This window comes from Myxine glutinosa, chromosome 7 (assembly GCF_964187855.1).
Source record: "Myxine glutinosa chromosome 7, kmMyxGlut1.1, whole genome shotgun sequence".
Lineage (NCBI taxonomy): Eukaryota > Metazoa > Chordata > Myxini > Myxiniformes > Myxinidae > Myxine > Myxine glutinosa.
Window position 1 is genome coordinate 118,391,794 of NC_136267.1, and position 118,213 is coordinate 118,510,006.

The 118,213-nt window shown below is 45.4% G+C and overlaps 2 protein-coding genes across 3 annotated transcripts; both read left to right on the forward strand.

Moving 5' to 3' along the window:
* The first annotated feature begins 4,477 nt into the window (after positions 1-4,477).
* LOC137430816 (uncharacterized) lies at positions 4,478-25,808 on the forward strand. The gene is made up of 6 exons (XM_078782727.1): positions 4,478-4,554; positions 5,446-5,641; positions 6,928-7,061; positions 9,804-9,856; positions 10,797-10,869; positions 25,586-25,808. The coding sequence occupies exons 1-6, from the start codon at positions 4,478-4,480 to the stop codon at positions 25,806-25,808; spliced, it is 756 nt and encodes a 251-aa protein (XP_078638853.1).
* On the forward strand, positions 25,185-92,457 carry LOC137431516 (uncharacterized). Of its 2 annotated transcripts, XM_078782185.1 has the most exons (10): positions 25,218-25,445; positions 33,394-33,574; positions 56,054-56,170; positions 62,460-62,580; positions 79,135-79,305; positions 79,468-80,205; positions 84,543-84,698; positions 84,810-84,914; positions 85,860-88,269; positions 92,321-92,457. In XM_078782185.1, exons 3-9 carry the CDS (start codon positions 56,102-56,104, stop codon positions 85,883-85,885), a joined length of 1,386 nt encoding a protein of 461 aa, XP_078638311.1. In that variant the 5' UTR covers positions 25,218-25,445; positions 33,394-33,574; positions 56,054-56,101; the 3' UTR covers positions 85,886-88,269; positions 92,321-92,457. The 2 variants fall into 2 exon arrangements, with proteins under 2 accessions (XP_078638310.1, XP_078638311.1); XM_078782184.1 differs by lacking the exon at positions 33,394-33,574 and having other exon boundaries at positions 25,185-25,445.
* Positions 92,458-118,213: the final 25,756 nt, after the last annotated feature.

Genomic DNA, 118,213 nt, shown 5'->3' on the forward strand with positions numbered 1-118,213 from the left:
TTTTCGTTGAAGATAACCAGGCCCGTGCGGACCGAGGTTTGTCTTAAAGTATTTTAATAATAAATTAGAGGTGCATAAGATTGTGAATCAAACAAAGACGGGTGAAAGAAACTCCTATTGAACGTTTTTCAATTTGTTATGCATACTTCCGCATCCGCAAGATGGCGGCCTCCATTGCCCTTCGGAATTCTCAAGCCAAGGCATAATCTGGTTTTCGACATAATACGTACGCGTTTATTGACAACACCGGCTTCGCCGGCTATAAAGTTTTATGAAAAATAATACGAAATGTTTGTATAGCCGCCCGCGGAACTACGTAACTTCCGGTTAGTGCACCCTTCGCGACAACAGTCACGTGATTGGATACGTTGAAAACAAACCACAAAAGGGCACGTGTTACAGCTTACTTCGGGTAGTCTCGCCCTCACCTATTCCCGCATTTTCTCGAGGAAAGGAGGGCTTGTAGAAATTGCGAAGATGATACAGTAAATATAATTCCCAGTCACCATTTATTAAGTGGATTGCAGACCAATTGAAATAACTGTTCAATCGTGAAAATTGGGCTTCAAGTTCAAAATAAAACCCTGTAGGAGTTGTGGATAACGAGAGGGCGAGACACTTCGTGGCTTGATCAAAGCTCCTTTATTCCAACAAAACTAAGCTCATACCAGAACTCACGCATCTTTTATAACACAACTCACTCTTAAGGGGGCGTGGCTCCAACAACCGAGCGCACGCCACACCCATACAATCAATAGCCTCACTGGTCCCGTGCCTGTGGATTATGTCCCAATGGGGTAACCCCCACATGCGCCCCCCCCCCCCCCCAGAATTCACTCGCACGGGCAATGTCAGTTTTTGGGGGGCCTTAACCACCCGGCCGAAACGACCCCTGATGACCCGAGCAGGGACGGTTAGCGGCTTGGCGGTAGGCGGGTCAACCGGGGACTTACCCGACGGGGGTCCTGGTCCAAGTGAGCCGGCTTGAGGCGGTCCACCGAAAGGTGGTCCGGTTTGCCGCCGATGTCGACCACAAAGGACTTGTCCCCGGCCTCAAGAACGTGGAAAGGCCCGTCCTAAGGCACCAGGTTCACGTTAACCTGGTCAAACCGTCGCTCGGGCACTGTGAATGGCGCCAAAGGGGCCTGGGTATGGCGATGCACCTTCGAGCGTTGGCACTCGACGCAGGTGTTGGCCCAGTCGCGCACATCCTTCCTGAGCCCGTGCCAAACGAACTTCGCCGCCACCAACTTTTGCGACGCCTTCCTGCCCGGGTGAGAAAGACCGTGGACGGCATCGAACACCAGCCATCTCCAGCTGGTGGGGGCAACGGGGCGAGGCTGACCCAAGGAAACGTCGCACAGTGGCGTGGTGCCCGTGTCCTTGAACGGCATGTCAGACAGTCGAAGCCCCGTGACCACCGCCCTGCAGGCTTGGACATCCGGGTCGGAGATCTGATCGGCCGCCATGCGGGCATAGTCGATGCCAAGGTGAACCGCGCCGACTATGGACTGGGAGAGACAATCGGCGACCGTATTATCCTTCCCAGCAACATGTTGGATGTCCGTCGTGAACTCGGAAATGAAGGAGAGCTGGCGTTGTTGACGGGCTGACCACGGCTCCGAGACCTTGGCCATGGCAAAAACCAGAGCCTTGTGGTCCACAAACACCATGAACTGGCGGGCTTCCAACAGGTAACGGAAGTGTCGGACAGCTAGGTAGAGTCCTAGGAGCTCACGATCGAAGGTACAGTACTTTCGTTCGTTAGGGCAGAGCTGCTGGCTAAAAAAGGCAAGCTGCTGCCAGGCCCCAATGACCCACTGCTCGTGCACGGCGCCAACCTCGTAGTCCGAAGCGTCCATGGTGAGAGCAATTGGTGCGTCGGGCGACGGATGTGCCAGCATGGTTGCGCTGGCGAGGGCCAGTTTAGCATCCGTGAAAGCCTTGGCCATCTCCTCGGTCCAGTCAATGGCGCATTTTGGTAGGTTTGCCCTTGAGGGCCTCATAAAGGGGCCGCATCAGCTGGGCTGCACGGGGCATGAAACGATGGTAAAAGCTCACCATGCCCAAAAACTCCTGCAGGGCCTTGACGGTGAGGGGGCGTGGAAAACCCTTCACAGCCTCCACTTTAGACGGCAGTGGGACGGCCCCCTCCTTCGTGATGTGGTGGACGAGAAAGTCAATTGAAGCCACTCCAAACAAACACTTGGCCGGGTTAATGATAAGGCCGTGCTGACTGAGGCGTTCAAAGAGCGCTCGGAGGTGAAGCATGTACTCCGTCCTGGAAGCGCTGGCGATGAGGATATCGTCCAGTTAGACGAACAGAAACGGCAAATCCCGCAACACGCTGTCCATCAGGCGGTGGAAAGCCTGGGCCGCATTCTTGAGCCCAAAAGGCATACGGAGGAATTCGAAAAGTCCGAACGGTGTAATCACTGCGGTCTTAGGAACGTCCTGCGGCCAGACGGGGACCTGGTGGTAACCACGAACGAGGTCCACCTTAGAAAAAAAAAATTTGCTGGTCAAGCGGGCAGAAAATCCTGGATGTGCGGGATTGGGTAGCGGTCAGGGGTAGTGGCGTCTTTAAGGCGGCGATAATCCCCGCACGGGCGCCATCTGCCGCCCGGCTTCGGCGCAATGTGGAGAGGTGAGGCCCACGGGCTGTTGGACCGTCGCACGATGCCAAGACACTCCAGCGTGTCTAACTCCACCTTTGCGATAGCGAGTTTCCCCGGGTCGAGGGGTCGAGCCCGGGCGTAGACAGGCGGGTCGGTGGTCGGAATGTGATGCTCCACCCCGTGCTTGACGGCAACGGCCAAAAAGGTGGGTCGTGTAAGGGCCAGGAACTCAGTGAGGAGGCGGGCGAACTCATCGGAGGTCGCGAGCGTGCACGCAAGCCTCGTCGAGGCGGACCCGCTCAGCGAGCATGGAAGAGAACTGAATGTCTCCGCATTAATGAGCCGCCGATTTTTAACATCCACCAATAGGCCGTTGGCGCAGAGGAAATCAGCGCCCAGCAAGGGGGTGGACATCTTCGCCGTGACAAAATCCCATGTAAACCGCTGCCCGCCCAAGCAAAGTGCCACGGCCCGTTTGCCAAAAGTCTGAATAGCACTGCCGTTGGCGGCTTCCAGGGCGGGGCCATGACTCCCGGCCTCCCGGTCCTTTGCCGACGCAGGTAGAACGCTCACCTGGGCCCCTGTGTCGCAGAGGAAACGACGCCCGGAGTCGGTGTCTGAAATGAACAACAAACTGCCCGAACGGCCGACGCTCATGGCAGTTAACGAGCGCCGGCCATCCCGTTTCCCGACTTGCTGAAGCTGCAGGGTGGCCGGCATGCCTTGGCCTTGGGCCCAAACCTTGCATGGTAAAAGCACAAGCTTGGGGCCTTCCGCTGCTGGGCCGTAATGGCGGCCGCGACGGTGTCCGCCAGTGGCGGAGGCTCGACGGGGCCGGGGTCCCATGCAGCCGCACTACATTGCTGTCTGGCGGAGAAATACTTGCCTGCTTCCCTGGCCAGGGCACGGAAATCCTTAACAGACGAGTTGGCCAGGGCTGTCTGTACCTGACCTGGCAGCTGTTGCAGGAACAGTTCTTTGAAGAGGAAACCTGGTCGGTGGCTGCCCAGGAGAGAGAACATGTGGTCCATAAGGTCCGACGGCTTGGAGTCGCCCAGCCTGTGTCGAGAAAGTAGTTCGCGGGCACGCTCAGCCTCAGTGAGCTCGAAGGTTACGAGCAGCAGCGCCTTTAGCGTCTCGTACTTGCGGCCCTTCGGAGGATCCTGGAGGAGGCTCACCACTCTGGTCGCAGTGGAGCCGCTGAGCGCAGACACGACATAATAATACTTCATGTCGTCCGCAGAAATGCTCCGAATGGCGAATTGGGCCTCAGCTTGTGCGAACCAAACGGCAGCTTGTCGTTCCCAAAACGCCGGCAGTTTAATCGAAACTGCGCTTGTCGCCATGTTCGTTTGAAGCTCCGAAAACGTTTGAGAGCAAGACGGTGTCACCAATGTAGGAGTTGTGGATAATGAGAGGGTGAGACACTTCATGGCTTGATCAAAGCTCCTTTATTCCAACAGAACTAAACTCATCCCGGAACTCACGCATCTTTTTTTTACACAACTCACTCTTAAGGGGGCGTGGTTCCAACAACAGAGCGCACGCCACGCCCATACAATCAATAGCCCCACTGGTCCCGTGCCTGTGGATTATGTCCCAATGGGGTAACCCCCACAACCCTCTCCACTCGGGAATCCCCCACTGATCTCTATACTAACTGGATTGGGTGCTGTGCACTATTTGTACAAGAGTGAAGCCGCCGATGCGAAGCGGCGGCCATCTTTGGACCATCAAAAAGCTAATAAAACGCAACAGCAGTATATCACGATCTAATTACGAATTTTACGTCATTTGTTCAGCTGAAGTGAAGGTATTTTCATTCCAGCTTTTTTGTACTATTTTGATTTGCCAGTATAATGGCAGCCTGTGTAGCATATGGCTGCATGAATCGGGATGAGAGAAAACTTCGGAGAACCGGTGTAACATTTCACAGGTGAGTGTCTGTCAAAAAGTGTTTGGTTGTTCTTGGTCCCACATGTGTTTTTCTATGTTGCGTCAAGTTTACTATAGTATAGATATCGAACTTAATAGCCGATATAGGTTGCCATTACAGTCATGTCATGGAAGTGGCAACTAAAATAGAGACTCAGACTAACGCGAACTTACTACTTTCCTTAGTTTAACTCATAAATAGAGCTACAAAATACAGTCAGACTAATTCATTGCAGAAAGGACTGGGCTGCCACTGCGACTGGGCATGGGCCTCATTTTGAATTCGCATAAACGTGATAAATACCTATAGAAAATATGGCATATTAAAAAATAATCACATACCGCATCGACACAACATGCCACTTACTTCATCATGCACACACTGACAAAATAAAGCACTATAGGTACACGTTTATGTGTTGTGGCTTGTGCCTATGCAGAGCGGTGCTGGGGCCAATGTATAACTTAAGTGACACGTTTATGCTAAAATTATGTTCATGAGTCTAGATTTTGATGGTGGATTATTTGATGAATCGAAAAGAACAGAAGTCTCAAACTGATTCCAGTTATCTCACTGATGAGGTAGTAATCTGTCCCAATTTCTATTAAGGCCAAGGAGCTAGGAGGCATGTAATGAAATTGGTGATCTGTTAACATTCAAATGAAGCTTTCAATAGAGCTTGCATTGCAGTCCCATCATATTCAATAAAGGAGACATGTAGCTGGAGAAAAAAAAGCTTCACTTGAGAATCAGATGGCAAATGGCAAATGGTTTGGCATGAAAATGTCTATAAATAAATGTAGTGATATTTCATGAGTCATCATATTCAGAACTAGGCTTGTATCATATGGTAATTCACACAATTTTATGATCTCTATTTTCTGTCATCAGATTTCCACATTGTGACTCTGATCGGTTTCATCGATGGGTGATCAATGTGAAACGAGACAAATGGACTCCAAGTGCAAGGTCCCGACTATGCTCTACCCACTTCAAGGAAGAGTGCTTTGACAGGTCCGGACAAACTGTACGACTGAAAGGTGATGCTGTCCCAACCATCTTTGCCTTCCCAGATCATATGAAGAAGGTATGTTTATCACTATGTGATAATGGAAGAGATTTCTTGAAACGAAAATGTATTCAAGTCCAGTTTAAAGGAGTAACCAACTTGTCATTTTTTGTGGAATTATTTGGGGTTTTTTTTTTTTTTTTTTTTTTTGTATACTGAATCGAGGCTCGTGAAAGAGCTAACATTTATTTCACAAACAAATCAACCAGACAAACAAAATATACAAAAAGAGGGAGCAGAAGACAAGATGGGGAGAGAAGGGGAAGCACACAACCACAACATTTGAGAGCAGGGAGAAGTGTGGGAGGGAGAGGGCTTGGGGGCAGGAGGCGTGGGAAGGGGGGGGGGGGGGGGGGAAGAGGTATAAAACACAAGGGGACCGAAATTAGCGGGCGTAGAAAAGATCAAGGTTTTGGATGGAGGAGGATAAGAGATGGTGGTAAACAGCTGTTTTAAAGACCTGGAGGGTGGAGTGGGATTGAAGAGAGTGAGGAAGTTTGTTCCAGAGGCGGGAGAAAAGAGGAATGAAGGAGTGAAGGTGAGCAGAAAGTCTTGATTTTGGCAGTTTAACCATAAGAGGGTTGCAGGCAGATCTTGTGCGACCTGTAGGAATATTTGGGGGACAGAGCCCAGAGAGAGCTGGGGGGGCAAGGCCAGAGAGGAGTCGGTAGAAGACGGAAAGACCACCAACCTGCCTGCGGTGAGTGAGTGAAAGGCCCTTGGAGTTAGCTTCATCACGGGAGATTCCAATCGCGGGGTATGTTTTTATGTGCATTTTAGGAATCAAAATTAAATGTATCGGAAAATAATTTGTCTTCACTTGTACTGAAGTGAAGGGTAGTAAAATTCAGTTTGATAAAGTTTGTCACTTCAGGTGTATATGAAAATAAACTGTTTTTGAGGCCTTTCGGCAGCCAGATATTTGTGCACATTTGTAAATGTTTTCCATGGATGAAAATCTTTCTTCAATATTAAATGCTTTTAATTCCTTTCATTCACTTGCACATATTTGCCTTGAATGTACTTGTTGCATTTATTTATGTCAATGTTCGAAATAATGAAGTAGTTGTCGTATATGTATATTGTCATTGTTATTTGGATGACAGTGATTGATATGTTCAATCTTACCAACCCTTGTAAAATAAATCTGGATTAAAATAAGTAATATCTGATGTTGATTTACATGATTGTCTTTATCTCAATGGTATTTATGCAGTATATATTTTTAATGAAATTGTATGACAAAGATGATATGTTTTGGTAAATTACTCTTATTGGTTTTTCTTTTGTTTTTTCTTTTATAGCAAAACTGTGCCCGTAAACCACCAGCAGCCCAATATTTCAAGGCTAGTAATACGGAAAATCTCCCCAATCAGGATGCAAGCAGCCAGCAACCAGATCATCCTCATGCCCAGTCTTCATCAAACAACAACAACAGGCATTTTAAAGGCCATTTTCCCTGCAAGAGCGGGGGTTAGCCCTGCGGTCCCCATGACAATCTTCTCCATTTTGCCCTATTTTCTGCATCTCCCCTTGTTAACCCCCTTGCCCGCATTTCTTCTTCGACCATATTTAGCCAAGTCTTTCTCGGTCTTCCCCGTCCTCTACTTCCTTCCACATTAATTTCCATCACTCTTCTCAACCAGTCACTTTCATCCTTCCTCAACACATGACCAAACCATCTCAACCTGTTTCTCTTCACAGCATCCATCACAGGCTCTATTCCCATCATCTTTCGCAATTCATCATTTGTCTTCCTCTCTCTCAACGATACTCCACACATCCACCGAACCATTCACATTTCCACCCTTTCCAGCCTTCGTTGCTGCTCTACATTCATTACCCATGTCTCGCTCCCATAAATCATAACACTTCTCACACTTGCAGCATACACCTTTCCCTTCAGCTTCAACGACACTCGCCTCCTCGTCAGCACGCCACTCAGATATTGATTTACACAAAATTGACAAAATATGATGCCAGTCTTCATCATCAGCCACAATTAAGATCTCCCCTATGCCATCATGGATTCACCACGGAAGATAAAGCGAAAGCTTGATGAAGTAACTTACAAATTAGAGAAATGCAACAAGAAGCTGAAGGTTCAACAGCAGAAGTCAAGATGCCTGAAACATAACATCTGCCATTGCATTAGCTGTACTTTAAAACACAGCACACAAGCAACTGTTCTCTGAGCTATCTGGTCACATGTTTGACACCTCAGTAGAAGAAAATCATCTTCACATGCTCGTAAAGATTACGTCCCAGTGCTTCACTAAGATACGGCTTCATCATCTTGGAAAAATGCTACACGCAAAAACTTGTAGACACTAACATCAGAAAACAGATGTCCAAATTAATTCTCTTGAGACATCAATAATTAATTATTGATGTGAATTTTTTATTGATGTGATTTTATTGATTTAATAATTATTGATGTGATTATTTATTGATATGAATTATAATTCATAGCAGTAAGCGTATGTGCCTCTCGGTCATGGAACAATCTATCGATCTCAATTAGATCTTGTGCCTCTGTCACCATTTTTTAAAAGTCTCTGAAAACTCATCTCTTTGTATAATTGTTATCATTGTTCTATTACTATGGTGGTTGCATGCTTTTATTCAATCACATTTGTCATATAGTTTTGAACGCGCTATGAGCCTCCTGGGAAAAGCACATTATGAATGCTAATGTAATGTAAAAAATATGTGCACTCGATATTCCATTGCAATCAAAATGGTGAAGGTAGTGCCAATAATTGCAAAGACTTGCATGTAGAGGTTACATTAATTTATCTCAAATATTTGTTTACTTTATGAGGTACAGGAACTTTAATGATGTAGTTTTGGATAGATGATGTGTCACAAGTCAGCTTTTCTTATTAAATGATTCTGTGAATGAATATAATGTTGAAATCTTGTTCAGTATGTCACAATTTTTTTTTTTGCTGCAATGACAAACTTAGAGAGGGGAGAGAGTGGAGAAACAAAAAGGCAAAATAAGAGTTTATGGATCATAAGAAGAAATACGGAAGTTGAAGATAGATAACAGTACGTTTATAATGCATGAACATTTTTTTTTCATGAAAAAAAATTTTCAGTTCATATATGACATGAACAACAACAAAAAAAATTGCATATTTTGTGAACAAAATATATATGAACAAAATTTTTTCAGTTCATATAAAATAAAAACAAATTTTTTTTTTTCAGTTCATATAAAACATGAACAAGATAGGTAACAGTACGTTTATAATGTATGAACATTTTTTTTTTTCCTCAACATAAAAATACATGAAACAGAACAAGGGAATTAACAAATTTGAAGTACAATATGCATGCATGGGAGGGAGGCAGCCAAAAAAGGATAACCTTATTGGGCCGACCCCAAATAAATCATAGATTCAATTGTACTTCATCATTCATATAAATAAAATTAAGCAAATTACACTAAATCTAAAAACTAATCTAAAAACTGAAGATTTAACTTCACAAAAACAATCAATACTCTGATTATAACACAGCACACACTACAAAGTGATGTTTTGTTGATGGCAGCTTGATGGCGGCTCATTGACTTAGTTTACTGTTGCATGACCCCCAATCCAGTTAGTATAGAGATCAGTGGGAATCACCATATGATATGAAACAAACAGTCGCCAACATTGTGGGAAGAAAAAGCGGTGTAGGACAGATAAAGGATGGATTGGGGTGCCCTCCCAGAGTAGGGAAATTTTGTAATTTTAACCTTAAATGAGTACATTCTACCCACACTCTTTTATGCAAAATTAAAACAGAATAATCATGTTTTCCTGATGAATTTAAGTTTTTTTTTTTTTACACGTAACTCCTGAATATGTTTTGGATTTTACATTGTGTAACACAGGCCAAGATTTCCCAAAGGGGTGCAAATCCAGAAGACTGAACAGTGTTATATTGTCCCAGCAATACAGTGTGCCCGGATTTGGGAGGAGGGGGTCCTGGGGTACACCACCCCCTGGAAAGTTTACAATTAAAGGCTTCAATACAATCATTCCCCGCATTCTAGAGACTATTTTCCCACATTCTAGAGACTATTTGGGATTGGAATTAAAAATTGCAATTTTACAACTGCCTTATCAAGCTACAAAACAAACAATCCATAATCACATTGATATGTGCATTTCTATTGTTACAGATATACAGATAGACAAATCGTGGTCATGCCTACCTACATGACCTACCTACGTGGTAGGTCATGTAGTCATTTGCCTACTTACGTGGTCATTTCATCAAAAGTTCTTTCTTATCCATGGTACAGTTTGCCCTTCATCCCCAATAGACTGCAATTTATATGTCCTTGGATACATTTTCCTTGATGTTGAACATAATTACCTCTGCCATTGAAGATGGACGGAGTTATGTTTTCACCCCTGTCTGTCTGCTTGTTTGTTACTTGTGTTACAGATTCGTCACTTCCGTCTTTGTAGTTTTCATCCACTGGAAGCATTTTTAGTTCCATGTACTATTCTTGGTATAGTTTGAGTGAAATGGAAATAACTGTCTTCAAAAGGAAAAATTAGTGTTTTAAAAGAAAACGAAATGGATCAGGGGAAACCGGAAGAAGAAGAAGCGGAAGGGAAAGCGGGGCAAGTGAGGTCAGGAGAGAACGGCCGATCGGCTTTGAGGTCTCGAGCAGACGCTGGCGAACGTGGCTCACGAGCGACTATTGGTTTTCCTGGGAAAGGGATTCCTGTGACAGAGTGGTTATCGCTGTGACAGATAAACCTGGGTGACGGGTTTTGCGGTTGATTCCGGAGTGAATCGTTGTTGGAGAGCAGGCACGCCTCCATTATGGGCCCGTCCGCTATTTCGCCTCACTCCAGCCTTTTCACCTCGCTCCAGCCATTTCACCGCACCCCAGCCATTAGCCTGTTTCGCGTGTGTAACGTGGATTTCGATTGGGAATTCGAGGTTCTCCGTTTGGGAGCCGCTGAACGTTTATACCCGCGTCATTGTCTGGTGAACCGAAGGTGTGCATTCCCAGTCGCCTTTTGGGTGCACCTTTGCCTGACCGAGGTTGGCCCGACACCCCCCTCCCCCCCCCAACCCCCAGCGGCTTGTCGGCAGCGTTGACTTTCAGCCGCCCGGGATTCTGGTCTCGATACGACCTTCTTCTTGTGATCACCAGAGCGTGGATCGACTTTGGCCTGGTGCTGGGACAGTGACTTTGGTAATGTTACCTTTCGCTCACGTGGAGCACCGTGAGTTATTGAGTAAGAAACTGGTGGTACCATCATAGGAATTATATGGTATTTTTGTTGTGCAATTGAAACATATTGTACTTGTGCTGTTATTATTGTGCAATACTAATACAATACTTGTTTTTTGGTAACAACTGATTGGTGTGGTTTCACCATTGGTCATTGGCACACATAATAGCACTCCTTTCTGCGGTGATTCCTTTCGGGGCTCGGAGGTACACCGTGACCGGGGTTTGGGGAGGAGCACGTAACAGAAATTTGGGGCTCGTCCAGGATTGAATTCCCTTACATTCCCAAAATTCCCAAATTTGGAATTTTCTAACATTCCCAAATTTTTCTAAAAATTTGAAATTTTTGTGTGAAGGTTAACAGGTGCTAACTAATAGTCACCATGGTGTTTGATGCAGAAAAGTTTGCCACGTCCCCTAACGAGGCACAGTTCCAGGCGTTAAAAAGATCGGAACTCATGATATTGGCCAAATATTGTAACTTGGAGGTCCGAGTTAGTATGAAGAAAGCAGAGATTCAGACATTGGTGGTAGAATCTCTAGTGGGCCAAGGTACATGGGAAGAGGTAGCCTTGGATTGGTTACAAGAGGAAAAAGGAAATATGGAGCTCCGGAAAATGGAGATGCAACTGCAGAGCCAGGAAAGGTTAAAAGAGTTGGAATGGAAAGCGGAAAAGGAAAGAGCAGAACGGGAATGAGAACTCGAGGAGAGAATAGCAGAGGGAAGAGCAGAAAAAAAGGAGAGCTGAAAAGGAAAGAGCAGAGGAAAGAGCAGAGGAAAGAGCAGAGGAAAGCAGAGCCGAGAGGGAGTTAAAGGAACGGGACATGGATTATTATCAGATGGAACTTAAACTCAAGGAGCTTGAAGTACTGGGGGAACGGAGAGAAGTAGTATCCATGCCGGCTAGTTCGACAACCAGTCAGAACTCTTGGGATGTTGGTAGGCATGTGAGGCTGGTTCCACCCTTTAATGAAAAGGAGGTAGCCAAGTTCTTTTTACACTTTGAGAAGGTGGCTCAAATGTTAAAATGGCCTGTGGGGTCCTGGACTATGTTAGTACAAAGTATTGTGGTGGGCAAAGCTCAAGATATCTATTCGGCTTTACCGATTGACCAATGTGCAGATTATGAGATAGTGAAGAAAGCCATTCTCAAAGCCTATGAATTGGTCCCTGAAGCTTACCGGCAAAAATTCAGGAATGCCAGGAAGAGCGAGAGTGAGACCCATGTGGAGTTTGCCAGAATGAAGGAAACTATGTTTGATAGGTGGTGTGACTCGAAGGAGATTGGGAAAGACTTCAACCTTTTACGACAATTGATATTGGTGGAGGAATTTAAACAGTGTGTCCACGTGGACATTAAAGTGCATCTGGATGAAAAAAAAGGCACCGGAGTTGTATGAGGCAGCAACAGTGGCAGATGACTATGCCTTGACACACAGGATGGGGTTCTACAAACCTAACTTCCCGCCTTGAGTTAGCCAGGGGAGTTACGGTAAATCAGGATCGGAGAACAAATTTTCATGGAGGCGCCCTAGAGAGGACTTTGGGGACAAATCTGATACCGCGACTTTTAGGGATCAGAAGACTGCAGTTCCAAGACATACCTATCTTCCGGGGAGCCCGAGGCAAACCACGAGTTTTTCCTCCCGGCCTACTTGTGCTTTTTGCAAGAAACCTGGGCATTTCATGTCCCAATGTTACGCCCTGAAAAGGAAAAATCAGGAGCGGAGAACAAATTTTCATGGAGGCGGCCTAGAGAGGACTTTGGGGACAAATCTGATATCGTGACTTTTAGGGATCAGAAGACTGCAGTTCCAAGACATACCTATCTTCCGGGGAGCCCGAGGCAAACCACGAGTTTTTCCTCCCGGCCTACTTGTGCTTTTTGCAAGAAACCTGGGCATTTCATGTCCCAATGTTACGCCCTGAAAAGGAAAAATCAGGAGCGGAGAACAAATTTTCATGGAGGCGGCCTAGAGAGGACCTTGGGGACAAATCTGATACCGCGACTTTTAGGGATCAGAAGACTGCAGTTCCAAGACATACCTATCTTCCGGAGAGCCCGAGGCAAACCACGAGTTTTTCCTCCCGGCCTACTTGTGCTTTTTGCAAGAAACCTGGGCATTTCATGTCCCAATGTTACGCCCTGAAAAGGAAAAATCAGGAGCGGAGTCAAACAAGTGGAACTCCGAATGCGTTGGCCAATGCGAGAAATCGTCCTTGGAGGACAGTGCCTTGTGAAGGTTCCCGTGCCAAAATTACGGCATCCCAGAACGACCTTGTCCAAGAGGGTTAAAAACCTTTTATTTCTGAAGGGTTTGTGTCACTGTATGCGGACTTAACTAACCAGAGACCTGTTAGGGTATTGAGGGACACAGGAGCACATCAATCTTTGATGCTTGAGGGCATTTTGCCATTGTCGGAGAAGACGGCCACGGGGGTTAGTGTTCTTTTGCATGGGGTTGGTGGCTATGTTAAAGCTCCACTTCATATCATCCATTTAAAGTCTGAGTTGGTGTCAGGACCGGCCACTGTGGGGTTACAAGCCACTCTTCCTGTAGAGGGAATCTCTTTTATTATCGGGAATGATTTGGCCGGTGGTCGAGTTTCTGGTAATCCGATGTTGATTGAAAATCAACAAAATCAATTGAAAACCCTCACCAAACTCTCCTCCTATGGTATCCATGGAAATCTCCATGCATGGCTTGCGGACTTCCTCTCTGGTCGTAGTCAACGTGTGGCCCTGAATGGATTTCTCTCATCTCCCCTTCCTGTTCAGGCTGGAGTTCCCCAAGGAAGTGTGCTGGGCCCTGTGCTTTTTCTGGTCTTTATCAATGATCTCTCTGACTCTCTGGAAAATCCTCTCTATCTCTTTGCTGATGACTCCACTCTCTGCCGCTCCATTCCTCTTCCCTCAGATAGGCAGTCTGCAGCCTCCTCACTCTCTGAAGACCTGGACAAAATCACAGACTGGTCAAACAAGTGGAACATGTCTTTCAATCCTGCCAAATCTCACTCTCTTACTATGTCTCTCCGAAAAGATCGACTGGACAACCCTCCCATCTACTTTCTCAACAATCCTCTCCAAGAAGTTCTGTCACTCAAGCTTTTGGGTCTCACTATCTGCCATGATCTTTCTTGGGAAAACCACATTTCCAAGCTGGCCTCCAAAGCCAGTCGCCGACTGGGCATCCTCCGTCGTGCGAAGTCCTTCCTCGGCACACCTGAGCTCCTCACCACATACAAGGCTTTCATCCGCAGCTCAATGGAATACTGTTCTCCCCTATGGGCTGGTGCTCCTGCCTCACACCTGGCTCGGCTTCACGCTGTTGAATCCAAAGCTTTCAAAATCATTGGAATCTCCCGCGATGAAGCTATCTCTGAGGGCCTTTCACTCACTCACCGCAGGCAGGTAGGTGGTCTTTCTGTCTTCTACCGACTCCTCTCCGGCCTTGCTCCCCCAGCTCTCTCCGTGCTCTGTCCCCCAAATATTCCTACAGGTCGCACAAGATCTGCCAGCAACCCTCTGATGGTTAAACTGCCGAAATCTCAGCTCTCTGCTCACCTTCACTCTTTCATTCCTCTTTTCTCCCGCCTGTGGAACAAACTCCCACACTCCCTTCAATCCCTCTCCTCCCTCCAGGTCTTTAAAACAGCTGTTCACCACCATCTCTTATCTTCCCCCATCCATAACCTTGATCTTTTCTACCCCCACTAATTCACCCCAGATCCACCTTGTTTGAAATTCCAACTTATTTCCTGGAAATCCTGGCAGTGTCCATATGTTTATACCTCTCCCACCCCCCCACCCCCTTCACATGCCTCCCCCCCTTCACATGCCTCCCCCCTTCACATGCCTCCCCCCCAAAGCCCTCTCCCTCCCACAGATCTCTCGATGTCTCCATGTCTCTCGGTCCCTGCTCTCAAATGTTGTGTTTGTGTCCTTCCCCCTCTCTCCCCATCTTGTCTACCGCTCCCGATGTTATTTGTTTTATGTGTCTGTTTGTCTTTCTGTGTGATTAATTTTCGCTCTTTCACGAGCCTCGATCTTGTATACAAAAAAAGAAAAAAAAAAGCCCATCCCAGTATGGAAAATAACACAGCACAGTTAGAGCAGGAGATTCCGGGTATATTTCCATCCTGTGCAGTGACTCGTGCTATGGGTAGGAAGTGCTCGGAAGAGAAGGAGAAGGAAGGTGATGTGGATTTCGGTTCCATAGAGAGATTGGAGTAAATGTCTGGAAGAGGTAATAGGAAAGGGAGTGACATCAAGGAACCTAAGGAAAAGGTGGCATCTGGACCAAAAGAGGAAATGGAGTGTCCGTCAGAGACATCTGGGAACGAGGCTGAACAAACGGTGCTGTTCCGAAAGAGACTTGTTGAAGAACAACACAGAGATTCGGAGCTCCGGAGTTTGATTGGTAAAGCCGCCGTTACAGAGGAAGAGGCTAAGAAGCTACCTGTTGGTTACTTCATGAAAGGGGAAATACTCATGAGAAAATCGAGACCACCGGAGGTGCCAGCAAATGATGAGTGGAAAGTTCATTACCAAATTGTGGTGCCACCGCCGTACCGGAAGGAGATATTGAGTTTGGCACATGAGACGCCTTTGGCCGGGCACCTTGGAGTGAACAAGACATGTGACAGAATTTTGGTACATTTTTTCTGGCCAGGATTGCGACGTGATGTGGCGGAGTTCTGTAAATCTTGCCATTCTTGCCAGCTGGTGGGAAAACCGAATCAGAAAGTCCCATCAGCACCTTTAAAACCAATTCCAGCTTTTGAAGAGCCATTCAGCCGAGTCATTATTGACTGTGTCGGCCTTTTACCTAAAACTAAGGCTGGATATCAGTATTTGCTGACCATCATGTGCGCTTCCACAAGGTTCCCAGAAGCAGTGCCTCTTAGAAAAATTACTGCGGCAGTTATTGCAAAGGCCTTGATTAAATTTTTCACTTTGGTTGGCCTACCTAAGGTCATCCAGTCTGATCAGGGTTCCAATTTCATGTCAACGCTTTTCCAGCAAGTGGTACACCTGTTGGGAGTGGAGCAAGTAAGATCAAGTACCTACCATCCCGAGAGCCAAGGGGCCTTGGAAAGGTTTCACCAGACATTGAAGAATATGATCAGAACGTACTGTTTTGAACGTGACAAGGATTGGGATGAGGGAATACCCTTATTTTTGTTTGCTACGAGGGAATCTGTTCAGGAGTCATTGGGATTCAGTCCTTTTGAACTTGTGTTTGGACACGCAGTTCGAGGAACATTGAAATTGGTCAAAGAACAGTGGCTACAGGAGGAGTCGCAGTCAACACGGTTAGGCACAGTTTGGCAAAGGCTTGTGAAGTTGCGAGAGGAAACTTGAAAGTGACACAGGATAAAATGAAAGTGAGACATGACAAGAAATCTCAGATAAGAAATTTCAGTCCTGAGGACCGAGTGTTCGTGTTGCTTCCTGTTCCAGGTCAGCCACAACAGGCTCGATATTTTGGTCCCTATGCAATTGAAAGGAGGGTTAATGAAACAGATTGCGTGGTGACAACTCCCGAACAACGGAAAAAGCGGCAGCTGTGTCATGTCAACCGACTGAAGAAATATTATGAGAGGAAGCCAGTGGAAAAAATGGTTCCTATCTCACCTGTCGTGCCTGTAGTCGGGGTGCAAGAGAATCCAGAGTTAAAAGCCTTCACTGATCACAACCCCTTAACCTTCATTCAAAAAATGAAAAATAAAAATCAGAGGTTGATGAGATGGAGTTTGTCTTTGCAGGAGTTCAACTTGGAAATTGAGCATGTAAAGGGCAGGGACAATGTCGTTGCTGATGCTTTATCCAGAGTGAACTAACTTTGAAAATTCCTGTAGGTTGTTTGGAAGTTTTGTTGCTTTCTTCTGGGGAATATTAATTATTGTTGCTCACGCGAGTTGATCATTTGGGTGTGAGTTTTACTTTTGTTTTTGAAGAGGTTTTTGCATGAAAAGAAAGTTTTCACGATGTTCAAACTTTCTTTCTTGAGGGTGGGGGTGTTACGGATTCGTCACTTCCATCTTTGTAGTTTTCATCCACTGGAAGCATTTTTAGTTCCATGTACTATTCTTGGTATAGTTTGAGTGAAATGGAAATAACTGTCTTCAAAAGGAAAAATTCGTGTTTTAAAAGAAAAACGAAATGGATCGGGAGAAACCGGAAGAAGAAGAAGAAGAGGAAGGGAAAGCGGAGCAAGTGAGGTCGGGAGAGAATGGCCGATCGGCTTTGAGGTCTCGAGCAGACACTGGCGAACGTGGGTCACGCGCGACTATTGGTTTTCCCGGGAAAGGGATTCCTGTGACAGAGTGGTTATCGCTGTGACAGATAAACCTGCGTGACGGGTTTTGCGGTGGATTCCGGAGTGAATCATTGTTGGAGAGCAGGTACGCCTCCATTACAGGCCCATCCGCCATTTCGCCTCGCTCCAGCCTTTTCACCTCGCTCCAGCCATTTCACCTCCATTTCACCTCCAGCCGTTAGCCTGGTTCATGTGTGTAACGTGGATTTCCATTGGGAATTCGTGGTTCTCCGTTTGGGAGCCGCTGAACGTTTATACCAGCGTCATTGTCTGGTGAACCGAAGGTGTGCATTCCCAGTCGCCTTTTAGGTGCACCTTTGCCTGACCAAGGTCGGCCCGACTCCCCCCCCCCCCCCCCCCCAGTGGCTTTTCCGCAGCGTTGACTATCAGCCGCCCGGGATTCTGGTCTCGATACGACCTTTTTCCTGTGATCACCGGAGCGTGGATCGACTTTGGCCTGGTGCCGGGACAGTGACTTTGGGAATCTTACCTTTCGCTCACGTGGAGCACCGTGAGTTATTAAGTAAGAAACTGGTGGTACAATCATAGGAATTATATGGTATTTTTGTTGTGCAATTGAAACATATTGTACTTGTGCTGTAATTATTGTGCAATACTAATACAATACTTGTTTTTTGGTAACAACAGATTGGTGTGGTTTTACCATTGGTCATTGGCACACATAATAGCACTTCTTTCTGCCGTGATTCCTTTCGGGGCTTGGAGGTACACCGTGACCGGGGTTTGGGGAGGAGCACGTAACACTTGCAAAAATCGAAGATTTTTCAAGTATACTGAAACGCAAAAGAAACTTACCACCTTTGAAACCTTTAAATATCAACAATAACACTGCGTGTAGTAAATGTGTAAACTTATTTGTGGACAATAGTGTCCTCGCTGTCAGACAAAACGGTCACGGATGGTCACTTGAACCTTCAATGGTCACTTCATAGCACAGCTGTTGAACAGCCGTTTTGACTGCCAGTGATTAGCCAAGGGGTACGGGATGATTTTAATGAGCTGCACGTGATGTCTTGATATTGGCTTTAAAAAGGCCAGTGCAAAATGGGTATTTTGACTGAAAGATTTGACCATTTTGACCAACTTCAAAAAGACCGAAAACACAAAAGAAACTTACCACATTTGAAACCTTTAAATATCAACAATAACACTGCGTATAGTAAATGTGTGAACTTATTTGTGGACAATAGTATCCTCACTGTCAGACAAAACGGTCACGGATGGTCACTTGAACCTTCAATGGTCACTTCATAGCACAGCTGTTGAACAGCCGTTTTGACTGTCAGTGATTAGCCAAGGGGTACGGGATGATTTTAATGAGCTGCACGTGATGTCTTGATATTGGCTTTAAAAAGGCCAGTGCAAAATGGGCATTTTGACCGAAAAATTTGACAATTTTGACCATTTTGACCAACTTCAAATAGACCGAAAACGCAAAAGAAACTTACCACTTGTTTGAAATGTTATAAAATTGTAACAGTTCAAAATAAAACAAACCAACAATTGCTAATTGAAACATTGGCATTTTATTGATGACATGTCAAGTTTTTGACCAAGATACACCATCTCATCAGGTTGTTCTACAGTACAGAACAGCACAGGGTGCAATGTCAGTCCCCTTTCAATAGCGTGTATGGCCACCATTGTTTTGGATACAGGCAGTGCATCGTCGGCGTATACTGCCTACCAGTCTTTGGATGGATTGCTGCTGGATTTGTCAATGTCTGAAGCAGCTCTGCCCGTGTCCTGGCCCTGCCAACTACGCGTCTCCCAAGCTCATCCCACAGGTGCTCTATGGGATTCAGGTCAGGGGAGAGCGCAGGCCACTGCATGGTGTTGATGTTCTCGCCTTGGGGAAATGCAGTGGTAAAGCGAGCAGCATGGGGACGAGCGTTGTCATGCTGAAAGGTTCTCAGTTCTGGGTGGTCTAGCAGGAATGGCAGCAGATGAGGTCGCAGGATGTTATCCACATACCGCTGGGCGTTAAGATTCCCATCCACAACCACCAGTGGCATCCTGTACCGGCCTGATATGGCGGCCCACACCATCACACTTGGGCCACCCCACCTGTTGGCTTGACGCACGCAACAATCGGCATATCGCTCGCCAGTTCTTCTCCAGACACGCTCACGCCCATCAGGACTGTCCACACAGAACCTTGACGCATCGCTGAAAGCGACCTCGTTCCACTGCGCCAAGGTCCACCGCTGATGCTGCTGGCACCATCTCTGATGGTTGCGGCGATGGGCAACCGTCATCACGGGGCCTCTGTATGGTCTTCTGGCAGTCAGACCATAGTCATGCAGTCGTCTTCGTGCAGTATCATTGGAGATCCGTGCGTTTGCACGCCCCGGAGTTTCTGCCGCAGTGCGGGATGCTGGACGGAATCGATCCCGCAGGTGACTTTGGACCATCTGCCTGTCCTGCCTTGCAGTGGTGACTCTTGGCCTCCCTGATCGAGGTCTGTCATCTGCAGAGTTGTGGAGGGTGTCTCTGTCCACCAGAGCCGATATCGTCTGGTGTGAACAGCCAAGGCGACATGCCACCTCACGGTAGCTCAGTCCGCCTTGCAGCATGCCCAGGGCACGCTGCGTTGATCCCTTGACAATCGTGGCATGTTGATTGAAATGCCCATTTTGCACTGGCCTTTTTAAAGCCAATATCAAGACATCACGTGCAGCTCATTAAAATCATCCCGTACCCCTTGGCTAATCACTGACAGTCAAAACGGCTGTTCAACAGCTGTGCTATGAAGTGACCATTGAAGGTTCAAGTGACCATCCGTGACCATTTTGTCTGACAGTGACGACACTATTGTCCACAAATAAGTTCACACATTTACTATACGCAGTGTTATTGTTGATATTTAAAGGTTTCAAAGGTGGTAAGTTTCTTTTGTGTTTTCGGTCTTTTTGAAGTTGGTCAAAATGGTCAAATTTTTCGGTCAAAATGCCCATTTCGCACTGGCCTTTTTAAAGCCAATATCAAGACATCACGTGCAGCTCATTAAAATCATCCCGTACCCCTTGGCTAATCACTGACAGTCAAAACGGCTGTTCAACAGCTGTGCTATGAAGTGACCATTGAAGGTTCAAGTGACCAACCGTGACCGTTTTGTCTGACAGTGAGGACACTATTGTCCACAAATAAGTTCACACATTTACTACACGCAGTGTTATTGTTGATATTTAAAGGTTTCAAAGGTGGTAAGTTTCTTTTGCGTTTCAGTATATATTGGTTGGTCTTGTGCGTTATTCTGTCCATTTATATGTCTTTCTGTTTGTATGTCAATTGTCTTCAGGTCACAAATTTAAACCAAGCTTTATGAAACTTCACCAAATGGTAGATTTGGCCATATGGAAGAAGCCTATTGATTTGAGGTCAAAACGTCATCATAGGCCAAAGGTCAACAACTTAGGTGCAATTTTGAAAATCCTCAATTTGCATCCGATTGACTTGAAATTTGAAGAGGATTTTCATATCGGGTCAAGCCTGGTGTTGGCTTAGCGGTTAGGGTGCCGGCTTGGGATCCTAGGATCCTGGGTTCGAATCCCGGTCGATCGCTGAATTAATGCCAGGGGGGTTGACTCAGCCTGTCATCCTTCCGAGGTCGGCAAATTGAGTACCAGCTTGCTGGGATGAATGATCACGGTGTGTACCCCGATTTAGAATAGGTACACCGTATCCCTGCGCATCGTAAGAGGCGACCAAGGGTTGGCGTCAGGAAGGGCATCCGGCCATAAAAACATTGCCTCAAACAGGGAACCATGATTGTCATGGGGCCCGCAAGGCTAACCCCTGCTCTAGCGGGGAAAATGGCCTTAAAAAACGATCATTCATTCATTCATTCATTTTCATATCAGGTCACTGAATTCAACCACTAACTATTTTGAAGTCAACATAAGTCAAAAGGTCAACCTAGGCCAACGGTCAACTTATTTGAGGGATTTCGCAAGTATCATGCTATGCATGACATGTTTCTTGTTTGTTTGTTTGTCTGTTAACAGCATATCTCAAAAGTTATGGATGGATCCGGATGAAATGTTGGGTGTGTGACAAATCGATTCCATTTTGGGAAGATCTTGATCTGGATCCGAGAATGTTTTAAGACTTCAAGTGATTCTTCACCATTGAGTGATAGGGCTCAAAACAATACAGCATGATATCTCAAAAAGTTGTAGATGGATTCTGACGAAACCTGAACCCAATGCAATTACCCCTCAGTTCCTTCCACTGATTTACAAGCTCTCCAATAAACAAACAAGAAGACGTCATGCAGAGCACGATACTTGCAAAATCCACCCTTCCCCCCCCAAAAAGGTTGCCATTGATCCATCAAATTGTCCATTTCATAAAGATTAAAATTGATGATCTTGATCAAAGCTCAGGTCAATAGGATGAAAAGTGACGATTTTTCAGATGAAAATTGATGATTTTAGAAGTTTGACCAATAGTTGAACTTTGACCTTTGACCTTTTTGACCTTAAAATAGTTGGTTCCCTAATTCAGTGAGGCACTATGCAAATGCTGTTAAATTTTAAAATCGATTGGATGAAAATTGATGATTTTTCAGATGAAAATTGATATTAGAAGTTTGACCTTGAGTTGACTTTTGACCTTTTGACCTCAAAAATACGTTGTCTCCAAATTCAGTGAGGCAATATGCAAATGCTGTTAAATTTTCAAGTCAATTGGATGAATAATTGTGATTTTAGAAATTTGACCTCCATATGACCTTTGACCTCAAAATCAATAGGTTTCTCAATTGTGACGACCTCTACAACTTGGTGATGTTTCATGACGATCGGTTCAGAGTTGTGACCTGTAGGCGAGTGACAAACAGTCAAACAGATAGACAGAATAACAAACGCAACCGACCAATATACTTGAAAAATCTTCTATTTTGCAAGTAATAAAGTTTAAAAGTTTAACCAAGAGCTATGGCTTGTCTGGGATTTGAACCCAGGACCTCTTGCACGTATGTTTCGAGAATCTTGCCTCTAGTCTAGAGAAACGAGCTAATACTGTATATCCTTGTTCTGTTAGGCCCTGGTCTGTTCTGTGTTCGATCTCTTCCACGTGCATAGACTTTGGACAAAAAGTTTTTGCTTTTGCAAAAGCCCAGCAATTCACTGAACACAACTGCCTCACCCAACACGATTACTCTTAACATCATTCCACTGCTTTACAAGCTCTTTTAAACAAAATTTAAAAGTTTCAATTTAAGGGCTCGTTGCGGATTTCAACCCAAGACCTCATACACCTTCAGTGAGGATAATACCTCTCGGGCCTAACTAGACCAACAAACTATTAGGTTTACTTCTGCCACTGAAGGTGGATTGAGGTTATGTTTTCACCCCAGCAGGATATCTCAAAAGGTTATGGATGGATTCGGACGAAACCTGGTGGACAGGTTGGGTGTGTGCCAAGGAAGAATCTATTCAATTTTGTTGAAGATCCAGATATGGCCTGGATACTTTAGATAAATAATGTTCTATCTGCAACCTCCACCCTTGTCAGCTCTTATGTTGCTTCTGGTCTGCCATGTTGAAATTGTTGTTGTTGAATTGTTGGTGCTGGGTGCACCAATTTGATTCATACACTTGCATGAAGAAGTAAATGTGTTTTATTTGCCAGATGCAGGGTACCCCTTTATTATGAACTTTTCTAGAGCATTACTTGGTTCCTCCTAAGAACACAAGGGTAGTCCAGCATGCACAGGATATTTTTTGAATGTCCCTTATTTTCTATTGTTTGGCATTTTCTAGAAGCTATGGAATGTCCCTTCTTTTCTATACTTTGCCACATGGCACATACCATATAAAGTGGCCTTTTCTATGCCCCCTGGCATTTTCCCCAAGAATGTCCCTTCTTTTCTATACTTTGCCACATGGCACATATAATATAAAGGGGCTTTTCCTATGCCCCTGGCATTTTCCCCAAGAATGTCCCTACTTTTCCATATTTGCCACATGTCGCATACCATATAAAGGTGCCTTTTCTATGCCCCTGGCATTTTTCCCAATAATTACTACTAGAGTCGAAATTTTTCTATGTCCAACTTTTTAGGGATCGCCCCAATGAACCAAGCAAAAATAGGACCGCAGGTCCTGAAAATCACCTGGATCAGGAGCAACAGTCACTCAAACCCCCCACAGACCATGATATTTTAAATGTGGTGAACACACTTTGATACATCAAAGGAGATGAAGGTTATGATCAAGTTTTATTGAAATTGTGTGTGTAGTTTCAGAGAAGAGAGCAAATAGCTATTTTTGGTGGGGATGGGGGGGGGGGGGGGGAGGGTCAAACCCCCTACCTCCCTGTGTACCCCCTTATTGAGCACAGATTTTGATGCGGTCAATACACCTTCGTTAGGCATCAGATATTAAGCTTATGGCCAAGTTTCATCAAAATCGTGTGCGTCGTTTCGGATAAGAGAGCAAATACCTATTTTGGGGGTGGGGGAGTCAAAAATCGCCACGTAGACCCCATAATGAGCGACGATTTCGAATTTGTTTTCAAAGCCATTAATTAGACCTATCGACCAATGTATATTCCAAGTTTCAGCTAGTTTGAATGTATAGCCTTTGAGATATGAGCGCCAACACATTTTGGGCGGATGGACAGACGGACGGACAGACACCAACGTAAATTTGAGGGTTTTCTTAATAAAACTCAAGAATGTGGAAACAGACGTTGCTGAAATTGGGAACATATTACCTCAACGTATAAAGCATTTACTTCTGAAATTTGCAGCCAATTTCGTCCAGTAGAAGCCGAGAAACGTATTTTCAGTCCCCATGAAGTTGCAGACAGAGAAACGATTCCTTATATAAAGGGAGGGGTGCTTTGTGCCTCCCTTGATAATGTGGTGTTTGTCTGTCTGACGATTTTGACCGCGATACGTTGGATCGTTACTTATCCAATCTCAACCAATGTCGATAAGGGAGACTTCGGGTCACACAATGAAGGTGGTAGCGATTTAACTCCCTCACCCCGTCCCCAAAGGGGAGTGGGGGTTTCCTTGACAATGGGGTTACATGTTGAGGCGTATATCAGTGTTAAGATAGCTTTATCGTGGTGTTTTTCAAAGCCGCTTCTCATAACAAAAGTAATAACAATTCTTATGATAAAATAGCATAATATTGACTAGAACGGCACTCGGTAGAGCGCACACCTCCACCAGGCTGAGCAGCTTATATTTTGTATCCCACTGATAGGCCGAATCTGGATTCGGACCTGAACCAAAATCGAATCGGCTTGTTCTTGTCACTTAAACAACTCGTCCACAACTTTTTTTTAAATATCATGTTATTTATCGCTTTTCGCCTGATTTCTCAATGGTGAAAAATCACTTAAAAAAATTAAATAATTCTCCTATCCGAATCCATATTCAGATCTTCACCAAAATCAAATACTGTATATTCGTCCTTGTCACACACTCAATATGTCCACAAAGTTTCGTCCAAATCCGTCCACAACATTTTGAGATATCTTGTTCACAAACAGACAGGGGTGAAAACGTAACCTTCATCCACCATCGGCGGTGGAGGTCTGTTATTAACAGTGTTAATACATGTCAATAATGATAATAACATGACTTTCCCTGCCGCTCCAGTTGTAAGCGGGTGTACTCGTCATACTTTAAAAAATATTTGAATTTTTCACAGATTTCTCGCTCTCAACGACAGATTAAAAGCGCCCGGTGAGCAGAACAGCTGAAAACACACACAACTGACGTACGTAAAGTGCTTCGTTGGCGTCCTTACGTCATTCCGGAAGTCCCGTATTACGTCAAAACTATCGGAATTTCATGCTGGTTGTTCGACGGTAATATTCAATGAACAAACATATCCAAATTAGTGTTGTATTTCGTACTGACTATATTATATATGCGTTATAAGTATTTTTCTGATGCTTCAAGAAAGCGGAACACCAAGGAAAGAAGAAGGAAGAGGGGACACCAAGACGGAAGGCGGAAGCAGTGCGATTGAGGCAAAACTTGTTCGACAGTGTAGAAGTGTGTGCTGCTGTGCTTCCGTGGTGCTGCTGTGCTTCCGTGGTGCTGCTGTTGCTTCCGTGGTGTCAAACGACAGAAACGGTGCACCTTGTCTTCATATCGGTGGTACACCCAATTTGCAGTGCAACTCCTGTTCCTGGAATAGACCCGGTCGATACGTTGGGGGCGAATCCTTCATCTTGATGACACAAGTTGTTTCGGTGAGGACAGGACACGAAATACGAAACCTTCACCATTTACACTTACTCGTTTAATTTGAATTTAATTTTGATTTCTTGTCTCCGAGTACAAACTGATCGTCGCATCTTGGTTGATGTGTTTACAACCTGCGTGGTTTAAGATGCTTCGTGTGGAAGGAACGTCCGAAGATAGTCGCGTTCGACGTTGAGTACGTGTCCATGTACGTGTCCCCCGTTTTGATTATATTTGTTATTGACGCACTCACGACACGGTGCACACTCACGGCGCACTCACGACACGGTGCACACCCACGGCGCACTCACGACACGGTGCACATCCACGGTGCACTCGCAACATGGTACACTCCCACAGAGTACTCATGACAATGTACACACCCACATTGCACTCGCGATATGGTACACACTCACGGCACGCTCGCAACACTGTACACACATACGGCGCACTCACGGCACACTCACGACACAGTACACACCCACTGCGCACTCGCCACACGGTACACACCCACTGCGCACTCGCCACACGGTACACACCCACGGTGCACTCGCCACACGGTACACACCCACGGCGCACTCGCCACACGGTACACACCCACGGCGCACTCGCCACACGGTACACACCCACGGCGCACTCGCCACACGGTACACACCCATGGTGCACTCTCGACACGGTCCACACCCACGACGCACTCTCCACACGGTCCACACCCACAGCGGACTTACGACACTGTACACACCCACGGCGCACTTACGACACTGTACACACCCACGGCGCACTTACGACGCGGTATACACCCACGGCTTACTCACGACGCGGTACACACCCACGGCGCAGTCACGGCGCACTCATGACAGTAACACTCACGACACACTTGCGATACAGTGCACACTCATGGCACACTTGTGAAACGGTCCACACCATGGCTCACTCGCAGTACGGACCACAACACTGCACGGTACACACCACGGCACACTCTCGACATGGCTCACTCACGACACGGTACACACCAACAGTGCAGTCGCGACACAGTACACACCAACAGTGGTGACACGGTACACAACAACAGCGCACTCATGACACGGTACATGCCCACAACGCACTTGTGACACGGTACACACCCACAACGCACTCGCGACACGGTACACACCAACAGTGATGACACAGTACACAACAACAGCGCACTCATGACACGGTACATGCCCACAACGCACTTGTGACACGGTACACACCCACAACGCACTCGCGACACGGTACACACCCACAACGCACTCGTGACACGGTACACACCCGCAATGCACTCGCGACATGGCACATACCCATGAATCACTCTTGACACGCTACAGACCCACGACGTACTCGCGACACGGTACACACCCACGACGCACTCGCGACAAGGTACACACCCATGTCACACTCACGACACAGTACACACCCACGTCGCACTCACGACACATTCCACACCCACGACGCACTCGCGACACGGTCCACACCCACGACGCACTCGCGATACGGTACACACCCACGACGCACTCGTGACACGGTCCACACACTCGCGACACAGTACACACCCACGACGCACTCGCGACACGGTCCACACCCACGACGCACTCGCGAGAAGGTACACATCCACGGCGCACTCACGACGCCACACACCCACGGCACACTCACGACGCCACACACCCACGGCACACTGACTCCTCCACACACCCACGGCGCACTCACGACACCACACACCCACGGCACACTCACAACGCCACACACCCACGGCACACTGACGACTCCACACACCCACGGCACACTCACGACGGTACAAACTCACGGCGCACTCTCGCCGGTACAAACCCACGGCGCACTCACGACACGGTACACCTCCACGGCGCACTCACGACACGGTACACCCCCACGGCGCACTCACGACACGGTACACCCCCACGGCGCACTCACAACATGGTACACCCCCACAGCATACACCCCACGGTGCACTCACGACATGGTACACCTCCACAGCGCACTCATGACAAGGTACACACCCATGTCACACTCACGACACAGTACACACCCACGTCGCACTCACGACACGGTACACACCCATGTCGCACTCACGACAAGGTACACACCCACGTCGCACTCACGAGAAGGTACACACCCACGTCGCACTCACGACATGGTACACACCTACGTCGCTCTTATGACACGGTACACACCCATGTCACACTTGACAGTCCACACTCACGGCGCACTCGCGACAGTATACACTCGCGACAAGGGATGACGAGCTCATTAGAGGGGGCAGGGAGAAGTGAAGCAGGCAGCTGTCTCTCTTGCCGGAAAGGAACCTGTGGGCAAAATGCTGTCTCTCATGCCGGTAAGGAACCTGTGGACAGAATGCTGTCTCTTGTGACGGTAAGGAACCCGTGGAGAGAATGCTGTCTCTTGTGCCAGTATGGAACCTGTGGAGAGAATGCTGTCTCTTGTGCCGGTAAGGAACCTGTGGACAGAATGCTGTCTCCTGTGACGGTAAGGAACCCGTGGAGAGAATGCTGTCTCTCGTGCCGGTATGGAACCTGTGGAGAGAATGCTGTCTCTTGTGCCGGTATGGAATCTGTGGAGAGAATGCTGTCTCTTGTGCCGGTATGGAACCTGTGGAGAGAATGCTGTCTCTTGTGCCGGTAAGGAACCTGTGGAGAGAATGCTGTCTCTTGTGCCGGTATGGAACCTGTGGAGAGAATGCTGTCTCTTGTGCCGGTATGGAATCTGTGGAGAGAATGCTGTCTCTTGTGCCGGTATGGAACCTGTGGAGAGAATGCTGTCTCTTGTGCCGGTATGGAATCTGTGGAGAGAATGCTGTCTCTTTTGCCGGAAAGGAACCGGTGGGCAAAATGCTGTCTCTCATGCCGGTAAGGAACCCGTGGAGAGAATGCTGTCTCTTGTGCCGGTATGGAATCTGTGGAGAGAATGCTGTCTCTTGTGCCGGTATGGAACCTGTGGAGAGAATGCTGTCTCTTGTGCCGGTATGGAACCTGTGGAGAGAATGCTGTCTCTTTTGCCGGAAAGGAACCGGTGGGCAAAATGCTGTCTCTCATGCCGGTAAGGAACCCGTGGAGAGAATGCTGTCTCTTGTGCCGGTATGGAATCTGTGGAGAGAATGCTGTCTCTTGTGCCGGTATGGAACCTGTGGAGAGAATGCTGTCTCTTGTGCCGGTATGGAATCTGTGGAGAGAATGCTGTCTCTTGTGCCGGTATGGAACCTGTGGAGAGAATGCTGTCTCTTGTGCCGGTAAGGAACCTGTGGAGAGAATGCTGTCTCTTGTGCCGGTATGGAACCTGTGGAGAGAATGCTGTCTCTTGTGCCGGTATGGAATCTGTGGAGAGAATGCTGTCTCTTGTGCCGGTATGGAACCTGTGGAGAGAATGCTGTCTCTCGTGCCGGTATGGAACCTGTGGAGAGAATGCTGTCTCTTGTGCCGGTATGGAATCTGTGGAGAGAATGCTGTCTCTTGTGCCGGTATGGAACCTGTGGAGAGAATGCTGTCTCTTGTGCCGGTATGGAATCTGTGGAGAGAATGCTGTCTCTTGTGCCGGTATGGAACCTGTGGAGAGAATGCTGTCTCTTGTGCCGGTAAGGAACCTGTGGAGAGAATGCTGTCTCTTGTGCCGGTATGGAACCTGTGGAGAGAATGCTGTCTCTTTTGCCGGAAAGGAACCGGTGGGCAAAATGCTGTCTCTCGTGCCGGTAAGGAACCCGTGGAGAGAATGCTTCTCTCGTGCCGGTATGGAACCCGTGGATAGAGAATGCTGTTTAGTGCCGGTAAGGAACTCGTGGAGAGAATGCTGTTTTTCGTGCCAGTATGAAACCTGTGGAGAGAATGCTGTCTCTTGTGCCGGTATGGAAACTGTGGAGAGAATGCTGTCTCTCATGCCGGTATGGAACCCGTGGATAGAGAATGCTGTTTAGTGCCGGTAAGGAACTCGTGGAGAGAATGCTGTTTTTCGTGCCAGTAAGGAACCCGTGGAGAGAATGCTGTCGTGCCGGTAAGGAACCCGTGGAGAGAATGCTGTCTTTCGTGTTGGGTAAGGAACCCGTGGAGAGAATGTTGTCTTTCGTGTTGGGTAAGGAACCCGTGGAGAGAATGCTGTTTTTCGTGTTGGGTAAGGAACCCGTGGAGAGAATGCTGTCGTGCCGGTAAGGAACTCGTGGAGAGAATGCTGTCTTTTGTGCCGGTAAGGAACCCGTGGAGAGAATGCTGTCTCTCATGCCGGTAAGGAACCCGTTGAGAGAATGCTGTCTTTCGTGTTGGGTAAGGAACCCGTGGAGAGAATGTTGTCTCTCGTGCCGGTAAGGAACATGTGGAGAGAATGCTGTCTCTCTTGCTGGTAAGGAATTTGTGTAGAGAAAGCTGTCTCTCTTGCTGGTAAGGAACTTGTGTAGAGAAAGCTGTCTCTCTTGCTGGTAAGGAACATGTGGAGAGAATGTTGTCTCTCTTGCTGGTAAGGAATTTGTGTAGAGAAAGCTGTCTCTCTTGCTGGTAAGGAACCCGTGGAGAGAATGTTGTCTCTCGTGCCGGTAAGGAACATGTGGAGAGATTGCTGTCTTTCGTGCTGGTAAGGAACCCGTGGAGAGAAAGCTGTCTCTCTTGCTGGTAAGGAATTTGTGTAGAGAAAGCTGTCTCTCTTGCTGGTAAGGAACTTGTGTAGAGAAAGCTGTGTCTCTTGCTGGTAAGGAACTTGTGTAGCGAAAGCTGTCTCGTGCCAGTAAGGAACTTGTGTCGAGAAAGCTGTCTCTCTTGCTGGTAAGGAACTTGTGTAGAGAAAGCTGTCTCTCTTGCTGGTAAGGAACTTGTGTAGAGAAAGCTGTCTCTCTTGCTGGTAAGCAACTTGTGTAGAGAAAGCTGTCTCTTACTGGTAAGGAACTTGTGTAGCGAAAGCTGTCTCACTGGTAAGGAACCTGTGTAGAGAAAGCTGTCTCTTGCTGGTAAGGAACTTGTGTAGAGAAAGCTGTCTCTCTTGCTGGTAAGGAACTTCTGTAGAGAAAGCTGTCTCTCTTGCTGGTAAGGAACTTGTGTAGAGAAAGCTGTCTCTTGCTGGTAAGGAACTTGTGTAGAGAAAGCTGTCACTGGTAAGGAACCTGTGTAGAGAAAGCTGTCTCTTGCTGGTAAGGAACTTGTGTAGAGAAAGCTGTCTCACTGGTAAGGAACCTGTGTAGAGAAAGCTGTCTCTCTCACTGGTAAGGAACTTGTGTAGAGAAAGCTGTCTCTTGCTGGTAAGGAACTTGTGTAGAGAAAGCTGTCTCACTGGTAAGGAACCTGTGTAGAGAAAGCTGTCTCTCTTGCTGGTAAGGAACTTCTGTAGAGAAAGCTGTCTCTCTTGCTGGTAAGGAACTTGTGTAGAGAAAGCTGTCTCTTGCTGGTAAGGAACTTGTGTAGAGAAAGCTGTCTCACTGGTAAGGAACCTGTGTAGAGAAAGCTGTCTCTCTCACTGGTAAGGAACTTGTGTAGAGAAAGCTGTCTCTTGCTGGTAAGGAACTTGTGTAGAGAAAGCTGTCACTGGTAAGGAACCTGTGTAGAGAAAGCTGTCTCTTGCTGGTAAGGAACCTGTGTAGAGAAAGCTGTCACTGGTAAGGAACCTGTGTAGAGAATGCTGTTTTTCGTGTTGGGTAAGGAACCCGTGGAGAGAATGCTGTTTTTCGTGTTGGGTAAGGAACCCGTGGAGAGAATGTTGTCTTTCGTGTTGGGTAAGGAACCCGTGGAGAGAATGCTGTCTCTCATGCCGGTAAGGAACCCGTTGAGAGAATGCTGTCTTTCGTGTTGGGTAAGGAACCCGTGGAGAGAATGTTGTCTCTCGTGCCGGTAAGGAACATGTGGAGAGATTGCTGTCTTTCGTGCTGGTAAGGAACCCGTGGAGAGAATGCTGTCTCTCTTGCTGGTAAGGAATTTGTGTAGAGAAAGCTGTCTCTCTTGCTGGTAAGGAACCCGTGGAGAGAATGTTGTCTCTCGTGCCGGTAAGGAACATGTGGAGAGATTGCTGTCTTTCGTGCTGGTAAGGAACCCGTGGAGAGAAAGCTGTCTCTCTTGCTGGTAAGGAATTTGTGTAGAGAAAGCTGTCTCTCTTGCTGGTAAGGAACTTGTGTAGAGAAAGCTGTCTCGTGCCAGTAAGGAACTTGTGTCGAGAAAGCTGTCTCTCTTGCTGGTAAGGAACTTGTGTAGAGAAAGCTGTCTCTCTTGCTGGTAAGGAACTTGTGTAGAGAAAGCTGTCTCTCTTGCTGGTAAGGAACTTGTGTAGAGAAAGCTGTCTCACTGGTAAGGAACCTGTGTAGAGAAAGCTGTCTCACTGGTAAGGAACTTGTGTAGAGAATAATGCCCCTCGTGCTGGTAAAGAACCCAATGTAGAGAATGATATGTGAAATGGCAGAAGAGTGACGGAGCAAAGCCCACGTGAATGAGGTGTGCAATCTAGTGTGAATGGGTAATTAACTCTCGCGGTCCAGTTTCCTGCATTTAGCGCTTACTGCGTGGTTTGTTCAAAAAAGCCCTGTTCGTTTTAATGGATTGAACGTTTGAAAGACGGAAACGTGATCATAAAGTATCCTGTTTGTGTGAATGCATGTTCAGGAACCAAGTGTTCATAAACTGGGGACTCTCTGTACTATATCAAGTCGCAATGCTTATGGGTTTTATGTTTACACGCGATGGCATCATCAGATCATCACATCGTATGTGAGCGTTACTGTGTTTTTCTCAATTGGTGTGTGCGTGTGCGTATGTATGTGCGTGGCATGCACGCACGTGTGTGCCCTTATCGTCTCTCGATGAAAAGGATTGTTGTTCAAACATTTGCAAAGCTTGCCACGACATCTTCATGTGAGATTGCTAATGCAGTAAAGATCATCGTGTTCACCATCTGCTCATATGTCCTTTATTAAAGTTTTTTTTTTTTTTTGGTGTTTACCGAGTGTGATTGAGAGTCTAATGGAAAATGGAAGTTTCAGCCCTCATTTTTACATAATTCTGCGTTTACAGCATGTTTTGTTTCTTGCATTTCCTGGGGAGATATTGGCATTGCATTTTGAACGCAATTTCTGCTTTTTTTGTTTTTGCCTTTGCATTTTTTTTTTAATCATAATTTCCAAAATCTCAGGCGTTTTGTTCAAATGTTCTGGAGAATATTAAATAGATTAAAGATGCTGTCTCTCTTGCTGGTAAGGAACCCGTGGAGAGAATGTGGAGAGAACCCGTGGAGAGAACAAATCCCTGGTGTTGGGCTAGCGGCTAGGGTGCCGGCTTAGGATCCTAGGATCCTGGGTTCGAATCCCGGTCGATCGCTGAATTAACGCCAGGGGGGTTGACTCAGCCTGTCATCCTTCCGAGGTCGGCTAATTGAGTACCAGTTCACTGGTAATTCCCTGTTTGTCGTTAAAGGCGGCAAAAAGGGTTGGCGTCAGGAAGGGCATCCGGCCGTAAAACATTGCTTCAAAAAGGGGACCGAAAAACAACAACAACCACGGTTCCTGAAAAAGGCCAACCCCCGCTTGCGGGGAAAAATGGCCTCTAAAGGTGGTTTTTTTTAATTTTTATTTTTAAAGATGCTATTGGATGGTCTCGTTTTAATAAGAAAGCATAATAAGCGATAGACTGACAGTACTGTCGTGAATTACCAAACACGTTTTGCTCATGTTGCACATGTATCATGACATTGCTTTGCTGGTTTTTGTTTCTCTCTCTGTTGTAGCAATGGATAGTTTTTTTAAAGGGGACAATTGGGTTGCATGAGGTGTACACTGATTTAATCGGGCTTTCACATGGTCTCTTCAAAGTTTGCTTTCCTACCATAGTTCAGTACATATTTATTTATACCTCTTTTGGCTCTGATTGGAGGCTTTGTTTCTGTTTTGTATATTCGTACTGTGACGGACGTCACCTCTGGGTAACTGACAGGACGTCATGTCTTTCATAGACCACAATTGCCAGTCGCCACAGACCTTCCTGTGGGATCCCATGCCCAGAATCGTGTTATCAGAGTGCGGGTGTCAGGGCGAGGCGAGCTCCATCTTGTCGAGGGACGCGAACCGAGGAATAAAGGTTGCTCCGTGTATGTGAAGCCGAACAAGTTGTCCATGAGTCTTCTTTCCAGCAAGGCGAGGAATATTACAAAAACGTGGCATGGTACCCGCTCGCACTCGGGCTTTTGCAGAAAATAGGGCAGAATGGAGAAGATTGTCATGGGGCCCGCAAGGCTAACCCCTGCTCTAGCAGGGAAAATGGCCTTAAAATGCATGTTGTTGTTGTTGTTTGCTGGATAGAAGACTCATGGGCAACCTGTTTGGTCATCTTAGTCATTCGGCTGAGCAGAACCAACATTTCATAACCGTGTCTGAGATCTAACTTGGATAACCAATTAGTGCTGGCCAAACACATCAGCAGCCTCATGCCACAATCAGAACAGACAGAATAAGTCAGGACACAGTTTCTTGAGGAAATGGCTTTTAGTCGTAGTCATCAAAATGCAAGTGTTTACAAAAAAATAAAACCATCGAGTGGCATATATGTACAACATGTAATCACAGCATGTATACATTCCCAAATTATCCCCGACACAACGACTTGCCACTCACAGTAGGCCGGCATCATGCATCCTATGTGGGAGGAAGAGATATGTGATTGGAAAGTAAGATGAGATGAGGACAAAGATTGATGAGGACAGTACGGGCCCTGGTGTGTACCCCGATTTAGAATAGGTACACCGTATCCCTGTGCATCGTAAGAGGCGACTAAGGGTTGGCATCAGGAAGGGCATCCGGCCATAAAAACATTGCCTCAAACAGGGAAACATGATTGTGATGGGGCCCGCAAGGCTAACCCCCGCTCTATCGGGGAAAAATGGCCTTAAAAAACGATCATTCATTCATTCTTATCTTCACTCTTATCTTCCCCCATCCAAAACCTTGATCTTTTCTACCCCCACTAATTCACCCCAGATCCACCTTGTTTGAAATTCCAACTTCTTTCCTGGAAGTCCTGGCAGTGTCCATATGTTTATACCTCTCCCACCCCCCCCCCCCCCTTCACATGCCTCCCCCCCAAAGCCCTCTCCCTCCCACAGATCTCTCGATGTCTCCATGTCTCTTGGTCCCTGCTCTCAAATGTTATGTTTGTGTCCTTCCCCCTCTCTCCCCATCTTGTCTACCGCTCCCGATGTTATTTGTTTTATGTGTCTGTTTGTCTTTCTGTGTGATTAATGTTCGCTCTTTCACGAGCCTCGATCTTGTATACAACAAAAAAAAAAAAAAAAAAAAAAATTCAGTACAGGCACCTGCACACCTCACACCAATTTGGTGGAGCTGGTGTTGCTTGTTGATTCTGGTTTACACATCTTGACTGAAGCCAGAAAAGGGATTTTCACTGACAATGTACTATTTCCTGAAATTCTGTCCTAGGAATATTAAGAAAATAGAACAGCACTCGGTAGAGCGCACACCTCCACCCTACTGAACAGTTTACGTTTTGTATCCCACTGATAGGCCTGATCTGGTTCCGGACATGTAACAAAATCTATTCAGCTTGTTCTTCTCACCTAACCAACTCGTCCACAACTTTTTGAAATATCATACAGTACATCTTTTTTGGCCCTATAGCTCAATAGTGAAGAATTATTTAAAAATATAGAAATTCCTGTATCTGGATTCGTATTGGGATCTTCACCAAAATCAAATCAATTTGTCCTTGTCACATACCCAACATGTCCACCAGGTTTTGTCTGAATCAATCCACAACTTTTTGTGATATCCTGTTCACTAACTTGAAATTACGCAACATATAAATAGAAAATTGTAAAATATGTCTTTCATGAAAATTTTATTTGAAAATATTAAAATGCATGGGTTGCATTGACGTGCTTATGAATGTGATATGACAGATAGAGCAATGGAGTTATTTATCAAAAAGACATGGATCTAATCACCGTTTATTTGACTGATATTAGAGATATTTGAAATGAGAGTATTATGTACCATAGAACAGAATAAAAGCCTCCATCCCTACCCATATGGAATCCTGTGCGGGCACAGACAACTTGCTATTACGAGATAATACATTATTACAATGCGAAACAGGACAATGAGAAAAAGACATAAAATGTCATAGCCGCCGTGGTTTTAGTAATTTTGCTGTATAGAGTTAAAGGCCGCCAGTCGGCCATCTTTGGTTGGATTACAAAACAATATATCTTCTGCATATGTATACTCTCATGTATTGTCTTTGTGCCAAGTTTGAACAAGTTACAACTAAAATGGCCGCCAATCTACCGGTCGGCCATCTTTGATCAGATTGCAAAATAAAATGAGGTGCATGTGTATGCCGCCATGTACTGTGCTTGTGCGAAATTAGAACACAATCTGACCATGCTTGTCCGATAAATTGTTGGGGGCACATTTAAGTAACAAAATGGCCAACAGTCGGCCATCTTGGATCAGATATTGAAGCAAAATGACTTGCTTATGTAAGCCATCGTTCATTAAATGTGTGCCAAGTTTGAACAAAATCGGTCCATACATCTCCAAGATATAGTTGTGGACGGTTGATCGAGACCCAATCCATTAGACCCCGTTTCAGACTTGGTCCAACGGGTGCTAATAATCGGAAAACCAGATGTTATTGTTAAAAGAAACAAGAAAGAGCAATCGGAGATTGCAGAACCCCGCCAGGATTTTTTCAGTGTTTTTTAAGGCTTTTGTGCTAAAACAAATATGGCGGCGGCACCACGTGACCGATGACGTCATCATTATTTTTTTTCTAAACTAATTTATTCCTAGATTATGCTCAAGAAATTTCATCTTGATCAGATGAAGTTTTGTACTTGTCGAATTATGACGTCATAATGGAGGCACTTATGACCATCATTAAGATGTTATTCCACATTGAGAGTTCTTTACAATGAGCCATGTCTATTCTTTCTATGCAGCGCTTTCGGAGATTATAGAGGTGCAATTTTTTTTCGTTTTTTCCAAGATGGCCGCCAAACCACGTCACTGATGACATCATTATTTTTTTTCCCCTCTGCCAATTAATACCTCCATGATGCTCAAGAAATTTAATCTTGATCGGATGAAGTTTTGTACTTGTCGAATTATGACGTCATAATGGAGGTACCTATGACATTGAAGGAGCTGCGCTCCAACGCGAGTCGAAAGAATTGACGCGACCAAAGACGGAATTCGTCCGAGTTGCTTTATTGAAACAAAACAGCTCAGGTATTCTGACCAAGCCCGTTTATCGGGCAGCAATATATATACACATTTATGCCCGGGCGTTTGCCCGGGAAAACCGAGACCGGGCATGCCCGGGTATCAAGGGCCAGTCCTGGAAAGGCGAGTCTGGACATGCCCGGGCATCCTGGACGCGGCCTGGCAAGTCGAGGCTGGGCGTGCCTGGGCGCTCTGGGCGAGCCCTGGAAAGGCGAGAGCGGGCATGCCCGGGAAAGACGAGACCGGGCGTGCCCGGGAACAGCGAGTCTGGACATGCCCGGGCGTCCTGGACGCGGCCTGGCAAGTCGAGGCTGGGCGTGCCTGGGCGCTCTGGGCGAGCCCTGGAAAGGCGAGAGCGGGCATGCCCGGGCATCCTGGACGCGGCCTGGCAAGTCGAGGCTGGGCGTGCCTGGGCGCTCTGGGCGAGCCCTGGAAAGGCGAGTCTGGACATGCCCGGGCATCCTGGACGCGGCCTGGCAAGTCGAGGCTGGGCGTGCCTGGGCGCTCTGGGCGAGCCCTGGAAAGGCGAGAGCGGGCATGCCCGGGAAAGACGAGACCGGGCGAGCCCTGGAAAGGCGAGTCTGGACATGCCCGGGCGTCCTGGACGCGGCCTGGCAAGTCGAGGCTGGGCGTGCCTGGGCGCTCTGGGCGAGCCCTGGAAAGGCGAGAGTGGGCATGCCCGGGAAAGACGAGACCGGGCGTGCCCGGGAGGTTCGGGCGTGCCCGGGAACAGCGAGTCCGGGCATGCCCAGGAGAGGCGCGTCTGGGCCCGTCCGGACGAGCCCGGCATGGCGATCGCGCCCTGGCCGCGTCCTGGCAGGTGCAAGGCGATTGTGTACATTCAGCGGGAACCGCTACAACATCATCATTAACATATTTTATTCCCCATGGAGAGTTCTTTACAATGAGCCATGTCTCTATTTTTTTCTATTCAGTGCTTTCGGAGACAGAGGTGCAAAGTTTTTCAGTTTTTCCAAGATGGCAGCCGAACCACGGGACCTATGACGTCATAATTATTAAAAAATTATACAGGTGGAGTTGCACCTATGGTGAAAATTTCCTGTCAATCGGACCAACGGTTGCAGAGATGATCATATTTATTCTGTGCGGACAAACAAACAAAACAAGCGGACTCGAATACAATTCCCTCTCCTTTGGCGAGGGTAAAAATCAAACTCTTGGAATTTGTACAATTTATTCTAAAATACACCAATTCTCTGTTACCAATATTTAAAGGAAAGGGAGACATCCGAGAATGCAAAAACCTTCGAGGAATTAAACTCCTTCCGCATACCTTTTAAGATGAGGGAGAGAGGCATGGATCAGAGATTGGGAAAATAGTGGAAATTCATGAAGGTCAATTCGGAATTATGCCTCGAAGAAGAGCCATGGATGCCGAAGGCCGAAGCAATATAAAGTTTGTATTCATTGATAGCGCAGAGAGAAGGCTTTTGACCAGGTGCCTTGGGAGGAAATCTGGAGATGTGCGAGAATCTGTGGAGTCCCAGAGAAGGATGTACAACTATTACCGGACATGTATAAGGAGTGCTGGACGCTAGTAAGAAGCAGTGTGGGAGAGAGTGAGAGTTTTGAAGTTAAAGATTCATTTCTCCAAGTATCGCTGTGTCGCTGATGCAATGCCCTCAGCTGGTTAGGGCAGAAATTAGTAATTTGGCTATGGTGCTGGTGATAGCTCCCCTACTCTTTCGCAAAGGACACTCTTCTTCAACGAAGACGGGACGTCCCTTTAACATCCACCCGAGTGATGGCACACACTTATTGATGAATCGACCTGTCTGTGAAACACTGGTATGACAGTTGAAAGCAGAGTCAAGATTTGAACCCAGGCTAGCAAGACAGCTTGGAGGCAGGTATGCATACCTTTAGGTCTAAGCCATCCTGTCAGCCCTCTTCCTTATTGTCATGGATGTTTTAACTGAGCATGTGAGACAGGAAATGCCTTGGTCACTGGTGTTTACCCACTGGCGTTTATCACTTGATATTGAGCTGTGTGGTGGGGCTGATAAGAATATAACTGAGTATCTGGAGAAATAGAGAAAAGCGCTGGAAGATAGCGGTATGAAGTTCAGTAGACCAAATCTCAATATATGGATTTTCAGGTTGAGTCTAGGGAAGAGGATCAGGCTAAAACAACAACAACAACAACAACATGCATTTTAAAGGCCATTTTCCCTGCAAGAGTGGGGGTTAGCCTTGTGGTCCCCATGACAATCTCTCCATTTTGCCCTATTTTCTGCATCTCTCCTTGTTAACCCCCTTGCCCGCATTTCTTCTTCCACCATCTTTAGCCAAGTCTTTCTCGGTCTTCCCCATCCTCTAATTCCTTCTACATTCATTTCCATCACTCTTCTCAACCAGTCACTTTCATCCTTCCTCAACACATGACCAAACCATCTCAACCTGTTCCTCTTCACAACATCAATCACAGGCTCTATTCCCATCATCTTTCGCAATTCATCATTTGTCTTCCTCTCTCAACGATACTCCACTCCGCACATCCATCGAACCATTCGCATTTCCACCCTTTCCAACCTTCGTTGCTGCTCTACGTTCATTGCTCATGTCTCGCTCCCATAAATCATAACACTTCTCACACATGCAGCATACACCTTTCCCTTCAGCTTCAACGACACTCCCCTCCTCATCAGCATGCCACTCAGTTCCCGAAACTTCTTCCATGCACATCTCACTCTAGCAACTGTTGCCGAGTCTGATCCATCTTCTCCATTCAGCATGTCTCCGAGGTAGCAAAATGTTTTCACACCTTCCAGCTTCACGCCGTCTCCAAGATCCAACTCAACATTTCCTCCATCTGCAGCTCCCTCTGTGCACACCTTACATTTGAATGTAGCTGCCACACTGGTTAATGACCCTCTCAGACCACTACATTTTTGATGAACCCACTCAGCGCACATTGTGCATTGAATGGAGTTCACTCCGACACCCTTCCTACACACAGCACAGGGCCACTTCCCAGTTCTTTCCACCTCACCACATGCTTTACCACTTGCCATCACCCTCGTCTTTCCGATATTCACCTTCAGACCTTTTGTCTCCATACATTCCTTCCACTTATTCATCTTTTCCTTCAGTCCATCCATACTTTCTGCAATCAACACCAGATCATCTGCGTACAACAACTCCCACGGTAAACCCTCCTTTACGTTCTGAGCCAGCACCTCCATCACAGCTACAAATAGTAGTGGACTTAGTACCGACCCCTGATGCACTCCCACCTTCACCTCAAACTCACCACTGTTCCCGTCCTTCGTCCTTACAGCTGTGCGTGCTCTTTTGTACATTGCCATCACTACTCTGATCAACCATTCCTCCACTCCTAACTTCCTCAATGCCCATGTCAATACTTTGCGTGCTGAAAGTGCAAACGTTATGGGTGAAGATCGAGAGAAAATTAGTAGCTTCAAATACCTGGGGTCAGTGGTGGTGGAAGATGGAAGTTGAGCGAAGTCGATGGCACTCCATCACAAAGCCCCATACTTCCCACCTAAAGTAACGTTGAAAGATGGCATAGAGTTCCACCAGGATTGACCCATGTCATATTTTGAGTTAATTTTTTTTGCTCCATTTTGATCCCTGTGACCTCAAATCCCCACCCCAAAGGGCATGAACTAAGGGTCTAATCTAAAAATATCGCTTCTGCTCAGCCATACAAAAGAAGAAGTGAAACATTCTGACTAAATCTTTGTCAGAACTGTATGTGAACATTTATTGGAAGATATTCGCTGATCATTGGTTATTGGTGTGTATAAAAAATTCGACCCTTTTTAATTCAGTCATATGATTTTTAGCAAAGTTTTTTTTGATGTAGTCAGCATTTGTACAGCCTAATTTTGGCTGACTGTAAAGGGGAAGTTATGCCGTGTGTCACACGAGAGTCTGGCGGGTGGATCACGTGACTCAGCATTCTGCTGTAGTCACCATTCTGGTATTAAAAGCTTGTACGCAGACTCCCATCGACAATAATGCAAATTTGACATAATTTGACGTTGCAGCTTCAACCAAAAAGCATCTGCCCACATTATTACATCATTATACATACTTGTACCAAGTTTGATTTATATCCCTTCAGCTGTTCTCGAGTATCACATTTTTACCTGACATGACCTTTGACCTCTTGATGCCGAAATCTTATCGGTTCATCTTTGCATCATAATATATACTTTTATCATGTTTGGTTAAAATCCCATCGCTGGTTCACAAGTTAGCATGGTAACAGTATTTTTTTTACCACACGGGACCTCTGCTCTTTGACCTCTTGGTCCCATAATCTAACCAGTTTACTTTACATGATTATACATACCTGTTCCAATTTTGACCTGGATCCCTTCAGCCATTCTTAAATTATCACGTTAACAAAACCCTATTGCTGACGCATGGACATCCTGAATATAATGCCTCAGGTGACTTCGTCAGCAGAGGCATAAAAAAAAGTTTTCAGAATAGCTTTAAATTGCTGACTGCTTTTAGTATTTTTGATACCGCTACTTACCCAAATAGATCCACACACGGGATCAAGGAATATGAACCGGCAGATGTTAAGGTTGTAGCCACTTCTTTCTGATTTCTCATCAAAAGCAGAAAAAAGAAAATAGATGAGTTTTAGATGGTGTAGAAAAGGTTTAGGTACTCGTAAAACCTCTTGGAACTAAAGGAAATTGTCATAGTTCTAAATCCCACAATAATGGGCAAAAATAATGTTGTCCATTCACAGACTAAATGCTTTTTGGAGAATTTTTTTTTCCATGCCAATTATTGTCCACATAATTGGTGTCTGTCCCTTTCCATAAGCAATGCATGGCTGATAAATAGATTCAAGTAAGATATGTTGGAGTGAAGACCTGCACAGACCAAAAGTCAAGGAATCTGGTGAGCTTATCCCAGATGCAGTGAGAACCGTGGAAGAGACTGTGGGCCAGGAGGAAGATATCATCTGGAAGAGGCAAGGTCGTCCAAACTAGTTCAATAGCAAGTGCTGATTTTATGGAGATAAACTCCTCTTTGTAACCAGAATTAGAGCAAAGTCGATGGCGCACCATCGCAAACCCCTGTGCTTCCCATCTGAAGCAAAGTTGAAAGATGGCAAAAAAGTTCCATCAGGACTGACACAATATATCAAATTTTGAATTGATTTTTTGGACTCCTGTGACCAAGTCCTCACCCCCTGGGGCATGAACTCAGTGGTCAAATCCCCAAAAAAATTTGTACATATTTCATGGATCCCCCAATGTTGATTGCATATACAAAGATTCATTTTAAAATGTTTAAAATTTGCCTGTACAGTGAGTCTTCACTTATAGCAGTTTCAATTCATAGCAATTTAGTTTTTTTCACCAAATATTCGATTATCGCCAACCAACGTGTTTCGCTCTATCGCAACGCCTTCACAGGGTGGAAGACGCTAAGTAGTAGAGAGGTTTACGCTCTTCTTGAAACAGCCCAAACCCTCCGTAATGAGTGCCAAGAGACCTTCGCCAATCACACCTGGTCTCAAGAAACACCGAAAGGCTGTTACATCAGAGTAAAAAATGGAATATAATCGATAATATGAGTGTGGGGTAGGTACAACCCAAGTCAGCTGCGCATACTCGATCGCAGCATCGACTGTGCATTCAATCGTGAAAAATTCGACAAAAAAAACAAAGGAATTATCGGAGACTGTGACCTGTTTGAAGACTACAAGACTAACGAGAATGAGAAACAAGTACAGATACATTCAAAGTACACCGCCTCCATGTCAAAATAATTAAATATCCTCCAGCGCGGCATTACCGGGGGCACCTCTGGCGCCCGGCAATACCGCCGGGCAGCTCATACAGACTGTATTTGGAGGGAGATGTGCGCAATAATTGATTGACTAATTGCATAATTAAAATCAAGAAAAGATTATCATAAAATATTTTCTTAATCAATTGGCTAATAGCATAACTAAACCACAAGTGCTTCATCCGAAAATGTATCTTTTAGAAAATTAATTAAATAACGCATTAATTTAAAATAAAAAAAATTAATTGATTAATCAACACATAATTATGAATCGATTCAGTGATTAATCAATAAATCAAAAATATCCTTTGTAGCCACATCACTTGGTCACTGTCATGTCCAAATATTAGCTTCCTAGCTCAAAAGGTGTCTGTGATATTGCCCAGATGAGAAAGAAAATAAATAAATAATTAATAATGAAAATAAATAAATAATAATCATAAAAAAATGAAATAATTAATCAATTCGCTAATATAACACATAAACCACCACCACAAACAAATACCATCAGAATCTGTAACTTAAAACAAAATTTATTTAGTCATTAATCGAATAATTAAATAATTAATCGATTAATTGATTAATTGATTAATCAATAAATAGAAAATAGCCTTTGCAGCCAAATCACTTAGTCATTGGCATGTCCAAATATCAGCTTCCTAACTCAAAAGGTGCCTGAGATAATGGCCAGAAGAGAAAGTAAATGTTCAAACACAGATACATTCAAAGTACACCGTCCCCATGCCAAATAATTAAATATCCTACAGCGCGGCATTGCCGGGGCGCCTCCGGCGCCCGGCAATACCACAGTGCAGCTCATTGAGGCTGCATTGGGAGGGAGAGGTGTACACTAATTCATTGATTAATTGTATAATTAAAATCAATAAAAGATTATCACAAAATATTTTCTTAATCAATTGGCTAATAGCATAACTAGACCACTTGTTGTGCTTCATTTGAAAGATGGATCTTTTAGAAATTTAATTAAATAAGTCATCAATAAAAAATTAAATAATTAATTGATTAATCAATAAATAATTAATTGATTAAATGATTAATCAATAAATCAAAAATATCCTTGATGGCCACATCACTTGGTCACTGTCATGTCCAAATATTAGCTTCCCAGCTCAAAAGGTGCCTGAGATATTGGCCAAATGAGAAAGAAAATAAATAAATGATTAATAATGAAAATAAATAATAATCATGAAAAAATAAAATTATTAATTATTTCGGTCATAGAACACATAAACCACCACCATTTCATCAGAATCTGTAACTGATTTTTTTTTTTTTTTTTTAGTAATTAATTGAATAATTAAATAATTAATCAATTAATTGATTAATTGATTCATCAATAAATCAAAAATATCCTTGATAGCCGCATCACTTGGTCACTCATGTCCAAATATTAGCTTCCGAGCTGAAAAGGTGCCTGAGGTATTGGCCAAATGAGAAAGAAAATAAATAAATGATTAATAATGAAAATAAATAATAATCATAAAAAAATTAAATTATTAATCAATTCGGTCAGAGAACACATAAACCACCACCATTTCATCAGAATCTGTAACTAAAAAAAATACTTTTTTTTAGTCATTAATCGAATAATTAAATAATTAATCGATTAATTGATTAATTAATAAATCAAAAATAGCCTTTGGAGCCAAATCACCTGGTCATTGGCATGTCCAAATATCAGCTTCCTAACTCAAAAGGTGCCTGAGTTGATGGTCAGAAGAGAAAGGAAATTGATTAATTAAATAAGTACTTAATTAATCGCTAATAATTAAATAACTCCTCAATTAATTGATTAATCAAAAAACAAAAAATAGCGTTTTTGACAAAGGACTTGCTCACTATTGTGCCGAAATTTCAGCTTCCTAGCTCAAAGGATGGCTGAGATATCGCCCAGACAAACAAACAAGAAAACAAACAGGAAAGCAAGAAAACAAACGAACAGAGTGAAAACTGAGTACTCCCTTTCAGCGTGCGTCACTGCCGAGCCCCCTTTGGTGCCCAGCAATGACGATTTGCAATGCCTGGAGATGGCATAGGAAAGGTGCGGTGTGCAACAGTGCCATGCGGAATATGGAGCGGTGTTACGGATTCGGCACTAATTATTGTTGTTATTATTATTGTTGGTTCTAAGTATTATGGTTATTGTGGTTTAAGGAAAAGGGTTATTGTGGTTAAAAGGTTAAAAAGCGCTCATGATAAAAATGATACCGGAAATCGGACAGTGCACCGGAAGAGGTCGAGCGAAGAGGAAGAGGGCGTGAGGCAGAGGTGAAACGACGTGTTTTGTAAAAGCTCCGTGCCTAGCGTGGTCGAGCGTACATGGCGAGTGAACTTTGAGTCCTTGAAAGGAATCTCATGCGATCGGTGTTATCGCTGGAGTTGTGGAAAAGCCTGCGAAGCCAGGTACAGGTGTGAGATTCCAGAGAATCTTCGCCTAGAGGCTGCGGCTCGAGGAAGAGCCGTCCGCCATTTCGGGGACCTCGCGCGTCGTTCGCGGAACCTTGTGTAGCCGCGTCCGCTGGTCCCGCCCTCCGGTGGTTTGCCGAGGATGTGTGTGCGCGACAGCGGCCTTGGAAGAATACTGTGCGGTTCGCGACTGCACGGTGTATGTGCACGTTTGGATCGCGTCTTTGGGATTCCTCTTTCCACCGCCAATTGGGGTTGCCTGGGACCACGTGACGGTCCTTGCCCTGCCTACATCTCCTTACCCGCCTCCTCGCCTCTTCGCCGGGAGCACCATTGGGTTCCAGAGACTTTGAGAAGGGCTCTGTTTCAGTCCCTGGGGGTGCCGTGAGTTTGTACGGTTGATTGCCACCATTGTTGTATGGTTCTTCTTGTGTGCTTTTAATATATTATTTGTTCGTTGACAACCATTGGTGTGGTTTCCTTATGGATTTGATTTTCATTTGATGGTTTCATGCATGGTTTCATTTGGGATTGATTTTGAAACTGAATAACTGTTCTTTCTGCCGTGACCCCTCTCGGGGTTCGGTGGTATACCGAGACCAGAAGATCGGGGAGGAACACGTAACAGAAATTGGGGGCTCGTCCAATTGACTCGTGGGCTCGAAATTGGGTCTGCGTCCGGGATATACAATTCCCTAAATTTAGTCTGGGAAAGAATTCCCTAACATTCCCAGAATTCCCAAATTTGGAACTTTTTTCCAACATTCCCAAATTCCCCCCCCCCCCCCAAAAAAAACTTTTTTTTTTTGAGATTACTTGTGTGAAGGTTAACAGGTGTTAACAATAGTCACCATGGAGTTTGACGCAGGGAAGTTTGCAGCGACCCCAAGTGAGGCACAGTTCAGAGCATTATTAAGATTGGAACTCTTTAAATTGGCCAAACATTTTAGCTTGGAGGTCCGAAGTAATATGAAGAAGGCAGAGATGCAGACAGTGCTGATACAATCTCTGGTGGGATTAGGAACATGGACAGATGTAGCTTTGGATTGGTTACCAGAGGAACAAGAAGATGTGGAGCCTCGGAAACTGGAGATGCAATTGCAGAGCCAGGAAAGAAGAGCAGCACAGGAAAGAGAACTCGAGGAAAGAAAAGCAGAGGAAAGGAGAGCTACAAGAGAACTCGAGGAAAGAAGAGCAGCACAGGAAAGAGAACTCCAGGAAAGGTTAGAAAGGATGAAAGCAGAGGAAAGGAGAGTTGCAAGGGAACTCGAAGCAGAGGAGAAAAAGCTGAAAGGGAGTTAAAGGCACACAAAATGGCGCTTCAGCAGGAAATTAAAGCCAAGGAGTTAGATTTAATGAGAGAACGGGGAGAGGTACCATCCATGCCGACTGGTTCGACAATTAGTCAGAACACCTGGGATGTTGGCATACATGTGAGGCTGGTTCCACCCTTCAATGAAAAGGAGGTAGCCAATTTTTTTTCACACTTTGAGAAAGTGGCTCAACTGCTAAAATGGCCTGAATTGTCTGTTTGATTTGTTTGTGTGATAAATGTTAGCTCTTTCACGAGCCTCGATTATGTATACAAAAAAAAAAGGAAAAAAAAAAAGGAGTCCTGGACCATATAAGTGCAAAGTGTTCTGGTGGGTAAAGCTCAAGATATTTATTCGGCTTTACCGATTGACCAATGTGCAGATTATGAGATAGTGAAGAAAAACATACTCAAAGCCTATGAATTGGTCCCGGAAGCGTACCGGCAAAAATTCCGGAATGCCAGGAAGAGGGAGAGTGAGACCCATGTGGAGTTTGCCAGAATGAAAGAAACCATGTTTGATAGGTGGTGTGATTCCAAAGGGGTTGGGAAAGACTTCGAACTATTGCGACAATTGATCCTGGTGGAGGAATTCCAACAGTGTGTCCACGAGGACATTAAAGTTAATCTGGAGGAAAGGAAAGTACCAAAGTTGTATGAGGCAGCAACCATGGCAGATGACTATGCCTTAACACACAGGATGGGGTTCCACAAACCTAACTTCTCGCCTAGACCTAGCCAGTGGAGCTATGGTACATCAGGGGTGGAGAACGAAAATTCAGGGGGGGTGGCCTCGAGATGAAAATGAGGACCACTGATACCACGACTTCTAGGAATCCGAAGACAGCAGTTCCACGGCAGACTTACCCTCCGGGGGGCTCGAGACATACCACGAGGTTCTCCTCCGGGCCTACTTGCGCTTTTTGCCATAAACCTGGACATTTGATGTCCCACTGTTATGCTCTGGGAAAGGAAAATCAGGAGCGGAGTTCGACTAGTACCACCCCGAATGCACTGGCAAATGTGAGTAGTCGCCCTCAAAAGGGTTACCAACCTTTTATTTCAGAGGGGTTTGTGTCACTGGATGGATCCTCGACTAACCGGAGACCTGTTAGGGTATTGAGGGACACCGGAGCACATCAATCTTTAATGCTTGAAGGCATCTTGCCATTGTCAGAAGAGATGGCAACTGGTGATAGTGTTCGTTTACAGGGGATTGGTGGCTGTGGTAGAGCTCCACTTCATGCCATCCATTTGGAGTCCGATGTGGTGTCAGGACCGGTCACCGTCGGTTTACAAGCCACTCTTCCTGTAGAGGGTGTATCTGTTGTTATCGGGAATGATTTGGCCGGTGGTCAAGTTTATGGTAACCCGATGGTTGTTAAAAAGCCCAGTAGGGAAAATAACCTCACACCAGTTAGGGATGGCGACAAATTTAGCAAGTTATTTGAAGGTGGACTGAACTTCAAAACAAAGGAAGATGTTCTGGAGTCTGCCTTCAGATAATATGGGCTGCTTTTGGAAGTGCTGTTGATAGGCCGAGAAAAATATATTTCCGGGTTCTGGTCAGCGCGCGCATCGATTTTGATCCCGCGCGTCAACAATTTTTTTTAAAATTTTGGTATCGCCGTTCGCGCACGGTCGTCCCCTACAAAACTGCGTTTAGTTTGTCCAAATCCAACGAGCCGTTCCAAAGATATGAGTAGTTTTGTGTGCCGTGACATCATGAATCCAATAGGGAAGTTGCATGTGACGTCATCGTCTTAGTCACGTGACTGCTTGGGTGGCAAAACATTGCTTCTGCCACCATACGTTATGGCGGCAATTTGAAACTCGTCTCATATATAAATTGCCCCCTACACGATGGTAAAGAGTTGTTGTGCTGTCGGATGTACAACCCGATTTCATAAGGGATCGGGCTTGTCATTCTACCGTTTTCCAGATGATACAACACGCTAAAACGGATTCGTAGCTGCCTTGACTGCAGCTCTCAGGTGAGAATATGGCTCATGAGGTTGTTACCTTCGCTCACGAAGCGAAAAGCAGGATTAGGCATTTGGTTACGTACATGTGGAGTGTGTGTGTGGCGTACGTGTGGCGTACTTGTGGAGTGTGTGTGGCGTACATGTGGTGTACTTGTGGAGTGTGTGTGGCGTATGTGTGGCGTATGTGTGGCGTACTTGTGGAGTGTGTGTGGCGTACTTGTGGAGTGTGTGTGGCTTATGTGTGGCGTATGTGTGGCGTATGTGTGGCGTATGTGTGGCGTACGTGTGGCGTACGTGTGGCATGGTGTGGCGTGTGGTGTGGCGTGTGTGTGGCGTGTGTGTGGTGTACTTGTGGCGTGTGTGTGGTGTACTTGTGGCGTACTTGTAGCGTACTTGTGGTACGTGTGGAGTGTGTGTGGACTGTGGAGTGTGTGTGTGGAGTGTGTGTGGTGTACTTGTGGGTCCACACGGGTCCACAGGCAGATGACACAGCCTCAGTTTCTCGCAATACCGCGAAAACGCCTCAACGGACAAGCTACGGGCGTAAACTGACAGGTCCGTCTGATCAAACGACAGCTTTCCTGCCATGTTGTTTATGCCACCCAAGATGGCAGCCCGAACCAGTTTCCATGGACGACGCTCACGCGATGCTAGGCCTCTATCGGTTGGATATTGTCATTTATTGAACCGAAGACGTTCTTTGTCGGACTCGTGTGAAGCAACCAGAATGCCTAGAGAGCTGCGGTGGTCTCGTTAGTTAGGCCTGGATCCTATCTCGTTTGTCATGAAGTTGTAAGTGTCTGTGATAATCTGGTGGACTGGGAGAAGAGATCGTGGGAGACCATCGGCCTGTTAGACCACTTGCGCATGCGCAGTGTAGACGCGATCAACGCATTGGAATGTTTGACGGTACGGTGAGGCGATCTCGAGAACGAAATGGCAGTCTATAATATGCTTGAAGAACTTAATAATTTTCAGAAAAAATACATTTTAAAATAACTTGAGCTTGTGTTCATTATTTACAAAAAAAAGGCCTACAAGTCCCATTGGCTGTCTTTAATTTCTCTCTGGACAGCGCCACGGCAGATGAGGAGGACCGCAAAGCATGAGGACACAAAAAAAACCTCTAAATGTGCAATCCATGCTTTTCAAAAAAAGAGAGAAAAAAAAAACCCGCATCGCCCGATCAATTCTGGAACTTTGGTCTGACCAGAGACCAGCAATATATATTTTTTGGTCTAAAAGACGGAGACACAAAAGTCAAGAGGGTTTGGCTTTGTCACGTTTGAAAACTCAAAGGACGCCAGAGAGGCAGAAAAGGATCTGAATAGCAAGGAGTTGGAGGGTCGGACCATAACAGTAGGGAAGGCATTTCATAGGTGTCGTGGGGGCTACAGAAGAGGACAACGGAGTAGTAGTTTTGGTGGTGGCCGCAATCGATATTATTATGGAGGCTTCCAGAGTTATGGCAGCTCCCGAAGGAAGGATTATCAGAGCAGTGGCCGAGAAGGAGACCGCTATTCATGTGACTACAGTGACAAGTGGTCCAACCGTGATTGTTAGGAAAGTTAGAAAGAGTTGAAGCACTGAATGCTGCGGAGCAGCCGAGCCAAGATTCCTGCACGGATCAACTGTGAACGCCACGTTCCTAAAGGCGTCCGTGTAGTGAACTTACCTACACGGACTAACCGTGAACTTCACGTTCCTAAAGGCGTCCATGTAGTGAATACTTCCAGGCCTCCCCACCCAACCACCATGGAACCTGACTCTCAGCTCGGCCTCCGGGGGGTTAAGTGCTGTAGATTTGCTTGACCTTGGGATTTTTGATCACCACCCCTTAACCTTCATGCAAATGAAACTAAAAGTGAAAAATCAGAGGTTGATTAGAGGGAGTTGGGCTTTGCAGGAGTTCAACTTGGAAATTGAACATGTAAAGGGCAGGGAAAATGTCGTTCCTGATTCTTTGTCCAGGGTGAATTAACTTTAGAAATCTCTGTGGTTTGTGTGAAATTTTGTTGCTTTATTTTTGGGAAATATTGATTATTGTGGTTCACGGAATTGATGATTTGGGTGGTGAGTTTACTTTTGTTGGTTTCAAGAATTTGCCTACAAAGAAAGTTTTCGCTGTGTTCAAACTTTCTTTCTTGAAGGCGGGAAGTGTTACGGATTCGGCACTAATTATTGTTGTTATTATTATTATTGTTGGTTCTAAGTATTATGGTTATTGTGGTTTAAGGGAAAGGGTTATTGTGGTTAAAAGGTTAAAAAGCGCTCATGATAAAAATGATACCGGAAATCGGACAGTGCACCGGAAGAGGTTGAGCGAAGAGGAAGAGGGCGTGAGGCAGAGGTGAAACGACGCGTTTTGTAAAAGCTCCGTACGTAGCGTGGTCGAGCGTACATGGCGAGTGAACTTTGAGTCCTTGAAAGGAATCTCGTGCGATCGGTGTTATTGCTGGAGTTGTGGAAAAGCCTGCGAAGCCAGGTGCAGGTGTGAGATTCCGGAGAATCTTCGCCTCGAGGCTGCGGCTCGAGGAAGAGCCGTCCGCCATTTCGGGGACCTCGCGCATCGTTCGCGGAACCTTGTGTAGCCGCGTCCGCTGGTCCCGCCCTCCGGTGGTTTGCCGAGGATGTGTGTGCGCGACAGCGGCCTTTGAAGAATACGGTGCGGTTCGCGACTGCACGGTGTATGTGCACGTTTGGATCGCGTCTTTGGGATTCCTCTTTCCACCGCCAATTGGGGTAGGCTGGGACCACGTGACGGTCCCCGCCCTGCCTACATCTCCTTACCCGCCCCGTCGCCTCCTCGCCTCCTCGCCTCTTCACCGGGAGCACCATTGGGTTCTAGAGACATTGAGAAGGGCTCTGTTTCAGTCCCTGGGGGTGCCATGAGTTTGTATGGTTGATTGCCACCATTGTTGTATGGTTCTTCTTGTGTGCTTTTAATATACTAGGACGTGCCCGTACGTGGGTGCCCGTTCCTTGCCAAAAAAAAAAAAAAAAAAAAATTTGTGTAGGGGTGTGTGTGTGTAAACATCCTAGGGCGTGCCCGTACGTGGGTGCAAAAAAACATGCGTGCAAACAACAGCAACAAAAAAAAACTTTGAAACCACGTGGCAGTAACAACCACAGAACCCCCCCCTCTATTTACATGAATGGTTTGGTCCATTCGCAACGACCACAGAACCCCCCCCTCTATTTACATGAAATGGTTTGGTCCATTCGCAAAGCCAAAGCGAACGGCGAACGGCTAAATCGCCATAGCTCGGTAACTACTTCTCCGATTAATATGAAACCTTGAAAAGGCACATCCTCGGGTCCCCAGCAATATACCTGGCAAGTTTCAAGTATATCGGACCCGTGGTTGTCGAGAAACAGCGGTCACAGACACACATACACACAGACATACAGAGATTACTGGAATTATAGATAGATTATTTGTTCGTTGACAACCATTGGTGTGGTTTCCTTATTGATTTGATTGTTTCATTTGATGGTTTCATGCATGGTTTCATTAGGGATTGATTTTGAAACTGAATAACTATTCTTTCTGCCGTGACCCCTCTCGGGGTTCGGTGGTATACCGAGACCAGAAGATCGGGGAGGAACACGTAACAAGCGGTTAGTAAGTGCATGGATCAAAAAAAAAAATCCAACGAAACGTCGCATGCCTTTATCTCTTTCTGTGATCCAAGAAAAAGGCCTTATGTATCCAAGAAAATGGAAGACTGGTGTGCAAACGTGCAGGTAGTGTTTTTGCCACCCAATGCTACCTCACCTTTGCAGCCAATGGATCAGGGAGTTATTGCTGCTTTTATAGCCTATTATGTTATGCGTATCATGCATCGGTCCATCTGCTGTGACGTACGGGACCCTTCCCTGCTAACTCGCCATTGGGCTGAAGCGTAGTCTGGGGGTGGATTTGGCCTAAACAAATGCTTAAAAGTGTAGAAAAGGGTAGAACTTTAAATGTTCAAAGGGATGCCGTTTTGTAGACACACGCATGAGGGAGGGGAGGGTCTGTCTGGACATAAAGTGTCTAGACAAACGTGCAGGTCTGTCTGAAAACGGTCTGTCTAGACATAAAGCGATGCATATTGTATATCACGATGAAATTACGTCACGCTTACTCTAAACATTTACGATGGAGATAACTAAAGTATGTTAAGTAATGTTAACCCTGATAAGTTATTTCCAAAACGATATGAACTAGAACGGCACTCAGTAAAGAGCATACCTCCGCCTGCTTGGCCATATCACTCAATGGTGAAGAATCACTTAACAAATTCTACTAGCCGGATCCGGATCTTCACCAAAATTGAATCGATTCTTCCTTGTCACACACCCAACTGGTCCAACAAGTTCCGTCCAAATCCGTCCACAACATTTTGAGATATCCTGCTATGTATCATTTTTGGCCCTATCTCCTAATGGTGAAGAATCACTTTAAAAATTCTAGTAGCCGGATCTGAATCCGGATCTTCAACAAAATCGAATCATTTTGTCCTTGTAACATGTAATACGTTACATCGTATTACATGTTATGTCCATGGAATACGTTACATCTCTGCCAAATTTCGTCCGAATCCATTCTCAACTTTTTGAGATATTTTGTTCACAGACAGACAGACAAACGGACAGACAAACGGACAGACAAACGGACAGACAAACGGACAGACAAACGGACAGACAAACGGACAGACAAACGGACAGACAAACGGGCAGACAAACGGGCAGACAAACGGGCAGACAAACGGGCAGACAAACGGGCAGACAAACGGACAGACAAACGGACAGACAAACGGAGACAGACAGACGGACAGATAGACAGACAAACGGACAGACAGACAAAGAAACAGACAGACAGACAAACATAACCTCCATCCACCTTTGGTGGCAGAGGTAATAAAAATGCCATGAAAACGATATTTTAGCCTGAATGCAAGCAATGCACAAAGGGAAGCATTTAATTGCACAGTAACAGGAAAAGGCTACAGTTCAATTCCAAATTTGGTGAGAAGATTGCCTTTGTCTATCACCATGTGTCCAAAGTGGACATCTCTCTGACCATTCTCAGAGAGCCTCCTCAGCATCGACGAGTCTGGCATTTCACTCAGGCCAACTGGCACGGTCTTCAAGCAGCCATCAATCATCTGGACTGGTCTCCCATCTCTACCGCCTCTGACATCAACTCATCCTGGGAATTCTTCCAAAGTAAATTGCTCTCTCTCATGCACAGATTTATCCCATCTCGTCTTCAGTTGTCATACCCTTCCTCCCGTCCATGGTACACGGAATCTTGTGTTGAGGCTGTTGCCCAGAAACAACTTGCTTTCGTCTCCTGGAAAGCAAATTCAACGGAAGGAAATCTCATTTCCTTTCACAAAGCCCGAAACAAGTGTGTGTTCACCCTCAGGAGAGCCAGGAAACAATATCTCTCCGTTCTCAGGACCGAACTCTCTTATCTGTCTCCCTCTTCCAAATCCTGGTGGCGTCTGGTCAAATCTGTTTCTGGTGTTTGTTCCCCCTCCATCACCTCCCTCACCTCAAACGGCTACACGGCTGACTCCGCACGTGAAAAAGCTGAATGCCTCAACTCTGTGTTTGCCTCTAAATCTTGTGTCCCAAACACATCCCTCTCTGTACCCACCGTACCCAGTCGTACCCAGCTGCTCCTGGACTCTGTGTCCTTTCCTCCTGACAAGGTGGAAAAGTTTCTGTCAACCCTCGACTCTGATTCTGCAACTGGACCTGACGGCATCAGCCCACGGGTCCTAAAATCCTGTTCTTCCGCTCTTTCACTCCCTCTCTCTGTTCTCTTCACCCTCTCTTTTGCTCAAGGTCATCTGCCATCTGCTTGGAAATCAGCCAACATCACCGCTTTGCACAAAAAAGGTGCAAAAACAGATCTTAGCAACTACAGACCAATCAGCCTTCTCCCAATTATCAGCAAAGTCATGGAATCCATTATTGCTTCAGATATGAAATCTTTCCTCTTCTCCAATGGCTTGATCTCTGATCATCAATTTGGTTTCAGACCTGGTCACTCTACTCTGGACATGCTGCTTCTGCTTTCTCAACAATGGATGGAGGTCCTCAATGCCAAACAGGAAATTAGAGATGTCTCCCTTGACATATCACGTGCCTTCGATATGGTCTGGCACCTCGCTCGGCTCACCAAACTCTCCTCCTTTGGTATCCATTGAAATCTCCACGCATGGCTGGCGGACTTCCTCTCTAGTCGTAGTCAACGTGTGGCCCTGAATGGGTTTCTCTCATCTCCTCTTCCTGTTCAGGCTGGAGTTCCCCAAGGCAGTGTTCTGGGCCCTGTGCTTTTTCTGGTCTTCATCAATGATCTCTCTGACTCTCTTGAAAATCCTCTCTATCTCTTTGCTGATGACTCTACTCTCTGTCGCTCCATTCCTCATCCCTCAGATCGGCAGTCTGCAGCCTCCTCACTCTCTGCAGACCTGGACAAAATCACAGACTGGGCAAACAAGTGGAACATGTCTTTCAATCCTGACAAATCTCACACTCTTACGATGTCTCTTCGAAAAGACCGACTGGACAACCCTCCCATCCACTTTCTGAATAATCCTCTCCAAGAAGTTCTGTCACTCAAGCTTTTGGGTCTCACTATGTGCCATGATCTTTCCTGGGAAAACCACATTTCAAATCTGGCCTCCAAAGCCAGTCGCCGACTGGGCATCCTCCGTCGTGCGAAGTCCTTCCTTGGCACACCTGAGCTCCTAACCACATACAAGGCTTTCATCCGCAGCTCAATGGAATACTGCTCTCCCCTCTGGGCTGGTGCTCCTGCCTCACACCTAGCTCGTCTTCACGCTGTTGAAACCAAAGCGTTCAGAATCATTGGAATCTCCCGCGATGAAGCTAACTCCAAGGGCCTTTCACTCACTCACTGCAGGCAGGTTGGTGGGAGAAGGTTACCCCCCCCCTCCCCCCCTTCCCACGCCTCCTCCCCCCAAGCCCTCTCCCTCCCACACATCTCCCTGCTCTCAAATGTTATGTTTGTGTGCTTCCCCTTCTCTCCCCATATTGTCTTCCGCTCCCTCTTTTTATATATTTTGTTTGTCTGGTTGATTTGTTTGTGAAATAAATGTTAGCTCTTTCACGAGCCTCGATTCAGTTTCCCAAAAAAAACAAAGAAAAACAAACAAAAAAACAAACAAACAAACAAACATATTCGTCCAGATATTTTATGACCTCTGCCTGGGTTTTTTCCCTATGCCCCTGTTGATGACCCCGTGTATCAACAAGGCTGTGGCAGGATAGCCTTGAGGTATGAACACTCACCTCTGAGCTGTCTAGCCTCGGTTGAATCTCGACCCAGCTATAAACTATCATCCTAGTGTTTCGTATGCAGGGCGAGGCATCAATGTGTGTGAGGTCCCTCGGATGGATGTTAAACTTGGCGTCCCTGGGCGTATTTGGTGGCGAATAGGCGAACTACTGGCCGGCATCCCAGCCAAATTCCAAGTTCCTGCACACTTAGTTGATTATCCTGCGTCAGATCAGCGTTCTCTCCAGGATTGAAAACCCAGCTCAGAAACCTGCCGGCAAAACGTCCGCTATGCCCAGAGCATGATGATGATGATGATGATGATGATGATTGTATCAAATCTCCCTTCTCCCCACCTCCCCTCATCCTAACTGATGGAGACAAACCCTACATTGCACTTCATGTCTCAAATTCTAGGATACATTGCTTGTCCTAGATGTGCAGCTTGAATTGGGGAGGAGTGTGATTGTGACCCTCCATTATGCAGAATGACATTGGTATAATTGCTATCATATTGTTATTCTGTGTGATTATTTTTTTGGCAGGTGATTTGAGTTGCCTTTACTTCAACAAGCCAGATTGTTGCAGTAAAAATGCCGGTTCCACCACCACCACCACCACCACCACCACCACCACCACCCCCTCCTCCAACGCTTTCTAAGGTCAGTGCACAATGCTGGTATTTTTCTTTAAGAGTCACGGCTCGTGGAAGTGCTAGTGCACTGAATGGATTGGGACGTGACAGGACAAAAGGAACAGCAGAGAGAAAAGGGGTTGGGGGGGCCTGGCCTCCCTCCCAAATCATTTTATTTAAGGCCTGGCCTCGATGAGGACTATTTTGTCCGTGACTGGAGCCTTCAACATAAATAAATAAATTTTAAAAAAACATTTCAGTGTGGGAGATTCCAATGATCTTGATGGTATTTGTTTCCACGATGCCAAACTGAGCAAGGTGTGAACCAGGGGAGAGCAGTACTCGATCAAGCTGTGTCAAGGAATTGTGTCAAGTGTGTCATGTGTCAAAATGTCAATCAAGTAGGAATTCAGCTGTGTCAAGGAAGGACCTTTTACGATGGAGGATGTCTCGTCGGCGACTGACTTTGGAGGCCAACTTTGAAATGTGGTTTGCCCAAGAAAGATCATGAATGATAGTGAGACCCAGTCATGGAACTTGCTCAAGAGGATTGATCAGAAAGTAGATGTGGAGAGAGTTGCCAGACTGTCCTTTCAGAGAGGAATAGACAGACATATTTGTCTGGATTTTGATACATATTCCAAGCAGATGGAAGATTTATCTATGGCAAATTGTAGGGTGAACTGTTATTCTGTGTGAGACAAGGTTGGAGGAGGGGGCAAATTGTAGGGTGAACAGAGCATAAAGGATGTGCAATAGCAGTAGAGCTGATGCCCTCTGGTCCAGTTGCAGAATAAGAGTTGAGGGATGCAAGAAACTTCTCCACCTTCTCAGGTGCAAAAGACAGAGTCCAGGAGCAGTTGGTTATGATGGGGAAGGATGTGTTGATTTGGAATGGGGACATAAGATTTGGTTGGAAGTGATGTTCGGCTTTCTCGCAAGCGGAATCGGCTATGGTGCCATTTGAAGTGAGAATAGGGATTGAGGGGGAGCATACTCCAGAGACAGACTTAACAAGGCACCACCATGCTTTAGAGGAGGGAGACAAGGTTGAAAGTTCAACCTTGAGGTTGTCAGAGTTTTTTTCTGGTTCTTCTGCGAGTTGACACACTCTTGCTGCGGGCTTTGTGGCATGAAATGAGATTGCCTTCAGTCAAATTTGCCTTCCAGAAAGAGAAGGCAAGTTCTTTCCACTAGCTTTGACTATGTATTAGATAGAGAATGTGAGAGAATATGAGAGAATATGAGAGAATGAGAATGAATATGTATGAATGAATATGTGTCTTTGGAATAATTTTCAGGCTGAGTTTATATCAGTTGATGTAGATGTTATTAGACCAGTCATGAAGTGAGATTGCTGCTTTGCAGTCTCTGCCAGTCTGCCTGAGTGAGCTGCCAGACTCGCTGGTGCTGGAGGTAGCTCTCTGTGAATAGCCAAAGAGATATTGACTCTCACAAGCACATAAACACTGGCTTTGAACTATAATGAAGAAGAATACCACCAAGATTCTTGATGACACCAGTAATGGCAATTTGGCAATAAGGACAATATAAACCTTTACAACAACAACAGGCATTTTAAGGCCATTTTCCCTGCTAGAGTGGGGGTTAGCCTTGCGGTCCCCATGACAATCTTCTCCATTCTGCCCTATTTTCTGCATCTCTCCTTGTTAACCCCCTTGCCCGCATTTCTTCTTCCACCATCTTTAGCCAAGTCTTTCTCGGTCTTCCCCGTCCTCCACTTCCTTCAACATTCATTTCCATCACTCTTCTCAACCAGTCACTTTCATCCTTCCTCAACACATGACCAAACCATCTCAACCTGTTCCTCTTCACAGCATCAATCACAGGCTCTATTCCCATCATCTTTCGCAATTCATCATTTGTCTTCCTCTCTCTCAACGATACTCCACACATCCACCGAACCATTCGCATTTCCACCCTTTCCAGCCTTCGTTGCTGCTCTACATTCATTACCCATGTCTCGCTCCCATAAATCATAACACTTCTCACACGTGCAGCATACACCTTTCCCTTCAGCTTCAACGACACTCCCCTCTTCATCAGCACGCCACTCAGTTCCCGAACCTTCTTCCATGCACATATCACTCCAGCAACCGTTGCCGAGTCTGATCCACCTTCTCCATTCAGCATGTCTCCGAGGTAGCAAAATGTTGTCACACCTTCCAGCTTCACGCCGTCTCCAAGATCCAACTCAACATTTTTTCCATCTGCAGCTCCCTCTGTGCACACCTTACATTTGAATGTAGCTGCCACACTGGTTAATGACCCTCTCAGACCACTACATTTTTGATGAACCCACTCAGCCCACATGGTACATTGAATGGAGTTCACTCGGACACCCTTCCTGCACACAGCACATGGCCACTTCCCAGTTCTTTCCACCTCACCACATGCTTTACCACTTGCCATCACCTTCGTCTTTCCGATATTCACCTTCAGACCTTTTGTCTCCATACATTCCTTCCACTTGTTCATCTTTTCCTTCAGTCCATCCATGCTTTCCGCAATCTTTCACGTGCCTTCGATACGGTCTGGCACCCAGCTCTGCTCACCAAACTCTCCTTCTATGGTATTCATGGAAATCTCCACTCATGGCTTGCGGACTACCTCTCTGGTCGTAGGCAACGTGTGGCCCTGAATGGATTTCTCTCATCTCCCCTTCCTGTTCTGGCTGGAGTTCCCCAAGGTAGTGTTCTGGGCCCTGTGCTATTTCTGGTCTTCATCAATGATCTCTCCGACTCTCTGGAAAATCCCCTCTATCTCTTTGCTGATGACTCCACTATCTGCCGCTCCATTCCTCATCCCTCAGATCGGCAGTCTGCAGCCTCCTCACTCTCTGCAGACCTGGACAAAATCACAGACTGGTCAAACAAGTGGAACATGTCTTTCAATCCTGACAAATCTCACACTCTTACAGTGTCTCTCCGAAAGGACTGACTGGAAAACCCTCCCATCTACTTTCTCAAAAATCCTCTCCAAGAAGTTCTGTCGCTCAAGATTTTGGGTCTCACTATCTGCCATGATCTTTCTTGGGAAAACCACATTTCTAAGCTGGCCTCCAAAGCCAGTCGCCGACTGGGCATCCTCCGTCGTGCGAAGTCCTTCCTTGGCACACCTGAGCTCCTCACCACATACAAGGCTTTCATCCGCAGCTCAATGGAGTACTGCTCTCCCCTCTGGGCTGGTGCTCCTGCCTCACACCTAGCTCGGCTTCACACTGTTGAGGCCAAAGCTTTCAGAATCATTGGAATCTCCTGCGATGAAGTTAACTCCGAGGGCCTTTCACTCACTCACCGCAGGCAGGTTGGTGGTCTTTCTGTCTTCTACCAACTCCTCTCCGGCCTTGCTCCCCCAGCTCTCTCTGTGCTCTGTCCTCCCAATATTCCTTCAGGTCGCACATGATCTGCCTGCAACCCTCTTATGGGTAAACTGCCAAAATCTAGGCTCGCTGCTCACCTTCACTCTTTCATTCCCCTTTTCTCCCGCCTCTGAAACAAACTCCCCCACTCCCTTCAATCCCAGTGCTCCCTTCATTTCTTTAAAACAGCTGTTCACCACCATCTCTTATCTTCCTCCATCCAAAACCTTGATCTTTTCTAGCCCCGCTAATTCACCCCAGAGTCCTTGCAGTGTTCATATGTTTTATACCTCTCCCACCTCCCTCCAAGTCCTCCCGATGTCCCTGGTCTCAAATGTTGTGTTTGTGTCCTTCCCCCTCTCTCCCCATCCTGTCTGCCACTCCCCTTGTTTTTTGTGTTTTGTGTGTCGGTTTGACTTTTTGTGTGATTAATGTTAGCTCTTTTACGAGCCTCGATCTTGTATACAAAAAATAAAAAATAAAAATAAATAAAATCAACACTAGATCATCTGCATACAACAACTCCCATTGTAAACCCTCCTTTACATTCTGAGCCAGCACCTCCATCACAGCTACAAATAGTAGTGGACTTAGTACCGACCCCTGATGCACTCCCACCTTCACCTCCACCTCACCACTGTTCCCGTCCTTCATCCTTACAGCTGTGCGCGCTCTTTTGTACATTGCCATCACTACTCTGATCAACCATTCCTCCACTCCTAACTTCCTCATTGCCCATGTCAATACTTTGCATGGAACCCTATCGAATGCTTTCTCCAGATCAACAAACCCAAGAAACAACTTCTTCCTCTTCTCCGTGTACTTCTCCTGCAAATGCGTCACAATAAAGAGCGCGTCTGTCGTTCCTCTTTCTGGCATAAATCCAAACTGCATTTCGTCGATCTTCACCTTCTTCCTTATCCTCCTCTCCAACACCCTTTCCAATACCTTCATTCCATGCTCCAATAACTTTATCGCTCGGTATGAGCCACACTCCAGAGGGTCACCTTTCCCCTTGTATGGAGGGACGAGGGTACTCAGTTCCCAATCCACTGGAATGCGGCCTTCTTTCACCACCAGATTACAGATCTCTGTCATTCTCTTCACACCCCAATTTCCTGCTGCCTTCAACATATCTCCCACAACTCCCGTCGGCCCTCCCGTTTTCTACTCTTCATTGCTTTTATCGCTTCCTCAACTTCCTTCTCAGTTATCTTCTTTGCCGGTCCTAAAACTGGGTTACTCTCTATGTTGCCATCCCATTCATTCTCTGTATTCAACAGCATTTCCATATATCTTTTCCATCTTCCTTTAATATAAACCTTTACAATCGTGTCAAAATCCTACATCACTCTATGCATCATGTGCTCCTCTGAAATTATTTGAGATTAAAATCCCCAACATTGTAAAATGTATCTCCAAGATGTTTAAAGTACCTTTAATGAACACACTCGTTAGTCTTAATTTGAAGGTTTTACCCAGTGTGCTGGCCTCAAAGGAATTCTATTTGACAACTAGAGTAGTTGCAAGATTTTACAGATGTAGCCAACTCATATTTCTTTGATCTGAGTTCGATTGCTGACCTGACTTTAAACCGTAGTATTGGTGTTTCACAGGCAGGGCCTCGTGGTGTCCTTTGCAAAGAGTTTTTTTTATATACTGAATCGAGGCTCGTGAAAGAGTTGACAACCGCGAGGGAAAGACAGCACAGGGGGACCGCGAGGGAAAGACAGCACAGGGGGACCGTGAGGGAAAGACAGCACAGGGGGACCGCGAGGGAAAGACAGCACAGGGGGACCGCGAGGGAAAGACAGTACTGGGGGACCGCGAGGGAAATACAGCACAGGGGGACCGCGAGGGAAAGGCAGCACAGGGGGACCGCGAGGGAAAGACAGCACAGGGGGACCGCGAGGGAAAGACAGCACAGGGGGACCACGAGGGAAAGACAGCACAGGGGGACCGCGAGGGAAAGACAGCACAGGGGGACCGCGAGGGAAAGACAGCACAGGGGGACCGTGAGGGAAAGACAGTACAGGGGGACCGCGAGGGAAAGGCAGTCCAGGGGGACCGCGAGGGAAAGACAGCACAGGGGGACCACGAGGGAAAGACAGTCGAAAGACAATTACAACTCCATATGGGCAGGGTGCAGCCCGAAGTGGAGATCGGTTTCTGAGGTTTGGGACATGGAATGTAGGGACAATGACAGGGAGATCAGGAGAAGTGGTGGAAGTATTGGTCAGAAGAAGAGTAGACATGTTGTGTGCAAGAGACGAGATGGAAGGGAAGTGGTGTGAGAATGGTGAAGGGTAGGCAGGGACAGAAATACAAGTTTATGTGGCAAGGGTGCCTGGAGGGCGTGAATGGTGTTGGTGTCCTGTTTTCTGAGGAGTTTGTAGACAGTGTGGTGAGTGTGACTAGAGTGAGTGATAGGTTGATGATGGTGAAAATGGCGGGTTTTCTGATGAGTTGGCGAAAATGGCGGGATGAGTTGGCGGGTTTTCTCCGGTTCTGGAAACAAATTAAAAATTCCTGCCACCTTCAGTCAAACATCAGGCCTGGCCAGCTTGGGCCAAATATTTTTTTGTGAAATTTGCCCCAAAAATCATTTTTAAAAATAAACTTTCCCTGGCCGACCCCATAAGAAGGTTGGAGTAATTTGAGACATTAAAGTCAGTACTTCTGGTTGTTAGATTGTGTAAAGTCAGCAATATTTCCTTATTTTACTGATTCATAACCTGTGACTTTCAGTATCACTCTGAAATGGTTTATTGAAGAAGCAAATGAATGATGTTTTTTGTGCATTTGTCTCATGTGCAATGAATAGAGTGCTTTTTATTATTTTGAGATTATTCACTTGTGTTACTTGCCTTTGACAATGCACTATGTGAGAGATGTGTGATTTCTTGCTCATTTCCACTGCTCTTTCACCTCCCAGGCAAGTACTCCCAAGTCGTCCAAAAATGAGTCGAAGGACCGCAGTGCACTCTTGGCCGATATCAATAAAGGAGCGAGGCTTAAACAGACCGTCACCAACGATCGGAGTGCACCAATCGTTGGTAGTGTAAAGCTCACACTATTTTGCATTTTTCTGTGCCCTTTATAAGTCCCGTGTGTGAAGTGGAAAAAGAATTTTTAAATTTAATCCAATAGGCTTTTATCTTTTGACGATGAAGTCTTCTGCTTAAATTATGCGGACATTTGTCTTGCATAGTTTGTACCTACAAAGATGAACTGATTCAATGTTGGGACGTTAAACAGCGCCAGGTTGGATCAACAAGGTTTCTTTAAACTCTATGAAGGTTTCCTTTTTTCTTTGTGCACACATCCATGATGTTTTTGTTATCTATTGTATTTGTTACTGTTTGGGTAGAATTTTAATTCGAAATTTTACACATCAAACAAACAAAATAAAACTAGCGGTTACTTTTGCCACTAAATGTCATGTTATTCTCCTTCATAAGCCACGAGGAAGTGTTCCTCACACTACCAAGTGGTGGAGACGTAATAAATAGGTCAGATTAGCAAAGAACGGGCCACTTTACTTTGGCTGCGTAAACATTAGATTTTCTACACTATAAAAGGAGCTGTGTATGCCTTTGTGCGTGTGGCCATCTGTGCATCTGCGTTTCACCTATTAGTTGGAGAGGTCACCCGACTCGACCCACAATTTCTATACTACGGCTTCCATTTTGGTGCTTACTGCTACACAAAGTCAGACATTTGAACCTGTCAAATTCACAATTGCCATGCTCTCCCTATGAGTTTTCCATTCGGTGTAAAACAAACAAAAGAGACAGTTGGAAGGATTTTGAGCCATGGGGCATCTCTGGTCTTGTGAAGATGGGCCTCAGCGATCGAGGAAGCATTTTGGCCTCAGATATCGAGGCAGCGTTCTGTTGTTTATACACAGTCCACTGGTGAAAGGGGTTGAGGAGTTGTCACAATTGCATGTGCAAATTTACTCGTGGTAAAAATGCAAGTGTGTGCGTGCGTGCGTGCACCTTACTATGAGACTCTCAGAGATAGAGTGAATAATTATGGATATAAACGTCCAGTTACAGAGACACCGCAACAAATCGTAAATGAGGGGTTAGATCTTAACAAATGAAATATTTTTAGATATAATATTTAGTAGAATTAAGATCAATACTTCTCACTTAAACATTTCTAGTTTCTGGATCTGCATCCATATCCTGACCAAAAATGCACGTTACCGTTCTTGAACGGTCACCTGCATACACAAAAAAAAATTCAGAATGATTGCTTCAAAACTGTAGACAAAAATTGTGCAACACTATACTTTCGTCACGTAACAAACATACGGGTGGAAACATAACCTCTGCCCACCTTCAGTCTGCATTGTCCTCCCTCCTACAAATAAGTGTTATGAGTACAAAAATTTATTAAAATTGATAACATAGATATTGTATCACTTGCAATTCTTAACATGCAGATGTGCATTTTTATTTTTTTTATTAGCAGTCCGACAATGTCAAATGGTTAACTATTTAAAATCAGTGTGGTGTTTAATGCACAAATTTGACCATAACTGGCTTGAGTTTTGTGATATGTGTATGTACATATATATATATATATATATATCTATAATTCCACTAATCTCTGTGTGTATGTTTTTTGTATGTTTGTATGTTTGTATGTCTGTGACCGCTGTTTCTCGACAACTACCGGTCCGATATACTTGAAACTTGCCAGGTATATTGCTGGGGACCCGAGGATGTGCCTTTTCAAGGTTTTTTCAAGGTTTTAAATTAATCGCAGAAGTAGTTACCGAGCTATGTCCAAAAAACGATTCAACCAATCAGAGAGCAGCGAGCTATCACGTGTGCCGAACGTGGCGAACAGACTCTGCCTCGGATGGCACATTTGAGAGCGTATTCATTTATTTCCCGTCGGCAAACTATGTTGCCGTTAAACTATGTTTTAAAACTAATTAAAACTAATTTGCGATTCATCGTAACTGCGATTTGCGACCTTCCGGACAGTCAAATGAGGACGTCACTTCCGGACTTACGTAGCGGCTAGCGGGCGCCATTTGGAGGAGCTGGGAGGACTCAGCGTGATAGAGTGAGCCTGAGTGAGTATATCAAGACAAGAACAAGATCTAGAAGGAGGTATGTACGGTGCGATTCATATAATATATTGTTTAGTTATCGTCGATGAGGAATTTGGGGGCCCGATTAACTGCAGCGCCATCCGAGCTGCGGCGTCGGGACGATACATTCATTGTACGGTAACATCACGCACTTACGGGCACGTCCTATATATATAGTACGGGCATGCCCTAGTATATAAAACACAGTGTGTGTGTGTGTGTGTGTGTGTGTGTGTGTGTGTGTGTGTGTGTGTGTGTGTGTGTGTGTGTGTGTGTGTGTGTGTGTGTGTGTGTGTGTGTGTGTGTGTGTGTGTGTGTGTGTGTGTGTGATGTTACCGATAGACTCCGAAACGGAGAGGCTCACGTGCTTGATATTTGGCATAGACATGGCCATTGAGCCTGGGACGAACATGGCTGAGACAATATTTGATGAGATCCATATTTTTTATTCATATTTACCTCAGCGCATTTCAGCGAAGTACCCGCTAATCTCAGCCAGTGCGAGCAGCTCGCTGATTCGCTCAGAGCGATCACGTGATGTTCCATCCCGTCACACGTCACATGTTTGCACGTAATTCAGGGCGAAAAGCCATTGCGTTTTTTCACTTTTATGCGACCGTGTTTTGTGTCGATTTTGTGCGATATGAATTAAATTTAATTCATATTTCGTGTTTACGAATTCGAATACGAAGGATTTCCCCTTTCGATTTCGAATACGAATCGAATACGAGCTTGAGTCGAGAGGGCGAATGTACCGTTTGGGAATGTACGGGTCTCCCCTCCCCCACCCGGCAATGCTGGGTATTTCTGCTAGGATCATGTGATGTTCCAACTTTGCCGCCATAATCTCACAGTTATGCGTTCGCGACGTAATTCAGTTTTTTCACATTTCAGCGAGGAACATTGCCATTCACACCACATAGGTTTTTTTTCACTTTCATCTGATATTTGTGATTTATTTCAACAAACTGTATTTCCCATCTACACGGCCATGTATTCCTATTAACGTTATGTAAAGTACATAAATTGTGTGGATTACATCATTTCTGGATGTGATCAATTGCCAGTAACCATCTATATCCCTCCCCTTCCCTCCTCCCCCTCCCTCCCCCTCCCTTTCCCCCCTCCCCCTCCCTTTCCCCCCTCCCCTCCCCTACCCTTCGCCCTCCCTTCCCCCTCCACCCTACCCTCTCCCCTTTCCCCCTCCCCTCCCCCTTCCCGTCCCCTCCCTCCCCTCCCCTCCCTTTCCCCCATGCCCCTCCCTTTCCCCCATGCCCCTCCCTTTCCCCCTACCCCTTCCTTTCTGCCCTACCCCTTCCCCAACCCCCTCCCCCTCCCTTTCCCCCATGCTCCTCCCTTTCCCCCCTACCCCTTCCTTTCTGTCCTACCCCTTCCCCTCCCCCTCACCCTCCCCCTCCCCCTCACCCTCCCCCACCCCTCACCTCCCCCCCTCCCCCTCCACCTCCCCCACCCCCTCGCCCTCCCCCTCCCCCCTCGCCCTCCCCCTACCCCTCCTCCCTCCCCCCACCCTCCCACTCCTCTCCCCCCTCCCATCCCTCCCCCTCCCCCTCTCCTCCCCTCCCGCTCCCCCTCTCCCTCCCCCCCACCCTCCCACTCCTCTCCCACACCCTCCCACTCCTCTCCCACACCCTCCCACTCCTCTCCCACACCCATTCCTCCCCCTCCCCCCTCTCCTCCCTCCCCCCACCCTCCCACTCATCTCCCCCCTCCCATCCCTCCCCCTCCCCCTCCCCTCTCCCCCCCTCCCCCTCCCCTCTCCCCCTCCCCCTCCCCTCTCCCCCCTCCCCCTCCCCTCTCCCCCCTCCCCCTCCCCTCTCCCCCCTCCCCCTCCCCTCTCCCCCCTCCCCCTCCCCTCTCCCCCCTCCCCCTCCCCTCTCCCCCCTCCCTCTCCCCTCTCCCCCCTCTTCTCCCCTCCCCCCTCCCCTCCCTCCCCCCATCCCCCCTCCCCTCCCCCTCCCTTTCCCCCATGCCCCTCCCTTTCCCCCCTACCCCTTCCTTTCCACCCTACCCCCTTCCCATCCCCCTCCACCCTCCCCTCCCCCTCCCTTTCCCCCATGCTCCTCCCTTTCCCCCCTACTGTGTGTAGGTATATATAGATACAATAGATATATATAGATATATATATATATATATATATATATATATATATATATATATATATATATATATATATATATATATATTGTTACGGTTCTCTACGCCGGCCTTTTCCCCTTATCAAGGGGGGATTAATTCCCGTGGCTTTACTGGCCTGGCGGAACCGAGACCTGAAACGTCCTTTCCGGGCGAGCGCAAAATAGGGTTTCAGGACCAAATTCTCGCTCATACATAAGTAATCGCGCCGCCACGGAAACGAGGTAGCAAGCCTCGCACGAACCACGTGAGGTTGGAGTACGCCGAGCGGTTTGCGTACACGTGATCAGCGCAGTCTCAATTAATGGACCCCGATTTAAACGGTTCTATTCGTGCCACGCTTAGTCAAAAGTGAGAAATCACGGGAACGATCGAATCAGGAAGAAAGAAAGAACACTGATTTAATGATTCCCACACGTATATACAGTTCAAGGATGAAGAGACACAGAGCAAGCTTAGACAGTCTTAACTTATCCCTGGGACAACTGGCCCGTCTCACTCACACTCACACAGGGGATTGCAGATGGGCAGGTGTTCCTCACGCGTCCAGGGATGGTCCTCGTCCAGCTCTCCACGGTCCCCGGCATGTCCCGCGAAGATGGCGGCAGGCGAAGACAGGAGCTCGTAGCGCGTCTGTCGAACGAAGGAGATATCGGGCGGAACGGCAAGGGGCGGACTTTTACGGCAAAGGGCGGTTATTCAGCCGTTCTTATGCAAGTGCGGCAAGGCTCATCAAGCTCATCAAGCACCGTGCGTTCTGGCTGTAAGTTCATCAACGAGTCCTTCTCCCATGCAAGTTCTCCAACGAGCAAGTCCTTTCCCGTAACTGGTGCAAGTCCTTTCCCGTAACTGGTGCAAGTCCTTTCCCGTAACTGGTGCAAGTCCTTTCCCGTAACTGGTGCAAGTCCTCTTAGCCCTCCGATGCAAGTCCTTCCGAGGGCTTTGTGCATCGGGTTATATAGGTACGCCCCGCGGACCTTCTGGAACTCACCAGACTTTTCTCACCACGCCCTCTGACGCCACCACCCTCGAGCTCTGATTGGCGGCTTGTGCTTACCGTCATTGCACCTGCCGCTCCGCCTCGACTCCGCCCCGATCCTCCTCTGCCTGCCTCGTGTTAACTCGCCCAATATGAACCAACGTTAACAAACTGGTTTGAGGCTACGGACGTAGGATGATCGGTGGCAGTTGGGCCTATTTTCCTGGCTTTACACAACGCAGAACTAACATAGGAAATGGCCTATTCTCACACATATTAAGAAATAACTATACCATAAATGAGGCTACATGTTGCTTGTGTGACTATCTATGGGGGGCAAACCTTTAACATTTATTGAACTCACTGTGCAAACCTCAAAACCGTAACACTGCCCCCCTCCCTTGTCAGACTAGTCCCCGAGTCGAACCTACTAACACTGGAACGACCGGTTTTGAGAAAGACTTGGGACTAACTTTTAATTATGTGTGACATATAGGTGTGGTTCCCCCTAGCGTTTAATCTAACCCCGTGTATGCGATAGTTTTACAACACGAGATATGTCCCACCTACTGCGTTGTGTAACTAACTCTAACAGACTCACGCCCACAACTAACCGAATTGCGGAATTATCTTCAAACTACACATGAGCCGGTGGCCAGCATCTATTATTTACAAGCACAAAACCTACTTATTTACAGTTCTATAACTGTTACGGATTCGTCACTTCTGTTGTTGTGGTTTTCATGCACTGTAAACATTTTTGATTCCATGTGCTATTATTGTTGTCGTTTAAGGGAAATAGATATTACTATTTTCAAAAGGTAAAAAAAAGTGAATGTTTTAAATGAAACCGGAACCGGACGACGAAGAGGAAGAGGAGGAGAAAAAGGCGAAGCGAGTGAGTTCGACAAGAAAGCCGAGCTGCTTTGAGGTCTGAGCGAACATTGACGAACGAGAGTCACGAGTGAACTTTGGGTTTCCCAGGAAAGGGATTCCTGCGACAGAGTTGTTATCGCTGTGACAGATCAACCTGCGTGACAGGTTTTGTGGTTGATTGCGGAGAGAATCATCAGAGTGCCGTTATGCCTCGAGAGCGGGCCGTCGGCCATTTTGACTCGCGCAGGACTTGCGCTTCCCTCAAGGTTTCATCTCGCTTCAACCATTTTCACCGCATTCAGACGTTAATCTGGTGTGTGTGTGTGTGTGTGTGTGTGTGCAACGTCGCTTTTGAAGGTTAATTTGCGGTTCGCCGACTGTGAGCCGTGGAACGTCCATACCCGAGGGTGTGATTTCCCAGTCGCCTGGAGGGCGCCTTTGGATTTCCCCGTCGCCTTGAGGGCCTTTGCGCAGCTTTGGCAGCAGGACTGTAACTGCCAACCCAACGGGATTCTGGTCTCGATTGGACATTGTTCTGACGATCACTGGAGCGGATCGACTTTGGCTTGAAGCCCGAAGCAACTTTGGCTTGAAGCCCGGATTAGAGACATTGGGAATCTTCTTCTTTTCGCTCACTTGGAGCACAGTGAGTTATATTGTACGAACCTGATGGTACCATCATAGGAAATATATATTGGTTGTACAATTGATTGCTATTGTTGTTGTACTGTTATTCTTGTGTGATCTTAATACAATACTTGTTTGTTTGTAACAATTGGTGTGGTTTCCGCATTGATCTTTGACACAGAATAACACATCTTTCTGCCGTGACTCCTCTCGGGGCTCCAGTGGTGGAGTGCTCTAATAACCCTACGCACCAACAAAGACACACGCCCAGCCATTCACTGACTCATGCACCCAACCAAGCACTTCTTGCTATTTCCCGCACCACAGGTGTCAATAGCCAAACAATTTACCTAAGCCCTCTACCTGGCTTTACACTACCCACCCCGGGTATTCGTGAAGGGGTCCATCTCCCCCCATTCACCCCTTCGCACCATGCATTCCACACCTTTTACTTCACACCAAGCATTTCACACCAAATATTCTCACACACCATTTATGTCGCACACCACTAATCTCGCACACCTTTTCTCTTGCACATCTTTTGTGCTCTTACACTGGTACGGGGTCCTCTACAATCTCCTGGTCTCGGTAACCTCCGAACCCCGAGAGGAACCCCGGCAGAAAAATATGTTACCCTGTGTTGAAAATCAATAGTGAAACTACACCAGTGATTATAAATGACCAAAATTGTATTAGAAATCACACACAGGAATAACGGTACAACAAATGGCATGCAAAGGAATTAGTGGCAAGCCAAGGCAATTTCGAGTGCACTCGATATATATCTTATTGCTTATGATGGTAACTCACTGCTCCCAGTGAAGGAAAAAGGACCCTCCTCAATGTCTCTGTAACCTTTTCCAAGGCGAAGGTGATTCGCTCCAGCTAGTGTCAGAGTGAGGTCGAATCGAGACCCGCACTCTGTGGATGCTGACGAGGCGTAGGCGTAACATAGGAAAAACGTAGCAGGTCACGTGGTCCGCAACCAGAGGCAAACTCGATGTGCCCATTCACAGTTCAATCAGCGAACCGCAGCGTACTCTTCAAACGCAGCGTTGGCGCACACACATCCCCGACAGACGACAGGATGCAGAGAAAAGCAAACGCTTAGCAAGAACCTTTTCGGTGAGCGAAGCGTGAGGTTCAAAATGGCCGACGGCTCGTACTTGAGTCGAGGCGACCAGGCGAGGATTTGTCTCGAATCTCAGCGCCCAAAACCTGACTACGCAGATTTCACACTCCCAGCGATAACTCCTACCGCAGGATGTCCTTTCAGGGAAGTCAAAATTCCTTCGCGACTTTCGTTAGACAACGTTCGTTACAGAGCTCGACGTCACACGTCTTGTCCGAATTTCCTCGCCACGCCGCTTCCTCCTCTTCACCTCCTTTTTCTTCCGGTTCGGTTTCCTGTATCATTTTAAGTTAACCGTTTAAACTTTAGATAACGGTTCCTGAATAATAAACCTTTTGAAGATAATAATAGTACATAATATCAGAACTACGGCAAGGGGGTGAAAACCACAATAACGGAAGTTATGAATCCGTAACAACACCTTTTCCCATACACTCCAACACTGTGTGTCATCTGTCTCAATGCACAATTCCTCAAACACAACTACACACACACAGTGATTATCGACCAATTCCTCATTTGCTCAATACCATCCTCACACACACACAGTGATTCTCGACCAATTCCTCATTTGCTCAATACCATCCTCACACACGGTGATTCTCGACCAATTCCTCATTTGCTCAATACCATCCTCACACACACAGCATCATCTAGCTGACTACTTCCCCTAAAACTCGTGCTTCCCCGTCTTCCCTATAGACTATGCACTCCCTCGTCGTTATCAACCAGCTAAGCTACCTACGTCCCCTCTACCTGTACAATGTCCCTACTTAACTCTCATGTCCTCTACTGTCATTTACTAAATCCCTAACAATTATCCTAGCCCGCCCTCGGCTGGCTTCGGTGCCCCATGGAGGGAACCATCGCTGGCACCTCCATGTGCAGGTCACTGCCATCCCCCTAATCTAATGCTCATGAGCCCAAGAATGTGAGGAATGGTAATACCACCATCCCCCAATCCCCCATGCAGGGTACCATTCGCCAACACTATGGCTAGCCGTCCACTATAGTCGAGCCTCGTCGGGTGGGAATACATTTTCACAGCTCGGCTTCGCAAAGCTGAGCGATGCATGCGGTTGGTTTGACTACTGTTGGTTGGGTCCGTCCGGCATTTTCGATTCAGGGGAGGAGGCTTTGTTGGGCCAAGGTTCAGGGCTCCATCTCTGCGCAGAGCCTTTCGGTCCCACACACGATGGCCCAACCGCCCACGATCGGAGCACCGCAGCCGCCAGGGGGCGCGGCTCCGATCTCTCCTACCCCCCCTTGAACCATGCCGATCGCCTTTCCCGCCAAGGCGCGGCACCGACCATACAGGGCGGGGCCCGGCGCGAACCGTGCATGCCGGTCCTTGTGAGACCGCCACGGCAACGATCCCCGCCGATCCCCGCTGCACACAAAGCACACCACGCACCGAGGGCTCGTGTCGGCTATACGTCGCGCTAAACGCTACCCCGGTCTGCGTCGATGCTCGAGCCGCGTTCTCACCACACGCGATCCATCCCACATTCGTACACCGCGGCGCTCCAGCGCCTCCCATATACTCCCTGCATTCCGTTACTGCACTCTCCTGTGCACACTCTTCTCTTGCACACACAGGTGCACACCACCCAGGCGCACTCACGCCCCTCACACACTCCGTTACACAGTCGGCCATGGCACACCCTCATGCACACTCTTTCATTATGCAGTCAGTAACAACCACGGGTGTGCACTCTCCTGGTACACACCCAATCATGCGCTCTGGTGTGCACTCCCGCACACTCTCTACAACACGCTCTGGTGTGCATTCTCCCTCACTCTCCTCGGCCATTGCACACTCTGTAACACACTCCTCTTCGACACACTCTTCCCACATACACTCACGCTCCGGTGCACACTTCTCTCGCACACACGCGCCAGTCACCCTCACACATCGCACCACGGACCTTCCACGAGCGCCCGGGTTCCGTCTCGATCCCAAGCGCGCCAAAAACCTTTTCCCGCCAAACACATTCCTGCTCACCTTAGGGACCTTCTTCTCCGGCAGCCGCACCTGCAAACCTTCCATTTTGTTAGCAAGCACGACATCACAATGCAAACACAGACTTTGCTCAGGTTCCATTTCTTCCCTCTGTGCTATATCCTTTATTTCTGCCGTCTCTTCGGCCCCAATCATTTCTTCTTCAATTCTAATTATTTCTTTTATTTCTCGCTCAACGACCGCCGGCGCGCATAAATTTGCCCTGTCCAATTCGTCGGCCGTCGGCTTTTACACCCCGAGTCGCGATTTCTATTCCCTTGGTCAACTTGGCTGCGCTCTGCCCAAGCTCGCTCCCTACGCGTTCCTCGCACCACGTTACCTCGTCGTGTCCCAATACGACCTCTTCGCTCAACATGTGCCCAATGTTCTCCCCCATTTCTTTTAGTCCCCAGATGTATTTGTCCCCCATTTCTTTCAATTGGTTCTTTTGAGCATCCATCTTTTCCTCTTGGATGTCCATTTTCCCGTTTACTTTATTTATGTCATTCTTCAGCTCGCCCTTCATTTCTTTCATTTCCTTGGTGACTGTCACTTTGGGCATCCATTTTCGCATTCATATTATTTATGTCATTCTTTTGGGCATCAATTATTTCCCTTTTTGATTTGTCCCCCATCTCTCTCATTTCTGCCATGAATTGCGCCATAAAGACTTGCATGTCCATAACCCCCAATTGCGCAGCGGGCGCGGCCCTCTTCGTCACGTGCGAGGCGCCGCCATTTTCTACCGCTACTGCCAGCCCTTCGTCAATTGCCTCTTCTTCTTCTCCCAATTCTTCCTGTGGGTCCTGGGTTATTGATTCTACTTCATCAAATACCTCATCTTCTACCCCCACCGGCATTCGACCGCCTTGACTAGCCATGTCACGAATTTAAATTTGGTTCTTAAAAACTAAATTTCGGTCGCTCGTAATTTTGGAGTGCGTTAAGCGCACTTCGGGTCCTATCCCAAACTCCTGACACCAATTGTTACGGCCAATATGTACAATTGGTGTCCAAAATTTTGTCTAAAAATTTTGTCCCCAAAATTTTTTGTCCCAGGTTCCAAATCCCACTCCTGACACCAATTGTTACGGTTCTCTACGCTGGCCTTTTCCCCTTATCAAGGGGGGATGAATCCCCTTGTCTTTACTGGCCTGGCGGAACCGAGACCTGAAACGCCCTTTCCGGGCGAGCGCAAAATAGGGTTTCGGGACCAAATTCTCGCTCGTACCTAAGTACTCGCGCCGCCACGGAAACGAGGTAGCAAGCCTCGCACGAACCACGTGAGGTTGAAGTATGCCGAGTGGTTTGCGTACACGTGATCCGCGCAGTCTCAATTAATGGACCCCGATTTAAATGGTTCTATTCGTGCCACGCTTAGTCAAATGGAGAAATCACGGGAACGATCGAATCAGGAAGAAAGAAAGAACACTCATTTAATGATTCCCACACGTATATACAGTTCAAGGATGAAGAGACACAGCAAGCTTAGACAGTCTTAACTTATCCCTGGGACAACAGACCCATCTCACTCACACTCACACAGGGGATTGCAGATGGGCAGGTGTTCCCCACACGCCCAGGGATGGTCCTCGTCTAGCTCTCCACGGCCCCCGGCACATACCGCGAAGATGGCGGCAGGCGAAGACAGGAGCTCGTAGCGCGTCTCTCAAACGAAGGAGATATCGGGCGGAACGGCAAGGGGCAGACTTTTACGGCAAAGGGCGGTTACTCAGCCGTTCTTATGCAAGTGTGGGAGGCTCATCAAGCTTATCAAGCACCGCGCGTTCTGGCTGTAAGTTCATCAACGACTCCTTCTCCCGTGCAAGTTCTCCAACGAGCATGTCCTTTCCCGTAACTGGTGCAAGTCCTTTCCCGTAACTGGTGCAAGTCCTCTTAGCCCTCCGATGCAAGTCCTTCCGAGGGCTTTATGCATCGGGTTATATAGGTAAGCCCCGCGAACCTTCTGGAACTCACCAGACTTTTCTCACCACGCCCTCTGACGCCACCACCCTCGAGCTCTGATTGGCGGCTCATGCTTACCGTCATTGCTCCTGCCGCTCCGCCTCGACTCCGCCCCGATCCTCCTCTGCCTGCCTCGTGTTAACTCACCCAATATGAACCAACGTTAACAAACTGGTTTGAGGCTACGGACGTAGGATGATCGGTGGCAGTAGGGCCTATTTTCCTGGCTTTACACAATGCAGAACTAACATAGGAAATGGCCTATTCTCACACATACTAAGAAATAACTATACTACAAATGAGGCTACATGTTGCTTGTGTGACTATCTATGGGGGGCAAACCTTTAACATTTATTGAACTCACTGTGCAAACCTCAAAACCGTAACAATATATATGTATGTCTATGTGTATGTATATGACTTGAGCTATTCACACCACATCCACCTCCTCTATGTGGTCGAACCCAACTTCAATAGCCAGCCCCACAATATTGCGCTGAATTTCTGGGACGAACTCGTCAAATCTTTGGAAGTTGACCCTTTCAAGCCAGAGGTTTTGCATATTTGATGACCTAACTTCCTGCCACGACTCTATTAATGGCTTTTATTACGTTGTAGCCATGCCAGAAGTCCCTTATTGTTGGCTTATCTTTTACCATCTGTATCCCTGATGACCTCGGAGAAAGTGCCAGTTAAATAATAAGCCTTTAGTTAAACATGGCTGTAACAGCAGTAACGCCTTAATCCTTAGGTTGGGGGCAAGGACGTTGTGTTGGGTGGCAGAAAAACGACCTGAACTTGATCAGATAAGTCGTCAAGGTTGACAGGATGTCCAGGGGCATTGTCAAGGATAAGCAAAGCTTTGTGTTCAGCTTGTTTATGGTATACTATGCCTTCTCAGCGGTGAAGAAATGTAAAGTGAACCAATCATGAAAAATGTCCATTGTAACCCAGGCTTTTCGGTTGGATTGCCAAACAACAGGGACATCGGGTTTAGAATATTCTTTCATAGTCCTTGGTGTTTCTGAATGGTACACATTTAAGGGTTTAAGCTTAAAATGTCCTGCACCTTTCCCACCAAGCACAAGCGTCAGGTAAACTTTGCCTATGTTAAACCCCGATGCCATCTTATCCTTTTTTGATATAAATGTTCCTGCTGGCATATGCTTCCAGCAAACTCTGCCTCATCCACATTAAACACTTGTTGAGGTGTGTAGCCACCTTCTTCGATAACTTATTTCAAACTGGCAGGATAAATTGTAGCCGCTTCGTTGTCAGCTCTCGCATCTTCACCAGTCACTTTGATATTAGTCACCTGATATGCAAAGTAAAACGTTCAAACCAACCATGATGAGCACCAAATGTTTCCATTTCTCCACTCTCAATATGTTATTTGAGTCTTCAAACAAGCTTCTAGCTTTTTCTTTATCATCCTACGAATGTTATGTTGATTTTGATCTTCTATCCAAACACTTAAAAGTCTTTCCATATTTTCCATAACACCAGATCTGCTATGAGTTAGTTTAGTAGCAATTAATGGTGTCAGACCTTCAGTACATTCTTTAATTTTGTCTTCATTTACACAAATTGTTTTGACTATCGGTAGGGGGCGGGCCAAGCGTTCTACCGATCTGAACCACTTTTTCACCAGCATCAAAATGCCTTCAAATATCCAATTTAATTTACAATGTAATTCTTTTCCTGAGTGTTTTTCTTTCCCAAGTCACAGCTATCACTTGATTGACGTTCAGAAATAATTTTGACAGGGTTTTAATGATGAAATGATGAAAACAAACCAGCACAAACCAAAAAAATGATGACAGCACATAGAACTTCTTAACCAAGAGCTCATGAGCAAGACCACAAGGTTCCTCACAGCATGCCAATTTTGTTCGTTATCTAGCCCAATAACTTTCCTATTTACCACTAACTTCCATAATCGATGATAATTATTTGGACACTTTATCCCCCCCATCTCCTCCTTCCCCCCCAAATTACACGTCATGGTTACGTTATGGCGCTCATTGTATTTTAAACTCCCAGCCATGTCACAGTCACGTCACATTGAAGAGCATGAGCAATTTTTATTGGCCATTTGATGACGCAGGTAGTGGACAAAAAATGGAGGCACCAATGTAAAGTCACTTAATAGGGCGTTGGACCACCACATGTCGCCAGCAAGGCCTGTATGCTTCATGGCATAGTGTCCATGAGCGTCTGAAATTCTGCAGGATGGATGTGGCATCATTCTTCCATGAGAAAGTCAATCGACTCACACCTGTTTGATGTAGGTAGAAACACTGTCTCAGGTGTTATTCCAGAATATCCCATAAATACTCGATCAGAGTTCAGATCTGGTGACTAGGGAAGAGGCCATGACATATGGATAACTTCAGTGTCATGCTCATCAAACCATTGGGTGACCACATGTGCTCTATGGATGGGTGCACTGGGGGTGAGTGGGTCTCCTCTTGCAGCCATGCTAGCTATAACTATAGGTAAACAGGCCTGTGCAGCATTTTTATACATGACCCTAAGCATGCTGGGATGTTACTTGCTTAATTGAAACACATGGGCCACACCTGTGTTTGAGCCATCATTGCTTGGTGTCTTTCATTTACCCAGGGGTTTCCTTTTTTTTTTGTCCACTACCTGTAAATATTTTTTAAATTGACCACTGAAAGTAGTATTTTGCTATCATGTTGGCAACGACGTCTAAGCGAAACAACGGATATCGAGGTGACATACAATGGGGCCTAATTTTACTTGCAAATGAAGGACTACAATAGAAAAATAAATAGCACCGCAAAGTGGGCATAACCCCTCAGCCCATGCATGGTGGAAACCAATTTCAAGATGGCTGCCGTGGCGGCCATATTGAAAATCGCAGCGCGCCCATTTTCGAAAGGAACCTTCCACTGTTCAACCCCAACAACCACTGCAAAAATGGATTTAATCGGACAAGCCGTTCTGCTCGAAATTGACGGAAACCAATTTCAAGATGGCTGCCGTGGCGGCCATATTGAAAATCGCAGCGCGCCCATTTTCGAACGGCACCTTCCTCTACTCAACCCCAACACATGCTGCAAATATGGATTTAATCGGACAAGCCGTTCTGCTCGAAATTGACGGAAACCAATTTCAAGATGGCTACCGTGGCGGCCATATTGAAAATTGCAGCGCGCCCATTTTCGAAAGGAACCTTCCTCTACCCAACCCCAACACACACTGCAAAAAGGAATTTAATCGGACAAGCCATTCTGCTCGTTATTGACGGAAACCAATTTCAAGATGGCTGCCGTGGCGGCCATATTGAAAATCGCAGCACGCCCATTTTCGAAAGGAACCTTCCTCTACTCAACCCCAACGCACACTGCAAAAATGGATTTAATCGGACAAGCCGTTCTCCTTGAAATTGACGGAAACCAAAAGTTGACGGATGCCCGGCCGACGCCTGTGACAATACGCCTTAGCCCAATTTGGGCTGAGGGGTGACCAGGGTAGCTCCAAAACGATCTGATTCTATGAAAAGTTTGAAACTGTCCTCTGGAATAGGCCAGCAATGACCCCTTATGCGTTAATATCGTTAAACAATTACATCGCTGCAGTCCTCTGAGGAAGTAGAAATTGTCATGCCTGCTCACGACTTGGAAGAATGTGAAATTGTCATGCCTGCTCACGACTTGGAAGAATGTGAAATGGTCATGCCCCTGGGAAAATAATGAAATGCTTGGTTGTGCAAACGAGTCGTATACTTGCTCAAACACTCATGTTTGTCTTTTACAACTGATTAATAATGGGCAATGCCTCTCCTTACTGCTATCGACCCTGACTATAGTTCCTTGAATTAGGAAGTGTTCAAGATTTCAAATATTCCTTCAATAGATCGTGTATTTTTTAAGGCTAGATTATCTAAAAACAGAACCCTAGAATCCTCTCTTGACCTCGGCAAAATACTCTGTCGTTGGAAGTTGTGTTCGTGTGCCTCTGGTTATACGGTGTCATAGGTCATTGTAGTCGCAGTATGTCTGGGCCTTAAAAGGTCATATTTTGTCCCACAATTCACTATTGTGATTGGGCTGAACTAAGTTATTTTATTAATCTTGATGTGTGATGACAGGATATGATCAACTGCTGATTTACAAAACCTTGTAGAAAACGCACTTCTTTTACATTTCTGCTATTGATCACATTATCACACAATGCCAGATTCTGGCGATGCTCAGGCTTCCAGTTGTTAGATTCGGCGATGTTCACGCTTGCTATTGTGAGCAACGTAGAACTGCTCATGGCAACTCATAAAACATGTTCTTCGTACGCTGCCTTTCAGAATGCTCTTCCAGGTCTAAGATGTAAGTGATAACAGTGTGTCTTGTTTGCCTATCCCCAAGAGCTTCTACTAGCTCTTTAAGTGTCCAGTAAAGAAAGATAATGCTTTGGTTTTCATGAAATTTTGCACAAACTTTCTAAATCCATTTAATGTCCTACTCCCCAATGGAATTGGATTCTTTTACAAACTTTGTTTTTCTCATGATCTCCTGGTAAAGTCGCATTGTCGAGTAAGATTATCTTTGAAGGGGACATGAGGCTGATTGTTTAGTCGACTAGCGTCCTGTGGATATTAAATATACCCAAAGGTCAGTGGGTAGTTGGTAGGTGTGTATGTTTCAAAGGACCTCAAAGTATTCAATATTGGTTGAATAAAGTTTTACTTTTTAAAACTGTTATACCAATTTCTTTTTGAATCCAACTTTTCTTGCAGATTCAAAAGGAACAGGAAGGGGTGGAGGTGGAGCTGGAGGTGGAGGTGGAGGTAGCAGTGGGGGTGGACCTGGGAGGAGAGGAGGACCCGTGGCTGGTGCAGCTGGTTTATCAGGCCTTTTTTCTGGAGGAATGCCTCAGCTTAAGCCACCTGGGCCACGAAATGATGCAGGTGAATGTTTGCATGTGAAGGACTGGTATGGACTTTGAAATAAAGCAAAGGCTCTCTTGATCAGATCTGAATATCGCATATAGTTGTTGTCTTTATTGCTGTCGAAAGCTATTCTTCAACTCCCTTTTAGAAGTTTTTGTTGTTCTGTAATTATTTGTGCAGGACAAACACCAACAGCTCTCAAACCTGGCAAGGCACGAGGTGGACGAGCCTGCTCTCCAGTCTTTGAAAAATCTGGGGGTCCTACTGAGGCTTTAGATGCACCTCGACGCCCTTCACTTCCGCAAGTTCCATCGTCATCAGGGAAGCTTTCAAACACGGGACGAGGCCCACTTCCTAAGCCACCACCACATGCAGCGCCATCTTTACCTCCTACACCTCAGTTCCAAAAACATAACAGTCCTTTCCCACCATCTTCACTTCCTCCCTCTCATCATACTCCTTTTCCTCAGCTTCCCTCACAACACACGAAACCCAGTGCTCCGTTTCCGCCTCCACCATCTCCAGTCTCTTCTCAACATTTTCCACCTCCTCCTCCTCCACAAATGCAAAAACCAAATATGTCTGCTCCACTACCCCCACCTCCCATGACTTCTCAACAACCACAATCTCATTCCACAGGCAATAGCCGCCCTCTCCCATCAGTACCCGTTACTCGTCCTCCTCCCCCACCTTCTGCACACCACCCTATGGGAAAAAATCCTCCATCCTATTCACACACTCGTTCCACAAGCAGTCAACCTCCCCCACTACCTCCATCATCTGCTGACAGGGGGAGAGAGACAGGACCTTCAATTCCCCAGCGGCAGATTTCCCTTGGAGGCAAAGCCTGCCAACCAGCACTGCACTTGAACAACAATCGACCTCCACCACCAGCTCGGGATCCTCCTGGGAGGCATGGTAGGCTTCACTTCATTCTGATTTCACATGGATAAATTGTGTTGAGTATAACGCATCGATTTTTATGGTATAGCTGTAATTATGAACATGCAGTTCTTAAAGATGGAAAAACTGGTCTTTGGGGTTCACTACAAGTGAGTCGAACGGTTATACCCCCTCACCCCTCCTCACAGCTTTTTATTTTAGTTTATAGACTTGTATTCCAATAGTATCAGAGAATTCACCCACTGCTGTTTTTTTAGTTTTGTTTGTTGGAAACTACATAGAAAAGGACTATCTTTACCAAAAAATTCTTAAGCAGACCATTGTGGTTACAGAATCCGCTTTGAGTCTGCAAGGTTGGTGGTTCGATTCCGATTCTGGCCAAGTCATACCAAAGACTTAATTAAAACTCGTACATGCTGCTTCCTGCTTGACACTAAGCATTTAGAGAATGGAGAACAGACAAACCCCATGTGTTGGCACCTATGGGGAAGGATATTTCTCTCTAAACCTGCCCTGCTGACTGCGGAGGGGAAAGTGCCGCCACTAGATGGTGTCACTTGCACACAGTCATGATCTATCGATGCTGTCAAATGCACCTTTGTTATCCATAAATGCCATGATTTTGGGTACATGAAACTGAGCTTGGATTTCAATTAACTTCCTTTAAGCAAAGATATGGTCAATGCATGCACAACCACATCTGAATCCAGCTTGCTGTTGTCTAGCACCTCAATATAACCAGAGACAGTGCCAACCACTTGCTTGAGATTCAGGGCCTGCATCCATCATTGAGAGAAAAGCAGCAGTTAAGTCCAAATTTGTGTAGCCGGGATGGAATCCATACGGATGGTCTGAATTTCGACCGTTTGAGGAAATGGATGACTTTATAACAGCTGTGATGATCGATTCCATGAGATTGCTTATAATAATTTGAAGTGAGCAAATTGGACTGGAGTTGAGGATCTATTTTTGCACACTTGCGTATTACAGTGATGTTTGTCTTACAAGTAGGTGGGAGGTGATCCAAGGTTAAAGACAGGCTCGAGCGAACAGATGGAGGTTAAGCAAGAGAAGCAGAGCAGGATTTGATAACGCAAGCAACATGAGACCAGTGCTCGGGCAGTATTTTGGCTGGCCTGAACTTTCTCGATCTACTCGGGTGAAAAAGTCAGTGTTCAGCAAAAAGTGGGTATGAATAGATAAGGTGGGACGACTGAGGGATAGGTTGGGTAACCAAGCTACAGAGGCAAACACCAAGTTGAGACATTCAGCCTTGTCTTGTGCAGCGTCCATTGTGATGCCACTTGAGGGTTGGGGTGAGTGGGGGAGAGGACGATTGTGTTGCTCCCATCTGAACCAACTCAGCACTTTACTACCATGGATTGTATATCTTCAGGCAGCTTTAGCTGCTCATGGCCATTTCTCCCTCAATTTGCTCTTATGACCTCTCATGTCGTTTCCTCCCACTGAGGTTTGTGGAAGACCAGGAAAGATAGGAGGTAAAGGTAAGACAGCTTGAAGCCTGAGAAAGCACCTGGACTAGACAACATCCATGCAGAGTAGCTGATGCATGCCAACACTCACCTACTTAATTGGCTCAAGAGCTTCATTCATGTCTTGCTGCTCCTCCTCATCCAGGATGCCAAGGAAGAAAGCTATTGTGGCTACCCTTCAGCCCAACAAAGCTAGCAATGACTGAAAGAGCTATTGGCCAATATCGCAGCTATCTGTTCCTTGCAAGGTCCTCAAGAGGCTAAAACCGCTTAAACAGGGTATAACCGCTTGTAGAGAGAGATGACTCTCACAGAAAAATCGATGGAGACTTATTGCCATGTACAGTATATACTTTTTTTTCAGCAAATAATGTGCAAACCCCATGCATGTGGAGGGTGGGTACACTGCTAGTTTGAACATAATTTGCATATTTGGTCAAACTGAGTTGGTTCAATATCAAATACAAGCGTTACGCCTAGGTCCCCCATCGGGGAAGTGATGTGAGTTGACAAAGTGGAAGACGCAGAAAACATGCTATGATATGATATTTCGCTCACAAGGTTCAGACATACATGGAGGCGGCCATCTTGGATTTTGACGTGGCGACCCAATTTTCAATGGCGTTCTTCCTTATGCCTAGATACACCCACACACCAGATTAGAAGTTGGTACTTCGCTTATTTTTCAAGATATTCCGCTCACAAGGTTCAGACATACATGGCGGTGGCCATCTTGGATTTTGACGTGGCGGCCCAATTTTCAATAGCGTTCTTCCTTATGCCTAGATACACCCACACACCAGATTAGAAGTTAGTAGTTCGTTTATTTTTCAAGATATTTCGCTCAAAAGGTTCAGACATATATATGGTGGCGGCCATCTTTGATTTTGACGTGGCGACCCAATTTTCAATAGGGTTCTTCCTTATGCCTAGATACACCCACACACCAGATTAGAAGTTGGTACTTCGCTTATTTTTCAAGATATTCCGCTCACAAGGTTCAGACATACATGGCAGCAGCCATCTTGGATTTTGACGTGGGTTGCACCCACACACCAAATTCGAATGCGGTCCTTCGCTTACGCATGCACGCACGTCCGCACGCATGCACGCCCGCACGCATGCCGGACGGATGGACGGACACGGACGGAGGGGAAAACCATAGTCCCCCTTTCGCTCCGCGGTGCGACGGGGGACAAAAAACCTCGAAGCATATTGTTTTGAGGTCAAAAGGTCAAGGGCATATAAATCATCGATTTGCATCGGATTGACTTGAAATTAGAACAGGGTTTACATATTTGATCACTGAAGGCAATTATTTTGAGATAAAACACCCAGTTCACATGAAAACGTCAATTTCCATCCTATTCACTTGAAATGTGAGCCGAATTTTGCATATTGGGTCACTGAATTGGTTCACCAGTTAAGAGCTAGAAGCCTATTGTTCAAGGTCATAGGTCAAGGTCACATTAAATTCTCAATTTTCATCCAATTTACGACAAATTTGAATAGTATTTGCATATTGGGACACTGAAGGCTACTGTTTGAGGTCAAAAGATCAAGATTACATAGATTTGTCAATTGCCATCCTATTGACTTGAAATTTGAACAGGATTTGCATATTGGGTCTCAAAATTGGTTCACCACAAATCAGAACGATCAATTTAGCCGCTTTGACATGTCAAAGATTTCCATGACACCAATTTTGGCCCATTGTAATCAAATGGGACCTTTTGTGATTTTATTATAGCCATACCTCAATATTGAAACTCCCACAGTTTATTTGTACTAGAATATAAGACCCGTTGCTTCGCTGATGGAAATACCAATCTTTGCTGCGATAGTTAATCTATGGGGGAAGAAAAAAAAAAGATTCCTGGGAGATCCTGCTCTCTCCGTGCAGGGATAACCAACGTGACGTGTTGGCATTTGCAATTTTGACACGCGTGTCCATCTACCCATAAAAAAAAATTGGGATCACAAACACTTCTGGGAGTTACCCAAATCCTCCACAGTTGTATTTATTGAAATCCGTTAATCCGTTCTCAAGTTATAACATGACAGACAGACAAACAGACATACAAACACGGCTCCTTTTATAATATAGATGTATGTGTATTTTGTGTGTAAAATCTGGACAAAATTAGTCAAAGGTCAAGGCCATCCAAAACATGTAAAACACCTATTCGGCTACAGTTAGGTTATCATCTAAATTTTTTGTGCATGGCATTCAATCATGTAAATCACTTGATAAGTAAAATTTTTGAAATTGCCAAATTGATGTTTCCATGGTAAATATTGTTTATCTTTATTTCACAAACATCGTGCTATGCTCAACATCTTTCTTGTTTGTTACTTGCAAAATCGAAGATTTTTCAAGTATATTGGTCGGTGCGTTATTCTGTCTGTCTGTCTGTCAATCGCCTACAGGTCACAGTTTAAAATCGATCCTCATGAAATGTCATTAGATGGTGGAGTTCGTTATAAGGAAGAAGCCTATTGATTTTGAGGTCAAAGGTCATCTCGAGGTCAAATTTCTAAAATCGTCAATTTTCATCCAATTACTTGAAAATTAAACAGCAATTGCATAGTGCCTCGCTCAATTCGGAAACCAACTATTTTTAAGGTCGACGGTCAACTCGAGGTCAAACTTCTAATATCATCAATTTTCATCTGAAAAATCATCAATTTTAATCCGATTGATCCAAGCTTTGATTAAGATCGTCAATTTTAAACTTGATGAAATGGACAGCTTGATGTATCCATGGCAACTTTTTATTTTGGGGAGGCGTTAATTTTGCAAGTGCCGTGCTCTGCATGACGTCTTCTTTTCTTTTCTTTTCTTTTTTTTCCCCTCAGTTCCCCTACCGCCACTACCACCAAATCGTATCAGTTCAGCATCACCTGCATCCAACCGAGGTGCACCTCCACCCCCCCCACCACCACCACCACCACCTGCACATCGCCAGGATCAAACATCTATTTCAAGTGTTGCTGGAAGACCCTTCCATGCCGGTACATGCTACACCATTATCGCGTTTGGGGGAGTAGAGAGTGAGGGAATTTATTTGTCTGTGGATGCAACAACCCATGTATTTACATCTGCTGACTTCTGCACATTTATAGATGACTTTGAATCACGCTTCAAGTTCCATTCAATTCAAGATCTTCCTCCACCAGAGTCCTTTCAGAACTTGCCAAAATCTTACCCGAGCAAGGCCGGCCGTGCCAGTAAGTGTTTCCCTTGCTCCAGGAACAGGAGGTTCCGATGCAACCTTCGTGCCACTGACTTTTTTTTTTTCTTTTTCTTTTTACCATTTGAGTATTGTCAACAAATATTCACCAAAGCTTTATTATGATAATATGGAGAAGGCAAATTAAGAATTCTGTCAAAAGGTCAAAGGTCAAGGGTGCATAATATCTCCAATTTTCACCTCATTGACTTTAAATTTAAAGAATTTGCATATTGGGTCACTGAATTGGTTCACCAATCAAAGGTTACAAGCTAATTGGTTTTTTTAGATCAAAAGGTCAAAGGTCAAGGTTGAGTATAATCACCAATTTTCATGTGATTGACCTGAAATTTAAAGAATTTGCATATCGGGTCACTGAATTGGTTCACCAATCAAAACGAAGGAGTTGATTGTTTTTTTTAGATCAAAAGGTCGAGGTTGCATAAAATCGATAATTTTCGTCCAATTAACCTGAAATTTAAGAATTTGCATATTGGGTCACATAATTGATTCACCAATCAAAAGCTCGAAGCTGATATATATATAGTAATTATATATATATATATATATATATATAATTATATATATATATATATATATATATATATATATATATATATATATAAATATATATATATATATTTATATATATATATATATATATATATAAATATATATATATATATATATATACATATATATATATATATATATTAGATCTAAAGGTCAAGGCTACATAAAATCATCAGTTTTCATTTAGAATCTCTTTTAAACTGTTTTTGTTATTTTGAGCGTACGGAAGAAGAAGACGTCTGTATACAAACGGACGCGAACGGGCTTTGCATTTTCAGATGCTTTCTAATTGCCTTTGTGATGAATTCAATGTTTAATCTTTGTTTTCCCTTTTAATGAACGTATAAACTGTGTGGTCATCCTTTCTCAGATGCTCAGCTTCCACTACGGCAGTAGATTGTCTCTACTGTTGGCTGACAAAAGCAAGAGCAGGAAGAGGGAACATGTTGACCATGAAAGCCGTGCATCCTTGCCAAGGTGTTTAACTGGTCAATTGAGGTGATAAATCACCGTTTTTGTAAAAAGAAATAAAGTGGCCTTTATCTTGATTTACCTATTTTTGCAAAAGCAAATGAGCCATATTACCCTTTTGATCGATTTGCACTCATGTGCTGGAGCTGCTTTTCATTTTCTTTTTGTCTAGAGGGCTTTCAGGGAAATGTCACCACTTACAGGTTGTTGTTCTTTTAATGCTAATAGCTGTTGGTTTTATTGGAACATTAGGAATGGTTTCATTAGTTTGTTTACTTGCATCACCCGTCCAAATACCAGTGCTATAGTCAAAGCATTGCTATTTTTCCACATTTTGTTTCTGCTTTGCAGTTTTCTGCTTTGTTTGTTGTTTTTGCAACTGTATGAAATATATAAATAACCAGGAAACTATTTTTAATGTTCAGACGGTTTTGTTCTTTGCCGTTCTCAATGCTGCCAATGCTATAGATTTCTAAAAGCAATGCTATGCACATATATTTTAAACATTACATGTTGGCTTTCATGGATTTCCTCATACATTTTGGGATTGTATTTGTAGAATTTGAAAATGGTGCACAGTATGATGGGGCTAAATGCGATGCCAAATTTTTATATTCCTTATATAGATAGCAAACTTGCTTTTCAGATCTTTAACACAATTTGCTTTCACGTTTTTGTCTTTACTTTTATTTCAAATAAATGATGTATGACCTTTCAACCACAGACCTTTGAATTGCGTGCTGTAACTTGCAAATTGATTGGGTGAAACTTCCAGAGTCAAGCTTTTCGTTTTTTATTACCTGTATTCTTATTTTGTACATTGGTTAAAGGAAAGACCAAGATTTTGGTTTGGATGCGATACTGATGCAATGGTAACGGTAAATGAAAATTTGGACCATGGATTAATGTCCTTTGGGCTCTGTATAGATGCCGTCTGTCAGAACGACATTTAGCCGGAGGAACCCACTGCCAGTGCTGGTCGTTGGTGGACGTTAAAGATCCCATGGTGTCTTTCTTGTAGAATAGGTGAGTTATCACCAGCACCTTGAACAAATTACTATTTACTACCCTGACTGATTTCTGGGAAGGCAATGGCAAACCACCCAGCATAACCTGTACTGAGATACTGCTTCAGCAGCACCGACACTTTGTCAAGAGTATGGTACATTTGATAAATCAATTAAGGAATTTAATATGATGTTTAAAACAATTTTGTGAGTTGAAAATTTTCAGATTTTCAACAGATTGAATCTGTTAAATTTCATTGTCTTGCTAAACGTTGTCATTGGAATATTCGCTTTTTTAAATTACGCTTGAAAAGTAAGATGAGCAAAAGTCTTCTTTTTTTTAAAACTGTTTTAAATGTTCATGAACCATCCTTTGGTTTGAGAGCTCTTTGAATATCTTGTGGATATATGAAGCTTTTGCAAAGCATTTATTTTCATATTTCTTTTTAAAATGTTCTCATTCTATAAAAGGAAATGGTAGTTGTTTCCTTTTTTATGTGTACAGTATTTGTATTCGGTATGACTATTCACAGCATGCCAAGTTGAAGCACTACCAAGGCTGTGGTTATGCTGACAGATGGTTATCATCACCATTTATTCCCTATATTTGTCCTTTGGACTCTGCGTAGATGCCTTGGTTTGTTTTCATCGGTAATATTTCATAACAAACCAAAGGAAGACTTAACATGCATCTTAAATTTTTTTTTTAATTTTTATTTCATGTAACTTTTAAAACTTTGCGGCACTTGCAACTAACTTCACAAATGCTTATGCTGCGCTGAAATGCACTTTCAGATTGAATTTAATTCTGCACCGCAATACTAAATCCAGTTCTAGAGTTGAATTGAATACTAGTGTTGTCGCCTGATCGAAAATACTTGAGAAGTAAATATTTGGATTATGTTTTGATGGGACTCTTCTTTTGATAAGTTTATTGTTTTCTTGAGATTTTTCCGACTGCTTGTAAATGTGCGATATGTGCAATCTGTTTCGCTTGCCCTTAAGAAGATTGCGCGGGCACTTCACTCGAAGTCGAACATTGAAAATGGCAATCGAGGAGACCGACAATTCAAAGCCACTGTTGGTAATTGAAAACGATTGCTAGATGTGCTGTGTGTAAATTTGCATTGTCTTGTCATATATCCGAACAACCACAATGGCAATCGAGAAACTACCAAAACCCATAATGCTTACAACATCCAAAATTGCGCTCATGCATATCCCATCCCCTATTGGGTCCATCTCACCAGGGATATACTGTGACAGGTACTCTGCAAAATTTGCTGTTCTGACTTCTAACTTGTATTAATAGTCTAGTAGGAAGACTAGGTCCCCCTGCACCCCCCGGAGATATACTTCTAATCAGTGTTTCTAGATTGGAAAAAATGTGTAGAAAATGACTAGCTATGGCCCCAAGCTGAAAAAATGTCCCACATACCATTTTTATGCAAATTACTGCTGCCATTATCAAAAAAACGATTTTTGACATATCTCAGCCAATATTGCAGATAATTGAAAAATGAAGGTGTCTAGACCCATGTTTTGAAGGGCATAGATCATGATAGAACTATTCATAACATGATTACATGTGTCTATGGTATACTAGTATGCATATTAATGCTGTAATTACAAAATAATCAGTTTTACAAATGATAAGGATACGTTAATACTGCAGATAACTTAACATGGTACATAAGGGGTCTAAACCCAGGTATTTTCAAGGTTAAATGTCAACAAGATGCTCCTGAGTCTTGCATAGGGGCGGGACATTGGCAGTAACATTGGTACCACTCAACTTTTCTTCCCACCATTGACTTTGTATTGCGAGAGATTTTCACTTGCTTATTTAAAGGTTTCTCACCCAGCCCACGTAAAATCTACCAACTCCTGCTGTTAACTCCCAAACATATTTTTTTATGTTATCCAATCACAGTGCAGAAATGACAGACTAGAGATCCAAATTAGTGCTGCTATAGCTGCCATTTTACATTTCCATCCATGTAACATGCACGCTCGCGCGCTCGTATCAATTGGTAATGTCGCGCGCTCGTATCAATTGGTAACGTTGATGTTATTGAATACCTCAGTTGAAAGTTCAGTCTTCCATTCCATCTGTGTGTTGTTCTTGGTATTCATCCTCCAATCTAGCCAGGTAAGATGCTAACTATAATGTTACTCACACTCTTGACTTCAGTTTCTGCATGAAATCATAAACAGGCAGAATAACAGCTGAGCCAGCTAGCACCATGTTAGCTAACGTTAAAGCTAGCCTCATCTATGTACAGTATGTTCCTAATGTCGGTGTAACTTAAACTTTTGTTAATGCCAAACATGAGACATATCTGTTGACTTCTGTATATGAATTGAACCAGAAAGAGGCACGACAGCTGAGCTAGCTACAGTAACTTAGCACAATGTTTCATTGGCCTAGATAGCTAACGTTAGTGTGGAAGAATTTAGATGTTTTAGCTATTAGCACTTTTGATGCCACTAAACATGGTTTAGTCAGCTAAAAAGTACCCTAGTGTAGAACATGACTCAGAACCTCTGTTACCTCACTGAAAACTCAGAGCCTCCTTTCACAGGCACTTTTAACATCATTCGTGATTTCTTATTTGTCATTTAACAGTGATGGTAGACATCGACAGCAAGCATGCCCAAAAGAAAACGGAGTGTAGAACCTGCAGCCCAAAGCTCTCCTCCTACATGCATCCTTCATGTACCATCCATGTCTGATCATGGGGATTTCACGCCCCTCCGTAAAATTAAAGGATCTGCTTCAGAAAAACTGCAACTGCTTCAAAAGATCCGGGATAGACGTCTCAACCAACCGCATGACTCCCCATGTCGTATGCAATCAGTATGTGATCAGATCCCGGCAACTCTTCCTGATGACCTAGAAAGAGTAGGATATCACAGCAAGTGTTATAAGCACTTTGTCCGCCACTTTCATCGTCTGGGAGATGATACAGAACCAGGGCCATCAACCTCATCATGGCATCACTCTCCTCGTAAACCAGGAGGTTCTGCTGAACCCATCTTCCCGCCAGAGTGTATATTTTGTGAGAAAGTTGAGACCAAAGATGCTCATCGCAATACTGAGAGGCCTACAACCTTCCCATCCTTTAAAAACAAAGAAAATGCATGGGAGCAAATCGAAACACGGGCTGAGAAAATGGGTCTCTATCGACTCCATCGAAAGGTGAAAAACAAAGACCTCTTTGCATGTGAGGCCAAACACCATCCGTCATGTTTTAAAGCTTTCCGCACAGCATTCTACAACTATGAGCGTGCGATTCACAGAGCCGAAGCACCAAAGGAGCAGGCTTGCATGTCAGCCGCCCATGAAAAGGCATTCAACTCAGTACTGGAACACATTCAAACCCAGGTCATCCAGCAGAATAAAGTTCTACAGCTTTCTTCCTTGCGCTTGCTCTATGTCGAGGAACTGAAACTGAATGGATATGAGAACTCAAATTATCGGTCAGAGAAACTACTGAAACGCCTACAGAATGACCCAATCAAGGAGCATATCCACTTCACGAAGGTTGATCATGACAAATGTGATGTCATTTCTTTCTGGCTTGTGCACAGCTCAAACATAACAGTTTCCAATGCTCTCGCACGAGCATTCACACTCGGAAGCACAAACAAGAACCAAAATGTTGCCCTCCAACTTCGCCAGGGTATTCTACAGGCTTTCAGAGAGTGTAAAGACCAACCATGGCCACCAACAGCTGAAGACATGGAGCTCAATCCTGAAGACATCCTACCTCCAGACCTTGTCCGCTTTCTCAGCGTGCTAATGACTGGCAAGGAGGGCATCGAGACAGAAAAGGTGAAGCGTCTGGTCTTCTCCATTGGACAAGATCTGTGCCGTGCAGTGTCAGATGGAAAATGGAAGTTACCAAAGCACATTCTCCTCTGTGTGACTGTAAGGCACCTGTTCCAAAGCAAACAGCTCACCACAATACTACACAGGCTTGGACACTCTGAGAGCTACGATTTCGCCTTGGAGTTGGAAACTGCTCTCGCCAAGGTCCTGGATGAAGTCTCAACTTATCGTACACCACAAATTGTGACAGGAGAGGGCAACCTTGTATTCCACTGTGAGTGGGACAACTTGAATAAAACCACTACCAGTGTGCACGGCAGCAACATTGTAAACAGTGCTGGAGGAATCATGGTGCAGGAGGTCAAGCCCGGGTTCGAGAGCAGCAAGGACCGAATGCTACCTACCATCAATAGGTCACAACAGCGTAGCCTGAAGGTCGACACACCAAAAACTCTCCCACCCTTGCACTTTACTCGCGTTGGCCCGAAGTTCCCTGAAGGCTCATCATTCACACCGCCAGCAGAGAATGACACAGTCTATGCCACTACGATGCAAGAGTACTACATCTGGCTCTTCATCAGATACATCGGAAGCTGTGGCCTGCAGCCTGTGCCTGGGCTAGGGGGTTTCACCTGTGCAACTGGTTCTCCCCCACCCAGCAAATCAACAGTCGACTACTGCACGCCTATCCACCAACCGATCACAGACAACGCAGTTGTTCGTGAGCTACTGAAGCGTTCCGAGGCAGCAACTGCTGAGGTGGGTCAGAGATGGGTCCTGAATACATTTGATCTGGGTGTCTGCATGAAAGCCCTTCCCATCATCTGGCGCTGGCCTTATGAGGAGCAAGGATGGATAAGGACTGATGAAGGACTGTTGAAACCAATGTGGTCCAGTGGTCCCATCCTACCAACCTCACTGGTGGATCTTCTGAACACAGGAGAGCACGAAGAGGAGGAGGAAGAGGAAGGAGAAGAAGAGTTTGACTCTGACGATTTCGATGAAAATGATGATGACTGACTCAGTGTAGAATCACTAATGCTAATGATGTTTATCTAAAACAAGCAAGAGAAGAGTGGTCACATTGAGTGCTAGGACTATTTTGACAGTTGTAATATTTAGAAAAATAAAACTTTGTGTTAACGTCTGTGTAGACGGACCTTAATATGAGTCTATTATTTCGTAAAACTGTGATTATTTTGTAAATAAAGCACTAATTAGCATACTAGTATACCATAGACACATGTAATCATGTTATGAATAGTTCTATCATGATCTATGCCCTTCAAAACATGGGTCTAGACACCTTCATTTTTCAATTATCTGCAATATTGGCTGAGATATGTCAAAAATCGTTTTTTTGATAATGGCAGCAGTAATTTGCATAAAAATGGTATGTGGGACATTTTTTCAGCTTGGGGCCATAGCTAGTCATTTTCTACACATTTTTTCCAATCTAGAAACACTGATTAGAAGTATATCTCCGGGGGGTGCAGGGGGACCTAGTCTTCCTACTAGACTATAACCTTTTGATAAACATTCTTTATGCATTTTGATGAATTCTTTGATTTGGTCGTTTGGTCGTGATTGATATTCAGGAGATTAATTATGGTGCATTTGTAAAAATTGAGATTAATAAAATTGCACAAAATGAATGTTGTTAAATTTGTAGATTTTATTTCTGAACACATAGTCACATGAAAAAGTAAGTACACGCCATGTTAAAGTTTTGACTTTTTCATCATATTTCAACATACAGCGATTTGATCTTAATTTCAACAATATTGATAGTGTTACGTGGTCCTCCCTGTGACCACCTGGTCTCGGTGACCCCCGGACCTTGAGAGGAACCCCGCCAGAAAGATATATGATTTATACGCTTTCGTAACGCAATCAATACCAAGTAAACCCTCCAGTGGACCAACGAAGGAAACAATCCAAATCAATAAGGAAACCACACCAAGGATCCGGATCAATCAACAATATATTCTCCCCTGAGTAGAATCATCAACAACACAATACTTCAACCCTCCATATGCATTCCTACAATACTTCTAAGATGGCCATCTATATATATAAAACACAGTGTGTGTGTGTGTGTGTGTGTGTGTGTGTGTGTGTGTGTGTGTGTGTGTGTACACACACACACACACACACACACACACAATGTTACCGATAGACTCCTAAACGGAGAGGCTTACGTGCTTGATATTTGACATAGACATGGCCATTGAGCGTGGGACGAACATGGCCGAACTCAAAATATTTGACAATCCATACTTTTTATTAATATTTACCTCAGCGCATTTCAGCGCACGGAATCAACGGAATCAGAGCAGGTGGGTGCTGATTCGCTCAGAGCGATCACGTGATGACGCTATGACGCTATGAAAAAAAAAATCGCTATGACGCTATGAAACGCTATGACGTTATGACCGCTATGACGCTATGAAAAAAAAATCGCTATGAAACGCTATGACGCTATGAACGATATGACGCTATGAAAAGAAAATCGCCATGACGCTATGAAACGCTATGATGCTATGAACGCTATGACGCTATGAAAAAAAAAATCGCTCGCTTTGCCAAGGGGCTCGCCCCCCCCCCCCGTTCCCCCCCCCTCCCCTCCACCGCCCGGCAATGCCGGGTACTTCTGCTAGTCTTATATATTCCCACCTAGCCCCCTACTTACGGCACCCTCAATGGTCAATGTCTCTCACAATGTCTCTGGGCCCCTCCCGACTCAGGTGAAGGTCGATTCGTGCCGGCGAATCGCGATCTCAAGTCAATGGCCGAACAAGGTTGACTAGGATGGCGATGTTCGCGCCGACCCTGCGCCCCAGTAGCTCGATCTCCGCACGCGGGCGGTTGAACAGACCTCTTCCTGACGTGCTCCAAACGGGCACGTCCCGTAACGGGAACAGCTGCTGCAGCGGACCCCTTCTCGGCAAGCCACCGAGGTCGGAGCCCGTGATCGCGGCCTCTGGGCTGTGAACGGCTAGCCAAGCGCGCGAGGCCCCAGGCGCCACCCGTACTCATTCTCGTCGACGTTGAGGCGAACTGTGCCGGACGCTTGGTTCCTTCCAGGAACCCCCGGCAACCGGACACGTAACAGGTAATTACCCCGCGCAGGTAACTCCTCGCGCCAGACGGGCTTTTCCAACTCAGCGTTCTGGCACAGGTAAAAGGCGACTTGACCCGCGTCCGCTGGTCGAAGAAGATGGCCGCTTTTCTTTCCAGACCTTGTCTTCCTCTTTTCTTCCGGTTCACGAACCCGTTTCCGGTCTCGTGGTTACCAGGAGCGCTTCTACCCCTTTAACCACTACAACCTTTAATAGAATAAACATTAATAAGAAATGACCTGAATAGCCATTCCCATAAACCCGGAATTCGTAACAATAGATAAAGGTGATATAATACAACAAATATCATGAAACATTTACATTTTGTAGTCCGTTGTATAATTTAAATAAACATAAATGCAAATTTTGCATGTGGAAAAAGTAAGTACACCCCTACATTTCTCACTACTTCAAATACCTCAAATTAGAATCAGGTGCACCAGCTCAGGTGCAAATGATTAGAACATCGTTAGAGAGGATCTTGGAGGAACCTGTCTTATTTAAACCTCAGACATTTAGTTTGGTTTGCTATTTGTTGTTGAAGTGTGCGGCGTCACCATGCCTAGATCAAAAGAGCTCTCTGAGGCCTTCAGAAAGAAGGGTATAGATGCCTACGAGTCTGGGAAGGGATTTTAAAAGATCTCCAAACAATTTGAAATCAATCATTCGACTGTCCGGAAGATCATCTTCAAGTGGAGAAGATTCCAAACAACTGCCAACTTGTTCAGGCCAGGCCGCCCCAGCAAGTTCAGCCCGAGAGCAGACCGCAAGATGCTGAAAGAAGTCTCTAAGAACCCCAGAATGTCATCACGGGACCTACAGGTAGTTCTCGCCACTGTTGATGTCAAAGTGCATGAGTCTACCATTAGAAAGAGGCTGCACAAATTTGATCTACATGGGATTGGGAGGTGTGCCAGGAGGAAACCTTTGCTGTCCAGAAAGAACATCAGGGGAAGACTAAAGTTTGCCAATGAACACCGAGGCAAAGACCAGCACTTCTGGAACAATGTGCTCTGGACAGATGAGTCGAAGGTAGAGCTATTTGGCCACAGTACCAGAAAACATGTTTGGCGAAAACCAAAGACAGCATTTGACCACAATAACCTGATACCAACTGTAAAGCATGGTGGTGGAAATATTATGGTTTGGGGCAGCTTTGCTACATCAGGGCCTAGGCAGCTCACCATCATATAATCTACTATGAATTCTTAATTGTACCAGAGGGTGCTTGAGGATAATGTGAGGCCATCTGTCGGAAAGTTGAAGCTCAACCGAAGGTGGACCTTGCAACATAACAATGACCCTAAACATACCAGTAAATCCACCAAGGAATGGCTGAAAAGAAAGAAATGGAGAGTTCTGGAATGGCCAAGTCAAAGCCCGGATCTAAATCCCATCGAGATGTTGTGTGTGGATTTGAAACGAGCTGTGCATGCAAGAAACCCCTCAAACATCGCACAGCTGAAAGAATTCTGCATGGAGGAGTGGGCAAAAATTTCTCCCAGTCTATGTCAGAGACTGGTAGACAGTTATAAGAAACGCCTACTTGAGGTTGTTTCTGCCAAAGGGGGCAATACCACCTATTAGAGCTAAAGGTGTACTTACTTTTTCCACATGCGAAATTTCCATTTATGTTTATTTAAATTATACAATGGACGACAAAATGTAAATGTTTCATGATATTTGTTATATTATATCACCTTTATCTGTCAATATTGTTGAAATGAAGATCAAATAGCTGTATGTTGAAATATGTTGAAAAAGTCAAAACTTTACATGGGGTGTACTTACTTTTTCACGTGACTGTAGATGTATTTGTTTTGTCTTGTTTAATGGTGATTTAAAAAGCAGTGGAAGAGTCTTAATGTTTGAATGTCTTGTCGTTTTTTGATTTCCTTTTAAGTAATTGAGGAAGGTAAAGTCTTCGATCTGAAACATGGCTTTATTCAGATAAACCCCCCTCTGGTGAAACTACTCTGTTATTGCTCACCTTCACTCATTCGTTCCTCTTTTTTCTCCCATCTCTGGAACCAACTTCCACATTCTCTTCAATCTCATTCTTCCCTCCAGGTCTTCAAGAAAGCTGTTAAACACAATCTCAGATAACCCTCCCTTCCTCCCCTCCCCCCCCCCCCCCCAATCCCCTCCCACCATCCAAAATGATGAACTTTTCTACCCTGATTAACCCATCCGACCCCAATCCCTCCTCCATCTAAATTTCCATTTTCCTCTCTTTGGAGTCTCCTTCTGTATCCTTATTGTTCACCTCATGCATAAACTTGTTCACCTCATCCATCCTTTCCTGTATAGCCATTCCTCCCCACACCCTTGTTTGTCCAAGTCTTCCTCTATCTTAGCCTTCTACTCTACTGTCGTCGTCCCCCCACCCCCCCTCCTCTCTGCTATTCCTTTTGCATCATCTTATGTCCTGATTCTTTCAGTATACTAGTTATTCCACGAGCCACGACTATGTATGCAAGCAAAATAAAAATTATCACACTTCCCTATATTGTTTCTCACTTCCCCCTTACTTCCCTCTCCCATTCCCTCTATTTTCCGATGTGAGCCTAACATTGATATCCCGCTTGACTAATCGGAGAAATCTGTGGCATGGAATTAAACAAGCAAAGATTGTTGTCTTGTATGTAATAACATTTTTACATGTCATACATTTGAAGTGTATGGCATGTAAAAATGATTGATCATGAATGAATGAATGAATGATCGTTTTAAGGCCATTTTCCCCACTAGAGCGGGGGTTAGCCTTGCGGGCCCCATGACAATCATGGTTCCCTGTTTGAGGCAATGTTTTTTTTTTTATGGCCGGATGCCCTGCCTGACGCCAACCCTTGGTCGCATCTTATGATGCGCAGGGATACGGTGTACCTATTCTAAGCCGGGGTACACACCGGGATCATTCATCCCAGCAAGCTGGTATTCAATTTGCCGACCTCGGAAGGATGACAGGCTGAGTCAATCCCCCTGGCGTTGATTCAGCGATCGACCGGGATTCGAACCCAGGATCCTAGGATCCCAAGCCGGCACCCTAACCGCTAAGCTAACACCAGGACCGCGAGGGAGCTCGACTATTGAAAGGACTTACGCAACAGCGCTCGTGTGAAAGGACTGCGCGAGGGGATGGCTGAAGGCGCGTATGGAGAGAGAGAGAGAGAGAGAGAGAGAGAGAGAGAGAGAGAGAGAGAGAGAGAGAGAGAGAGAGAGAGAGAGAGAGAGAGAGAGAGAGAGAGAGAGAGAGAGAGAGATAGAGATAGAGATAGAGATATAGATAGATGGATAGAAAGAAAAAAAAAAAAAAAAAAAGACAGACAGAGACAGACACGCAGGCAGGCGGCAGGCGGACATATTACATACGCAGCATCCCAGTCCCGCGCTATATCTAAAAGGTCCGGTCGTGCGCCAACAAAACGCGAAGCTGCCGGCCGTTCTTTGCCGCGGTACGAGTCAACACCCGGAGCCGGACTCGAGTGAACCTGTAGCCGGACCTCGACGCCTGCCATCTGCCTGGACATTCTCTTCCTTCCTACCACTACCCTTTCGTGTAAGTCCGTTTGTGTTGTCCTGGGTGTGATAAGTAAGACTATAAGCTTGCCCTGTGTCCTTTTGCTTCCCTTGTACATGCCCTTCTTTCGTTTCCTCTTCGGGTTTTTGTACATAGTTAATAAATTATATTTGTTCTTCCTTACCTTTTGGTTTCCTCTCAGCCGATCGTCTTTGTGATTTCTCCATTGAGTACCTGTGGCACGATCAGAATCGCTCAGAATCGGGTTTAGTCTTTTTGTTAACGGCCCGAGTCGCAGCTCGCTTCGCTCGGCATATCCATTAACGCTGCGGCTCTGGTGGAAATTATCTCCTCGCTTACGGTCGGTACTAGTAAGCAGGTATTTGGGACTTCATTGACCAATGACCCTGGCTACTACCGACCGGAAGTGATGTCATAGTTTCCAGGACTGGGGAATCGGCCAGTGTAAAAGACAAGGGGATTAACCCCCCCCCCCTTGGTAAGGGGAGCGCTGACCCCTGGATCCGCAACAATTGCGATTGAATTGAATTAAATTATTGAATTGAATTATGGATGACCATATTGACAATAAAATGAAGTTTTATCTGACCTTTACCAACGAGTACACCAACTGCCTATGTGAGTGGCAGGAAGGGTCAGGTTATTAACCTGGAGTATTGTATATAGATTAACGTAGATCTCAGCTCAGGCTTCAAAAACGTTGGGTTTCCTCCCTTTTAATTTAATGTTAAACAGCAGTAGCCAGTGTTTAAAAAGGTAACTATATGTACTTCGTTTTTTTTTTGTTTTGTTTTTACTTCTGGTAGGGGTGCCCCCACGAAACACCACGATAAGCTATTCATACACGTTAATACGTTTGTCCAAGGAGGAAAAACCCTTGGGGATCAGAGGGTATATTATTAGTGTTAATTTTGTTTTGTAATAACATTAATTTTATGCACTAATATTACTATTATAACTGGAATAAGCCATCATGATAACCAGTGGTTAAAGCAGCTCCACAACAGACGCTGTCGCCGCAAGCAACATCATCCCACAACTACAGGAGACGCCAACCTCATTAACTACTTCAGATGTAGCACCTGTGGTACACTCTGCCGCTCCCAAATTGGCTTGTATGGTCACCAATGGAAGTGCAACACATGACTGACCTCAACAGGAAGTGCTGCATATCCACCATCTCAAGTAGATGAATGGATGCCATTGATTATGCTACAATCAAAAGTGTTGTTGCACACCGCTCCTTTCCTATGCCATCTCCAGGCACTGCATAACGTCATTGCCGGCCACACGGGGCTCGGCAGTGACGCACGCTGAAAGGGAGTACTCAGTTTTCACTCTGGTTGTTGTACACCACTCCTTTCCTATGCCATCTCCAGGCATTGCAAAACGTCATTGCCGGGCACCGAAGGGGGCTTGGCAGTGAAGCACGCTGAAAGGGAGTACTCAGTTTTCACTCTGGTTGTTTTCTTGTTTTCTTGTTTGTTTGTTTGTTTGTTTGTTTGTTTTTGTCCGGGTGATATCTCAGCCATCCTTTGAGCTAGGAAGCTGAAATTTCGGCACAATACTGAGCAAGTCCTTTTTCAAAAACGGGTGTTTTTTTGTTTTTTGATTAATCAATTAATTGAGGAGTTATTTAATTATTAGCGATTAATTAGTACTTATTTAATTAATCATATTTCCTTTCTCTTCTGACCATTAACTCAGGCACCTTTTGAGTTAGGAAGCTGATATTTGGACATGCCAATGACCAGGTGATTTGGCTGCAAAGGCTATTTTTGATTTATTAATTAATCAATTAATCAATCAATTCATTATTAAATTTTTGATTAATGACTAAAAATTTTTTTTTTAAGTTACAGATTCTGATGAAATGGTGGCGACCGAATTGTGTTCTGTGACCGAATTGATTAATAATTTAATTTTTTCATGATTATTATTTATTTATTTTCATTATTAATCATTTATTTATTTATTTTCTTTCTCGTTTGGCCAATATCTCAGGCACCTTTTGAGCTAGGAAGCTAATATTTGGACATGACAGTGACCAAGTGATGTGGCTATCAAGGATATTTTTGATTTATTGATTAATCATTTAATCGATTAATTATTTATTGATTAATCAATTAATTATTTAATTTTTATTAATGATTTATTCAATTAAATTTCGAAAAGATACATCTCCGGATGAAGCAGTAGTGGTTTAGTTATGCCATTAGCCAATTGATTAAGAAAATATTTTGTGATAATTGTACACCGCTCCTTTCCTATGCCATCTTCAGGCATTGTAAAACGTCATTGCCGGGCACCGAAGAGGGCTCGGCAGTGACGCACGCTGAAAGGGAGTACTCAGTTTACACTCTGGTTGTTTGTTTGTTTTCTTGTTTGTTTTCTTGTTTGTCCGGGCGATATCTCAGCTAACCTTCGAGCTAGGCAGCTCAAATTTCGGCACAATAGTGAGCAAGTCCTTTGTCAAAAACGCTATTTTTTGTTTTTTGATTAATCAATTAATTGAGGAGTTATTTAATTTATAGCGTTTAATTAAGTACTTATTTAATTAATCAAATTTCCTTTCTCTTCTGACAATTAACTCAGGCACCTTTTGAGCTCGGAAGCTAATATTTGGACATGCCAATGACCAAGTGATGTCGCTATCAAGGATATTTTTGATTTATTGATTCATCAATTAATCAATTAATCAATTAATCGATTAAGTATTTAATTATTCGATTAATTACTTAAAAAAATATAAAAAATTCAGTTACAGATTCTGATGAAATGGTGGTGGTTTATGTGTTCTGTGTCTGAATTGATTAATAATTTAATTTTTTTATGATTACTATTTATTTACTTTCATTATTAATCATTTATTTATTTTCTTTCTCATCTGGGCAATATCTCAGGCACCTTTTCAGCGAGGAAGCTAATATTTGGACATGACAGTGACCAAGTGATGTGGCTATCAAGGATATTTTTGATTTATTGATTAATCATTTAATAGATTAATCATTTATTGATTAATAGATTAATTCTTTATTGATTAATCAATTAATTATTTAATTTTTTATTAATGACATTTAATTAAATTTCGAAAAAAAGATACAACTTCGGATGAAGCACGAGTGGTTTAGTTATGCTATTAGCCAATTTATTAAGAAAATATTTTGTGATAATCTTTTATTGATTTTAATTATACAATTAATCAATCAATTAGTGTACACCTTTCACTCCCAATGCAGCCTCTATGAGCTGCACTGCGGTATTGCCGGGCGCCGGAGGCACCCCGGCAATACCGCGCTGCAGGATATTTAATTATTTGGCATGGCAGCGGTGTACTTTGAATGTATCTGTACTTGTTTGTTTGTTTGTCCGTGCGATATCTCAGCCATCCTTTGAGCTAGGAAGCTGAAATTTCGGCACAATTGTGAGCAAGTCCTTTGTCAAAAACGTTATTTTTTGTTTTTTTGATTAATTAATTAATTAACTGAGGCGTTATTTAATTATTAGCGATTAATTAAGTACTTATATATTTCCTTTCTCTTCTGGGCATTATCTCTGGTACCTTTTAAGCGAGGAAGCTGATATTTGGACATGCCAATGACCAAGTGATTTGGCTGCAAAGATATTTTTGATTTATTGATTCATCAATTAATTAATTAAGCGATTAATTATTTAATTATTCGATTAATCACTATTTTTTTTTTGTTTAAAGTTACAGATGCTGATGAAATGGTGGTGGTTTATGTATTCTATTAGCCAATTGATTAACTATTTAATTTTTTTATGATTATTATTTATTTATTTTCATTATTAATCATTTATTTATTTTCTTTCTCAACTGGGCAATATCTCGGGCACCTTTTGAGCTAGGAAGCTAATATTTGGGCATGACAGTGACCAGGTGATGTGGCCATAAGGATATTTTTGATTTATTGATTAATCATTTCATTGATTAATTATTTATTGATTAATCAATTAATTTTTTTATTTTATTAATTACTTATTTTATTACATTTCTAAAAGATACATCTTCGGATGAAGCACTGGTGGTTTAGTTATGCTATTCGCCAATTGATTAAGAAAATATTTTGTGAAAATTTTTTATTGATTTTAATTATCCAATTAATCTATCAATTATTGTACACCTCCCCCTCCCAATGCACTCTCTATGAGCTGCACAGCGGTATTGCCGGACGCCGGAGGCGCCCCGACAATGCCGCGCTGTGGGATATTCAATTATTTGGCATGGGGGCGGTGTACTTTGAATGTATCTGTACTTGTTTGTTTTCTTTCTTGCTTTCTTTCTTGTTTTCTTGGTTGTCCTGGTGCGATATCTCTGCCATACTTGGAGCTAGGAAGCTGAAATTTCGGCACAATAGTGAGCAAGTCCTTTGTCAAAAACAGTATTTTTTGTTTTTTGATTAATCAATTCATTGAGGAGTTATTTAATTATTAGTGATTAATTAAGTAATTATGTAATTAATTAGATTTCCTTTCTCTTCTGACCATTAACTCAGGCACCTTTTGAGTTAGGAAGCTGATATTTGGACATGCCAATGACCAAGTGATTTGGCTGCAAAGACTATTTTTGATTTATTAATTAATCAATTCATCGATTTTAATTTTTAAAATCCTTTGAGCTAGGAAAAATTAAATAAAATTATTTAATTATTTTATGATTATTATTTATTTATTCTCATTATTAATTATTTATTTTCTTTCTCATCTGGGCAATATCTCAGGCACATTTTGAGCTAGGAAGCTAATATTTGGACACGATAGTGACCAAGTGATGTGGCTATAAAGGATATTTTTGATTTATTGACTAATCAATGAATCGATTACTTATCTATTGACTAGCTGAATGCACCCGGCGTTGCCTGGGTTCTTTTTGAATTAATTTAATCTTCTGTACTAAAAAAAGGAATGAAACGTGGCCTTGTGAAGCAGCGGAGTTTGACTATCCGGCCGCGGCCGCATTTCGTTCATTTACTACTATAATTCAGCTTTTACTCGCGGCCGTAGAAGATTGACTACTATAATTCAGCTCAGCTTTTAATTGCGAAATTGGCCCAGCCCGGCCCAAGCGGCCTCGACCGGCCTCGCCACCTAGCCTATAACCTTCCCGAGGGCCGTCCCGACATTTTTTTTTTTTTTTTTAAATGAATTTACTACTATCATTCAGCTTTTACTCATGGCCGTAGAAGATTGACTACTATAATTCAGCTCAGCTTTTAATTGCGAAATTGGCCCAGCCCGGCCGAGGCGACCTCGACCGGTCACTCCACCTAGCCTATAACCTTCCCGAGGGCCGTCCCGACATTTTTGGTTTTTAAAAAATGAATTTACTACTATAATTCAGCTTTTACTCATGGCCGTAGAAGATTGACTACTATAATTCAGCTCAGCTTTTAATTGCGAAATGGCCCAGCCTGGCCGAGGCGGCCTTGACTGGGCTCCCTGCCTAGCCTATAACCTTCCCGAGGCCCGTCCCGACATTTTTTGTTTGAGAGGTTTCCTCCTATCTTTCACCGTTCAGGAGATTAGCGCATGCAGACAGACAAACAAACAAACAAACAATTTCTTTTATATATAACTAGCTGAAAGTACCCGGCGTTGCCCAGGTTATTTTTGAATGAATTTACTACTATTCTTTTTATTTTTTTATTTTTTTGTATACAAGATCGAGGCTCGTGAAAGAGCTAATATTAATCACACAAAAAGACAAACCGACACACAAAACACAAAAAACAAGGGGAGTGGCAGACAAGATGGGGAGAGAGGGGGAAGGACACAAACACAATATTTGAGAGCAGGGACATCGGGAGGACTTGGGGGGAGGTGGGAGAGGAATAAAACATATGAACACTGCAAGGACTCTAGGGTGAATTACCGGGGGTAGAAAAGATCAAGGTTTTCGATGGGGGAAGATAAGAGATGGTGGTGAACAGCTGTTTTAAAGACCTGGAGGGAGGAGTGGGATTGAAGGGAGTGGGGGAGTTTATTCCAGAGGCAGGAGAAAAGGGGAATGAAAGAGTGAAGGTGAGCAGAGAGCCTAGACTTTGGCAGTTTAACCATAAGAGGGTTGCAGGCAGATCTTGTGCGACCTGAAGGAATTTTGGGGGGACAGAGCACAGAGAGAGCTGGGGGAGCAAGGCCGGAGAGGAGTCGGTAGAAGACAGAAAGACCACCAATCTGCCTGCGGTGAGTGAGTGAAAGGCCCTCGGAGTTGACTACATCGCAGGAGATTCCAATGATTCTGAAAGCTTTGGCCTCAACAGCGTGAAGCCGAGCAAGGTGTGAGGCAGGAGCACCAGCCCAGAGGGGGGAACAGTATTCCATTGAGCTGCGGATGAAAGCCTTGTATGTGGTGAGGAGCTCAGGTGTGCCAAGGAAGGACTTCGCACGACGGAGGATGCCCAGTCGGCGACTGGCTTTGGAGGCCAGCTTGGAAATGTGGTTTTCCCAAGAAAGGTCATGGCAGATAGTGAGACCCAAAAGCTTGAGCGAAAGAACTTCTTGGAGAGGATTGTTGAGAAAGTAGATGGGAGGATTGTCCAGTCGGTCCTTTCGGAGAGACATTGTAAGAGTGTGAGATTTGTCAGGATTTAAAGACGTGTTCCACTTGTTTGACCAGTCTGTGATTTTGTCCAGGTCTGCAGAGAGTGAGGAGGCTGCAGACTGCCGATCTGAGGGATGAGGAATGGAGCGGCAGATAGTGGAGTCATCAGCAAAGAGATAGAGAGGATTTTCCAGAGAGTCGGAGAGGTCATTGATGAAGACCAGAAATAGCACAGGGCCCAGAACACTACCTTGGGGAACTCCAGCCAGAACAGGAAGGGAAGATGAGAGAAATCCATTCAGGGCCACACGTTGCCTACGACCAGAGAGGAAATCCGCAAGCCATGAGTGGAGATTTCCCTGAATACCATAGGAGGAGAGTTTGGTGAGCAGAGCTGGGTGCCAGACCGTATCGAAGGAACGTGATATGTCAAGTGAGACAGCTCTGATTTCCTGTTTGGCATTGAGGACCTCCATCCATTGTTGAGACAGCAGAAGCAACATGTCCAGAGTAGAATGACCTGGTCTGAATCCAAATTGATAATCAGAGATCAAGCCATTGGAGAAGAGGAAGGATTTGATATCTGAAGCAATGATGGATTCCATGACTTTGCTGATAATTGGGAGCAGGCTGATTGGTCTGTAGTTGCAAGGATCTGTTTTTGCACCTTTTTGTGTAAAGCGGTAATGTTTGCTGATTTCCAAGATGCTGGCAGATGACCTTGAGCAAAAGAGAGGGTGAAAAGAACAGAGAGAGGGTGAGATAGAGCGGCAGAGCAGGATTTTAGGACCCGAGGGCTGATGCCATCTGGTCCAGTTGCAGAATCAGAGTCGAGGTTTGATAAAAACTTCTCCACCTTGTCAGGAGAGAAGGACACAGAGTCCAGGAGCAGTTGGGTTCGACTGGGAAAGGTGGGAACAGAGAGAGATGGGTTTGGGACACAAGATTTTGAGGCAAACACAGAGTTGAGGCATTCGGCTTTGTCACGTGCGATGTCAACTGTGTAGCCATTTGAGGTAAGGGAGGGGATGGAGGGGGAACAAACACCAGAAACGGATTTGACCAGACGCCACCAGGATTTGGAGGAAGGAGACAGGTTTGAGAGTTCAATCTTGAGTGTGGAGAGATAGTGCTTCCTGGCACTCCTGAGGGTAGAAACACACTTGTTTCGAGCTTGGTGGAAGGAACTGAGATTGCCTTCAGTTGGATTTGCCTTCCAAGATGCAAAGGCAAGTTGTTTCAGGGCAACTGCCTCACCACAAGATTCAGTGTACCATGGATGGGAGGAAGGGTAAGACAACTGAAGACGAGATGGGATAAATCTGTGCATGAGAGAGAGCAGTTTGCTTTGGAAGAATTCCCAGGAAGAATTGATGTCAGAGGCATTAGAGATGGGAGACCAGTCCAGTTGATTGATGGCTGCTTGCAGACCGTGCCAGTCAGCCTGAGTGAAATGCCAGACTCGTCGGCGCTGAGGAGGCTCTCTGAGAATGGCCACTGAGATGTCCACTTTAACAAGCACATGATCAGAAGAACCGATTGGAGCAGAAGAAGAGCAGCAGACATTTGCAGGGAAGTTTGTCATAACCAAGTCCAGAAGAGAAGATACTTCATTGACTGAGATCCGGGTGGGGAAATTGACAGATTGTGTCAGTCCCAATGAGTCGCAGAAGTCCTTTGCTGAGGTGCCATGGCTGGTGAGAGATGAACCCACACCCAGCCAGCTGGCATGATGACAGTTGAAGTCGCCACATATGAGGAAGAGAGAGTTTGGATGAGTTGATAGAAGTTGGTCCATGTTGTCCGACAGAGAAATGTAAATGGAGTCATCACTGTTTGGAGGACGGTACAGAACACATATGAACAAAAGGTGGGAGCGGAGAGGAAGCTGTAGCCAGAGGTACTCCTGTGGGTGGGGTGGAGAGAGGGCAGTGCAGGGAGAGTGAGGAAGAGAGTTTTTGATAAAGATAGCCACCCCACCACCAGGACGAGGATCAGGTCTATCGTACCGGAGGAGGGAGTAACCAGGAAGAGATATTAAGGAATCAGAGATCTTGAAGGAGGAAAGTTTCTGTTAAGCAGATCAAGTCTGGATTTTCAGAAGCAACCTGAATGGAGAGATCAATCAGGTTTGAGCGAAGGCCCCGGATGTTTGAGGTCCATACCGTTAGTGAGGAGAGAGGGGGAGCATCGGGTGCAGGACAGGGGAGGGGAGGGGTAGGGTCAGATGAAGGGTGAGAGGGGGATGTAGGAAGAGCAGTTGATAGTGTGTCAGAGATTACGGAAGAGTTACAAGAAAGGGAAGGATGAGGAGGACGAAAGGTTTGATGGTGATGGAATGAGGCACAGTGAGAGTTTGTTTGAGGGGGGGGGGGGGGCAGAGGAAAGTAGAAGGTTGGGGGAGGTGGAGGTATGACATAGGAGGGAGAGGAAGTGGGGAGGAGGCAGCTTTGAGAAGGAGGTGGGAGGAGGGAGAATTTGGGAGGGATGGTTGGGGGGGAGATTTAAAGGGGAGGGGCAAGGGGGGAGTTTAGAAAGTGGATGATTAATGAAAGATGAACATACCGTATATAACAAATTGAGTTTGTTGTGATTTTCAAGTTAGCGATTCGTTTAAGAACGATGGAGGAGGGATGGAATGAATGAGAATTTAGAGCATGGAGTGATTTGGAATCATAAGAGATTGAATATTTTTTTGAAATGGAATGAGTTGAAGAGGAAATTGAAAGGAGCCTTTTAAATAAGAAGAAAAACAGCGTGTTGTAATAAACCACTGAATAAAACACTGAAGGGGATAGTTGAAACATTTAAACAGAACTGTGAAGAACAATCTTATATTCACAAAAATACCAATGGGGAGAGGAAGCCTAGAGCGACGACCACGATTCACTTGAACAGGGCAAAAGGTGGAAGGCAAGGGGAAAATGGGGGTGGGGCGAGACAGCGCACGTGGGCAGAGGTAAAAGCACATGAGGAGAAAGGGAAATAAAAATTTTTTTTGTTTTTTTGTTTGTTTTTGGGGGGTGTGGGGGGTGTGGGGGTTACAACGTTAGACAAATAGTAGATGTTTGGTGAAGCTTGGTGGAGAAGGGGAAATCAAAAAAGCTAGCAAAACAGTGAAGGAACGAACAACCTTCGACGGGGGAAGCCTGAGGCTGCAAGGCCTTGCTCGCGATGCGGCAAACAAACGATTAATTGATGAAAGATAAACACCGAGAAACTTCCAAGGGGGACACTATAAGTTCACACACCGAACAATAAATACAGTTTTGACAAAATACAATTGTGAACAGACTTAACTTTGAAAAACATGGAGACCGTGTGGACCGTCGAAAACCCCTGCCACCGTCTCCAAGATCTCGCGAGATCTCCAATTCAGCTTTAACTGAACTATAATTCAGCTTTAACTCGTGGCCGTAGACGATTGACTACTATAATTCAGCTCAGCTTTTAATTGTGAAATGGGCCCAGCTCGGCCGAGGTGGGCCTCTACCGGCCTCACCACCTAGCCTATAACCTTCCTGGGGCCTGTCCCGACATTTTTGATTCTTTTTGAATGAATTTACTACCATAATTCAGCTTTTACTCGTGGCCATAGAAGATTGACAACTATAATTCAGCTCAGCTTTTAATTGCGAAATGGGCCCGGCCCGGCCCGGCCGAAGCCGCCTCAACCGGCCTCGCCACCGAGCCTAAAACCTTCCCGAGGCCCGTCCCGACATTTTTTGTATTAGAGGTTTCCTCCTATCTTTCACCGTTCAGGAGATTAGCTTGCGCAGACAAACAAACAAAAACTTTCTTTTATAATATTGAGAGAAGAGATAATATACTCGCCGAAAGCACCCGGCGTTGCTCGGGTTCTTTTTGAATGAATTTACTACTATAATTCAGCTTTTACTCGCGGCCGTAGAAGATTGACGACGATAATTCAGCCCGGCTTTTAATTGCGAAATGGGCCCAGCCCGGCCGAGGCGGCCTCGAGTAAAAGACGGCCTTGTGAGCGGCCTCGCCACCTCGCCTATAACCTCCCCGGGGCCATCCCGACATTTTTAGTTCTTTTTGAAAGAATTTTCTCCTATAGTTCAGCTTTTACCCCACGGCCATGGAGGATTGACTACTATAATTCAGCTCAGTTTTTAATTGCGAAATGGGCCCAGCCCGGGTGAGGCGGCCTCGCCACCTAGCCTATAACCTTCCCGGGGCCCGTCCTGACATTTTTTGTTTCAGAGGTTTCCTCCTGTCTTTCACCGTTCAGGAGATTAGCGCGCGCAGACAAACAAACAAAAACTTTCTTTTAATATATATATAATATATAAATATATAGTAATAAAATAGAATAGATATAGAAGAAGATAAGATATGATAGATATATAATATATAATAATAAATAATAATATAGAAGAAGAAGAAGATATAAGAAGAAGATTAATAGATCAAAGAAGATTCATAAATTAATTATTTAATTTTCCCTATTAATTAGGCCAACTTATTTAATTAATTTTATAAAAGTTGTAGCTTCGAACGAAGCACTAGTTGTTTGGGTATGCTATTAGCCAATTGATCAAGAAAATATTTTATGATCATTAGTTGTTGATTTTAATTGTGCAATCAATCAATTATTGGACACCTCTCCCTCCCAATAGACTATATTAATAATACTATTGTTACGTGGTCCCCTCGGTGAATACCTGGTCTCGGTGACCCCCGGACCGTGAGAGGAACTCCGCCAGCAAGCTGTACTATATATGCGCTTTCGCCACGCAATCCATATGAATTTCACCCAGGAGACAACTGATGTTCAAGGATATATTTCCAAGGGTAATGATACCATACAATTTCAATGACACAACCACGGAGATTTTCCCCGAGCAATCAACAATACACAATCATCACCAATTCCCAATTCACAATCAATTCCCTAGGATTAAGATGGCCATCTTATACATGTGTGTCCCGGTGAGTACTCACGACACCCTTTTGGTCTCGGTCCCGCACAATGTCTCTGGGCCCCTCCTGACCAAGATGATGGTCGCCGTCGCCGCACTCGGGCGGTTGAACGAACCCCGGGTGGACGTGTTTCCACCGGGCAGGTATCGTACCAGGCACCGTGGCTGCAGCCCCTCGTGGCCACGCGAAGCGGATACGGTAGAGCAAGCCAAACCCCACGCCGCTTGCAAGGCGCGTTAGGCCCCAACGTGCGACCCGCACGCGTCTGTTTCGACGGTGCCGCGAACGATACCAGACGCGGGGTCGATGCACGGCCCCACGTCAACTTGACGTCTCCACCGGGCCGGTACACGTCCCGGTGGTTCCTCTCGCCAGACAGGCTTCGGAACGCCGCTTTTCCACGCAGCGCAAGGTCGATCCCACCTTTTGGTCGGAGCGGGGCGAGGAAGAAGAATCCTCGTCCTTTTTTCCTCGTGTCTTTTCCTCTTCCGTTTCCGGTCACTTCCGTTTCCGGCCACTCTCTCAGAAGGGCTCCTGACCCTCCAACCACAACAACTACACAACAACTTAATATACTACACACGGATAAGCAAAGACCTGAATGGTAATTCACATACATTCACATAAATATGTAACACTCCCCCCCTTCAAGAAAGAAAGTTTGAACCCAGCGAAAACTTTCTTTGCCGGCCAATTTGGAGAAACAAACCAGATAACTCAACCCCCCCCCCACATTATCCGTTCCTCCCGGGCACAGTTATCACTTAAAAATAAAGCAACCACAATTTCACCACAACCCCTCCAGATTACTCCCTCTGGACTAAGTACCAACAACGACATTGTCCCTGCCAAATCAAACTCCATCTCATGACCCTCTGACTTTGACCGTCAGTTTCTTGGGAATGAAGGTTAAGGGGTTGATCAAAGATCCAAAGTTAAGCAACTCGATAGCACTTTTTCCGGGAGGCCAAGCCGAGTATTCCCTACATGGATGCCTTTAGGAACGCGGAGTTCACGGTTAGTCCGTGCAGGAAAGTTCTCTACATGGGCGCCTTGAGGAACGTGGAGTTCACGGTTAGTCCGTGCATGAAAGTTCACTACATGGACGCCTTTAGGAACGGCGTTCACGGTTAATTCGTGTAGGAAACTTGGCTCGGCGGCTCCGCCGCCTTCAGTGCTTCAACTTCTCAGAACTTCCCTAATAATTAGGGTGGGACCACTGGTCCCTGTAGTCCCATGAATAGCGGTCTCCTTCTCGGCCACTACCAAAACTACCGCCCAGTTGTCCTCTCCTGTAGACCTTTCGACGCCTACGAAATGCCTTCCCTACTGTTATGGTCCGACCCTCCAAATCCTTGCCATTCCAATTCTTCTCTGCCTCTCTGGCGTCTTTTGTGCTGGCAAACGTGACAAAGCCGAACCCTCTTGACTGTTGCGTTTCCCAGTCTCTTACCAACCGCACTTCCACCAGCGGCCCATATCTGTTGAAGACAGAGGTCAGAACTTCTTCCTCTGTTTTGAAGTTCAGTCCCCCTACAAATAACTTGGCACTTTGGTCGCCATCCCGAGCTGGTGTGATGTTATTTTCCCTGCTGGGCTCTTTACCAACCCTCAGGTTACCATAAACTTGACCCCCGGCCAAATCATTCCCGATAACCACAGATACACCCTCTACAGGAAGCGTGGCTTGTAAACCGACGGTGACCGGTCCTGACACCAAATCGGACTCCAACTGGATGACCTGAAGGGGAGCACTAACACCGCCCCCGATCCCCTGTAAACGAACACTATCCCCCGTTGCCGTCTCCTCGGACCATGGCAAAATGCCTTCAAGCATTAAAGATTGATGGGCCCCTGTGTCCCTCAATATCCTAACCGGTCTCCGGTTAGTCGAGGCTCCATCCAGTGACACAAACCCCTCTGAAATAAATGGTTGGTAACCCTTTTGATGGCGATTTCTTACGCTAGCCATCGCATTCGGAGTTGTAATAGTCGGACTCCGCTCTGGGTTGTCCCTTTTCATGAGGTAACAACTGGACATCAAGTGTCCAGGTTTCTTGCAAAACGCGCAAGTAGGCCCGGAGGAAAAACTCGGGGTCTGCCTCGGGCCCCCCGAACTATAAGTTTGTCTTGGGCCCGCATCCCTCTGATTTCGAACCGGTGGGGTATCATAGTTGTCCCCATAATCATCTCGAGGCCGCCGCCATGTATGGTCGTTCTCCGCACCTGCTGTTCCCCACCTCCCCTGCGGAGATCTAGGCGAGGAGTTAGGTTCGTGGACCCCTATTCGGTGGGTTAAGGCATAATCATCTGCCATGGTGGCTGCGTCCCACAACTTTGGTACCTTCTTTTCCTGCAGGTACACTTTGATGTCCTCGTGGACACACTGCTGGAATTCCTCCACCAGGATCAAGTCCCGCAATGTCTCGAAGTCTTTCCCGACTCCTTTTGACTCACACCACCGATCAAACATGTTTTCTTTCACTCTGGCAAACTCCACATGGGTCTCACTCTCCCTCTTCCTGGCATTCCTGAATTTCTGCCTGTAAGCTTCCGGAACCAACTCATAGGCCTTGAGGATGTGCTTCTTCAGTACCTCATAATCTGCACATTGGTCCATTGGTAGCGCCGAATAAATTTCTTGAGCTTTCCCCACCAGCACACTTTGCACGAGTATGGTCCAGGCCTCCTCCGGCCAGTTTAATTGTCGAGCCACTTTCTCAAAGTGTGGGAAAAATTTCGCGACTTCTTTTTCACTGAACGGTGGAACCAGCCTCACATGTCTGCCCACATCCCAGGTTTTCTGGTTAGGTGTCGACCCCGTCAGCAAGGGTGGTGCCTCTCCCCGTTCTCTCATTAACTCCAGCTCCTTGAATTTGATTTCTTGCTGAAGCTCCATGTCACGTTCCTTTAATTCCCTTTCCGCTTTTCTCTCCTCTGCTTCGAGGTCCCTTGCAGCTCTCCTCTCCTCTGCTTTTCTCCCTTCTAACCTTTCCTGGAGTTCTCGTTCCACTCTCCTTTCCTCTGCTTGTTTCTCTTCTCTCCTCGCTTCTGCTTTCCTTTCTTCTTCTGCTCTTTCCTTTTCTGCTTTCCTTTCTTCTTCTGCTAACCTTTCCTGGAGTTCTCGTTCCACTCTCCTTTCCTCTGCTTGTTTCTCTTCTCTCCTCGCTTCTGCTTTCCTTTCTTCTTCTGCTCTTTCCTTTTCTGCTTTCCTTTCTTCTTCTTTTAACCTTTCCTGGAGTTCTCGTTCCACTCTCCTTTCCTCTGCTTGCTTCTCTTCTCTCCTCTCTTCTGCTTTCCTTTCTTCTTCTTTAATCCGTTCCTGGCTCCGTAATTGCAACTCCAGTTTCCGGAGCTCAACGTCTTCTGGTTCTTCGGGTAGCCACTCCCAGGCTAACTCGTCCCATGTTCCTAATCCCACCATAGATTGTATCACCGTGGCCTGCAACTCTGCCTTCCTCAAATTAGTTCGGACCTCCAAGTTAAAATGTTTGGCCAATTTCAAGAGGTCCGACTTTCGGAACTGTGCCTCACTCGGGGTTACCCCAAAGTTCTGTGCCACAAACGCCATGGTGCCTATCGTTAACACCTGTTAACCTTCACCCAAGACTTTACCCCAATTTCTCAAATTTTTTTTACCAATTAATAATTAATTAATAAATTTTAATTAATAAAAAATATTATTATTTTATTATTTTATACAATTTTAAATCCCGGACGAGCCCCCAATTCTGTTACGTGGTCCCCTCGGTGAATACCTGGTCTCGGTGACCCCCGGACCGTGAGAGGAACTCCGCCAGCAAGCTGTACTATATATGCACTTTCGCCACGCAATCCATATGAATTTCACCCAGGAGACAACTGATGTTCAAGGATATATTTCCAAGGGTAATGATACCATACAATTTCAATGACACAACCACGGAGATTTTCCCCGAGCAATCAACAATACACAATCATCACCAATTCCCAATTCACAATCAATTCCCTAGGATTAAGATGGCCATCTTATACATGTGTGTCCCGGTGAGTACTCACGACACCCTTTTGGTCTCGGTCCCGCACAATGTCTCTGGGCCCCTCCTGACCAAGATGATGGTCGCCGTCGCCGCACTCGGGCGGTTGAACGAACCCCGGGTGGACGTGTTTCCACCGGGCAGGTATCGTACCAGGCACCGTGGCTGCAGCGCCTCGTGGCCACGCGAAGCGGATACGGTAGAGCAAGCCAAACCCCACGCCGCTTGCAAGGCGCGTTAGGCCCCAACGTGCGACCCGCACGCGTCTGTTTCGACGGTGCCGCGAACGATACCAGACGCGGGGTCGATGCACGGCCCCACGTCAACTTGACGTCTCCACCGGGCCGGTACACGTCCCGGTGATTCCTCTCGCCAGACAGGCTTCGGAACGCCGCTTTTCCACGCAGCGCAAGGTCGATCCCACCTTTTGGTCGGAGCGGGGCGAGGAAGAAGAATCCTCGTCCTTTTTTCCTCGTGTCTTTTCCTCTTCCGTTTCCGGTCACTTCCGTTTCCGGCCACTCCCTCAGAAGGGCTCCTGACCCTCCAACCACAACAACTACACAACAACTTAATATACTACACACGGATAAGCAAAGACCTGAATGGTAATTCACATACATTCACATAAATATGTAACACTATCCTTATATACTATGTTGAATATAGTTTCTGAGCTTCATGGCGGTATCGCAATGCCGCGATGGAGGATATTTCTTTATTTGGCATGGGCGTTGTACTTTGAATGTATCAGTACTTGTTATTACTTTTGTTATTCGAAGCGACCTTGGAAAAACGTCACGATTAGCTGTGTTAACACGGATTTCGCCCAAGGCGGTAAACTCCCTTAGGAAGGGGGACAAATGAAGTCGCCACAACTTCAATCCTGTGACCTTTAGTCAGATCGGACGGACATGGTGTGAAGACCGATGGATTGAACTGTGGCCATAACGAGTCGGCCTGTAAGTATAATTCGGGCCAGAGTTGTGTACGTACTCGCACCATTGATCCTTTACCACTTTACATCCTATTTTCTTCCCTCGATGTTGGTAACTATGCAATCCCGTGCTTGCAGAATCATAATGCGGAGCTTAATGAGAAATATTTCAGGTGGGATCAAGTAACGAATGATGTTTAATGAATCCGTGGATATGTGACGACCATGATGGTCCAAGCGGCCGTTTGTTTTACCGTTGATGGACAACGCTATAGATCGCATTGTCAGATGGCAAAGGGACGTTATCTTTCCCAAAGGCTAAACACGTCCGAAAGTAGATATGCAGGTGCTTCTTGATTTTGTTTAAAAGGGAATAAAAACTGGATCTATAGACACCGACGGGAAATTTCAAATAACGTGGAGTAAAATACACGGAATTATTTGATTTGTTGTGAATGGAGATGTTAAAATGATAATTTTATGACGAAATATATTAATTGCCTTTTTATTTTAAATAATAATTCCTTCTGACGCAGTGGATTTCTTCTTTTACTCCTTCGTAATCTCTTATTCTATCCCGTTATGTCAGCTTTATCAAACTAAAAGATATAGTTTTTAAAACCACAACAACAACACGCGAGGGCGTGGCCTAGTTCTAGTTGGCATTAATTCATTTCTGGTTTTGGAGTTCCCTGTGTCGTGAAACTGCCGCATTTCTTCGACGTCATGTACGGCTGACTACGTATAGTTTATAATGCTGTAAAAGCGTGTTGTTCGTGCTCTTTGTAAAGGTTTGCCTGAGATACACGTGGTGGAAGCGGCTACCTCAGATCACGTGTCGATGTCAAGGCGGCGATATATATATATATATATATATATATATATTCCTGGGGATCACGAGCGTGGCTTCACGCAGGTGTGACTCGTTTTCTACAGGGTGAGTCAAAAGTCCCAGGACATGATTTCAGCTGCTTATACGAGATTTGTTTATACCATCTACCAGGGTGAGCCATAAGTCCCAGGACCAGGAGTAACAACATATTACAGTAATCTATCTATAATTCCAGCAATCTCTGTGTGTCTGTGTGTCTGTGTGTCTGTGTGTCTGTGTGTCTGTGTGTCTGTGTGTCTGTGTGTTTGTCTGTGACCGCTGTTTCTCGACAACCACGGGTCCGATATACTTGAAACTTGCCAGGTATATTGCTGGGGACCCGAGGATGTGCCTTTTCAAGGTTTTAAATTAATCGGACAAGTACTTACCGAGCTATGTCCAAAAAACGCTTCAACCAATCAGAGAGCAGCGAGCTATCACGTGTGCCGAACGTGGCGATCAGACTCTACCTCGGACGGCACATTTGACAGCGTATTCATTTATTTCACGTTGGAAAACTATGTTGCCGTTAAACTATGTTTTAAAACGAATTCAAACTGCGATTAAATTAAAACGATTCATCGTAACTGCGATTTGCGAACTTCCGGACAGTGACGACTTCACTTCCGGCAGCCAATCACAGAACGCTTTGTTGCGTAGGCGTGGCCGATGTGAGACGAGCGGAGCTGAGCGCGTTACGAGCTGACCGCCATTACGGTACGTAATTCGATTTCTTATGCGCATTATTTCTCCCAATTCAGTCAGAGCGAAGGGCGGAAGCGAAGAGCGTTGTTTTTTTTGTTTACGGGCGTACGGGCGGGGTAGAGCGTACGGGTAGCGTTTTTTTTTTTTTTTGGCAAGGAACGGGCACCCACGTACGGGCAATGCCCTAGTAACACTAATACTTAATAATACTCATAGGAGTAATAATATTAATAGCATATTCTTATTATAATAGAGCAAACGTATGTGGTTATGTTTGTTTGTTTGTTTGTTTATATGCGACCAAAACGTCTTTTTCTTCAAATTAAATTAACACCCAAAACACAGTCCGTGAACTCTTAATTACGTTTAGACTGCTAAGACCCCTCAGACCTTTGACGACCCTTTAAATCCCCCAAGACCCTTCAGACGACCAAGACCCCTGTGAAGACCCAAAATATCCTGAAGACCCCCAAAGACTCCAAAGCCCTAAAACACCCCAAAGACTCAAATACCTTTAAAGGCCCTGAGGATCCTGAAGACCCAAAACAACCCGCAGACCAAAACAACCCGAAGACCCAAAAGACCCGGAAGACCCAGAAGACCGAAAACATCCCGAAGACCAAAAATATTGTTGCGGATCCCGGGTCTGTCGACGTACTAAAAGGGGGTTTATGACCCCGTTTCCCCTCAAACTCTGAGTCCACTGGGCCGTTGGCGGCGACGAAGCTCATGCCCGGCGGGTTGCGAAGCAACCTCAATCGCCAGTCTACCAGCCACGGGCCGAAGGGTTACTGGTCACGAAACTCAAATACCTTCAAAGACACGCGACCAGAAAGACCGGGTATTGAACCCCTCGCAATTCACACCCAATTCCGATGGAGTGCGCTGAGCGGTTTTGCACCGGGCGAATTGCGTTTTTTTTCCTGTGTGATTGATGGGCCTGATTGAGTAGTCAAATTTGGTTTCGGATGGTGCTAGGCCAATAAAGAAAAGACGATACGAACAGGTTGAAAACAACAAAATGTCCACGCCTTTTATTTACAAGGCACAGAAAAAGAGACGAGAGGTAGTTTTTAACTTAGCAATTCTTACCTATCTAAATCCCTGACAGGTGCCTTCACACACAGACGGGGAATGAATTGCACATGTTAACAGGGAATGAATCGCACTCGTATCGAGCAACGTGCAGCCGCAGATTTGGGTGCGCCCGCTTCTGCGCGCAGCTCATGGCCGTTCAGGACAAGCAGCTTGAAGGAGGGTCCGCAGGACGAACCACCGCTTTGAAGTCCGCACGAATGATGATCCAGGACGGATTAATTTCAGCGCAAGAAGGACGAACCAGCACATTTGACAGCCAGCTTCAAGACGAACGACGAGAGAGACATAGCTTGCAGGTCAGAGAGGGCGGCCGGATCAGAGAGAGTCCGAAATGCGATGAGCCCTGGTTTATATCGGACCCTAAAGGCTTTCCAGAATGTTCCACAACCTCCCATTGGCCGAGGTTGGTCACGTGCGGTCATTCCCTCCCACCTCCTTTAGGAAGGTTTCATTCGGGGAGGTTTTACAACCCACCATTGGTTGCCTGTCGGTGATGTGTCCATGACCCCTCATTGGTCGCTTGCTGGTGACGTGGGCTCGACCTGATTGGTCGCCTGCTGGTTACCTGTCATTGGTCGCTTGTTGGTCACTGGCCTGTTCTTTCAGCCACGCCTCCCCGCACATGAAAACGTCTTCCCTCACCAGTACGAGGGGGTTGAAATCCTGCCTAACTCGATACATATTGGTGTGGATTACTAAACATTGGGAGGGGAGCTAATCTTTACATTTAATAAGAAACTAGGGCATGCCCGTACTATATATATATCTAAAATTATATCCCCCCCCTCTATTTACATGAAATGGTTTGGTCCAAAGCGAACGGCTTGCGAGTACGGTGACAATCCCCCCCCCCCTCTATTTACATGAAATGGTTTGGTCCAAAGCGAACGGCTTGCGAGTACGGTGACAATCCCCCCCCTCTATTTACATGAAATGGTTTGGTCCAAAGCGAACGGCTTGCGGAGTTTGGTAAAGAAATCGCCATAGCGTGCACAAACGCGCAGGAAAGCGAAAGAATCGCAAATTAGTTTTAATTAGTTTTAAAACATAGTTTAACGCCAACATAGTTTGCCAACGTGAAATAAATGAATACGCTCTCAAATGTGCCGTCCGAGGCAGAGTCTGTTCGGCACGTTCGGCACACGTGATAGCTCGCTGCTCTCTGATTGGTTGAATCGTTTTTTGGACATAGCTCGGTAACTACTTGTCCGATTAATATGAAACCTTGAAAAGGCACATCCTCGGGTCCCCAGCAATATACCTGGCAAGTTTAAAGTATATCGGACCCGTGGTTGTCGAGAAACAGCGGTCACAGACAAACAAACAAACATACACACAGAGATTAGTGGAATTATAGATAGATAACTAACTACTGCAGGCTACATGTTGTCCTGCAATTAACTATAGGGGGTTTGCCTTTATTGCACAACCGCAACAATATTCTTAAAGACTCAGAGGAACTAAAAGACCCTTAAGACCAAAACGCCTCTGAAGACCCTGAAGAACCAAAATACCCGAAAGCCCCTTAAAGACCCAGGGGAAACAAAAGACCCTTAAGACCCAAAATACCACAAACACCCAACACACCTCAAAGACCCAAAATACCCTTAAATGC

Excerpts from the sequence above, each read along its gene's own strand:
- LOC137430816 (XM_078782727.1), top strand. The coding sequence starts at position 4,478 with ATGGCAGCCTGTGTAGCATATGGCTGCATGAATCGGGATGAGAGAAAA. Across the intron at positions 9,857-10,796 it reads CTACATGACCTACCTACGTG|AGCGTGGATCGACTTTGGCC; the intron begins GTAGGTCATGTA and ends TGTGATCACCAG. Across the intron at positions 10,870-25,585 it reads TTTCGCTCACGTGGAGCACC|ATGCTTCGTGTGGAAGGAAC; the intron begins GTGAGTTATTGA and ends GCGTGGTTTAAG.
- LOC137431516 (XM_078782184.1), top strand. The coding sequence starts at position 56,102 with ATGCCGGTTCCACCACCACCACCACCACCACCACCACCACCACCACCC. Across the intron at positions 56,171-62,459 it reads CTCCTCCAACGCTTTCTAAG|GCAAGTACTCCCAAGTCGTC; the intron begins GTCAGTGCACAA and ends TTCACCTCCCAG. Across the intron at positions 84,699-84,809 it reads TGGAAGACCCTTCCATGCCG|ATGACTTTGAATCACGCTTC; the intron begins GTACATGCTACA and ends GCACATTTATAG.